Source organism: Anabrus simplex, chromosome 6 (genome assembly GCF_040414725.1).
Source record: "Anabrus simplex isolate iqAnaSimp1 chromosome 6, ASM4041472v1, whole genome shotgun sequence".
In the NCBI taxonomy this organism is placed as follows: domain Eukaryota; kingdom Metazoa; phylum Arthropoda; class Insecta; order Orthoptera; family Tettigoniidae; genus Anabrus; species Anabrus simplex.
The window spans coordinates 233,724,969-233,869,147 of NC_090270.1; the positions used below are offsets into that span (position 1 = coordinate 233,724,969).

Here is a 144,179-nt window from a genome sequence, read left to right on the forward strand (position 1 = left end):
GTTGACGGTATGGACTGGATGATTCGGTCCCGTTATTGTACACTTGTCATAGTGCTCCTAAAGATAATGAACGGCGTCCGATGTCTATACACAATTCCAGCCCAAAATGTGACTGTCCGCCTTCCTGCTGGACCAGTGGTGTGGAATGATTATCAAGTGCCAGATAAATTCTGCACACATCAGTGAAGAATATTTGACCCCATAATACTAGATTCCAGTCAGGTGTTCCCTAACCCGTTTGCACATGCTGCTACAGTGTTGAGGTGTTCGTGAAGATGCTCGCCACGGAACTCTGGATGTACATGGGCCCTATGAACGTGATTTCGCGTTATCTGAGTAGAAGGAATTACGCAGTCTTGTTGCGAGTTTTTCTTGGTTCCTGAGAGACAAGATTCGCTTGTAGCGGTCTTCACTTTCTGTAATAATAATGTTAATTGCTTTACGTCCCACTAACTACTTTTACGGTCTTCGGAGACGCCGAGGTGCCGGAATTTAGTCCCGCAGGAGTTCTTTTACGTGCCATCTCACTTTCTGTTGTTGAATGCGTTCTTGAACATTTTCTGCCACAACGATAGCGGTTTTACGTCCCAAACTCCCTAAGGTGGGTAATTTTCCTCTTGAGGAGGCTTTGCTGTGAAAATTGGAAACCACGTAAAACCATCTTCAGGGCTCCCGATGGTATATTCGAACCCACCATCTCCCGAACGCATGCTCACCGCTACGCGACCCTAACCGCAGGGTCAACTCTCTCGGTACTTAACATTCCTTTCACTTCCAACTAAAAGTAATCGCTCAGGATTTCGTTCACAACCCTGTAATATCACAAGTGCTCATAATTAGACTTAATACAAAAAGCAGATTATTTCGGGCGAGATGAGTTGTGGAACGTGAAAGTTCAAAAATAATAATAATTGCACTCTCCTGACTGCGAGCCACTTATATATTCAAAAGACATTTCACGTTTACCGTGCTTTTAACAAGATGACGTTGTAATTGTATGAGCAGTGGCAGGAAGCCCCCTGTCGTGTCTTGTCGTGTCACCAGGTCGAGGACACACGCTTTCTCTGAGTGGGCGGTAATTACAGCTGACAACTACTTGCTCGTGAACTAGGACGCTCCGTGCCATTGTCTCGGTTCGAGTCCCAACACTTTATCCCTGGACGCTTAGGTGCCTCTCCATGATGAGGAATAGAGATCTCCCTCTCTGGATCAGTAGACGTCAGCGGGTTCAAACCCAACAGACTAGTGAAGGACAGAAAAAGATGTCAACATGCCATGAGTCTCCAGTGACTGAGCAACATCCCTTTATGGTTATTCTGACCTTTGGTAGAGTGGAATGAAACGTCGAAATTAACGCACAGGGAGCCTAAATTGCGTCAAATCATATTGCTTTATTCGATATTTGAAACCATATGATGATTTATTATTATTATTATTATTATTATTATTATTATTATTATTATTATTATTATTATTATCAATTGATTCGTTTTGCCCAACTAAGGAGCACGTTTGAACTTATTAGCACTTTTTTGTTTATTTTTCTTCTCTTCATCCTCTCGCTGTATTCTTTTTTACGTTCTTCAGTCCATCCTGTATTTAGTCAGATGGGCTTTACAGAAAATTTGTGTTTGTGAATTAAGGTTCTGAATTTTATTCTATCTTGATGATGATTATATTATTATTATTATTATTATTATTATTATTATTATTATTATTATTATTATTATTATTATTATTATTATATAATTGTGGGTATGTTAGGTGGTGTAATACTAACAATATGCTGACGAGTTTCGAACCCGCAATCAAAATCGTCTTCAGAGCAATAACAGAAATGTTCTTGGCAATTGTCACTCAGGGCAGTGTGCCTCTCCCAACGTGGACTTCTTCGTTCTAAACTTTCAATTTCCTTTCGGGGAATCGAACCCACGTCACGTCCTTCCGAATGAACAGAACACGTCTTTACCATCTCCTTTCGACTGCTTGAAGAATTTTAAAATCACAACTCCGGTACCGGTGCTCTGCCAATATGATACCCCAACACCATTCAGATAACAGCAGACTTTTGTTGTTTCCGAATAAATTTCTTTTAGTTGCAAGCTGTGTGTGTTTTGATGTTTTTTTTTACAGTTGTCCATGTCGATATTGTGGGAGTTTACGTGCATTGCCTGTGTCATTGTAGTCTATGTTGTTTTGTTGGCAATCCTTTAACATATTTCTTATGCGGGTGTTGTTGGTGTTTCAGAACGCGGGGCCAGCACTATACACCCGAGGAAGAGCCTAAGTCGTGTTGCGGCGTGGTGGTCACGCAGACTGTCTCCATCCGCTGGTTCATCGTCATGATCGCCTTTGTCGGTATCTGCTGCGCTGTGGTAGGCACAGTGCTAGGGGCTATGAAGGCAAGCGGACGGGAACATCTCACAGTGTCCCTACTTATGATAGGTGAGTACCTTCCTCTTCTTCGCCAATGATATACCAAGAATGTAGAATCTGTCCGTACATTCATTTCTTTTTATTGTGATTTTGAGAAACTTAGCAGTGTTACGAAGAAAGCACTGACTGATATTTTAAAATCGTTTAATCGATGATGACCCAGTCAACACACACACACACACACACACACACACACACACACACACACACACACACACACACACACACACACACACACACACACACACACACACACACACACACACACACACACACACACACAATTATACTTGACAATGAATGACAACAATTCACTAATTACTGGCTATTTACAAAGTATTCTGTCCGTGGGTTTCAAGCCGGCAGTATTTACCTAGAAGGGGCGATCCTGCAGTAAACTTAATTGACAGGTCTCACCTTTTACTAAACAGCATTTAATGGCTCTTTTCTTTGACTAAGAAAAGGCCTATGATACCACATGGCGATATATCCTTTCAGTCCTGCATCAGTGAAGATTCCGAGGTAACTTGCCGGTGTTTATTGCGAATTTTTTGTCCCTCCGTCTATTCCGAGTAGGGAGGGTATAATCGCAATACCACGTTCAGGAAAATGGAGTCCCACAGGGATCGGTTCTTAGTTTCACTCTGTTTGCGATTGCCTTAAACGGCATTGTCGCTGCTCCTGGTTCAGCAGTAATACCGTCGCTATATGTGGACGATTTTGCTCTGCATTATAGCTCGCACAATATCGCAGTCGCAGAGCGACAATTACAGCAAGCTACTTTGTATTAGGAGAGTGGAACGGTGGACCTTAGAACATGGCTTTCGATTTTCAAGCGCAAAGACCTCTGTTGCACACTTTTGCCGGAAGGGCACTCTTCAGTCTCATCCTGAGCTTTTCATAGGGAATGTCGCTCTTCCTGTAGTTGACACTTACCCATTTCTTGGGCTCCTTTTCGATAGCAAATTATCGTGCAAGCCAAACGTGCGGTAGTTAAAAGTGCAATGCACTAAGAAGTTGAATATTTTGAAGTTTCTTAGCGGCACTACTTTGGGGGCTGACCGCACGGTGCTCCTACGATTTCACAGGGCACATATTTTATCCAGTGCAGCATATGGATCAGCAAGACAAAGCGTCCTTGCGAAATTGAATAGCATCCACCACAGCGGGGACCGCTATCTCATCGTCAGATAGTAAAAATTCCTGACCTGGCCGGAAATGGAACCCGGGGCTTCCAGGTATGAGGCAGGAACGCCGCCACCCCTACACCGCGGGGTCGGCTTTGGAAGGCGCAGAAGATATCAATTAAGACAGAATTTTCACTCCCTAGACACATTCCAGTGTAGACTTAGCTCGATGTAACTTCAAAGCTTTTCAGTCTGTCGAACACACGGGTTAAATATAAATATTCTACTACAACATACCTGTAAAAATGCACACTATTAAACAAAGAATGACATTGAATATTGAATTTTCATGACCAGATGGCAATCGAAACCGACTTTCAACCTATTAGGTCCTGTTACTTACATTTATTAGGTGTTGAAGAGATGGTAAGTACAGAATAAAATGGCCAACCAGACACCAGTGGAATCCGAACCCACAACCTCCCGATTTCGCGTCGGTTGCTCTACCAATTGAGCTATGGTGGCCTAGGTCATCTTTGTTCTCTTGGAAAGGATCTAAGCTACAGGTAATGTACGTAATACGACCTAATAGGTTGAAAGTCGGTTTCGATTACAATGTGGTCGTGAAAATTCAATATTCATTGACTTGGCCCATAACGGGCGACTTGAACGCCCTCTACAGTGTGATGGCAGTAGTACCAGACCTGTAGCTTAGACCCTTTCCAAGAGAAAAAAGCTGGCCTAGGCCACCATAGCTCAATTGGTAGAGCAACAGACGCGAAATCGGGAGGTTGTGGGTTTGGATCCCACTGGTGTCCGGTTGGCTATTTTTATTCTGTACTTAACATCTCTTCAACACGTACTAAATGTAGTAACACGACCTAATAGGTTGAAAGTCGGTTTCGAAAAGAAAGACATGTTTCGTTCTTAAAGGAACATCATCAGATTCTGTGAGGCTACACTCAAATATTTAGAAATAATATTTGTGTTTATCTCTTTAACTTAAATTCTAGAACTTATCTTAATAATGTCCTGCTTTGTCTCCACTCCAGCATTAACTGCTTTCGAGAACGAAGCGTCGTTTTTGGTTAATAGTATGTATTTTTATCCGTTGTATAATAATGTTTTTTTTTACAGGTATGTTGTAGGATAATGTTTATATTTAACCTGTGTGTTTGACAGACTGAATATATTCAGAGAAAAGTAATGAGAAGCTTGAAGAAGCCCATGAAATGCATTTTGAGTTTACAAAGACCGAGCTCGATAGCTGCAGTCGCTTAAGTGCGACCAGTATCCAGTATTCGGGAGATAGTAGATTCGAAACCCACTGTCGGCAGCCCTGAAAATGGTTTTCCGTGGTTTCCAATTTTCACACCAGGCAAATACTGGGGTTGTACCTTAATTAAGGCCACGGCCGCTTCCTTCCCACTCCTATCCCTTTCCTGTCCCATCGTCGGCATCAAACGTATCTGTGTCGGTGCGACGTAAAAGCAACTAGCTGACTTCAAAAAGTACTAATAATTAGTTAGTCCAGTGTGAAGAAAATGTGTAGTAATCAAATTGTTTTTGTCCGGGAAATGTATTGAAAACCATGTGAAATATTCGCACGATAGATGAAGTGTAATATTTCACCAGACGGTCTGTACTATGTACTCACAAAATATCTTCGATTTCTTGTGAGTATAACAGTTGGAAAAGAACTGTGCATTATCCTAACACCATACATATTGTTTTGAGACCTTAATTTTGGTGGTGTGCCATTTGAGGCGCCAGTAATAGAGTTAAATAGTGGTATTTAACGCCCACTGGCGGTTCATAATCAAGTACATGTCCATGCATGTTTTAGTATCTGAAATGATCCAGCTGTTTTAATTTACAGTAGTATTTCTTGTCTCTTAGGTTCCTTCCTAAGTGGCATCACTTTAGTTATGAAAAATTCCTGATTTTCATATCATACTCCCTGTTGCAATGTATTAGAATACAAGTTTTCAACAGAATCTGTCATCATTCAGTCTAAATGCTTACAGCGTTTTGATCCAAGTGAAATTAATCTATTACTATTGTTATTATCAGATACTGTTCGCGCCTTCGTATACAGGGAAAATAATTTTGTGGTCATTCATAGAACCGAAAATTATCAAAATTTTCAAGTACATGGTAGATTTCTAAACAGCATGACATTATGGCAAATCTTCCTATCACCATAACCTCAAATTAGTAAGCCTAAAACTCTTTACCTAAAACATGACAAGATACCGTTAAAACTGGAAATGCAGTGCACTGTTTTCCAGTGCTTGTCGTAAAGTAGGACAGACTAGAACCGATGTGCAATACTTAGATTAATTTAGGTATCCAACACAACTTTTGACATCAGTGCATTCTGGCGATAGTTGTGCACGCAGGGTAGAGAAGAGTAATCAATCTGAGCATTATCTTTAGAAACTAAATGTTGTGGGAAAGAAAAATTTATATTTTGTAACAATAATAAATTCATTTGCAGAACTGAATATGTGTCACCCTAACAGGTCTGCACATTCGCTGTCCAACCCAAGTAAATGCATCTATCCACCAAAATAATCTTTAGTTCGTGATTGAAAGAATATTAGTCATACAAGATTAATTTCCCCACTACTACCTGAAATCTGTTTTCAATAATTTCAATATTTAATCTTTATTACTGAGGCCAAGGAAGGAATATTTCTCTGGTCGTGGAATGCTCAAGTTTGTCGCTACTCTCACCCTCTCCCCTCCACCTTAATCACCTCGCTGTTCCGCACGCACTCATCTTGAATTTCAATTGACCTTAACCCTCGCGTACGACTGAACTTAAAATACAGAATATCAATAAAGCGTGGTTAGTATCTTAAGTCTCCTTCACTGAGAAACACAACGGTTCACTTGGTACTAAAGACAGAATAAAGGGTGTGCATTGGTTATGACGAAAACGACTTGTTCCACAATTCTGGTGTAATAAAGAATTTTATTTATTTATTTATTTATTTATTTATTTATTTATTTATTTATTTATTTATTTATTTATTTATTTATTTATTTATTTATTTATTTATTTATTTATTTATTTATTTATTTATTTATTTTGTATGGCGTGACTCAGACTATAGAGCCTGCGACTATGTTAAGTCATAACATTGTAACGTGGCGGGGCTGGCAAATAAACGCAACAACTGGTAGCGTTTAAATTGACTATTTATTAATTACTACTCATTGCTTACATTTTACATATCAGGACCACAACTTACTCTACACAGTACATCCTACTACACCAGTTCACACAATTTCTGCTCTTACTGTTCAGTCACCCTAGTTGTTCACACTCTACCGCATACAAACTATCACAATCACGCTAGCTATACAGTACACATTCACACTGTTCCGCTACTGTCACTTATACTCTAAGGGGCAGTATTATAATAGAGGTTTAAACTGTTGGTTCAGTTTAAACTTCGGTTTATCGGTCAGTCGTGTATTATGAAACTTAATCTTAAGTTTAACTAGAGATTAATTTTACTGCCACTCATCTACCTTTTAAACTGAAGTTTAAGAATGCATAACCTTACAACATGGCAGAAAGAAAGGATCTCGAAGATATTTTTGAAGTGTTTGAAGAAATACTAAGCGATGACGAAGAAGTGGTTCAAATTATTGAACGACCACGGGCACTACGATTTTTCCGAGCAAGGGGACGTCACTTTCATATATGGAATGAAAAATAGTTTTTAAGTAGGTTTATAGGCTAACAAAACAGACTGTCATAACCCTATTTCAGCAAATTGGTGCTAGAACAAAACATGCAACGAAAAGGTATGAATGTAAAAATGACTTTCTGAACTGTTTGAATGTCAAAAGTGTAAGTTTTAGAAAATAAAGTAACTTCCTTCTATTTCAGAAATCATGTTGTAGAACCCCTCAGTCAGCTACTAATAGCATTTCGGTTTTATGCCTCCCGTAATATGATTATTAAAATGGGAGATTTCGTAGGAATTCATAAGGCCACTGTTTCACGGATTATATAAATATTTCTGTACTAATAGCATAACCAATTCGTTTTCCTTACAAGTAAAATTACGGCAACGCTTATTGCTTTTATCCGCCACTTTACCTGCAAGAAGTAAACAAAACATTATCGACAGTCATTTTTTTCTCGCAAGTCACTGCTACCGAGATCGTATATTCCCTTCTACACCTCAGTTTAACTTAGGCCGGCCATTATAAGACTCAACATCGCTTTAAACTCAAGTTACATTTTAACTCAATCTTCAGTTTAAACCCTCATTATAATACCGGCCCTTAGTCAGTTGCACAGTTATTCTCGCAGTACGCTATCACAGTCGCTTAGTTCGCAACTCGCGCACTACACAATCTCACTATTCCGTGTGTCGTACACTGTCCGTACACTCACGGCAGACTTCGTTCACTGTCCTTTGCCGACTTCTCTCACCAGAGACCCGACGTTCACTCACAACAGTTGGACACGAGAGACTCCATTCCTCGACGACAGACATAACACGATGATCACTCACTTCACGGACAGAACTTCCTTCGTTGCACTGTGCTCCTCAGCTCCACTGTCCCACACTCGTCGTCAGTACACACACACTCACTCACTCACTCACTCACTCACTCACTCACTCACTCACTCTCTGCACTGACATCACTCGGTAATCACTGTCCTCTGACTGACCCAGTGCCCCACAGCAGCGCTCTTCAACAGCACTAACTCCCTGACTGAACTCAACCCAAACTGAACTGAAAAACTGAACTCGTCCGGCCTGCCTTAAAAAGGGAGGCCGGCCCTTCGCAAAAGAGAAGTGTCCTGATTCCTCTCGTTTCCTAATGATCTGGGTTCATATTCTAGTTCTTTCTCCCACTGTCGGGAGGCCCCAGTGAGATAACGGGGTTGTGGTAGAGAGGGCTGGCTTTCACGAATATCTCCTGATTGGCTCGTTGCGCGGCGAGTGACGAGGCCTTAACTCGATTACGTCACTCGTCGCTGGGTCCTGGCGAACATGCTTCCCCCCAGCATCTTACAATAAAATGGCGAACACCGTCAAATTACACCTTTCTAACTTATTTCACATTCTGAAACACAAAATATCGGTAACTTATTATAAACTAACGCTATAAGCGTATCATTTATTTCCTACGGTTAATATTTATACGAGAAAATTAAATTACTTGCTATGGACTAACTACTCATATGTAAGTAATGCTTGCAACACCTTCTTTTAAACAGATGTATACTTGGAACGAATGGGTCTAATTTGTATCTTCTTTTTTTCTTTTCTTTTACAATCTGCTTTACGTTGCACCTACACAGATATGTCGTATGCCGACGATGGGATATGAGAGGGCTTTCATTAAGGTATAGCCCCAGAATTTGTCTGGTGTGAAAATGGGAAAGCACAGAAAACCATCTTCAGGGTTGCCGACAGTGGGGTTCGAACCCACTATCTCCCGAATGCAAGCTGATGGCTACGTGATCCAGACCGAGTAGGTGGCCCTGCCAGAAGTTTCTATTGCATATGTCTGCCAGGCCCACTGAAATACACGCACCAACCGACCCTATGAGCGACATTTTAACACCATTCTTAACTTTCATATCGTTAAAGCCAAGGGTGAGACTGAGACAGACAGGGCAATTCGTTCTAGCTCACACTAGAAGACATATTGCCCTGTAACCACTAAGTCTCGCTAGCAAAGGCAGATATCTCAATGAGATAGAAAATTCAAACTTTGCATACATATTCCCTACAGATTATAGTTTTGCTCTAAAATCATAAAACTGTCGAAAGTTTGATGGTAATTCTTTAAGTTACAAGAAAAAGTTCACGATCTCTTCCTTCCTCTCATTTCTGATTCACTCTGTCTCGCTCACATGCTAACACATTGCTCTGACGTCTAACCCATTTTCTGAAACTACAACTCATGTGAGCGCTCTTCTCTGGCGTCTATTGAGTTCAGGGCTGCAGTTATTATTTTCTTTGCAGTTCTGGTTACATACAAAATTGCGGTCTAGCCTTTATGGCATTATTTCTCTTAACTACATTATCTTCGAAGAAATATTGTCAGCCATAAATTTAGCTCTTAGCTGCAATTCTTATAACTTGTAATTCTACGTGCTTACTACGCGCAGTATTGAAAGTTGGCACATGGTGATATTCATTATCCTAGCTATATTCTCTGGAAGAGGTGTGAGAGTATTTATTCTGGATGCACTTCCTTCTGTCGTAGACAGGCTTACAGCTAACACATAATAATGAAAAATAAGTATATTGGTGAAGTGTTTTTTGGATAAATTAAATAGCCAAAGTGAATAATATTATTGATTTACTGTACGTCCCACAAACTACTTCCAACAGTTTTCGGAGACGCTGAGATGCCGGAATTTTGACCCGCAGGAGTTCTTTCACGTGTCAGTAAATCTACCGACACGAGGCTGACATATTTGAGCACCATTAAATACCATCAAACTGAGCAAGGATCAAACCGGACAAGTTGGGATCAGAAGGCCAACGCCCCAACCATCTGAGCCACTCAACCCGGCAGAGACAAATCTATATTGAAGAATAAGAAAATAAATCTGTTACTTCGAGAGACCGTAGCATGGAACGAAATTTACAAAATTTAAGGCTGATTCTTCCATACGTGAGCCCACTGAGTGTTTGGGTACCAGGAAGTGTGCTCGTTGTTTCTGTCGAGTTGGAGAGTTAACTCTCAGCACTTAGCGGTACTTATATGTGAGAGACTGCAGGGGGTAGATTCAAAGAGAAGCTACAGAATCTCTTTTCAAGGTGCAATTTCGGCGTCTCTTCGGGCGAAGATACATTAACGCACAGCAAGAAATATGCGTAAGTAATTAGAGCCCGGGGCTACAATATTTTATTTATAAGGACGGCGCCGATAATTAAAAACAAATGTAACAGCACCAAAACACAATTGGACGAAATTAAACATTATATTGGAACAGGGGAAGCATTCGAATGATTTCCGGTTAATGATTGCCGTAAAACCACACACGTAGTCACCAAACAAGCAATTTAATTTAAAATATATCAACGAGCGTAACGACACGTACTGAGGTGCATTCTGTGTGTTCTCTCACCTGTTCACCGCGTTTCCCTTTACCAGTGTGCAAGCCTGACCTGATAGATCAACATATTTTTGCTTCACTTTTTATACCTGATCTTCTCAGACATAGAACATTGCATTTATCGAGAAGAAAAGAATTCTTCCACCGTACTCGAAGGAAGGGGAATCAAATAGTTTTGCCCAGTTTACTCGCAAAATAGATAGCTAAGAACAGTTAATGGATTTTTACGGGTCTTCTTCGGCACCAGAAAATAATCTCACAATAACATGGACAAGGCCTAATAATTATAGAGGCATAAGTAACCTAAAGCTATCAGAAGAAAGTGCTGGAAATTGTACCTAAATTGACATTAATTACTTACACTAACAGTAAGAACCATCCTCAAACGTTAGATTACTAAATAAATATTATATAAATGTAAGTTTACTAACATATCAGTTTAAATTTTTCAAGATTTAACTTTTAATCATCGTAAATAAATAAATAAAAAATAAATAAATCCTGTATTCGAAGCTCTACGTTCGTCTGGTTACAAGGACTCTCAACAAGCTCTGAGTGAGCTGATGAAGGCCTCATACTTTGTACTTAATGCACCTGTGTATCTATTTCATAATCAAGACCATGAAGAAAATAATTAGATGTTTAGGCAGTAATAGGTTAGAATGCAAACTAATGTGGCTAATAACTGGTGTCGTCTAGCCCGCGCTTCCACACTGTAACGCTAGTAACATAATTTCTAGGGGTTCTGATAAGCCATACCCCTGACATTTATGCAAATCTCATAACAGAACTGTTGTACAGTCTAGAGTATAATTATTCGCTGCAGTAAGTTTGCTTTTTAGGCTATTAATGCCTTGAGATCTGGACTCTAAGGAAAAGAACACCAATCTGAAATTGATCAATACTCAGATATTTGCGATTGTCAGATTTAGCGCTGAGGAATCAACTGTCAAGGCAGCTGACAGGAAAAGGATACAAACATTTATCAGTAGACCTCGGATTTTAGGCAAGAACTTATTTTGTTCCTGAAGAGATAACTTAAAATGAAGTTGTATTTGCACGTTTCATGTATATATAAGGTTAGAAACGGTGGCACTATAGTGCATAATCATTTGCCTATACTTTGTAGAAGGAAAAATGCAAGGGCAAACAAGAACCAGATAGTTAGACTAAATGAAGACCCTAATGAGAAAGTTTCACGATGACGCTATCCAGTGGACAGAGACTTTCAAGCCACGAACCTGCTACGCAGGCGTAGCAGGGGGAGAGGTGATACTCCCACGTGGCGCGTCCCAGGTGGCGGATAGGGGGGTCCTAACCGGCTTGCCGGCGGACTGGAGGGAAATAAAATACCTCTCGCGGACCAAACACACTACCCCCTGCGGGTGGGGGACGCACATGTAGAATACACCCGCGGTATCCCCTGCCTGTCGTAAGAGGCGACTAAAAGGGGCGACCAAGGGCTGACTGAATTAGAACCATGCAACTAATTTTGAAACGTACCATCACGCGGGGAACACCATAGGTTGCCTGTACTTGCGAGTAGTACCACTAAATTCGGTACGAAATAGGTTTGTGATTAGTAGCAGTAAAAGCCTGGCCTGGTGGATTCCAGTACCCGTGCGTCGTACCCATGTGTGCAACACCGCGGGTCTGGGCGTAGCCTGTGAGTTGTACCACTATATGAGCAGCACCGTGGGTCTGCGTTGCCTGTGATTAGTACCCACTATGTGAGGAACACCACGGGAATACCGGCGCCCGTGTTTAGTACACCTAGGTGGTGAACCTTCTCTGTTTGCGTTGACTCTGAGTTTGGCCATTGTGTGAGACACACCATAGGTCTGCGTTACTTGTACGTATTGCAATACTTGTGAGTAGTACCATCTTTTGTGGAACACCGTGAGTCTTCGCTACTTCTGATTAATACCTCAACATGACACATACCATGTTCTATTTTACTCGCGACATGTACCATTCTGTGGGGCCTTAGATGTGGATGTTGCACCCCCTTTAGACACCAAGCATCATTGTGCTTTATAAGTGGTTCCTTGGTCGGTAGTAATGTTATTTTCGATCTGTATTGAGTCCGATCCACTGGTTTTTGTTTGTTTGTTTTGTGTTTTGTTGACCTCCTGTCCATCCATTCATTCTTCATGCCATATTTTATTTTTATTTTGGTCAGTGGATGCCTTTGCAATTTTTGTTCTTTCATTTCGTACCGTTAGGGGCCGATGACCTTCGATGTTAGGCCCCTTAAAACAACAAGCATCATCATCATCATCATCATCGAGACTTTCAAGTTCCGCATGACATGTCAAGGACAGAGATGTGAATCAAGGGTGGCTAGGAAACAACAGATGTGGAAGAAACGATAATGGTTGCTGGTGATAACAGGTGGAAATAATAGTAGGCGGGTACTGGCAACGAATGAGTAAATGCTAAACTGTACACGTGAACTAGATTCGGCCATGAAGTCATGTGAAGTCTCCTGGTAGCGGGCATGGAAGCCAAGAACGCTGGCCGTTACACTCCATTGGCTGCGCAGCAGTCGTCTTGGTATGTGAAGGCCCGTAACGATCTGCATGTGCTACAAGTTAGTTTGGTAGCAGTCAGTCTGTCAGTCAGATTAATTTGTTTGCCTAGCTTTTTTAATTATTTAAAATAACTTATCAAATATTTCCTTCGATAAGTCCATTCATAATTTCCTCTTTCTAGAAAATAATATTTACCCCAATCTGTCCTCTTGAATTCCAAATTTATCTTTCCTACATTTAAAAGCTGTACTCAAGCTTATTCATCTACTAATGTTGTTCCACGCTATCTCGCGATTGACAGCTCGGAACATATCACTTAGTCGAGCAGCTCATCTCCTTACTCCGAAGTCTTCCTAGTCCAAGGTTTGCAACGTTTTAGTAACACTACTCCTTTGTCGGAAATCACCCAGAACAAATCATGCTGCTTTCCTTTGGATCTTTTCCATTTCTCGCATCAAGTAATCCTGGTGTGGGCCGCATACACTGCGGTCTTACCAGAAACTATACGTCCTCTCCTTTACAACCTTACTACAACCCGTATAACTATACGAAGAGACATATAACCTTTATTTACTGTACAACCTCGTTAGTGTGGTTATCCTAACGAAGATCTTTCTTATTTACCACCTAGACACTTAGTAATTCCCATGAGTTATTTTCACCCCACAAACACAGCAATTAAAACTGAGAGGACTTTTCTTCATGGTGGTGGTGGTGGTATTAATAGTAGGAGTATATTTTGAAGATGATGGTGACTGAATGGTTCAAGAACAGTTCTTCTTCTTCTTTTTCTGCTATGATTCTCACACCCTGGGGAGGTTTCAAGTGAGCTATGTCGCACATGTAGACCTGGTCCTGTTTTATGACCGAATGCCCTTCCCAATGCCAACCTAATGTGGCGTGATGTATTCATTTTTGCATGGCTCTGTGGTGGTTGGTAGTGTGGTGAGTTGTGAGTATATGAAGAGATGTACACTGAGGCTAAAACAATTATTGGCTTTACATCCCACTAAATACTTTTACGGTTCTCGGAGACGCCGATGTGCCGGAATTTAGTCCCGTAGGGGTTCTTTAACGTGCCAGTAATTCTACCGACACGAGGCTGATGTATTAGAGCACCTTCAAATACCACCGAGCTGAACCAGGATCGAACCTGCCACGTTGGGGTCATAAGGTCAGCGCTTGAACAGTCTGAGCCACACAAACCGGCGAGGCAAACACAGACACCTATTCCCCGAGCGAGAGGAATTAAGCAGACTGAGTTTAAATCCCCGAATCGGCCGGACATTGTACCCAGAACTCTGTGAACAACGCTGAACATTCCGCCAAGGAGCCCATAGTATACTTACAAAAGCTATAGATGAAAGCTACCTGCATTTTGTCCGAGATATAAATATAGTTTCTTCACGATCTGTGAAATTTCTTACAACGCTATACATCACGCTGTAGTGTGAATGCCGGAAGGACGCCGCTCGTGGCGCCACCTCGCGGGCTAATGGCGCTACTATTGTCTCCATGACAACCAGAACATTAGAGAGTACATTAAGGCAGGGCCATATCCCCTTATGAGGTCGGAGATTCCCCTAAATCACGTTGGGAGCTGCTTTCAACATTTCCAAGACAAGAAAGTGAATTAATTTCTACAGTTGAACTTCAAAGAAAGTTCTTTATAGAATCATCCGCTTTCTATAGATTTTTTCGCAATGATTTAAGTAAAACAAGGCTTGCGATTAGCTCTATTCTCAGGGATGTTTCAGACACTTCTGAAGACGAAATAAAAATAAATGCATCAATCTAGTATAGCTGAGAGACCCCAGTCTACATGTGATAGTCTCAGAATCTGGTATTCGAATTCTGTCGAGGGTAGTATTCGAATGAGAACGTCCTGCCAATTTACTAGTCCATCCAAAAAGACTTTAAAAGAGACGGAAGAGTTAAGGTTCAAGTATGACGAAGAGAAAGGCAGATGGATGATATTCCAAGAGAAGTATGATGATGATGATGATGATGATGATGATACCGGGCGAGTTGGCCGTGCGTGGCTATGAGATTGCATCCGGGAGATAGTGGCTTCGAATCCCACTGTCGGCAGCCCTCAAGATGGTTTTCCGTGTTTTCCCATTTTCACACCAGGCTGTACCTTAAGGCCACGGCCGCTTCCTTCCAACTCCTAGTCCTTTCCTATCCCATCGTCGCCATAAGACCTATCTGTGTCGGTGCGACGTAAAGCCACTAGCAAATAATAATAATAATAATAATAATAATAATAATAATAATAATAATAATAATAATACAATCGTTGCCTGGTGGTGGTGATGAATGTTTCAAGCGGAAGTGCAACTGGACAACCATCCTCTCTTAACTCGAATCAGAAGTGAAAGTGGAAAAGATGGGAACCTTCGAAGAATGAATATATGCACAAAAGAAAGGTAAGGATCATAAAGGGCGTGAAAATGAAATTCCCCTTAGTCTCGCAAACCTAAGCCGTCGTGTTCTGAAGAGAAGAAAAGTTGACCCATGAAAGTCGGATAGGAAAGATTGAAGTAAGGATGCTGGCTCGAGCGGAAGCAATGCTGGACTCTGATCGGAGCCCGGTAATCAACTACCCACGCTCCCAAGTTGAGTGCTCTTGGATGATCCGCTTTTAGTCAGACCTTTTGGACTCCCTCTTCCTGCCGGTCTTCCAGCATTCCCGCCCATCAGAGTGACGTATTACATGGCCGATCATACTGTTGGCTTTCGAGACCGGGGTCACTATCTCACCGTCAGCGAGCTACTCAAATGTAATCACGAAGACTGAGTGGACCACGAACCAGTCCTCAGATACAGGTAAAAATCCCTGGCCTGGCCGGGAAACGAACCCTTGGCCTCCGGTAGGAGGCAGGTGTGCTAACCCTAGACCACGGGGCTGACTCTGTGATCACGAGGAGGGGCTTTAAATGAATTCGAGTTTAGAATATTACAGATCATCGATCCGAATTCATATCTTCTCAGTTCCTATCCGCCTGTGGGTGATGGCGGTAGAATAATACCTACGGTATCCCCTGCCTGTCATAATAGGCAATGAAAGGTGCCGCGGATTATCTTAACTTGGCATCGTGGGTTGACGACCACGGGGCCCTCAGCTGAGTCGCTGCATTGCTTCCACTTCCTCGTGCCAGGCTTCTTACTTTCATCTATCCTATTCGATCTCCCTTGGTCAACCCTTGTTCTTTTCTGACCCCGACGCTATTAGAGCATTCGACGCCTAGGGAGTCTTTCATTTTCACGCCCTTCGTGGCCCTTGTCTTTCTTTGGACGGTGTCTTCATTTTTCGAAATGTCGGATCCCTTCCTTTTTTCTCTCTGATTAGTGTTATATTGAGGATGACTGCTCAGTCCTACTTCCTCTTAAAATAATAATCACCACCATCTCAGTTCCCAGATGAGTGTAATAACAGTTTGTGTTGAATGAACATTAGAGTTCAAGGAAAATCGCCAACATTTACAACTCATTTCTATCTCGAGGTAATCAGTTCAATGAAGTGAAGTAATTTCCTATTTTCTCACATCCCTGCTGATGCACGTAATGAATGAGCCAATGATGTTGGTGATGCTTATTTCACGGAAACAACAGCAGGATGGTTTAGTTCAGTAGCTGGGTCGTGACACACGGTGAGTTCGGAAATCGATGGGGCAGGAGATGGCTCAACATAACCGCATAAGCTTTTATTAGAAGCGGGACCAGGTAGAGAGCTGTGTCCAGTATCGGCTCTGCTTCGCTTCATTTGCTGCTGCAGTAATAGCTGCTGGCAGTCGCTTATTCTGCCTGCTAAAGCTATAACCACAAGGTGCAAACAAAACTTGAACATGGGAAAGCCAAGCTGCCGGAACCTTGCCCTGCAGGAATTCTTTTAACTTGCCAATAAATCTACCGACACGAGGCAAACCACCGGACTGAGCCGGGATCGAACCCGCCAACTTGCGCTGAGAAGGCCTGTGCCTACTCAGCGCGGTCATAGGAGAAGAGAATTTCTCTAGACCATTTTAAACAAAGACTGGCTCGTACAACTCTGAACGTTTTAGGACTAGAAAATTGTTGACATGTATTGTTCCATGTAAGGGATCTGGGACATGTTGCATAGCGCTGATGGTTAAGCAAATGCTGCCCGCACATAAAATATTTCAAATAGTAAGTCACATCCCTCTGATTCAGAATTCACGCCAGACTCGGGTCCCGAGGTTACGATCACGATATCAAGACACGTAAAACTATAAAATTGTTTGCTGTAAACTAAATGTCTCATCCATTGCTATCGGCTTTGAGAGTGCCGTCATTTTGCCGTGGGAAGGTAAGAAGAAGAAGAAGAAGAAGAAGAAGAAGAAGAAGAAGAAGAAGAAGAAGAAGAAGAAGAAGAATTGCTTTACGTCCCACTAACTATTGATACGGTTTTCGGAGACGCCGAGGTGCCGGAATTTATTCCCGCAGGAGCCCTTTTACGTGCCAGGAAACCTACCGACAGGAGGCTGATGTATTTGAGAACCTTCAAATACCACCGAACTGAACCAGGATCGAACCTGCCAAGTTGTGATCAGAGGGCCAGCGTCTTAATCGTCTGAGCCACTCAGCCCTGCCTATGCAAAGGTGTTATTTAACATTTCAGTAAAACTATATCTCTAAGTTGAGTACTCCTAATTGACAACTGTCTCTTTCGGGTCTCGAACCCGGAACCCTGAGCCTATCTTGCAGTATCAACATTAGAAAGAGAAATAAAATAAACTTCGATAAAAAAATGATTGATCGACCATGGGGCCAGCCCCTTGGTGTAGGCCTAGCGTGCGTACCTCTTACGCCAAGGTACCGTGTTCGATTCTTGGCCATTCTAAATATGGCTGAGAGCTGGAAGGAAGAGTGTCCTCTCGGCCTCGTGAATGCAACTAAGTAGCTGTCTGATATGAGAGGATGCGAATCCGGTCACGAAAGCAAACCAGAACAGCCGACCATATAGTAATCCTTTATCTGGACACCAGCCACCTTGGCAGGCCAAGTCCCTTTAATGTGCTACGGGTTTGCTTGCATTTTGTAATTTTACTGGTTGGTAAAAAAAAAAAGAATCTTTTACGTACGATCATGGCTTCCATTCCATCCAAGTGGGTAGATATTTAAAATCTGGAAAATTCATAGAACGTCGTAACCTTCATGTCCCCAGTCAAAGAACTCTGTTGAGTGTTCGGTAGGAATAATTATCTCGGAGTGCAAATTCTCCTATACAAAGTTTTCGTTTTCTTTCTAAGAGCACTGGCTGTGGTTAACTACAATGGTGACGCCAGTTTTTAACGGTAGAACGTTAAAATTGGCTCCCAGTCGTTCAGGTGGCGTTAACCTCAAAAATTGGCGCCGAATCCAATTGCGATAAATTACTGACAGCTCGTCAGTCTGCTGTTTTCAATTAGTTTATTCTCATGTTGGATATTTCTCCACCCAGATGTTTTATTCGTAAGGCGAACTCGTCGTGTGGAGAAACATTGATAGAGGTTTATACGAAGTCACGTAAAAAGGTAACATTACAAGCACACTCCTGCCGTGACCGCGCTAGAGCGCCTGAACGGCATTCGATCGCTTTCTTGCAGCACTCAATAGTGTTGCGGGTAGCCTAACTCAAGTTCACTGCGGTATCTGACGTGCAACCAGGGGTTTACAAGGCACATAAGGCGTGCGAATGTTAAGGGCGAACTCAACAACTGCATGTTTTGAGGAAGAAGGGTTGACATTATTTCATTTTGGTGAACTCAACAAAAGACTACTTTAATGTACTTTATTCTCATGAAATTATTTATTTAGGATGCAGATGTAAAACAGAATATTTCAGGAGTAGGTGCACTCGAAAACATACAGCGCTTACGTAAACAAGAAGGGGGGCTGCTGAATGCGTCCTTCGTACTCGCAGCTACACCGTTCATGATCTGTGCTCGATGTTCTTCTATGCTTATTACCACAAGTAGTGTGAATTCAATGAAGTTGACTCGCTTTTCTGTTCTCCACGACTCATAATTTAAACAAATGAAATAAGAAATGTGTCGTACCATGTCGAGTTCCTCCTCTATCTTCGCAGCGCCTCATGTGTACGTAGTACGGTACAAAAACGGCTAACTTAACCAAGGAAAGATCAAAAGAGTCAAGTATTTGAAGCCTCTAATCTTGATACCAGTATCTTATTCGTAATTGCACAAGGAAGCGTGCGCGGAAAATTGTGTGGCGTTCTGTTGTTTTTATTAGATTCAAACTGGACACCAAATGACTATTAAATAAGAAGTGAATATAAAGTGACAGTTATAAGTCTGGCATTAAAATATCTAATATAATTATACAAGTCTGAATACTATTAATTATTGCATTGTTGCTCTAAGAGATACTAAAATGTACAGAAAAAAAGAACAAAAGAGAAGAGAAAGACTTAAGTTAGAGAATGGGTTCGCAGGCGAGAACTGAAGACCCTCCTGAAAGAATTGGCTTCAGACGGTCTCCTTTTTTATAGGAACCGACAGCTCTTCCCGGAATACGGTTTTTAAAATTCTGGTATAAAATTGTAATGTTTATTTCAACAAAGTCTTAGTCTTTCAGTTTTAGGACGAAGCTTTCAACATAAATTCCCAATTTTTTCTCTTCACATAGTCACTGTGCTGGACATTCCATCACACTTCATATTTTTCGTACAACAGTAGCCCTAATGCGTCTCCATTTCTTTCATTAGTTTATGCAAATACGTTGCCTTTAACGAGCCGGCCCCGTAGTGTAGGGGTAGCATGCCTGCCTCTCGTCTGGAGGCCCCGGGCTCGATTCCCGGCCAGGTCAGGAATTTTTCTCTCGACCTGAGGGCTGGTTCGAGGTCCACTCAGCCTACGTGATTAGAATTGAGGAGCTATCTGACGGTGAGATGGCGGCCCCGGTCTCGAAAGCCCAGAATAACGGCCGAGAAGATGCGTCGTGCTGACCACACGACCCCTCGTAATCTGCAAGCTTTCGGGCTGGGCAGCGATCGCTGGGCAGGCCAAGGCCATTTCAAGGGCAGTAAGTGCCGTGGTTGTTTTTGGTTTGGTTACCTTTAACGTTTCGGTCCATATCTAGGGTATATCATTTGTACTTGTCGGCCCCGTGGTCTAAGGAGACCGTCGTTTCGATTCCCAGCAGTGTCACAGATTTCGACGTGGATTTCTCGTGGATCAATGAGGTCCACTCAGCCTACGAGAAAACAATTGTGGAGCTATCTGACGGCGAAATAGTGGCCCCGATCTAGAAAGTCGCGAATAACAGCCGGGAGGATTCGTTACGCTGACCACTCGTCACATCATAGTCTGCAGGCCTCCAGGATAAACAGCGGTCGCTTGGTAGATCAAGCCCATCGGAGTCAGAGCAACACGTATCAGTTTGTTAGGTTTTAATTTTTACTGAATTTCTTCTAAATCCGTTTATTTATTCGAGTGTATTACGGCAAGTTGTTATTTGTTGCTTTTTCGTGTACAAGTACGAATAACTAACCCATAGTGACTCGCCTATTTAATGGGTATATTTGTGATTATTTCTCTAGGGGTTTTTCTTTTTCCCCTTCTTCAAGTGTCCCCACACTTAAAACTCAGATGGGCCATGCGGTTAGGAGCGCGCAGCTGTGAGCTTGCATTCGGGAAATAGTGGGGTTCGAAACCCACTGTCGGCAGCCCTGAAGATGGTTTTACGTGGTTTCCCATTTTCATATCAAGAAAATGCTGGGGCTGTACCTTAATTACGGCCACAGCCGCTTCCTTCCCACTCCTAGCCTTTTCCTATTCCATCGTCGCCATAAGACCTATCTGTGTCGGTGTGACATAAAAGTAACTTGTAAAAGAAAGTCAGATGGGCTGACGTCAAGAAAATGAGGTTGCATTGTAGCAGGAGGGCGCGCTTTTGAACAGTTTTTGTAAAGGATTGAAATTAATTCAAAATATAATGGTTTCATTCTCAGCTACCTCAATTCTTTAATAAAACATTTGTGTAGGTCTTTTCTATTATCCCTTGAAAGTTGAGTATTGAATTTTGCTTCACCTAGTATAATGCAGTAAGAAACGTGTATAATAATAAATATCTAATAGGTATATTTTGGTGTTTCTCGAAGAGAAGACTGATTTTCTAGAACAACTTTTTAAATAATGGTTTAACGTTTAACAGACACATGTTTTCTAGAACTCTTTATCATTTGTTACTGATAGATAGTCTCGGGGTCTTCTTCTTTCTAGCGTTATTCGGCACTTTATATATTCTTGCTCAGATTTATGGCGGGATGCCCTTCCCGACACGACGATGTATGAACTATTGTGTGTATTTTTCGTGATTAGTAGTGTGGTGCGATGTTTGTGTATTGAAACGAACACAAACACCCAGTCCCCGAACCAGAGGAATTTACAGTACGCATTTAAAATCCACGGAATCAAATCCGAGGCCCTCTTAACCGCAGCCAAAGACCCAGACATAGTCTCTGAGTATTCTCCTTCCTTATTTCCTTTAATTCCTAAGTGTAACATAAGACCTCGACGAAATTTCTCCAGCTTGTTCAATCTAAAATCCGACCGGTATAAATTTCGTCTGGTTTCTGTAATAAGTTTGTTTCGGGTATGCGACCTTTTGGCCCACAACACCCTAGTACTGTGGAGGACCTTCCTACTGTCTGCACTAAACCGTAGAATTTTTCTGTAGGAGTTATCTTCCTTAGCCTTTAAAGATCTCTCTTTACCAAAAGACAGTGTTTTCTTCCCTGTTTGACCCGAAGAAGAAATTCGACGTTTATTTTTCACTCGTACCCACAGAAAGCACTAATCGGTTGTTGCTGATGAATGAGAAATTGTTGCAAGAAAGCAACAGTCAACTTGTGATCAAACGAGAGCAAGATGTAAAAATTTTTATCACTGATTCCCCCGCCCCCTCCACATTGATATTTCTTTTTCTTTTCTTTTTTCCCATAACACTGGTGCTCATTGCTCATAGACACCTCTATGACTAAAGTAAAGCGTACGACATGTGGGACCAGGCAGGCACCTTGCTACGTCACACACAAGTATAGTATCCTAGCGACGTTGGCCGCACAGTGGAGAGCTCTCGAGAACGCTGTGTTTGAGCGACTAACGAGCCGCAAAATTAATTACATCTCGAGCATTCTCTCATCTTCAAAATGACGCTAATATCAAACGGTACACTTCTCCTTAATTAAAATTAAAAGCCAGAGATATTTCATATGACACTTTCACTTCCTTGCGGAGCTCAGCTCAGTTCGATAATTACCTCACACTAGGGGCGCACAACTGTGATAACAGGGCCCCAGCTGAGTATGACATTGTCCCCACTAACGTGTCTCCTATCTGACCTGCCGTAAATCTTATTGTCCTCCGGCCGAAAACATCGCACCAAAAAGAGTAATGGTGGTGGTTATTGTTTTGGGGAAACAAAGCGAGATAATCAAGTATTAACGTTAATTGTAGAAGTAAGAAGAATGGAGGTATCGGGCAAAGAAAGAACTATGAAGAGCCTGAAATTGGAAGACTCCCTAGGCCTCGCAAACCTAGTGCCTTTCCGGTTGGAACAGAACAAGAGTTGACCGATTGGAATTAGTGCCACACTAAGCTAGTGGGCCTCTTGGTCACCAGCCCACACTGAATCTCGTGTCCACCAACCCACACTCAGCTAGTGGACCTCGTAGTCACCAGCCCACACTGAACCTCGTGTCCACCAACGCACACTCAGCTAGTGGACCTCGTAGTCACTAGCCCACATTCAGCTAGTGGACCTCGTAGTCACCAACCCACACTCAGCTAGTGGACCTCGTAGTCACCAGCCCACACTGAACCTCGTGTCCACCAACGCACACTCAGCTAGTGAACCTCGTAGTCACCAGCCCACACTGAACCTCGTGTCCACCAACGCACACTCAGCTAGTGGACCTCGTAGTCACTAGCCCACATTCAGCTAGTGGACCTCGTGTCCACCAACGCACACTCAGCTAGTGAACCTCGTAGTCACCAACCCACACTGAACCTCGTGTCCACCAACGCACACTCAGCTAGTGAACCTCGTAGTCACCAGCCCACACTGAACCTCGTGTCCACCAACGCACACTCAGCTAGTGGACCTCGTAGTCACTAGCCCACATTCAGCTAGTGGACCTCGTAGTCACCAACCCACACTCAGCTAGTGAACCTCGTAGTCACCAGCCCACACTGAACCTCGTGTCCACCAACGCACACTCAGCTAGTGGACCTCGTAGTCACTAGCCCACATTCAGCTAGTGGACCTCGTGTCCACCAACGCACACTCAGCTAGTGAACCTCGTAGTCACCAACCCACACTCAGCTAGTGAACCTCGTAGTCACCAGCCCACATTCAGCTAGTGGACCTCGTAGTCACCAACCCACATTCATCTAGTGGACCTCGTAGTCACCAGCCCACATTCAGCTAGTGGACCTCGTAGTCACCAGCCCACATTCAGCTACTGGACCTCGTAGTCACCAGCCCACATTCAGCTACTGGACCTCGTAGTCACCAACCCACACTGAACCTCGTGTCCACCAACACACACTCAGCTAGTGAACCTCGTAGTCACCAACCCACATTCATCTAGTGGATCTCGTAGTCACCAACCCACACTCAGCTAGTGGACCTCGTAGTCACCAACTCTCACTCCATATGAACATTACCGTGCGAACGCTTAGGAGCGCGCAGCGGTGAGCTTGCATTCGGGAGATAGTAAGTTCGAACCCCACTGTCGGAAGCTCTGAAGGTGGTTTTCCGTGGTTTCCTATTTTTCACACGAGACAAATGCTGGGGCTGTACCTCAATTAAAGCCACGGCCGCTTCCTTCCTGCTCCTCGCCGTAAGACCTATCTGTGACAGTGCGACGTAAAGCAAGTTGCAATATAAACACTGCGAAGAGGTTTAGAACTCAATCCAGGCTTTTGGCATGCAATATAATGATTAGAAATTGTATACTATACCACCACATCTCGTGCCCTTTCGCCCAACATTCTGATGGTGAAAATGGTTTCGATCAACGGGATTCGAACCAGTTAACCACGGTGTCAGATTACACAGACTTGACACCTTTACCATCATGGCCATCAGGTGGGTCTAATATGTTGCTGAAATATCCCTACCATATTAATTAACGTGTAAAGACAATTTGTATGACTTCCTAATTGTTGGCCTTATATCTGTCAGCAACACAATAAATAAATAAATAAATAAATAAATAAATAAATAAATAAATAAATAAATAAATATCTCCAGGTTATCTGACCTAGTGGGTTATATAAGTGACGATATTAATTTTAGTTTTCTTGATCTCTTTCCTGAGACAAAGCTAGCTCCAATGCAATTCGTGCCCTCTCAGGACCTGCCACTCAGTATTTGAGTAATGTTAGCTGTTTTGTAGCTGAACATCGCAACGCAAAGGGGAGGCAGTTTTTCTTTCATAAAGAGTAATAGAGGGCGTGTGTGTCATTACTGGAGACGCTCCTTACGAATACTCGACATGTAATTAATTTCGCGGCTCGTTAGAGGCTCAGACGCGCAGAGCCTTCTTGAGGGCTCTCCAGTGCAGCGTCGCCAAGGAACAATACCTGTTGTTATTGCTCTTTTAGAACAAGAGCGACACAAGTGTCTTAGCATCAACATCGCTCACTCTGACACGTTACTACTTGGAAGGGAAGGAATTCCTTGCTGACTACCTTTTTGAATATCTTACACTACTCATAAGGAATGTTTAATTCGCTGAGAGAGTTGGCTCTACGTTTCGGGTCACGTTTCGAACCCTACTTTTGACAGCCCTTGGGATTCGACAAATTTGACCATTTTCGGTCCTTAGTTGTTCCGTATTGACTAAGTTCATGCAAATATACTACGAGTGATGGTTTGGTTTGCCCTGTCAATATATTATCAACATAGCACGATTCCATTCGACCATATATAATCAATTACGTATTTAGATCTTGGGAAGTATAATAATTCAATGGACCGGGCGAGTTGGCCGTGCGCGTAGAGGCGCGCGGCTGTGAGCTTGCATTCGGGAGATAGTAGGTTCGAATCCCACTATCGGCAGCCCTGAAAATGGTTTTCCGTGGTTTCCCATTTTCACACCAGGCAAATGCTGGGGCTGTACCTTAATTAAGGCCACGGCCGCTTCCTTCCAACTCCTAGGCCTTTCCTATCCCATCGTCGCCATAAGACCTATCTGTGTCGGTGCGACGTAAAGCCCCTAGCAAAAAAAAAATAATTCAATGGTATATCAGTTCATTCTAGGAAGTTTTCTAACAAAGACACGACGAAGATTTTAACTTTGGTAGTATATTAGTTGACTTCTTAATACGCTTAAAGTGGACCACAACAGTAAACATCACCGGGCAAGTTGGCCGTGCGGTTAGGAGCGCGCAGCTGTGAGCTTGCATCCGGGAGATAGTGGGTTCGAACCCCATTGTCGGCATCCCTGAAGATGGTTTTCCGTGGTTTCCCATTTTCACACCACGCAAATGCTTTGGCTGTACCTTAATTAAGGCCACGGCCGCTTCCTTTCCATTCCTAGGCTTTTCCTATCCCATCGTCGCCATAATACCTATCTGTGTCGGTGCGACGTAAAACAAATACCAAAAAAAAACATCAACAGAATAAACAGCTGACGTTTTAATACGTGTTTTAAAGTGGGCTATTACACAACAAACATTATTTTGCTATTTGCTTTACGTCGCACCGACACAGATATGTCTTACGGCGACGATGGGATAGGAAAGGCCTAGGAAATGGAAGGGAGCGGCCGTGGCCTTAATTAAGGTACAGCCCCGGCATTTGCCTGGTGTGAAAATGGGAAACCACGGAAAACCATCTTCAGGGCTGCCGACAGTGGGGCTCGAACCCACTATCTGCCGATTACTGGATACTGGCCGCACTTAAGCCAAACATTATTAATGAATGTTTACTGGGACTGTATGTCTTAAAATGATGTTATATATTGACGATGTCTGCCTGCTGTCATTTCTTGCTGGATACAGTACTTTTGCATCCATCTCTTGGCACAGGCCAGAGTAAAGTGTAGCTTCCACCGAAGTCCCAGTCAACATCCATGGCTGTGACAATATGGAAGTTGCTGGGGTATGGGTAGTGCTGAGTAATGACATTCAGAGCAGGACTAGTGCATCTGAGTGTTATGAAAGGTGCTGCTCATAGGGTCAGTCGTGCTGCAATAGTACTTTCTGACCCAGTGAGGAAAGCAATGGCAAACTACCTCACTCCTCATCTTGCCTAGTACGCCTCATTTTGGTGCTGCCATTGGTTTTTGGGGTTTCCTTATAACCGTATAACCTTTTGGTGTTGCTATTTGAGGATCCAACCAGCCTCTGGGCTGATGACCTAACAGACAGACATTGACGATGTTTTATGGATAGCTGAATGATGTTAGATCTTAAGATCTGTATGAGGTAGAAATCGCTGATGAAGGGAGTGGGTAGCGGGGGAGAGGCTCCCAAAACATGTACGAGTGAAATAATTGTACAAAATTAGGAACTTCATAATATATTGACATGGCGGACCAAACAATCACCTTTAGTACATTTATAAGCCCTGGAGATGATTTTCCGTAGTTTCTTATTTTCACATCAGGCAAATGCTGCGGCTATATCTTAATTAAGGCCGTAGCTACTATTTTCAAAATCCTAGCCTTTACCATCACTGACCTCGGAGATTTTTTTTTTTTTTTTTTTTACTCGTTGCTTTACGTCGACCGACACAGATAGGCCTTATGGCGACGATAGGACAGGAAAGGGCTAGGAGTGGGAAGGAAGTGCCTGTAGCCTTAATTAAGGTACATCCCCAGCATTTTTCTGGTGTGAAAATGACTTACAAAATTCTATCACTTGCCATCCTGGAGCGTTTGGAAGCACAAGTCGAACATCAAATAGGTCAATACCAAGGAGGGTTCAGAAAAGGTCACTCAACAGCTGAACAAATCCAAAATCTCAAAACGATCATCAGATATTGTACACTAAGGTCCAAGCAGTATGTGTCTGTCTTTGTGGACTTTAAGAAAGCGTACGACTCCATTGACCGGGAAGTCCTGCTAAACATCTTAAATGAATTTGTAGTTGATTTGAAACTGCTGGCATTAATTAGAGCCACCCTGACTGATACAAAATCCAAGGTGAAGTTCCACGGATGTCTCTCGTATTCCTTTGACATCGAAACAGGAGTCCGACAAGGTGATGGGCTATCCCCGATACTCTTCAACTGTGTTCTTGAAAAGATCATCAGAACCTGGCGGGTGAGATTACAGGAAACCAACTACAGTCCATTGAGAATAGGAACCAAATCCAAGGGGATCGCAACAGACTGCTTAGCATTTGCCGATGATATTGCTGTTCTCTCAAATGACATAGAAACCGCTAGAGCTCAAGTTGAAATTTTAAAGGAAATTGCCGAACAAACTGGTTTGCAGATATCGTTTGAGAAAACAGAAGTAATGACTAACATCAAAGAGGCTCCACCAAAACTCCTTACAAAATACGGGGACATCACCCGAGTAGACAAATTCAAATACCTGGGTGAGATCATCATGAAAAACGGACTGGACAAAGAAGCACTTCAGGAGCGAGTACGCAAACTGGAAATAGCCTACCAAACATCCCGCACAATCTACAACAAAAAATGCCTTTCCCAAAACACCAAGATACGTCACTATGAAACAGTTCTGAAGCCAGTAGTTCTATATGCAGCCGAAACCCTGTCTCTAAATGCCAACAAAGGACTCCTTGAAGAACTGGAGAAAAGAGAACGCAAAATTATGAGAGGAATCTTGGGATCAAAGTACAGAAATGGAATCCATCAAAAGAGATCCAACGAGGAAGTATACAGCAAAATAGAGAAAATTATCGATACAATCAGAAAAAGACGGGCACGATTTTACGGTCATCTGAAAAGAATGGACGGAAGAAAGTTAACTAAAGAAATCCTTCACTTTTTTGATTCAAACCCCAAAACCACAATTCCCTGGTTTAGAAATACCAAAGAAGACCTGCAAATGCTACATATCTCAGCTGAAGACGTCCTTAACAGAGATCTCTTCCGCAAGAAAATATTGACGAACAGGCTAAACCGAGACGAGCAACCGAAGAGAAGACACGGTGCCCCTTGGACAGAGGAGCGTAAGCAGGCCCACTCACAAAGAATGAGGGAAATTTGGGCTCTAAAGAAGGCCAAGTTCAGTGTCAAATGCAACAAGACTTAACGTGGTCCTTGATGGCCCCAGCGAATTATATATAATAATAATAATAATAATTATAATAATAATAATAATAATAATAATAATAATAATAATAATAATAATAATAATAATAATAATAATAATAATAATAATAAACTTCCTATTCAGTGGTTTCAAATGCTAAAGTAATAGTAACAGTATTGAACAAAGTAGTGTTGGATACATTTTAACAATCAAAATAATTTTGTTCAAGGACGTATTTAGAGGCGAGTCCAGAGGGTCCAGATCTCTCTCGAAATTGTATCTGCCTGTTCAAACGTTAAGTTTGTTTACTAATATGTCACGTTGCAAGCTAAAGCGATTGGCTGAACAAAATAACATTTAATTTATAAATAAATTTAGAAAATATATTATTATTTATTGATTATTGGTTTTACGGAATTCTGAGACGCCTAAGTGCCAGACTGTTGTCCCGCAGGAGTTCTTTTACCTACCCATGAATCCACTGACGCGAGGCTTGTGTATCTGAGCACTTTCAAATACCTCTAGACTGAGCCGGAATTGAACCCGTTAACTTAGGCTGAGGAAACCAGCACTTTACCGCCTGAGCTACACAGAGGGTTCCTGCACAGTGTAGTGGGAAGTGTTTTAGAGGAGACTGATTCTTTTTTTCTTCTTCTCCTTTACCCTATGGGGTCGCGGGTGCGAACTGTGTCGCATATGTGGATTTGGCCTTGTTTTACGGCTGGATTCCTTTCCTGACTCCAACCCTGTATGTAATCACTATTGCGTCTTTCTTTTGTGGTTAGTAATATAGTGTGTTGTCTGAATATGAAGAGGAAAGTGTGACAAACACAAACGCCAGTCCCCGAGCCAGAAGAATTAAACAAACGTGATTAAAATCCCCGACTTGGCCGGGAATCGAACCCGGGACCCTGTGAACCGAAGGCCTCAACGCTGGCCATTCAGCCAAGGAGTCGGACGAGAGGAAACGGATTCTGTGTGGGGGGAAAAAAAGCAATCAGGGGACAGCATGTGAACAGAAGTGATCGCCGTGGTATCCAGAGCGTTGTAACAATTGCACGGATCTGTGTGCTCTATCAAGTAGGAGTTCTGCGTCGCAGTGCGGCTTTAAGGTCCGCCTGCTCTCACCCCAGCAGGTTAATGCGCAGGTGGAACCATGATTAATGGATGAATAACTTATGACGTAACACCGTAAGCGCTCGTGTTCTAACCTATGTCGCGTCGCTACTTCTTCTTGTACGAGGTCATTGAATCTGGTTGGGGATTTAAGGCTTGTTAGCCAACTTTCGTCTCTGCGTCTTACTTGGAGACTCTGTAATCGATTCTCAGGTTGCTCAAGAATTTTTAACCTGTTCTAAGTCTCGGAGGTGGTTATTGACTTAACCCTCTACTGCATGAATATTATTTTTCGTTTTCGTTTGGTGAAGAAAATTTCAAGCTTTAATGTTCAACATACGTTCAGTGTTTTAGATGTACCAGCAGGAATATATGTACAATTTTTCACGATTTTACGCTAAGCTTTTAACATCCAAAGACCGAACATTACTACCTACTGGCCATGGGTACGTACTGCAAGGCGCAAGTACAACTTACACGACCGTAGGTCGGTGATGTCCTTGAGGTTTAGCCAGAGGTACTCCTGAAGCCTGTGGTAATGTGATAGGAAGGGCCCACGTAAAATAAACGGTGGTTGGTACGCGTGGATGTTGTCGGGGTGGAAGGAGTACCTTTGGTTGTAGGGCTGTTTTGTCTTATGTAAACGAAAACAAGGCATCACTGGGATATGTGTTTAATTGACTGTACAGTTGAAGCTGTGCCTTAAAACTACCTCTATCTACAATATTTATCCATTTATACAGGTAAAAAGATATTTGTTGTCTAACGGTAACAGTATGCAGTAGAAGGTTAAGAGGAAATACAACTGAGGAACTACCTTCTGTTAACACAAATCATGAAATGCGTGAAAGTGACACTTCCTAGGCCTCGTAAACCTAATACCGTAGGGGTCGGAAGAGAGCACGAATTGACCAAGGGAGGTCGGATAGGAGATTAAAGCGAAGGGATTATCATACGTAAGTGGAAACAATGCCAGGCTTAGCTCAAATCCCGTGGTTGCCACCGACGCTCCCAAGTTGAGAATAACTGGAACCCTTTTAGTCGTTCCCTACGACAGACGGATGTATTCTACCGTTCCCAGACACAGGCTGTCGGAGGTGTCTAGGTATAACGAGTCTGCGTCTTACCTGAAGGCTCCGGATGGTTAATGATACAATTTGCTCTAGGATATCCCTCGATGTAACCTTTTCTTTCATAAGAGTAAATAAAGTGGTAAATAGGCCTGCTGATTGAGGGGTTAAATCTTTCAATTCTGGGTTTTCGTTTTGTCTCTTCAGAGATAGGTTGCCTTTTATAGTGAAATGCCCAACACTTTTTGAAATCCAAGACATCTCTGGCTGCCACTTCTTTCACCCCAAACTTTCCTGGTACAATACTCTCTGCAACATGAGCAGTAATTTCATGGACTGAATAGATTCTGGCATGGTTTTCTAAATCTTTCGGTGGTGATTACAACATCTCAGCGGAAAAATTGCTGCATTGACTTAAATCGACCTATGCCTGTGAGTGAAATTATGTTTTAAAGGGGCAGAGTCAATGAGATACGCCCGTTTACACCAAATTACCATCGTTGACCCTCAGTCCTCACTCAGCCTGAGGGATGATACACGCCCATTTAAAAGTAACCGTAGGTCTATGTTTAACGTTTTCGAGCTACATAAGAACAGAAAATAGACCAAATAGTGAATTATACTCATTTTAAAATAATCTGTTTTATCAAGGATTAGAATAATTTACCAAGGGAGATGCTCAATTAAGTTCCAACTTCTTTGAAATAAATTTGGTAGTGGCTCTACGTCACACCGACACAGATAGATCTTACGGTGACGATGGGATAGGAAAGGCTGGGAGTTGGAAGGAAGCAGCCGTGGCCTTAATTAAAGTACAGCCCCAGCATTTGCCTGGTGTGCAAATGGGAAACCAATTGAAATAAAGTCTTGATAAACCACTGATAAGGAATCTGCCACCTAGGAGTCAGCTCTAAATGCAGATCAGAGATGACTGAATCCGTGATTCATTCAGGTTGTAAAACAGTTTGATTTTTACCAAAGCAAAGCAAAGTCAAGTCATCCCTGTACAGGATATGAAGGCCCTGGGAGGGGTGGAATGTAAGAGTATCCAATATCCGTAACCTCGGTACTAAATGGGGTAAAGTGGTCAGCTCTACGCCCGACCACCTCTGTTCCCAGGAATTAACGTGGTACTCAGTTTTCGTGTAGGCTGAGTGAACCTCCGGAAATGGAAATTTCGTTTCTTAAATCTTTCGACTTCCTGGCGGGAAATCGAGCCCACGTTCTTCCGGGTGAATCGAGCACGCCTTTACCACCTCGGCCAGGCAGCCCCTTGCTTTTGTTTTGTTTATTAACATATTCATTAACTGCATGCTCCATTACAATTTAAGTAATACTACATGCCCCTAATTTGATTTTACCATCTCCATGTAATTCCAAGCTTTATTAATTCTGGGATTTAGGAATTGGATTCTTTGAAGCTTTTACTTGCATATAATATCAATGGTTGTGGTTACCCACGAACTGCTGTTGTAAAAGGATGGTATTTTACCATACAGGACCTTTTTAAAAGCACTTTGACAATGAAACACTTTCAGCGGAAATTGAAAATGTACCTATATGAAACGGAAAAAATTCGAACGATGTGAACATTTAGAATGTCGTAAGCTACAGTTTGTGGCCCAGTAAACACCAATAAAGCCGACACACAGGGTTTAGAAAGAGCGCTATCGGCTACAGTATTGTAAGTTACGGAGAATTATTTGGAATTTAAATAACACTGTAGCAAATTACATTGCTAACGATCCACATACAGAACAAAAACACGACCGCATTTCGAAATTCCCCCCCGCTGTGTTTACACCCAGTTCAACATCAAATGGCGAGGAGAAAAAACAGAAAATCCAGTGATGTGAACAAAAACAAGGATAGCAACATTACCCTGCGCTGCGGGGAAGTCAGCGGGCGCTCTTCCCCAACTGAGCCGTGTTCACCAGAAACAAAACAAACGTTATACTCGTGCATTGTCTCCGCTACACGGAAATACATAGAATCATAGATATGTTTTGTGCGTAAAAGACGAGAAAGCGGTACATTTTTTGGTTGCTCCCCTATTAGTAGACTCTTACAACTTGCTGGTGGTACAATGCATCCTTTGACTACACTCACAGGGAAAATAGAGAGTTCCGATAAATAGAAATAAAAATACCTAAATACACGGAAGAATGGTAAGGCTCATGAACTGTGACGAAATGAAAGAAATTCTAAACCTCGTAGCTATAACATTTAAACGTTCTTTGTTCGTATCGACCTACTGAGGACCACGTCTTCTCTGGGCTTTGATCTTTGCCCAGCGGTCCTTCGTTCGTTGCTGGTGTTGCTCTTTCCTTTCTTCCGTCCACGTCTTTCCCATCATCAACTTAGGCCTTTCTTGAAAACCCTGGTGATCTTTTAGTTTCCTCCTGAATGGGTTGCGTTCTTGTATATCTTTATAAGTGATCCCCATCTCCTGTAGGTCCCTTTCCACCTCCTTGAGCCAAGTTGGTTAGGTCTTCCTATCTTCAAACTAGGTAAAAATCTGGTTCGATAATCGCGTTAGCGAGTAGCCATAAAATGCCATTCTCCTAGCGTTATGTAGAGGATGGTTGCCTAGTTGTACTTCCTCTTAAAAAACAATAAACACCACCACCACCTTCTCCGCATGATATGAAAGATCTTCTAGACATGAGTATACAGTTCATAGTTATGCCGACGTCTATATTCATCTTTATCTTTAATTGGGCCAATAAATTTCCTTAAGATCTTTCTTTCTTTCTTTAATTTCTAATTTTTCTATCAGGCCTTGCTATGAATAAGAAAGGAATTTCGCTGCATACAAAGCCTCTGGTTTTATGACACTGCAATAGTGTCTGAGTTTTGCATTCAAGGATATGGGCTTTTTGTCGTAAACGGCTTTGGTCAGTTAATAAGCCATTTCCACTTTATTCACGCGCGACGTGAAAGCTTCGTTTTCAGAGATGTTTGGCTCTATCCACTCGCCGAGACATTTAAACTTATCTGTGATTGCCCCCCTGGTTTACTTTTAGCTTTTTTGGTGCTGGCTAAACTATTATTATTATTATTATTATTATTATTATTATTATTATTATTATTATTATTATTATTATTATTATTATTATTATACAATTTGCTTTACGTCGCATATACATAGACAGTTCTTATGGCGACGATGGGATAGGAAAGGGCTAGGATCAAGAAGGAAGCGATCGTACCCTGGTGTTAAAATAGGAAACCACGGAAAACCATCTTCAGGTCTGCTAACAGTGAGATTAGAACCCAGTATTTCCCGATTGAAAGCTGGCAGCTACGTGACAAAAACCACACAGCCATTCGCTTATTATTATTATTATTATTATTATTATTATTATTATTATTATTATTATTATTATTATTATTATTATTATTATTATTATTATTATTATTATTATTATTATTATTATTATTATTATTATACAATTTGCTTTACATCGCATATACACAGACAGTTCATATGGCGACGATGGGATAGGAAAGGGCTAGGATCAAGAAGGAAGCGATCGTACCCTGGTGCTAAAATAGGAAACCACTTAAAACCATCTTCAGGTCAGCTAACAGTGAGATTAGAACCCAGTATTTCCCGATTGAAAGCTGACATCTACGTGACACAAACCACACAGCCATTCGCTTATTATTATTATTATTATTATTATTATTATTATTATTATTATTATTATTATTATTATTATTATTATTATTATTATTATTACCTGTGGTGTAGAGGTAGCGTTCCTGTCTGTCATTCCAAGACCCTAGGTTCGTTTTCCAGTTAGTTCAAGGATTTTAATTTTTTAAATCTGTACTGAGGAGTAGAACGGTTTCACAGGACAAAAGCGCACAGTGAGAAGATGACGCTACTCACCTAGTATACATAGACGAGAACTGGTTGCCATGGTTGCAATGGTGTCGGCTAATTCTAGATAAACCCCCAACCCAAAAAATATCCATGTTAAAACTAGCAGTTCTAATCTTGATCAGGAAGCCAGACCATCGTTTCGAACTCCCTGCGTTCAGTGTGCGGCTCTAATTTAACAGATTTCTCCTGCTTATAGCAGTGAGGGTACTCCTTCTAATGAAGAAGACTGCAACCAAGTGAGGTGACTGCTCGGTACGGTTCGTGTCACTGCAACCTTGTATTCAGCTGTTCTAAAAGTAGTGTTCAGCAATTTCCTATTTTCACTCCTGGCAAATAACAGGAATGTACCTTAATTAAAGCTATGGCTGAACCCTTCGTAGTTATACTCATTTTTTTGTCCTATCGTCGATAAAAACCTAATCAAAGTGTAAAATAATACCGTCCCACAATCACAGATCGTGACAGAGGAGACCGTTAAGCTTGAGTGGAGCATTTAAAGGCAGGAAATATGATCTCATTAATATGAAGACAAAGATGGAATTCAAGAGGTCAAATCGGGTCAAATATTCGTTTATAGGAAGAGGAATTAGGGAATGGAATAATTTATCAAGAGGAATGTTCGATAAATGTCCAAGTTCTTTGAAAACATTCAAGAATAGATAAATACAATTGATAGAGAATCTGCCACCTGTGCGCCAGTCCTTAGTGCAAAATGGTGGTTGAAGGAGGAGACGAATTTCGATGCAACCGAAATATTTTGTTGGAGAAGAGTGTTGAGAATTCCATGTACCGACCATCACACAAACACTCCATCCCAAAAGGGCTCAAAATTGAAAGTTGTCCCCCAGGCCAAATAGGGCTGTGGTGGTGGTGATCACTGTTTTAAGAGGAAGTACAATTAGGCAAACACCATCTATTAACACTAATCAGAGAAAAAAATGGAAGGGGTCCGACACTAGGAAAAATTAAGATATCGGCCAAAGAAAGACAACGGCCACGAAGGGTGTGAAAATGAAAGACTCCTTAGGCCTCGAATGCTCGAATACCGTCGGGGTCGGAAAAGAACAAGAGTTGACCAAGGGAGGTCAAAGAGGATCGATGAAAGTGAGGAGGCTGGCACAAGTAAGTGGAAGTAAGTAAGGACTCAGCAGAGGGCCCGGTGGTCGCCAGCCCACGCTCCTAAGATAAGATCCCCTGGGGCCCATTTAGTTGCCTCTTACGACAGGCAGGGGATCTCGTGGTAGTTATTCTACCGCCCCCACATACTGGGGGTACATTATTGGACTCCGTCAACTTTAAATAGCTTGGACATGTAATGAAGAAAGGACCATAAAATACGGAGAAGCTGATAAATCTGGGCAAAGCTAAGACAAAGAGGCGACGAGTAAGAGTGCCAACGAGGTGGAATAGCAGATTACCAGTGCAAGACAGCAAGTCAGTGTCAAGAAAACATGGAGAAATACGGTCTGTGTTATTAGTGACCGGAATGAAAAGATGAGACTGGCAGAGGAAAAGGAAAACAATGCCAGAGCTCCCATGGTTGCCACCGAAACGCTCGTAATTTGAGAAGCCGCGGGGAGTCTCATCATTTTTTCGCTCCTGATGTGGTTCTTTCAAGTACTTAGGTGGAGCATTCTCCAAGAAAGTGAAATCGAAACAAGTTGTTGCTCAGTTAACACAGTCAATTCGCAGGAGAAATGATCCTAAACTCGTATTGTTTTCGAGCAGTTTGCACTCAAAATATATTATTCCTCAACTTGGGATGACAGTCGTTAATGTAGCGAGGATGATAGCCATCACAAGCAGATGTGAACGCGCACAATGATCGTAGTGGTGCTTATTATGAAATTAATGGGTTTTACGTCCCCTAAATTCTTTTTACGGTTTCCCGAGACTCCGAGGTGCCAGAATTTTGTCCCGCAGGAGTTCTTTACGTTCAGTAAATCTACCGACACGAGGCTGAGGTATTTAAGCACCTCCAAATACCACCGGACTGAGTCAGGATTGAACCTGCCAAGTTAGGGTCAAAAGGCTAGTGCCTCAACCGTCTGAGCCACTCAGCCCGGCGCTTATTATTTTAAGGCGAAGCACAGCTAGATAACCATCCTCTCTTAATCTACTGTAGTTATAAATAATGAGTGGAGTTGGTCTTTCGAAAAGTGAAGGTATAGAGACAGGAAAATGGTGATTATTGTTTTAAGAGGAAGTACAACAGGGCAACCATCCTATATTAACACTTACCAGAGGAGAAAAGGAAGAGCCGACGAATGAAGGTATCGACAGAAGGGCCAACAAGGGTGTGAAAATGACACCTCTGAGGTCTCCCAAACCTAATACCGTCGAGGTCGCAAAAGAACGAATCTGACCAAGGAAGGTCACAGAGAAAAGTTCAAAACCGGTAGACTGGCACGAGTAAGTGGAACCAATGTTACATCCAGCTAAGGGCCCCGTGGTCACCAACTTAGACTCCAAGGGATACCGTGGATGTATTCTACCGCCCCCACGTACAGGGAGTTAGAGTTCAGTCTGAACAAGGCCTTATGGACGCTACCCTACGCTCCTAGGTTGGAAGCAGAGGAAAGAGTTTTCATCGTTCAGTGTATAGATGTTTGCTGGCCGGGTATTGTTCTGACTCGCGCTCAGCTGATGCTCCATGGGATAGGCTTTTGACTTTTTTCCCCCCACAAAGAGAATGTTAATGCGGGGTAAATTGTCGCTGATGGCTGAACATTATAACTCCTTTTGTTCCTGGTTTGTCGGGCGGGAAGGAAAGAATTCATGAACATTAAATTGAGATAAATCGCCTTCATTTAAACGTACAGCCTTAATCAAAAGCCGGTAACCACTCAGGGCATTGCTGTTCTCACTCCGACCTTTCGGATACTCCAACATTCTTCTCTTGGCTCCAGTGTTCCAGCTTCTGTGTAACGTCAGTGGTAGTGTGTCTGACTTATAGTCCTGAGTTCTATTCTGGCCGAGGTAGGGGCTTAGCACTATAAAGGACATTAGGAAAGTTTTGCAATACGCAAAAACGGTTGGCTAGACACCCCTGTTATGGTGAGGGATGAAAAGAGGGGTGAAAACCGGTCTAGAAGACAGCAAGGCGCGACCTTCACACCAGTTGTTACCAAGCAGTGGGATTGAAAGCAAGTTAACATGTCAGTGTGGTCTAAAGGTGAATATCGCGCAATTATCCGCTACAATTTTGCTCGAGGATTAACCGGTGACCAGTGCCTGGAGGAAATGACTCCTGTGTTGGGGAAAGACTGTCCACATCGGACAACAATTTTCCGCTGGTACAAAGAGTTCCAGAGGGGAAAGTTCGGGGTTGAAGACGATCCTCGTTCTGGGCGACCGCCAGAATCAGAGACTGAGGAAAATGTTGGAGCAAGAGAGGCGGTTGACATATCGGCAGGTAGAAGAGACCCTCCACACCCCTGCACCAGCTACTCATTCAGTTCTACACAACCATCTCCATGTTAGAAAGGTTTGTTCCCTTTGGGTGCCCCATTGACTTTCAGAGGAACAAAGGGCACATCGAGTGAAATGGTGCCGAAAAATGCTAAAATAGTTTGAAAATGGGACTTCGCGTAACGTCAATAGCATCGTTACAGGTGACGAAACTTGGCTTTATTATTACGATGTCCCATCAAAATCCCAGAACAAGGTGTGGCTGTTTGAAGATGAGGGTACTCCTGTGACTGTGCGAAAGTCAAGGTCATTGAAGAAAAGTATGATTGCAGTATTCTTCAGTAAACGGGGCATCCTGACTCGGGTTGTGCTATAAACACAAAGGACAGTTACTGCGAAGTGGTACAGTGAGACTTGTCTGCCTCAGGTCATCCAGGCTCTCAAGCAGCTCCGTCCAATGGAACGGCTCAACACTTGGCTCTTGCATCACGACAATGCTCCAGCACATCGTGCTAATGTAACAATGGATTTTCTTGCCAGGTCAGGGTTGACTGTACTTGGTCACACTCCACACAATCCTGATCTTGCCCCATGTGACTTTTCACTCTTCATAGAAGTGAAGATGAAGCTAAAAGGGCGGCCTTTTGCATCCGACGAAGAGCTTCTGGCAGCATGGGATCAAGAGTGTGAAAATGTAACCGAAGAAAAGTGGCAGAGTTGGTTCAGTGACTGGTTTCGACGTATGGAGAAGTGTATGGAGTGTGGTGGAAATGATTTTGAAAAATTCTAAAGCATTCACTCACATTGCAAAACTTTTCTAGTGCCCTTTGTGCATGCCATTGTTGTTCGCGTCTAAAAGATCGCAGATCTCTTGCCTGTCGTCAGAGATTCAGGACCTCTCAACTTCGGAGCGTGAGTTGGTCACTATGGTTTCCTTGCTGAGTCTCATATTGCTTCCACTTGTTTGTATCAGGCTCCTCGCTTTCATCTCTCCTAGCCGACCTTCCTTGTTCAACTCTTGTTCTTTTCCGACCCCGATGCTATTCGGTTTGCGAAGCCTGGTGAGTCCTTCATGTTCACGCCCTTCGTGGCACTTCCCTTTCCTTGGCCGATACCTTCATTTTCGATCAGCGTTTTACAGAGGATGGTCGTGGTGATTATTGTTTTAAGAGGAAGTACAACTATAGTTCATTCCATGTTAAGAAAACAGAATTGCTCTTATGGCAACAGGGTTGCCATATCGAACGGCTCTGCTCAACACCACCACGGGTAAACGGCGGCACATACATTTGTGAAATCCAATATTGGAGTTCAAGATAAAAGCGGGAGAAATTAAGTTGCAAATTATTTTTGTAAACTAAAGGGGACGGGGAATTTACAGGGGCTATTTTTGGTTTGTACAGAATCAGAGATAAACTACGGCATATAAAATCCTCAGCGTTCAAGTGTAAGGCAAATTGGGGAGAAAATATAAAAAATAATATTTTTATGGACTCGAGGAGCGAGGGATGCAGTTACTTGCATTTAATAAATTTCCCCAGGCAACACGGGCTACTACTCTCACAAAAACAGTAACTTAGTAAAAATGAAATGAGGTCGTAAAAGTAATAAAATTAAAATACGCTTAAGAAATAACAGCTGAATAACAAAACCAATCGCAAACGAAACACATGGCAATTTTTTATCAATAAAAGTTATGCCATGACGTATCCCTGCACACCACAACATCGAAATCTTCAGTAACAATTTCTGTACAGTACGAAAATAATAGAACACACAAGTACCATCCAGTATACAGCCAACTCTTGCTCAGCACAAGACAAGTACGCACTGATTAAAAACCTACAAGCACACATGCAAACACTGTAAATGACTTCATTACAGAAGTGAGCTTTCGGCGGTTCACAGAGAGAGGGACCACACGATGCTTGTACCAGAGCAACACAGACGAAGTAAAATGAAGTGATGGCTGTTCCCAACATTGTGCTTCCTCCCTACGAATATATTTATGAAAAAGAAAATGTTATGTAGTTATTTTATTAACTCAGGGCAAAAATACCTCATCCTTTTTATTTGTCTTTCATAATGCATTACAAAGTACAGTATAATATCCCTTAATAACGATGAATTATGGGTGTCTCAGAGGGGGTGTGTTCATTCCTTGTATGTCCATAAGAGCAATACTGTTTTTTTAACGTGGAATGAGCTATAGGCAACCATCCTCTACAGTATATAACACTAATCGGAGAGAAGAAAATGGTAGAGATCTGACACTCCGAAAAATGAAGATATCGGCCAAAATAAAGACAAGGGCCACGAACGGCGTGAGAACAAGACATCCTAATCCTCCATACGTAATACGTTGGGGTCGGAAAATAACAAGAGTTGACCGTGCCAAACCACGCTCCCAAGTTACGAGCCCTATGGCCCCTTTTAGTCGCCTCTTACGACAGGCAGTGGATAGCGTGGGTGTTATTCTACCACCCCCACTCACAAGAACGTTATATAGAGGATGGTTGCCTGGTTGTACTTCCTCTTAAAACAATAATCACCACCACCGTTAAGTCGAAGCCTACTCCACTCGGCGAAAAATAGTTTTATTTCTGTACTTGTATTAATTTCTGCTTTCTGAAAACCCGCGTAGAGGTTGTTAAAGAGAGGGGAACAGTGTAAGGAATGAGAGAATAGGTTGTGGTACACGCGTTCGACTCTCATCAATCACCTTATTATTAACCCGTCATTAAGTTCTCTGCTGATGTCACACTGATTGTATCCTGCGGGCCACTGGTGATTCATGTGTGGGATATAGCCGCGTTCACACTCCGCTCTGCGCACTAGACCACACACAGAGGCTAAGTGGGACCAAATTGGGCTCAATACAAACGTTCTGGTACTTACTCGCAGTTCAAAACGAAGTCATACACTGAACGGAATTAACACTTTCCTTGATGGTCGGATTGTGGTAAACAGCTTTGTTCCTGATTATTTAAAACGCAAGGCGTTTTCTTTTGCAATCCGCCAACAAATCCCTACTGGAACGAATTTTATGATATGTGATTTAGTTGAAAGGTACTTACATCTGTATGTACCAACATTATTATTATTATTATTATTATTATTATTATTATTATTATTATTATTATTATTATTATTATTATTATTATTATTATTATTATTATTATTATTATTATTATTATTATTATTATTATTATTATTATTATATTTTACGAAATTAACGTTAGTATGATGCTATTTGCCCATATACAAGTATGCTTTCTGTCTACAATCCGTCAACGACTTCTACCCGGCCGATTTTCAAGTTGTTTGCTTTAAATTAAAGATACATATCTCTATATTCCAAATCACTGCGGTTCTTCGTTGATAGTTATCACTTCAATATGAATTTTTCATTATTCGGATGGAGCTTCCTCTCGGCTTTAGAAAGCAGTTTCAATCGGTTCCAATAACTGACAAGAGATGGCAATACCGTAGTTCAATCTCTGACTGTTAACAGATGGCTCTACTGAAGTTACGTTGTAGCAAGGTATATATATCAGTGAGCTGGCTGGCCGAAGCTAATTTAACGAACGTCGGCCATGTTTTCAGTGGTCACATAAACAAGGGGACATGGCCCCTGAATACCGAAAACTGATGAATATACGCATTATAGAACCACTGGTTCAAAATTAAAGACCGTTAGCCTAAAGCTTACATCATTAATAATCATAGGCGGCAGATGCAGAATAGGTTTTGTCCTACAAATGGCCACGATCGCTCGACTGGTCCGTAGTCAGACAGCTCTGCACTCCGACCGGCCAACCGAGCAGAGGAGTGGTGGCCACGGTTCTACAACTGCGAACCGTCCTCTTTTGCTATTTGCTTTACGTCGCACTGGCACAGATAGGTCTTATGACGAATATGGGGTAGGAAAAGGTTAGGAGTGGGAATGAAGTGGCCGTGGCCTTAATTAAGGTACAGCCCCAGCATTTGCCTGGTGTTAAAATGGGAAACCGCGGAAAACCATCTTCGGGGCTGCCGAAAGTGCCATCCTCCTTTAACAGTAATTAAAGGAGCGAGAGTGGAATAATTGTGACCCTTACAACAGTGAGGGGTGTCGGAAAAACGAAGGAAAATGCCACGAATGGCGTAAATATAGATAGGAAGAGACAAGATAAAAACCACCAAAAAATTAGTGTGGGAAGAGGAAAGTGGTGATGATTGTAATCTAATCACAAGACAGAAAGATGAATAAAGGTGCCAGCGAAAGGAATGAACCTCTAAGAGTAGAGATAATGAATCACTCTCGATGGTCGCAAACCTAAAATCATCGGATTCGGATAAGAAAAAGAATTCATCACGGGAGGTCCAACAGGAAAACTGTGTCACAAATATAGCAAGTGGACGGAGTGAATTGCCCGTGCGTTTAGGGTCATGAAGCTGTGAGTTTGCGTTTGAGAGATGTTCGGCTCGAACCCCACTGTCGGCTACCGCGAATATGTTTTTCTGCGGTTTCCCATTTTCACACCAGGCAAGTGCAGGGCCTGTACCTTAATTAAGGACACGACCCGTACTTCCCAGTCCTAAAGTGGTGGTGATTATTGTTTTAAGAGGAAGTACAACTCGGCAACCGTCCTCTATATAACACTAATCGGAGGGAAAATATGGAAGGGATCCGACACTTCGAAAAATGAAGATATCGGCCAAAGGAAGACAAGGGCCACGAACGGCGTGAAAATGAAAGACTCCCTAGCCCTCGCAAACCTAATAGCGTCGGGGTCGGAAAAGAACAAGAGTTGACCAAGTGAGGTCGGATAGGATAGATGAAAGTGAGGAGCCTGGCACAAGTAAGTGGAAGAAATGCCAGGACTCAGCTGAAGGCCCCGTGGTCGCCAACCCACGCTCTGAAGTTCAGAGCCCTTGGGGCCCCTTTTAGTCGCCTCTTACGACAGACAGGAGATACCGTGGGTGTTATTCTACTGCCCCCACCCACAGGGGGATCCCAGTCTTAAACCTTTCCCATCCTTGCGTCCTCAAAAATCTTCGATGTGTTGGTGCGAAGTTAAACAACTAACAAATTAAGAAGAAGAAGAAGAAGAAGAAAGAAGGAAAACGCAGCAGCAGCAGCTTCCTGTTCTTGATGTCGTCAACATTAGAAATCATCTTAGGTAGGATCCCATCTTCACTGTTATGTAGGCCGTCTACTAGGAATAGACCTGCACCAGGCCTCTCCGGAGGTCGCACGCTATTATTATTATTATGATTATTATTATTATTATTATTATTATTATTATTATTATTATTATTATTATTATTAGTAGTAGTAGTAGTAGTAGTAGTAGTAGTAGTAGTCTCCTATGACTCGTGATGGTGGTGGTGGTGGTGGTGGTGGTGGTGGTGGTGGTGGTGGTGGTGGTCGTGGTTGAGAAAATACATCTGGACAACCATCTTCTATTAACACTGATCAGAGGAAAAACTGGAAGTGGTCCAACACTTCGAAAAATTGACAAAAGAAAGGCAAGGTACATGAAGGGCGTGAAATTACTCCCTATGCCTCCCAAACCTAAAACCTTGAGGATCGAGAGTTGATCAAGGGAGATCGGACGGGAAAGAAGAAAACGAGCAGCTGGACACAAGTGGAAACAGACCCTAGGAACAGCACAGTAAGCTTTTGAACGGACGATGGCTAGCGAACGGGTGCTAGAGCTAACTTGTAAGTTGAATATTTTAGGGTTACAGAGTGCTGATCACGTAAGAGGGCCTTCTTATCGCAACTGGACATAAATTTAACACCGAGCGTGGTTCCAAATCTTGAGGGAAATTACATAGGCTCAAGGCGAGGACGAACCTTGCTAACTTCCCTTTAGCTCAAGTTGGGGCACGTCTTAGCGGTAACCTGGAATAGTGGTTCTGTTCTAGGAAAACTTCGGAAATGGAATATTGTTAAATTATAACTTTAGCTGCGGTGTTCTGAGACCTCTCTGAAGGAGGTAAGGTTTTATAGTCGAGTCCCGGAAACTCGATATCTTCAAGAGTTCCTTCTTTCTTGTGTACATAGCTGATGACTAATTAAATTCGTCGTATTATTTTATTTCTCTACTTATAGTGGTCGAGCAGTATGACTAGGGGCAGTAATTTCTGGAACATTTGTAACAACGTTCTAGTAACAAGTGACTTGAATCTCCTGGTAGAAGCTTTTGAGATTGGGGCAGTGGTGGTGATGATTATTGTTTTAAGAGTAAGTACAAGTAGGCAACCATCCTCTGTATAACACTAGTCAGAAAAATTAAGGCATCGGCCAAAGAAAGACAAGGTCCACGAAGGGCGTCAGAATGAGACACCCAAGCCCTCGAATGATATGATAGCGTCGGGGTTGGAAAAGAACAAGAGTTGACCAAGGGAGGTCGGATAGGACAGACGAAAGTGAGGAGGAGCCTGGTACAAGTAAATGAAAGCAATGCCAGGACTCACCTATGGGCTGCGTATTCGCCAACCCACGCTCCAAGGTCCAGAGCTTCTGGAGCTCCTTTTAGTAGCCTCTTACGACAGGCAGGGGATACCGTGAGTGTTATTCTACCGCCCCACACCCACAGGGGTAACCCTTTCAGGAGTCCTTAAAGTTCGATCCCTCTCAGTCTACAATAGGTCGAGTTTGTGAGAGACTTGGGAGGTCGGGAAAGTGGCTCAACATGCGCGAGAGAGAACTAAACGAACGTGACTAAACATGCGTGACGGAGCACTAAACGAACGTGGTTCAACATGCGCGAGAGAGAACTAAACGAACGTGGCTCAACATGCGTGACGGAGCACTAAACGAACGTGGCTCAACATGCGCAAGGGAGCACTAAACGAACGTGGCTCAACATGCGCAAGGGAGCAATAAACGAACGTGGCTCAACATGCGCGGCGGAGCACTAAACGAACGTGGCTCAACATGCGCGAGAGAGAACTAAACGAACGTGACTAAACATGCGTGACGGAGCACTAAACGAACGTGACTAAACATGCGTGACGGAGCACTAAACGAACGTGGCTCAGCATGCGCAAGGGAGCACTAAACGAACGTGGCTCAACATGCGTGACGGAGCACTAAACGAACGTGGCTCAACATGCGCAAAGGAGCACTAAACGAACGTGGCTCAACATGCGCAAAGGAGCACTAAACGAACGTGGCTCAACATGCGCAAAGGATCACGAAACGAACGTGGCCCAACATGCGCAAAGGAGCACTAAACGAACGTGGCTCAACATGCGCAAAGGAGCACTAAACGAACGTGGCTCAACATGCGCAAAGGAGCACTAAACGAACGTGACTCAACATGCGCAAGGGAGCACTAAACGAACGTGGCTCAACGTGGCTCAACATTCGTGAGGGAGCACTAAATGAACGTGGCTCGACATGCGTGAGGAAGCACTAAACGAACGTGGCTCAACGTGGCTCAATATTCGTGAGGGAGCACTAAAGGAACGTAGCTCAAAATGCATGAGGAAGCACTAAACGAACGTGACTAAACATGCGCGAGAGAGAACTAAATTAACGTGGCTCAACATGCGTGTGGGAGCACTAAAGGAACGTAGCAAAAATGCGTGAGAGAGCACTAAACAAACTTGGCTCAACATGCGTGAGGGAGCACTAAACGAACGTGGCTCAACATGCGCGAGAGAGAACTAAATTAACGTGGCTCAACATGCGTGTGGGAGCACTAAAGGAACGTAGCAAAAAAATGCGTGAGGGAGCACTAAACAAACTTGGCTCAACATGCGTGAGGGAGCACTAAACGAATGTGGCTCAACATGCGCGAGAGAGAACTAAATTAACGTGGCTCAACATGCGTGACGGAGCACTAAACAAACTTGGCTCAACATGCGTGAGAGAGAACTAAATTAACGTGGCTCAACATGCGTGAGGGAGCACTAAATTAACGTGGCTCAACATGCGCGAGAGAGAACGAAATTAACGTGGCTCAACATGCGTGACGGAGCACTAAACGATCGTGGCTCAACATGCGCGAGAGATAACTAAATTAACGTGGCTCAACATGCGTGACGGAGCACTAAACGAACGTGGCTCAACATGCGCGAGAGATAACTAAATTAACGTGGCTCAACATGCGCAAGGGAGCACTAAACGAACGTGGCTCAACATGCGCGAGAGGTAACTAAATTAACGTGGCTCAACATGCGTGACGGAGCACTAAACAAACTTGGCTCAACATGCGCAAGGGAGCACTAAATGAACGTGGCTCAACATGCGCGAGAGATAACTAAATTAACGTGGCTCAACATGCGTGACGGAGCACTAAACAAACTTGGCTCAACATGCGCAAGGGAGCACTAAACGAACGTAGCTCAACATGCGCGAAAGAACTAAATTAACGTGGCTCAACATGCGTGAGGGAGCACTAAACGAACGTGGCTCAACATGCGCAAAGGAGCACTAAACGAGCGTGGCTCAACATGCGTGAGGGAGCACTAAATGAACGTGGCTCAACATGCGTGAGGGAGCACTAAATGAACGTGGCTCAACATGCGTGAGGGAGCACTAAACAAACGTGGCTCAACATGCGTGAGGGAGCACTAAACGAACGTGGCTCAACATGCGTGAGGAGCACTAAACGAACGTGGCTCAACATGCGTGAGGGAACACTAAACGAACGTGGCTCAACATGCGCAAAGGAGCACTAAACGAACGTGGCTCAACATGCGTGAGGGAGCACTAAACGAACGTGGCTCAACATGCGCGAGGGAGCACTAAACAAACGTGGCTCAACATGCGTGAGGGAGCACTAAACGAACGTGGCTCAACATGCGCAAGGTAGCACTAAACAAACGTGGCTCATCATGCGTGAGGGAGCACGAAACGAACGTGACTAAACATGCGCAAGGGAGCACTAAACGAACGTGACTAAACATGCGCAAGGGAGCACTAAACGAACGAACGTGACTCAACATGCGTGAGGGAGCACTAAACAAACGTGGCTCAACATGCGTGAAAGGGAACTAAACGAACGTGGCTCAACATGCGTGAGGGGGCACTAAATGAACGTAGCTCAAAATGCGTGAGAGAGCACTAAACAAACGTGGCTCAACATGCGCAAGGGAGCACTAAACAAACGTGGCTCATCATGCGTGAGGGGACACTAAATGAACGTAGCTCAAAATGCGTGAGGGGGCACTAAACAAACGTGGCTCAACATGCGTGAGGGAGCACTAAACAAACGTGGCTCAACATGCGTGAGGGAGCAGTAAACAAATCTGGCTCAACGTACGCGAGGGGCACTGAATACACATGGGTGATCCAAGTCCTTTTACTTCGAGTAGACGTTAGAGGCAGGGCTTGAGCTGCATGAAAGACCTCATACGGGTGACATGGCAAGTATCGGTAAACATTCTCGAAACCGATTTAGTGTGGAGCCTCCAAGGAAAGTACGAATGAATATGTCGGGGTAGAAAACAATTGCAGTCGCGAGGGGAAGTTTGAGAGATTGTTCCTATAGTGACAGGCGATGCCGTGCTGTTTCAGAGTGCAACTCTCCAAACAGATCCCTCGGAAACTGCCTGCTGAGCTTGGTATTCCTAGATTGACCAGGACGAAGAACATGAAACGTGATTTAAATCTCAAGACTTACCATATATTGCACGTCAACGACCTGAGTGGTGATGCTTGATGCAGCGTTCAATTCTCAATATTACTGTGACAATTTCGTCTTCACAGAGAACTGTGTTGTCTATCGTTCTTTGGGCTAAGCAAAACCCGCGTTTTCTACAAAGAACTGGAGGGAAGCCCACTACACGTCGTGGTGTCGAATGAATGCAGTACACTCCTCTGGCACTTTCTTTTTCAAAGCTCAGTTACTGGGCCCTTTTACCAGCATACTTAGTGAATGGTTGGTATCACTGTTGTGATGCATTGAGCTGGAGCACTAGTAAGTACGCCATTACCTGATTATGGCCTTTCCTGTTTGGTGGACTGGAAGAGGTTCTAAAGATTATTCAGCTCCCTTAGACAGGCCTCGTTGAAGTACGGACCTCACAACACTTCGGGATTTATCAAGGAGAGAGTCTGAAAGAATGCCGGTCCCGGGTCCATGGGTAGTGTACCTGCCTCTCACCCGGAAGCCCCGGGCTCGATTCCTAGTCAGGTCAGAGATTTTTACCTGGACCTGAGGGTTGGTTCGAGGTTCACTCAGCCTAGGTGATTACAATTGAGGAGCTATATGACGGTGAGATGGCGACTGGGCTGTAGTGCCATGGAATTTGCGGAGAAGGGGTTTTTAGAGGCTGAAAGAAGCAGTGTCACACAGCACAAGAGATGCGAACAACGATGGAAGATGCCGTCACGGAGGTGACTCCGGAAAATCCTCGCAGAACATTTGCCAGGCGAAAATGGCTGTCTTCACGCCTATGTTCTGGACTTTTAAGTGTCCATATCAGTGATGCAGCCATAAGGATCCTACTGTCGAAACTGCGGGGCGGGGGGTGTGTGTGTGTGTGTGTGTGTGTGTGTGTGTGTGTGTGTGTGTGTGTGTGATAACTGTTGTAAGAGGAAGTACAACTGGGCAAACATCATCCATTAACATTAATCAGAGGGAGAAAATGGAAGGGGTCCGACACTTCGAAAAATGAATTTATCGACCAAAGAAAGGCAAGGGCCACAAAGGGCGTGGGAATGAAAGACTCCCTACGCCTCGCAAACCTAATATTGTCAAGATAGGAAAATAGCAAGGGTTGACAAAGGGATGTCGGATAGAATGGATGAAAGTGAGGAGTTTCGCAAAAGTAAGTGGAATCAATGCCAGGACCCATGCTCCCAAGTTAATAGCCCCTGGTTTCCCTTTCACTCGCCTCTTACGACAGGCAGGAGATACCGTGGATATTATTCTACCGACCCTACCCACAGGGGTTCGGATCTGGTGATAGGGGGTGTAATCCCTGTTTGTGGTCTTAATTGTTGAACGCTTCAACATCCCTTAGAGAAGACAGTTATTAACTCAACCGTGTGCATGTATGGGCTAGGGCTGTCAGTGTTCAGCTGTCCAAGTTGTACTCACCTATTTTCGCAATTAATGTGAGCAGTACTACCAACATGGTACCATATATCTTTATTCAGTATTAAATTTATTCCTAACTTTCATGTTAGGCTTCGGATCATTACTTTTCACATAAATGTCACACGAGAGTCAAATTGTTTGCAATTTCGGCACAGCAGATTCTAGCTGCCATTCTCCTTTCTCAAAGTCCCAGTACCAGACGTCTTGAGACCGGAGGGAATATAGGAAGTCGTACACCTCTGCTCCAAGATGCGCAACAGCTCCTCCAAGCAAGATCCCACTGCCCACCACCATGACCCCCAGTAGGCCGCGTAGTGCCGTCAGTTTAGTCACGCCCGGTATTTCGTGGTAGCCTCCCAGAGGGGTGACTCGCTCCTTGTGAGGGATCTCCAGTATCACCAACGTGGTGTTGTCCCCACGAGTGACGTGCACCGCTCTGCAGCGAGCCATAAGGTTCACGAGTGCTCGTACACCATACATGGTGCTTTGCTGCTCGTCGTCCGGCAACTGCCGTCATTGTTGAACACGGCACAGTGGTGATCGTTTCTAAAACAACACTATACTTGTGATGATTGCTATTTTAATGGACAAAACAACAATGTTTGAACGAGGTACTAGAGTAAGGTCGTCTGACGAGAAGTCGCGCGGATGGGGGGGGGGGGGGAGGGAGATACGAGGATAACATGCACCCTACCCTTCATTAATTGAATTAGTGCTTATTTTATTTTCCGGTTACGTTTCGCATTCCTATCTACGAAATGTTACTGTAAAATTTGTCACAAATGGAACATAATAATTGCTTTTACACAGTTGAAGTCTAAAATCTGCGGTAAATTAAGAAATGTTTTATTTTTGAAGAATATTATGTATATCTACTTTACTACTTTACAAGTACTTTTGGTGCTACGCTCACAGTAACGCACGTATGTCTCTTGTTTGTCTTACACTTTCAACAATTTCGTGTGTGATGTCTGTGTTCACTGGAGTTCTTTGCTTTCGTTTTATTGCTTCAGTTGTCAATGACATCATATCCTGAATTGTATCGCGATATGCAAGATTTAACAGGCGACAAAAAGCTATGGCCAATGTACATAAGAAGAATTCTATGGACTAGTGATTTATTGGTCCAGGGATCATGCTATTTTCGTTCGAACAAAAATAAAAAATATTTATTGGTCCAGGGATCATGCTATTTTTCTTTCAACAAAAATCATTTTTTGTGGTACTTAAGATATTTCTCTGAAACGTGCAGCACCAAGAATGCGCCCTTAGTTGCTTTTCCGTAGAGTTCCAGCCACATCACCATAACATGGTCATTTGCCTCATTGAAGAACGAAAGAACATCGTGAATGCTGTTGACCTCCATTTTGCTGTTTGAACTGGCCGCTCTAGTCATATGGACAAAGATAATGAGAATCCACAGACATAGCACTCCCATTCCCTGGGCCTCAAGAAATTAACAAAAGACGGCACTAGCAGCGGAATACGAAAATACAGGAGTCCTGTCCTACAAGCCTTAAGTATGTATTCATATTTCTCTGATAACGACGGTATTTCTTAATTTACCGCAGATTTTTCACTTCATTTAACTAAAAGCAATTATGTTCCATTTGTGACTTTTTTTTTCTAGTTGCTTTACGTCGCACCGACACAGATAGGTCTTATGGCGACGATGGGACAGGAAAGGGCTAGGAGTGGGAAGGAAGCGGCCGTGGCCTTAATTAAGGCACAGCTCCAGCATTTTCCTGGTGTGAAAATGGGAAACCACGGAAAACCATTTTCAGGGCTGCCGACAGTGGGGTTCGAACCTACTATCTCCCGAATACTGGATACTGCCCGCACTTAAGCGACTGCAGCTATCGAACTCGGTGTGACAAATTTTATAGTGACATTTTGCAGATAGGAATGCGCGACGTAACCTATTTTCCTTATTTTCTTTTGCCACATATCGTTACTGCGCCTAGCTGTTGTGTGTTAATCTTTCAGCTTAGAACTCTGACTAGAAAGGTTCTGTCATATAAGGTTCAGTAAGTTATTGCATGAACTACTATTTGCGATATCGACAAATCTCTCTATTGCGATTACCGATTCAACGATAGTCACCTCTATAACGATAAGATATTCTGGTCCCGGAATTAATTCAATGTAAAATTAATCTCCATTTAACGATAGTCACGATAATGATAAATTTCTCTATTACGGTTGTTTTTTTTACCCCACTGACGTGCTGTCCTCTCGGTAATACGATAATCGAACCGTGAAAGAGTTACTGAAACATGTCGCCGTAATTTGAAGAGCAGAAATCTGAACGAATCAGCCTTATTTGCGGCGGGAGCTATTGCGTCTTGTAAAGCACTCACAAAGCGTCCTAGGAGTTTTGGTTGAGTTCAGAACAGTCATTTGGTGACTCTCGGTGCAATAACATTGGGGTCTTACCAGAGACGTATACGCCCTCTCCTTTACATCCTTACTACAACCCCTAAATACTCTTATAACCATTTGAAGGGATCTGTGATATTTTATTTACAATCTCGTCAATGTCTTTACCCTTTTATGTATTGACACCTAAGTACCTGAGTACTTAACGTCCAACTAACTACATTTTTTTTTGTTTCCTGAGACGCCACGGTACCAGAATTTTGTTCCTTAGGAGTTCTTTTACGCGCCAGTAAATCTACCGACACGAGGCTGACGTATTTGAGCACCTTCAAAAACCACCGGACTGAGCCAGGATCGAACCTACGAAGTTGGGTTCAGAAGACCAGCACTCTCTCGTCTGAGCTACTCAGTCCGGCTAAATACTTAGTGATCCCCGTGAGATAATTTCACAGTAAATAAAACTAGGATAACTTTTCCTCTGGATGAAATTTACAACCTGACTTAACCCCATTTACCATCATACCATTGTCTGCAGTCCATTTCACAACATCGTTGAGATCCTCTTGATATAAACAGCAGTTGCATCCGAAATAAGTGAAGTGAATGAATTCTTTCAATTCCTTGAGTGCTGAGTATTAATTCTGTGGGCATGTAATGGAGGAGAGATGAATTGAGAAGCCATCGCCGGCTGATATAAAATGCTCTATCAGCGATGACTGACTTCGTGTAAGTAATTGTATTTTATCACTAGATTTAGCTGAGGATGGGGCCATTCTGAATTATGCTCATCAATTTATCGACAACAGAAAATAATTTTAAAAAGCACACACAAAGAGGAATTGCGGTGCTTTCGATGAAAACAAACAAAGGGGGTTGTTTATTTATTGGGTAATGGCCACACAAAAGGAATGCCATTACCGCTACTGACAGTGCGGTCAATAAAGCTGTGATGAATGTGGCTCTCTGAGGAGGCAACGAGCCCGCTTTAGTACCAGCTCCCTAATGGTTTCCTTGTTAACCGTCGCCCTAGGACAGCGATGTAGTCGTATCTTGTATTGGCAACTGTGAAAGAGTGCCATACCGTACTGGAGACGAATATCTCAGCTTGATATACCCTTAACCAGTGGCACTCGTGACCAAATTGTCAGGGGATTCAAAACAAAATTAGTGTTCCCGTTTCAAATATACCAAAGTAGAATGCAAATAAGTACAAAATCATTGACTTAAATAATGTCACTAAACGTTCCTGTAGAATTGCTTCTCTACTCATAATATGGTGGAACCCTTATAACCCAGTGTGCACTTTTCCTAGACTAATCTGTGAGTGTACAAGACAAGTAAAATTACGACTGCCGGGCTGAGTCACTCAGGACTTGGCTGAGGTTCTGGATTTCTGATCCCCTGATTACGAAAACCTGTTCAGAATTAGCTACTAGCGAAATCTTCTGGCGATGTAATGCAATAGTAACTTCTGGGACCTTGTCCAACAGTAACAGGGGAGGTGGCGGAACCTTGTGGTCAACTGTAATACAATCTCTTGTTTGAGTGTAGTTGTAGACTGAAAGGCACATACCTTACCGTGCTCCTCGTTTATGGAGATATGTGCATAAACCATGACGTCATCTCCATGCGCATGCGTATAGTCTTAAGGCTCGTAGAAAAATATCCAATGTACTCCCTGGCATTGTCAGTCGAAACGAACAGCTGTCAGCGTGTCGGAGCTTCGATATAAGTCGAATACTTTCGATCGATTGACGAAATCAGGTCGAAAAAAGGAAACAATTTTGAATTACCGGTATCCATGAATGCGCGAATATGCGTTAGAACTGGGTGTTCGCGTGCTCATGTGCTCCTGAGAGCCCACCGCCACTGCCCTTACCTTAAAAGAGGAAACATGTTTACTCCACAGGATGTTTCATAACTATACCGACAAAAAATCAGGGATGCTCTTCGTATTATGTTCAGAACGATGGTGCAATCAGACTGGCAGAGAACGTTTTTGAGAACATGATGTTCCTTTATTGTTTCCTGGCACGCGATTTAAATTGACGAACTTGCCATATTTACTAAGCCGGAGCAGAAGCCGCCGACGTGCTTCAGGGAAGAGAAGGGGAGGCAGGGGAAGTGGGGTGTATGATGGCGACAGAGGTAATGCTCCGCGCGTATGCACAAGTTCCTTTGTTCGACTCGCACAGCATCGTCATTGTATCTTACAGGCAATCGTTTATTAAACAGCCGTAACACTACACACGAAGTACAAGAACAGACTGTAATTAAGACACACTTGTCAGTCAAGGAATGCACCCGATTTTTTCTCTCTTGTCTATTGGCCGCAATAACGTTTTTCATTATTTAACATGCTAGAAGATGCAAAGTTGCTGCCCCACGATTGTGTATTCTTTTACTCACAACATTGTAAATGGAATGAAAAACTGAACGAAGGAAACAGTACGCCCAATGGTTTGATTACAGTAGATGTCCAATGTGCCCCCACCCCACCGACAGTTAGCGGTGAAGTAGTGACATTTGGACGTTGTTCAGGATGTGTGATGTGTAGCGCATTACCTCTGGCTCCCACTTCCCCTCCCTTCCCTTCCCTCCCGTGTCGTACAACAACAGGCAGCGAGTGACTTTCTGGCATATTAAATATGGCAAGTTCATTAAGTTGAATTGCGCACCCGGAAATATAAAAATAACCTCATTTTCTCTTCTTCTTCTGCTTCTTCTTAATCTGCTTACCTTCCAGGGTTGGCTTCTCCCTCGGACTCGGCGAGGGATCCCACCTCTACCGCCTCAAGGGCAGTGTCCTGGAGCTTCAGACTCTAGGTCGGGGATACAACTGGGGAGGATGACCAGTACCTCGCCCAGGTGGCCTCGCCTGCTATACTGAACAGGGGCCTTGGTGGGGGTTGGGATGTTTGGAAGGGAGAGACAAGGATGGGGGAAGGAAGCGCCGTGCCCTTAAGTTAGGTACCATCCCAGCATTTGCCTGGAGAAGTGGGAAACCACGAAAAACCACTTCCAGGATGGCTGAGGTGGGAATTGAACCCACCTCTACTCAGTTGACCTCCCGAGGCTGAGTGAACCCCGTTCCAGCGCTCGTACCACTTTTCAAATTTCGTGACAGAGCCGGGAATCGAACCCGGGCCTCCGGGGCTGGCAGCTAATCACACTAACCACTACACCACACAGGCAGGCCTCATTTTCTTGAAAAAGAAAAATTTATCCGACAATCCGATTGCACCAACACGAAGAACATCCCTGAATGTTTTTTTTTTTTTTTTTTTATATAGTTATGATACATCCTACATACTGACTTGTGAAACTCGTAGAATGGATCATCGCTCAATAGTTTATGAGAGATAAGAGCATGGGCTTCGTCACTTTTGCCGAGGAGTAGTGATACCGAAGTACTATTTTACCTATTACAATGATACGAAGATATTTCCTATGAAATTTTTTAAACGGTTAATTCGCCAATTCCTTTTTTTGGTGTATCAAATCCTTTGTTCTGGTGTGTGTATAATATCCATCATAGAACAGAAACAATTAATACTTGGCAAATAGTTAACATGCAACTGGAAATTACTGTATGGGGACTACCTTTGAACCCCTGTGAAATCTGAGTTACTAAATCACTAACGAACAAGTGGCTGTGCGATTTGTTCACTTAGCTATCAGCTTGCATTCGGGAGACGGGAGATAAAGGGTTCGAACCCTAATGTCAGAGGCCCTGAAGATACTGTTGTTTTCTGTGGTTTTACATTTTCACACGAGGCTGTACCTTAATTAAGGCCACGGTCGCTTCCTTCCCACTTCTATTCCTTCCCTAGCCCATCGTCGCCATAACACTTGTCTGTGTCGGTGCGATGTAAAACAAATTGTAACAAATAAAAAATCACCGTTCAGTGAAGGTTAATCTAAGTCTTAGTAGTCTAAGCCGCACTGCGCCTGGTCGTGTTGCTTTGGCTGGGAAGAAAGCACTAATGTCTCATTCCTCGTTTCTTGTGCGGACACAGTTGCGTCTAAGCGCTATTCAAGGAACTCATAGTTTATCACCGCCTAAGGAGTGAGATGGTGGCCATTAACGTTCTGGCCTGAAGGGTTAAATGAGTTACATGTGCCTGATCTTCAAGTTAGGCAGCCCCCCATGGTATAGGAATAGTGTGTCCGCTCATCCAGGGATTCCAGTCTTTTTTCTTTTTTTCCCCTTTTTTTTCAATTTGCTTTACGTCGCACCTACACAGATAGGTTTCATGGCAGCGATGGGATAGGAAAGAGCTAGGAGTAGGGAGGAAGTAGCCCTGCCCTTGATTAAGGTACAACCCCAGCATTTTCCTGGTGTGAAAATTGGAAACCACGGAAAACCATCTTCAGGGCTGCCGGTTGTGGGGTTCGAACCCACTATCTCCCGAATATAAGCTCACAAACACGCTCGTTGATTTCAATCCTGAATTGAGAACTGGAATAGGGCTTGCTTCACCTCATGAGATCGACTAAGGAGCTGGCTGATATGAGAGGTAAAGGGCTCGGCCAAGGAAGTGAAGCAGTCGACACAGTGACACTCCAACAATATATAAAGCTCATCTGACTGGGCAGGAGTCGTCTCGACACCTGGTGAACTGTAAGGGATCCTCAAGTCAGTCCCATATGGCGGCACTTTTGCGTGGCTCCTTGATCGAATGGTTAGAGTGCCCTGGCTTCGATTCCCGGGAGCGCGGAGGATTTTTAACAATATACCGTTATTTTTTCTGGCTTGGATACTGCATCCTTGGGTTCGTTTCAGTGCACATCTGAACACAATATACAGCATTACTAACCACGACCAAGTGCATACATCTACCTACATACGGCTTACGCCAGGAAGGGCATCCGACCGCAAATCAGGGTCAAATCCACACAAAATTCCAACCCCAAGAAATGGGATCAAAGGACGGGAAGATTGATTTATTTATTTACGTATTTCTTAAGAAACTGCATGAGCCTAAAATATTATGTTTCGAAATATGTATTTAATTAATAATAAAAATAATAATAATAATAATAATAATAAAATGTACTACTGATTTCATAAATGTGTATCTCGTGATCGATAGACTGAAGAACTCGTACAAGCGCATCAAGCCTCGCAAGTCTAATACAGTCCCCATGCAGAGTAGCTCAGACTGAGGAGCTCTGGCCTTCTGACCTCAAGTTCGCGAACTCTCTCCCGGTTCAATCCAATGTTATTTGAAGTTGCCCATTTAGGCCAGCTTCGTGTTGTCAGATTTACCGCCACATATAGTGGCATATAGAGGGAGAAACAATGGAGTTAGTTCATGGTATCATCTACTCTGGCTCCTCCAAGATCAGTGCTGATAGTGACTGCAGCCACGTCATTAAAAGACGCTTGCTCCTTGGGAGAAAGGCAATGCCCAATCTCGAGTGTTTCCAAGAGTTAAGAACAACGATCCGTATACGAAGTAGTAAAGACCTCCCAGTAGCGATGTACGGAGGCGAGACCTGGACAATAAGAAAGGCTGAACGTTGAAGAATATATGCATTCGAACTATGGTGTTGGAGAAAATTCCTTACAGTCCGCAAAATGAAAAGATATGTAATCCAGGTTTCTCGTTTGAAGAAAAAATACGGAAATAATAACTGAAGTACTTGGGTCATATTATAAGAAGACATGTTTCACTGGACTGCGGAAGAATGATGATAAAAGGAAAAGAGGGCGACAATGAATGAGATGGATTGATGGCATCAAGGAAGTCATGGATCTCAATCTGGAATCTTTTCGGGTAATAGTGCAGGAGAGAAGGAAACGGAGAGTCGGAATCGACTAAACGGCTCTCTCTCGATACCGTCAGGACCGTTGAATTGTATGCAAATATCAAGGAGACGTTTGGGCAGGCAGATCGAGACAGGAGCTGTGCGAGAGCATAGAACCAATTCCGAGCGTGATGCGACAAAGAAGGCTGAGATTCTTGGGACACCTGATGACGATGGGCGACAACAGGTTGACCAAGAAGACATGGAACGCGACATGCTTAACGGGAAATAACTCGGTGAAGGAAGTCAGGAAGTATTGGAAGACAATTGGCATAAGAGAAAAAAATCTATAAACGGCAGTACAGAATACGTCCAGCCGCATGAAACTGGTGGAAAGTCACAAATGGACTGACAGTAGGATAGAAATTTAGATCACGGAAGTAAAGAGGAACAGGAGGAACGAGAGAATTAAGAGGTACTGGAAAAAACGAAGGCGCGCGGAACCAGTTCCCCGTGATCCTAACGGGTCGTTAAGAACCAAATAAATAAACAAGTATAAAAAATAAATAAATAAATTTGGAGCCGAGGAAGAGTTATTAATAGAGGTGACAGGAGACGCAACAGAGAGGTGACTAGCAGAAGCAAACAGAATAAGGGGAACAACAATGGGAGTAGTTGTCTAGCAACGAGCCCCGCCATGTTTTCCGTGAGGAGGCTCATGAGGCGCCTGCCGCAGTACCAGCCTGTCCAAGTCACGGAGGGAAAGAACTCTACGGTGGTAGTCTTCAAAATATCCGACAAGAGAGGACCACAATCACGACACCCACAATACTACAAGGAAGAGTCGGTAGTGAAGCCAATTTCACCAGCCGGCGGGCTGATGGTTTTGGCGGTGGTAGCGACCGGAATCTCCTCAGGTGTCTACGTATGCGATATCTTCCTCAAGATCATCGAGGATCTTGTCTTCATACCTTAGCGTCACCAGAGTCCAGTTGTACAGGAGTCGTGAACCGGTGTTCGTCATCGTCAGGGAAGTTTTGAAGTCTGTTCCGAAATTTAAGAATAAAAGTAAAGTACGGTATCTTAAAAGAAATACTCGTTATCTGGATTGGGCAGCACACGATCATGTGCTATTGCTAACCTTGTAAGGCGGCGTGGAGGATAGTGTTCTGTGTGGTGTGAGACTTACAGCAATATATTGGAGACAGTCCAAACGCCCAGACCCCGAACCAAGGGAATGTGCCGTTTAAGTTGAAAATACCTCGACTCGGTCGGAAATCGAACCAGGGCCGAGGAGGGCCAAAGATCAAGATTCTAATTACTTAACTATGGAACCGGATATGATCATGGTACTTAAGGTTTCTCGTTTTCCTCACGTCGGTAGGGCATATAATATATCCAAGGTATTCCCTTCTGCTCGTCGTAAAAAGTGACTAAATCAGGCAACGAACAGGGGTTATGCACTTGGGCTTGCAACCACGGGGTTGCTATCGGAGTCTGATATAACTTTCACTTTCATCTTTCCTACCAGTCTTTCCTCTTCGAAGGGTTGAACCTCTTCCAGTGTTTCCTCTGATTACTGTTGATGAATGATGATGGGCTTCTGAAGTAAATAAAATGATAGCATTTACTGAGCAAGATTTATCAATCATAACTTATCAATTTCTCGCATTTAGTACTGTCACCCAGGAGGCAAGTTGACTACCGATTGTTTACCAGGCTTCTTCTTAAAGGTTTCCAAAGAACTTGGAACTTCATTTAACATTTCCCTTGATACATTACTCCAATCCTTTGTTCCTCGTCCTATAAATGAATATTTCCTCCAACTTACAATCTTTAATTCCAACTTCATTTTAATGTTATGATCTTTCCTACTTTTTAAAATCTTCACTCACGCTTATACGTCTACTAATTTCATTCCACGCCATTTCTCCACTGACAGCTCGGAACATACCATTTAGTCGAGCAGCTCGCCTCCTTACTCGCAAGTCTTCCGAGCCTGAAGTTTTCGTAACACTACTGTTTTGTCGGAAATCACGAAGAATGAACCATGTTGCTTTCCTGTGGATCTTTTCCAGTCCTGTACAATGGCACCGTACTTACCAGAGACTTAATACGCCCTCTCCTTCACTTCCTTACTACAAACCTTACTTACCCTTATCACCATGCGAAGAGATCTGTATCCTCTCTTTACAACCTCGTTATTGTGATTGCCCCAATGAAGATATTTCCTTATGTTAACACCTAGCTACTTATAAGTGAACACATGACGTTCTATCACCCCAGCAACACAGTAATTAAAACTGAGAGGACTTTCCTCTTAGTGAAGCTTACACTCTGACTTTTCCTCCCGTCTGCTGTCTATCTCACAACATTGTCGAGGTCTTTTTGTAGCCGCTCACAATCCTGTAACTTAATTATTAATTTAACAGTATAACATAACCTGAAAAACCTAATCTGTTATTCCAGTTCTTCCGTACAAAGGAAGAGGTTCTAACTAGCAGGGACTTGGGTACTGAGACAAAAAAAAAAATAAAAAAAAAAATGCATTGGCAAAGTTCTTCAGTTAGACTGTGTTATTGTATGAGAGTGAAAGCTGGACAGTCGGAGATGTGGATCTGGAGGAGGAGGAACAGAACGAGCTGGACTGATAAGAACTCACACCTTTACAAGTTTTAAGTTAATGATTAACGGCGCGCAGCTGTGAGCTTACAATCTGGAGATAGTGGGATCGAACCCCACTGTCGGCAGCCCTGAAGATAGTTGTAAGTGGTTTCCCATTTTTACACCAGGCAAATGTTGGGGCTGTACCTTAATTAAGGCCACAGCCGATTCCTTCGCACTGCTAGCCCTTTCACATCCCATCGTCGACATAAGACCTAATCGTGTCGGTGCGACGTAAAGCAAAGAAACAAGTCGATGAAAACCGCACACTCGTTAAAAAGATGAAAAGAGGCAAAATAAAACTTGTAGGCCACCTGCTGAGACACGAGAAGTTCCTCGCAAATATTTTTGAAGGAAAAGTGCTAGGAAAGAAAGCGCAGAAAGACGCGGGAAAATATACTTCAAAGGCCTAAAAGACATTATGAAGTACGGGGACTACAATAAAATGAAGAGAATGATTGCAGCGACATAGCTTTGCTTTTATCAATAATAATCTTATTGGTTTTATGTCTCAATAAGTACATTTTTATGGTTTTCGGAGACGCTAAGATGCCGGAATTTTGTTCCGCAGGAGTTCCTTTACGTGCCAGTAAATCTACCGACACGAGGCTGACATATTTGAGCACCTTCAAATACCACCGGACTGAACCAGGATCGAACCTGCTAAGTTGGACTCAGAAAGCCAGCGTTCTACCGTCTGAGCTACTCATCCCGGCTTTGTTTTTAATACATGAGGATGAGGATTTGATGAAAGGATAGTTGCTCACTTGTACTTCTTTAAAACAATAACTACCACCTTAATCATTCAGTTTCACGCCCTTCGTGAACCCTCCCTCTCTTGTAACGATACCTTAGTTCTTTGAAACGTTCGGCTCGATGGCAAAATGGTCAGCGTGCTGTTCTTTCGTCCAAAGTGTCTCGAGTTCAATTTCCGGCGTTAATTGTTTAATTGCCGTGACTCGGGGTCTGGGTGTTTGTGCCGTCTTCAGCATTAGAATTCATCATAAATAGGATCCCATCCTCACAGACGTGCAGGTCGTCACCTCGACCACACCTAATTATTATTATTATTATTATTATTATTATTATTATTATTATTATTATTATTATTATTATTATTATTATACAATTTTGCTTTTTTTTTACAATTTTGCTTTACTTTGCACGGACACAGATAGGTCTTATGGCGACGATGGGCTAGAAGTGGAAAGGAATCGGCCATGGCCTTAATTAAGGTACAGCCCCAGCATTTGCCTGGTGTAAAATGCGAAGCCACGTAAAACCATCTTCAAGGCTGCCGACACTGGGGTTCGCACCCACTATCTCCCGAATGCAAGCTCACAGCCGTGCGTCCCTAAGCACACGGCCAACTCGCTCGGTTTTCTATTATCATTTTAAAAATTCGAACTCTTCCATTATTTCTTCCCTCTGATTAGTGATGGGATGGTTATACTTCCCCTTAAAACCATTATTACCATCAAAGCCAGCTACGTTATTTTCCGGCCGTCACTAACGAACGTGTTCATGATATGGAAGTGGCCACTCCCACTGTATGTAGGCTATAGCATTGTTTAATTAAATATGAGCTATATAAAGCTTGTGTACACGCTAATGGATGGGATATTAATTATAATACCGTGCTTCATCTGTCCGCAAATAGTCAACGGTTTGTTCGAGGCTACCTGCATTTCAAAGTGTTACCCACTAATGCTTTACAACTTGATCTGCTCTTCACAGTAACACTAATATCTGGAGCGGTGGTGGGGGTGTTACTCTTTTCTCCACTCCATCTCCTACCTCTTCCTTCTCTCTAAGTCATGGTTAAACGGGCCCCAGGTGCTCTGAACTTTGGAGCGTGGGATGGAGACCACGGGGCCCTTAGCTCAGTTCTGGCATTGCTTCCACTTACTTGTGCCAGGCTCCTTACTTTCATCAATCCTATCCGACCTCCTTCGGTCAACTCTTGTTATTTTCCGACCCCGACGCTATTAGGTTCCCGAGGGCTAGGGAGTCTTTCATTTTCACGCCCTTCGTGGCCCTTGTCTTTCTTTGGCCGATACCTTCATTTTTTGAAGTGTCGCATCCCTTCTATTTTTTTCTCTCCGATTAGTGTTATATAGAGAATGGTTGCCTAGTTGCACTTCCTCTTAAAACTGTAATCACCACCACCGCCATGGTTAAACGGTTCAATTCCCCCTGTGGGCGCCGGCTGCATGGCTAAATGGTTAGCGTGCTGGCCTTTGGTCACAGAGGGGTTCGATTCCCGACGGGAATTTCAACCATAATTGGTTAATTTCACTGGCACGAGAACTGGGTGTATCATCATGTCATCCTCATCACGACGCGCAGGTCGCCTCCGGGTGTCAAATCAAAAGACCTGCATCTGGCGAGACGAACTTCTTCTCGGACACTCCAGGCATTAAAAGCCATATGCCATTTCAATTTTCACCTGTGGGAGTGGGCGGTACAATGCATCCACGGCATCCCTACATCTAGTAAGAGGCGACTAAAAGGGGTTAGCACTAGGGATTCAGAACTTGGGAGTGTGAGTTCGTGATCACGGGGGCTGTAGCTGAGTCTGGACTAGCTTGCACTTACTCTTATATGTTTAAAAGGATATGATTTTGGGCGGGGGGAGGGTGTCTGCAATTAGCGTAAAAAGAATTCCACCATCATTGTAACCATGACAACCAGTGTTCATCTAAGTATACTAGGTCAGTAGCGTCATCTTTTCACTGTGCACTTTCTTCCTGTAACTATGAGCTTGAGAAAATCTCGTATCAAGTGAAGCCCGTTGTACTCCTCAGTCCAGAACTGAAAATCCTGAACTGGCCGGGAAACGAACCCAAGGCCTTGGAATAAGAGGCAGGCATGCTATCTCAGCACCACAGGGCTGGCTAATAATAATGAAAATGAAAATCCACAGCCTGTTTTCAGTTATTAGCGGCGAGGATGGGAACTGTGTCGGCTGCCGAAGCTTGACGTACTCCTCTGGGGCAATGATTAATGACTGACGGATGAAATTAAATGATATTGGAGTGTGTTGCTAGAATGAAAGGTGACAGAGAACACCGGAGTACCCGCCTGTCCCGCCTCCGCTTTATCCAGCACAAATCTCAAATAGACTGCCCAGGATTTGAACCATGGAACCCAGTGGTGAGAGTCCAGCGCGCTCCCTCCTGAGCCATGGAGGCTCGCTAATAATAATAATAATAATAATAATAATAATAATAATAATAATAATAATTTATATTTACGAGGTCTAGAGCGTTAACATTCTTTTGGGGATACACTGATGCTTGTTTCGATTATCGGAACTGTTTGCCTCCTTGTGGATGAAGTCAAATGATGCATTATCTGTACCCCCTGCATGTCGTAAACGGCTACTATGAGGGTAAAAAAAAACAAAGAATCTGCTCTCGTTCTCTCATCTTTTAAGCCCCAAAACACATCTATGAATTTCTCTTTTCCGCGTAGTTGATAAAACGTTTAAGTGCGAATTATTATTATTTTAATTTCAGAAACAGTGTAAGAGAGGCACAATGTCCCTAACTTTGCTTTTTTTAAATGAATCAATAGCTATCATCTGTCTATCCTACAAGACTCTGGTGTTGATTTCTTCGACCATTTTATTGCTCATTAAAACAACCACACAGATAACGCAGGTTCTCTAGCAACTTCCACGGCCATAACAGACGGCCACGGAGGTCTGCCTGCTACGACAGGCAAGAGATATTGTGGATGTATTGTACCGCCCACATCCACAGGGGAACTTTTCCACAATTTGTAACAGTAAATGAATGCAAGTCGACAGCAGCTACCACGTCTCTCGAAATGTTCATAGCACAAGAAGAATCTGGGTCAGCGTTTATGTAGCATCCCATAGCTTGAGCTTATGAAAAAAATACTGTATTACTATGTTTCATTGAAAATGAAAAAGTTACACCAAAGTTGGATATTAAACAGGAATGCTATGGACTGTATATGAAACGGAGACCTGCAGCTGAGGGTGTGATGAGAAGTAGAGTCTCAGAGAATTACTTACGCTCCAGTGGCAATGCGAATAGAATGTTTAAGATTGTCTTCTCTTCTTATATTGATTATCTTTTATTGACGCCGTGGCAGACGCCCACTGGAGCCAATGATTGGAGCCAAGAGGAGGAAAAAGATTTCTTCCTTTCTAATCAAAACCTAAGTCGATTTGTGTAGAATTTCATTTCTGGAAGAAGAATTTGGGGCGAGTTAGACGAGCGTTGTGCACAGAATGAGGCAGACAGTCGGCCAGGAATATATTAATGTACTGTATTTCGGAAGTACTGTAACTTGTGATCGTTTAGCAGTGCAAATCGTATTTTCGGTGTTACCTATCTACGATGCTGATTTTGAGAGACGCAGTGTTTAAAAATGTTTCGCTTTCCTTAGCGAAGTAAAAACAAAATCCACCTTTGTCATCGAGATACTTCGAAATTGTAAGAAATGTCTAGCGAAGCCCACGTGGCTCAGGCGGCAGCGCGTCGGCCTCTCACCGCTGGGTTCCGTGGTTCAAATCCCGGTCACTCCATGTGAGATTTGTGCCGGACAAAGCGGAGGCGGGACAGGTTTTTCTCCGGGTACTACGGTTTCCCTGTCAGCAACGCTCTCCAGTATCATTTCATTTCCTCTGTCAGTCATTAATCATTGCCCCATAGGAGTGCGACAGGCTTCGGCAGCCGGCACAATTCCCATCCTGGCCACAAGGTGGGGACTTCATTCATCCGTGACCCGGTCACTGACTAGAAAACAGGTTGTAGGTTTTTCAAGAAATGTCTAGCATTTCAAAACACCTCCGAGGTTTCCTTCGGGATATAGGAGAATCCAGACACTAGAAATTTAAGGTCGATGGTATCGAAATAAGTTTTCCCAATAAGATGCAGCAACATCATGAGAACCATACGATTCTTGTTTTGTCCGGCGCAGTTAGTCAAATTCCTCTTTGCAGAGATATGTAGAAAAAGGCGACTAAAAGGGGCCCCAGGATCTCTTAACTTGAGAGCGGGGTTGGCCACCACGGGGCTCTTAGCTGTGACCTGACATTGCTTTCACTTACTAGTGTCAGGCTTCTTAATTTTACTTATGCTATTCGACCTCCCTTGGTCAACTCTTGTTCTCTTCGCGCCGCGACGGTATTAGGTTTGCGAGTCCTTGGATGACTTTGATCTTCACGCCCTTCGTGATCCTTGTCTTTCTTTGGCCGATACCTTCATAGTTCGAAGTATCGGACACCTTCCATTTATCCCGTAATGTTAATAGAGGATGGCTGCCCAGTTGTACTCCTCTTAAAACAATAACCATCACCACTATCATCACCGGACGAAATAACTTTCGATACACAAGAAGCAATCTCGTTGCCCCTGCGTCCGACCATCCCCTCATGCACTTTCACACAGAGCAAGAGGCATGAGTGACTTACATTATTCCCCAGGCCAATTATCGTGGACTCAATGCAAGTGCCATCTTCCGTCGCTCATAGGACCTGAAACTATCCCGCCGATTGACTGACTTACTGTTTATGCAATGCTGCTGGCCTGACAGTTTACTGTTCTTTCCATGAAAAGAAAAGAAGACGAAAACTTGATATTTTGTGTCTTCTTCATCAGCTCATCAGTTGAATGGAAGGTCAAGAATAACGGTTGAAAGGATTCGTCACGCAGACCACCTGCCACCTCGTAATCTGTAGACCTTCGAGCTGAGCAGCGGTTGTTTGGTAGGCCAAGGCACATCAGAGCTGTAGCGCCGCGCGTGAGGTTTGGTTAGGATGTTTAGAGCTCATTAACTCGACTTCCAAAGGGACCAAGAAATATATTAATGGACCTCCACCGGTTATTGTTTATCACATGGCGTAAGTATGAGTACTTTTTTTTTTTTTTTTGCTAGGGGCTTTACGTCGCACCGACACAGATAGGTCTTATGGCGACGATAGTATGAGTACTTAATGTGTACAAAATATATTACAAATATTTACATTGTAACGTGACAAGGAGGGATTATAGCCTTAGATCTAATGAACTAATTCACTCTATAGAAAATCGGACAAATTCCCTTGATATGCCCGTGTCTGCCACTCATCTTGACATATGTCGCTCGTAAGCTCTGGGAAAGCATTCTTTCCGATTATATTAGACAAGTTTGCGAAATTTCTAACTGGTTTGATGTAAGGCAGTTCGGGTTTAGGAAAGGTTATTCCAGTGAGGCTCAAAGCGTAGGATTCCAGCAAGATACAGCAGATATATATGAGATTGAGGAGGTCAAATCGATTGTATCGCTGTTGACGTATCCAAGGCTTTTGATAGGATAGATCATACGAGAGTGCTGACGAAAGTGGGTGTTATTGGATAAGACAAAAGAGTGATTGAACGGGGGGCTAAATTTATGTAAAACAGAACTCAGAGAATTCGATCAAGTAAAGCATTATCAGATCCTGTAATGATTAAGGCGAGAGTCCCGCAAGACAATGTTATTGGACCTCTGTTTTTTCTTATATACACATACATAACAATTATATGATTAATGAACTGGAGTCACAGATAAGGCTTTATGCGGATAATTTTATACTGTATGGAGTAATAAATAAGTTATAGCATTGTGGACGACTGTAAAAAAAGACCTCAACGAAGTTGTGAGATGGATAGCAGACAATGGTATGATGGTAAACGGTTGAAAAGTCAAGTTGTAAGTTTCACAAAGACGAGATATCCTCTCAGTTTTAAGTGCTGTGTTGATGAGATGGCAGTAACTCATGGAGATCACTGTAAATACCTACGTGTAAATTAAGGAAAGATAATCATTGGGGGAATCACAAAAACATGATTGTAAATAAAGGTTGCAGATCTCTTCATATGGTTATGAGATTGTAAAAGAGAGGGCGTATACGTTACTTATAATACACCAGTTAGAATATGGGTCTAGTGTATTGGACCTTCACCAGGATTACTTGATACGCTAACTGGAAAAGATTCAAAGGAAAGCAGCGCGATCTGTTCTGGGTGACTTCCGACAAAAGAGTAGTGCTACGAAGATGTTGCTAACTTTGAGCTGCGAAGATTTCGAGGTAAGGAGGCGAACAACTCGACTGAGTGGAATGTTCCGAGCTATCAGTGGAAAGGTAGTTTGGAATTACATTAGTAGACAAATATACTCGAGTAGATTTTTAAAAGTAGGAAATATCATAACATGAAGATAAATTTGGAATTCAAGGCGATAAATTGGAGCAAATACTTGTTTATGGTGAGAAGAATTAAGGATTGGAATAATTTATCAAAGGAAATGTCCGCTAAATTTACAACTTCTTCAAATCATTTAATAAAGGCTACGTAAATAATTGATAGGGAATCTGCCACGTGGACGACAACCCTAAATGCAGATCAATAGAGACAGAGCCTGGAACGAGTCGGGCTGCTTTTCTTTGTATTTTTTTTTTTCGGTTCTCGAGTCAGGTAATCCTGGTGAGGATCCCATGCACTGGAACCATGCTCTGGTTGGGGTCTTACCGGAGACTTATACTTCCACAAACGGAGACTCCAACCAGCGCAGAAATATCCTCTTTCCGTTTGAAAAACACAATGGCTAGCAGTGTAATATACTTAGCAGTTGAAGCTTCAGTTCATAGATTACAATAAATTTCTGAAGTATTTAGTAGTAACCCGAGACCGAACGCTAAATTTTAAAAACACATCTTCCAAAATTTGAAGCCTTAATTGATTGAATTCGAATGCAATGTGCTGAACAGCCTGTAGGGGATAACCACAGCCGCTATGAGATGGAAGTTTCCCCCATCTTTTCCATGGAAGACCAAAACCAGGAGCAGGGCTGTTTACGACCAACGCTGAGGGCTCAGTTCTTCCCTCCACTAGGAATGTGCTTCAGAATAGCTCTCTGTTAAACTCTGGGCATAACTGGTCGGTGTATATCTGGGATGCTATAATGAATAGGCAGGTCCGGGTTTCCTAACATCATCTTATATTCTCGAATCAGAGCAACTTTTCTGTGCAGATGAAGTTGCATGAGATTAGTGAGGACTCGAAGCCAATAAGTGGGAGTCGGTATGATTAAGCCAGTAATTAATATTAAGTTGGATGTTGACTAACTTAACGTGAGAGCTGTTCAACCAAACTGGCGCACAATATTCAGCAGTAGAAAAGATCAGACCTAAAGCAGAACACCTCAGGCCTACTGGAGGAGCGCCCCAAATCGTACCACATTGCTTCTTCAATTTGTTATTGCGGCTTCAAATTTTGGAGGCTGTGTTTTCAAGGCGTTCTTTAAAATATAGCGTTCCGTGGTTTCCCATTTTCACACCAGGCAAATGCTGGGGCTGTACCTTTTTTAAGGCCACGGCCGCTACCTTCCCAAGCCCTTTCTCATCCTCCCGTCGCTGAAAACCTGCAATATGTTAGCGCGACGTTAAACAAGTAGCAATAATAATAATAATAATAATAATAATAATAATAATAATAATAATAATAATAATATAATAGCTTTACGCCCCAGATATTTTTTACACATTCGGAGATGCCAGGCACCAAATGTTTGTAGTTCTTTTACTTGCCAGTAAATCTACCGACACGAGGCTGAATGAACTGAGTGGAGGGATAAAGAAATAATCGTATGATTGACTCGTTCTCGCCAGCTACATTGGCTATGTTTTGTGATGGTGAATCCTCTTCCTCCCGATCTTCCTCGAAACTCACGATCAGGAGATGGTCGTGTTTCGTGACTCATTCATTCATTAACTTTCACTTGTCAGTTTACTCTCTTCCGTATTCCTGTTGGCTCGAGTTCATGACCCGTGCTCTCATTGGAGCTGGTCCAGAAACCTTAGCTAAGCCTTTCCATTTTTTATTATTTTTTTTTTTTAGAAAAAGTTTCCTGTAGTACAATTTACGTAGAAATTGTCGTAGATCTGTGTACTGAGTAGTGAGTTTGATTTACTGGCCAACTGGCAGCAAGACAGGCCCCACGGTATAGCCGACCTCAGTGGTGAAGTCTTTCTCTTTCTAGGATAGGGGGTTCAGTCCCGACTGCTGTCGCTGGCGTTTAAGGATGTTTAAATGTGACAATACCGAGTCAATCAATTTGCTTTACGTCGCACCGGCACAGATAGGTCTTATGGCGACGATGGGATAAGAAAAGCCTAGGAGTGGGAACGAAGTGGCCATGGCCTTAAGGTACAACCCCAGCATTTACCTGGTGTGAAAATGGGGAAACCAGAGAAAACCGTCTGTCGACAGTGGGGTTCGAACCCACTATCTCCCTGATACAAGCTCACAGCTGCGCGCCCCTAACCACACGGCCAACTCGCCCGGTAATACAAAGTCGTTGGCCTCCATCTCGTTAAAGAGCTCCTGTGGGACTAAGTTCCGACACCCCAAGATATTAAAATCAATGACAATTAAAGAGACGATAAGGTATAAAAATCACAATTGTGGCATCCAAGCTCAGTCTATCTTTCTTTCCTCTTACTTGACTTAGTTACGGCTCCCGCCCACGGAGCAGATTCCCTATCAATTGTTTGCGTACTATATTTGGTTTACGTCAAACTAACTACATTTTTACGGTTTCCCGAGACACCGAGGTGCCGGAACTTAGTCCCGCATGAATTTTTTACGTGCCAGTAAATCTACCGACACGAGGCTGATGTATTTGAGCACAATCAAATACAACCGGACTGGGCCAGGATCGGACCTGCCAAATTGGGGTCAGAAGGCCAGCGCCTCAACCGTCTGAGCCACTCAGCCCAGCCTTCGTAAATTGTTTCAATTCCCTCTTCTTATAAACGTATATTTGCCCCAATTTCTCTTCCTTGCCTACTTTTAGAAAAGCACCACTAAAACATACTCGTACGGAATACTAATGTCATTCCACGCCCATCCCTCCGCTGATAGCTCGGAACATACTGTTTCGTCGAGCAGCTCGTCTGGCTATTCCCAAGTCTTCCAAGCCCAGTATTTCCAACATTTTCGCAACACTACTCTTTTGTCTTGTCGTAAATCAGCCAGAACAAATCTTGCAGCTTGCTTTTCGATCTTTTCCATTTCTAGTATCAAGTAATCCTCGTGACGGTCCAATACGGTGGAACAGTACTTTAAATGGGGTCTTACCAGATATATATATACCCTCTCTCCTTTACATTCTTATTACCACAATCCCGTTAATGTGATTACTCTAATAAAGATATTTCCTTATATTAGCCAGGTATGTTACAGTGTTAATTAGTGTTTCGCCCTACTGAAAAGCTTTCAAGTTGTATTGTAGGCCTACTCTAAAACTTTAGTTGTATTGTACTCTAAAACTTCAGAAATGTATATCAAGTTCCAATTTTTGGTATGTGCTGAGCAATTTATCGAACAGTTTTTATCCAGCTTTTGTAGGCAGCATTTTTTTCCGTTAGCTTTAAGCTTTACGTCGCACCGTCACAGATAGGTCTTATGGCGGCGATGAGATAGGAAAGGGCTAGGAGTGGGAAGGAAGTGGCCGTGGCCTTAATTAAGGTTTTAGGACATTTCGTACCACCGGACATTTCGTACCACTTGACCGGCTTATTACCTGCGGAGTGTCAGTTAAATATTTAGGAGAGGACATTCCGTACCACTTGAAAGAGATGGAAGTATTGGGAAGTAAAAACGATTTCCTAATGAATGTATTCATTTGTATGTCCATTGTCCACTACTGGCGCAGAAGCCTTCGTATGGTGTGACCACTGCTGATGTTAACCTTCCGTCGGGCGCAACTGACCTAATTGGTGCACGTGTAAAATTTTTTTTTTTTTTTTTTTTGCTAGGGGCTTTACGTCGCACCGACACAGATAGGTCTTATGGCGACGATGGGATAGGAAAGGCCTAGGAGTTGGATGGAAGCGGCCGTGGCCTTAATTAAGGTACAGCCCCAGCATTTGCCAGGAGTGAAAATGGGAAACCACGGAAAACCATCTTCAGGGCTGCCGATAGTGGGATTCGAACCTACGCGCACGGCCAACTCGCCCGGTCGTGTTAATTTTTATCTCGTATTCACCATTCGCGGGAACCTAGCTAATTCCATCTTTCAGCACTTTTCTGTTTCCGCGTCACCTTCAAGCCCATATCGGCCAGTTCATCAGAATCCTCTATTTTTTTTTACTTGGTAATGAAATAATGCAGCAGTTTATAAATATTCACAATAATAGAAATATTATCCATCCTTGTGCTCGTCAGGCACATTGCGCCCGGACACGATGTATATTTCTATTGTATTGGTTTGTTTCAGGTTTTATACTTCAAAAAATCGACTTTCTTGTGATATCTACGTAAACATAAGTGATAAGTATAGTTTAAACGACAATTATTCAAATAATACAGAAGTTTTCTTCAGCTAAGTGTTGTAAATTATTTTTGTTTCTGATTTCTAAAGTGTGCCTGTCAGGCTCATTACGCCCGCTGGAATTCCAGTTTGACATCAAGTGGTACGGATTGTCCTGGCATAAATATTTGGGGATTACGGGAAAACCGTTCGCAGGTAGATAACGACCTAGGTGGTACGAAGTGTCCTAAAAAATCAAGTGGTACGCAATGTCCGTGGTACGAAATGTCCGGACCCCTTAATTAAAGTACAGCCCCAGCATTTAGCTGGTGTGAAAATGGAAAACCACTGGAAACCATCTTCCAGTGGGGTTCGAACCACTATCTCCCGAATTGAAGGTCACAGCTGTGCGCCTCTAACTGCATGGCCAACTCGCACTAAGGTAGGTCTTCAGCGTCGATCGGATAATAGAGGGCCAGGGAAAGAAGTAGCATCTTACGGCTACACCCCGTGTTCAGTAATTGAATGCTGTGCGATGGAAATTCCATTAATGTAATAAATGCGATACAACATTGACAATGTCCAGGCCTCGGAAACCTAACGCCATCGAGGTTGGAAGAGAAGTGTTGACTATAAAGGCCGGATAAGAAGGTTGAAAATGAGGTGGATGACACAAGGAAGTGTCCCCGTGATTGCCACAGCACGCTCCCAGGTTTGACACCCGATGGAGGATACATTGACAACTTAACCTAGGCCCAGTGTTTTTCAGATAACTTCAGTATGGATCAGCTTGTGCGGTGCCCTCATTTTACGAGGAAACTTCCGTATCAATCAGCCGCCTGTCGACCTCCGCTCCCCAACAATACAAAACATTACAGCAGTTAGCTGAGAATTGTACCGGAACGTGTATGGGACTGTTGCTTGTGTGTTATTATATACGGTACATTGCTTGTGTATCAAGTAATCGACTTGCAAATGAAGTATCTGTTTAGTTGAACAGGGAATTTATTTGTTCGAATGTGATTGCCACAGCACGCTTCCAAGTTTGACGGCCGACAGAGGAGGGTAGAGAATGCATTTACAACTTAACCTAGGTCCACTGAATGTCACTTTAACTTGGAGCAGTTTGAACAGTGCTCCATTTTATGGTGAAACTTCCACATCATGTTACGTCGAATGAAAATCCACAGTCTATTTCCAGTTTCAACCGGATCAGGAATGGAAAATGAATGAATCTAGCGGTGAGGATAGGAACTGTGCCGGCTGCCGAAGCCCATCGCACTCCTCTGGGGTAATGATTAATGACTGACAGATGAAATTAAATTATATTGAAGAGTGTTGCTGGAATGAAAGATGACAGGGAAAACCGGAGAACCCGGAAAAATACCTGGCCCACCTACGCTTTGTGCAGCCTGAGCCACAGGGACACCACTTGAAAAATGATGCCTATAGAAAATGTGTTCGGAGATTTGCTCGAAATTATCCTGACTAGCATTGTTACAAAATCTTGCGTTTCGAAGTGGATGAAAAAGTGGCATAACTGAAGATAAACTTGGGGATATTCGGGCGCGGTTAAAATCAATTCCCAGAAAATCCCTTAATCGTCTAGCACAGGAAACGGAAATATCCATGGAAGTCAGCCCCCTCTTTAAACGATAATCACTACCATCGATGTTTTAAGACGAACGCGCGCACCCAGCCTCTGAGCTGGAGGAATTAACCGGCCCCTCCATGAATCGAACCCCTAGCTCTCTGAACGTAAAGCCAGGGGCGTAACCTTAGAGCCTGCAATGCAGGCGGACCCTGACTTTTAAGAGGTCCCACAGACTCCTCGCAAAATAATATATATCTTACCTAATGTCACTCTGAACGTAAACGGTCACAGTAGTTTTGTAAAATCAATCGAAATAATTCGTTCTTACAATCTGTACGTAGAGGAATTGTCATTGTCGTGGTAATTGTGTTGTGTGTAATATAGCACAGTTCGCAAGACCGTGGCACGCTCCTCAAGAATGGCCTGCACCAAATTATTTTAAAATAATTATAGCAATTAAAGAACCTCCGTGGCTCAGGCGGCAGCGCGCCGGCCTTTCACCACTGGGTTCCGTGCTTCAAATCCCGGTCACTCCATGTGAGATTTGTGCTGGACAAAGCGGAGGCGGGACAGGTTTTTCTCCGGGTACTCCGGTTTTCCCTGTCATCTTTCATTCCAACAATACTCTCCAATATAATTTCATTTCAACTGTCAGTCATTAATCATTGCCCCAGAGGAGTGCGACAGGGCTCGGCAGCCGGCATAATTCCTATCCTCGTCGGTAGATGGGGGCTTCATTCATTCCGTCCCTGACCCGCTCGAATGACTGGAAACAGATTGTGGATTTTCATTTATAGCAATTAAAATTGATTCTAAATTACCACATTTTAGTTCTAAAATGATAGTTCCTTGATATGCACTGCACCAGAGATTGCATTATGCGCAACTTTTGCTGAACATTTAACTTTTATCACACATTTATTCGACGACAATGTATAATTCCAATAAGAAGTTGGTGTTGTAACAAACGAGACCTCTCTGCACGAAGTTAATAATAGACTAGGCTTATCTGTTGAGCGCTTTGCTATTTTTCAAGCTTTATTTGAACAGTTTTTGATTTAATTTTGTTCAAATAATTTTTGGTGCTGTAAACGAATAAATTATTATTACTGGGACTTCCGTATCTGCTAAAGAGTTTTGTTCTGTAGTTGCTGTAAAATGAAACCAATTAAAGTGATTTAAGTCCAGGATCTACGGCTGTGGGCCGTGAGGGTGGCGACATTGGGAGGTTGAGATTTACAATACCTTGTACATCTTGACAGTATATTGCATTACTTCTACCTGCTGTAATTTAATGCCTGTTACTTATTTATAGGTTTTAAACTTTATATGATGGGGTCCAAATTTTTATTTTGGCAGGCGGGCAGTTGTATAAATGACGTTAATAGAGAACCTAAATTACCTCATCAACATTTCTGATGCACACTCTCGAGCCCTTGATGTATAACCGCCTTTACTCTCCCAACTTGCGGCTTCTTTCCAACGGCTATCCATCTTCGGTCTTGATTACATTGTCAATGAAAGTGAGCACAGTGAAGACAGGTTTATTCTGCATATCTTAAAACTCTTCTTATCTCTCTCAAGAATTACTCTGCACTGCTCCGTTGTTTGCGCAGCTTAAGTGAATGTGCAAATCGAGCGCTCCTGTACTCCACGATATTGAGCATCGCATCCTTGTCCCACTGCATCACAGGAAGGATTCTTGAAATAAAAAGTCGCATGCTTCTGGTTCAGAAGCCTTCGTAGCCCAGGCGGCAGCGTGCCTGCCTCTCACCTCTGAGTTCTGTGGTTCAAATTCCGGTCACTTTATGTAAGATTTGCGCTGGACAAAGCAGAGCCTGGTCTGGTTTTTCTCCGGGTACTTTGGTTTTCTCCGTCATATTTCATTCCGGCACATCCCATTCATGAAATGCGAAAATTATGAAGAAGTTGGTAAGCTTGGTAATTAGATGCAATGTTCTACGTACTCCGGTATTTTTGTCGTATTGTAAGAATAGCCATTTTAGATTATTGTTGTAACTATTGCACACAAGAAATATACTATGGATATTCGTAATTCGGTGTAATGCTTTTCTTACTGATCATCATCATCATCATCTGTTTACTCTCCAGGGTCGGCTTTTCCCTCGGACACAGCGAGGGATCCAACCTCTACCGCCTCAAGGGCAGTGTCCTGGAGCTTCAGACACTTGGTCGTGGATACAACTGGGGATAATGACCAGTACCTCGCCCAGGCGGCCTCACCTGCTATGCTGAAGAGGGGCCTGGTGGAGGGATGGGAAGATTGGGAAGGAAGCGGCCGTGGCCTTATGTTAGGTACCATCCCGGCATTCGCCTGGAGGAGAAGTGGGAAATCACGGAAAACCACTTCCAGGATGGCTGAGGTGGGAATCGAACCCACCTCTACTCAGTTGACCTACCGAGGCTGAGTGGACCCCGTTCCAGCCCTCATACCACTTTTCAAATTTCGTGGCAGAGCCGGGAATCGAACCCGGACCTCCGGGGGTGGCAGCTAATCACGCTAACCACTACACCACAGAGGCGGACCTTTTTTTACTGATTCTGAATTTTAAAAAAACAAATAAGGAATTTCGTTGTTTTGAAGGATTTAGTATTGTACTGTCCTTTCACTATTGTTATTTCTCCCCCTGTGGGTGGGGGCGGTAGAATAACACCCACGGTATCCCCTGCCTGTCGTAAGAGGCGACTAAAAGGGGCCTCAGGGGCTCTGAACTTTGGAGCGTGGGTTGGCGACCACGGGGCCCTCAGCTGAGTCCTGGCATTGTTTCCACTTACTTGTGCCAGACTCCTCACTTTCATCTATCCTATCCGATCTCTCTTGGTCAACTCTTGTTCTTTTCCGACCCCGACGCTATTAGGTTTGCGAGGGCTAGGGAGTCTTTCGTTTTCACGCCCTTCGTGGCCCTTATCTTTCTTTGACCGATATGTTCATTTTTCGAAGTGTCGGATCCCTTCCATTTTTCCGTCTGATTAGTGTTATGTAGAGGATGGTTGCCTAGTTGTACTTCCTCTTAAAACAATAATCACCACCACCACCACTATTGTTATTTCGTCTCGGTGTTTTCCAAACCCGTACGTTCCTCGTCGCCAGATGTTTCATTCCAGGCTTGTGTCTATGTCATATACCTGTCTATGTCATATTTTACGTACACACGTTATGTGAAGCGCTTAGACTGTTTCTGATGTTTCGGTCAGCTTCCGCTTCGAACGCTAGCGTTGTGCCACGTCCCGGGAGCCATCTGGTGGCGAATGAAAGTACCATTTCCACTTCTATTATAACGTCTAAATAATTTTAAAGAGTCGTTGTTTAAGAAGCCTTTCCCGTGGACAGTCGAGATTTCTTCTGAGAACGCAGAGCACAGTTCTCTGCGAAACTTAAACAATTTCATCTTATTTTCTTGACACGGCATAAGCCCAAAAGCCTATACAGTATCATGTCTATAAGTACGGGCCATGAAAGTATCAATGGCAACATTAGTATTGTTTGTTGATAAAAAGGTAATTTCTCTCATACTTAAGGTAATTTCTCTTATACTTTTTTTAAATATTGCGTAACTTCCAATGGAAGTAATTCCCAATCTTTGCCTATTGTCTCCATATTCGTATTTTAGAAACGCTGCATCCGCGACGCGGCCGCATGTTTCAACTCCCTCGTTCGCACGTTACAGACACCGCTAGCACTTGATAGTTATACAACATGCAGAACACAACAGTATAGTGGGTTGCTCGCGGTCACAACACAAAACAAACAGGTAACGAGTGCACCATAGCTGTCTACAAAACTACTACAAACAGCGTTTTCTTGGTCTAATTTAAATCCTCAGTGGATCGCTCGAGCACCGTAAACGTTGTGTAGAGATTATTCTCCTCTAGATTAAACATTTGGCTGTAGTGTGGACTGTTGGTATTAATTAGAAACAGAGTAATATGACATTAATTGACACTGTGTATCTGGTGGTTTCAAACTATTACTTCTCCTCGGTGAAGGCGGGTGACGCACCTAACTTGCGCTCTACCGTCTGAGATATTCATCCTGGCTTACGATGATAATGAAAATCCACAGCCTGTTTCCAGTCATTCGACCGGGTCAGGAATGGAATGGATGAAGCCCCTATCTAGCGGCGAGAGTAGGAGTTGTGCCGGCTGCCGAAGCCTGTCGCGTTCTCTGGGGCAATGATTAATGACTGGCAGATGAAATGAAATAATATTGGAGAGTTGCTAGAATGACAGATGACAGGGAAAACCGGAATATCCGAAGAAAATCCTATCCCGCCTCCGCTTTGTCCAGCACAAACTTCACATGGAGTGACCTGTGGTGATGAGATAGCGTGCTTGTCTCTTATTCCGAGGCCCTGGGTTCGTTTTCCGGTCAGTTCAATGGTTTGAATTCTGGAATGAAGAGTAAAAAAGGGTTGACTTAATACGAGATTTTCTCAAGCTCTTAGTTATAGTAAGAAAGCGCACAGTTAAAAGATGGCACTATTGGCCTGGTAGGGTCTATACATAGACGAACAGTGGTTGCCATGGTTGCAGAGGAGTCAGGAAATTGATGACTCTAATCTATATAAATAAAGTTGTAGGGCGTCCGCTGTCTGTAATTTCTTTTGTTTTGCCAATTTTTCAGATATTTAGCCGTTTTAGATCAACTCAAGACCGAATCGGTGGTTTTTACTTTTCGTGTCTGTTTGTCTGTTTGTCTGTTCCACCATCACGTCGAAACGGCTGGATAGATCTCAACCAAACTTCATATTTAGAGTATACTCATCCCGGGGAAGGTTTCGATATGCATATAAATTTAAAATCCTTGAATAGACATGGGGTTTATGGGAAAACCAGAAGGTTTTCCTCCATTTTCTCTTATACTATTGATTTTCTGTAAACTCCGTGGACCGTACGTGAAACGTCTCTTCATTATAAACAACTTTCGTTATGTTCATAATTTACCTTACTCTTCAAATGACGGAAAAATTTACTATTTTCTCCGGGTATCATGCTCTGCATTGAGTGCCGACAGACCGACAATGAACCTACAGGTTACCATGGCAACGTCTCTGATTGCTTGCCAGCAGGGAAGTAACGTATTGCCATTTTCCTCATCATGCTTTTAAATTCGTGGTTGTTCCTTGGGTAGAAGGCAAGAGAGGCGTCAATCGGCCTATCTGAGGGATATTGGCGGAATTATCGTTGGAGGTTATAACCGCCCTCGAATAGATTAATTAATAACACCATTAGTTATCTTCTTATCTGTTTACCTAAGAATCACTGCGCCTAAATTTCTCCTCTGTTACCGCTTTATTATATCCATAACACACCAGCATAATTTATTAAGGGGCATTTGATTTTCCAATACATTCACTTGGCATTTACATATTTGTCGTTATCCGGCTGTCCTCAGTTATAATCCATTTTCTATTAATTTCAACTTTCTTAACTGTATTATTTTCTTTCTTAATTACTCCGTATGTACGCGAGTGCTAGAATCTACTGGACATATTTCCACAAAACTTCATATTTAGAATCCACTTGTCCTTGGGTAGGTTTTAGGACAAATATTGTCCGACTCGTTGGCTGAACGGTCAGCGTACTGGCCTTCGGTTCAGAGTCGGGGATTTTAACCTTAATTGGTTAATTCCAGTGGCACGGGGGCTGGGTGTATGTGTTGTCTTCATCATCATTTCATCCGTCTTCATCATCATTTTATCCTTATCACGACGCGCAGGTCGCCTATGGGAGTCAGATAGAAAGACCTGCACTTGGCGAGCCGAACCCGTCCTGGGATATCCCGGCACTAAAAGCCATACGACATTTCATTTCAGGGCAAATATTGTTTCTAAATCCCTGAACTGACTGGGGGTTTATACGAAACGGAAACCGTGATTTTGCACTCCCATTAAATATACACAACCAAACTTACTGGAAATCTACCCTCCTTAATGGAAATTAATTTCTAAACCTTTTTTCTCGAGTGCACCATTTCGATATGAGGATTAATAAGGGAGATATCATTAACGGACCGTTTTTCGGTACAAGTCCCATCGGACTTAATTCAAGAGCGGGTGCGTGTAAAGCGTATTTCTTACAACTTTAAAACTACTGAAGATATTCAAACCAAACTTTATATTTAGCATTCACCTGTCCAAAGGTAGGTTTTAAAGGTCAATAACATTTCATGTTCCCAGAATGGACTGGTGGTTTAAAGGGAACCGAAATGGTGGTTTTACTCTTCCACAATATATACAGTACAAGACCAACCTGACTGGAAATCAACCAAACGTGATGGAATTCCATCTCTAAAACTTTTTCTTCATGTGCATTTTTTCGACAGGAGGATTAATAAGGGAGATATCATGAATGGTCAGTTTTGCAGGTTAAGTCCAGCGGACATAGCCCAAAAGGTGTTGTACGTGGAGCAGATTCCTTATCTATCTATATAAATAAGATCCTAACGACTGTGTGCCTGTACATTGACTATTTTGGCGAAATTTTCGCACAGCAACCCGTTTAAGGGGCAATAATGACCATCTGTATACTTTTTTGGTTTAATTTCTTGACAGTCCTAATTTTTACCCTTCTCACCCAAAATCCAGATTGCGGCATAATCTGCCAGACGAAAAAGAACATTGAAATTTGACAAAATTATACGTTTTAGCCTGTAACGGACGGAAAACATCCAAGATCTTTAAATTTTTCATTTTTTATCCCCGAAGAATATCGAAATATGGAGGCAATTTTAATTATGGTACAGACCTTCGGGAAGTCCTATCACATAACGGATTGCACAATCTCCGTTCAATTTGGAATGATCTACAACCTTGGTCTTATGACTTTTTTGTCGTATCTGTATCCCTTTTACGTTTGATTTTTCTCTATTAATCGATGTTAAAAATTTGGACTTTTCACATGCATAATTCATACTTTCAATCACTTATAGAAAATATAGAATCATCAAACTCTTCACGAAAATTGGCCCACCCAGTAGGCATATGTGAGCCAAATGCTATGTATGTAGCTGTCACATAATTATCCGAAAAGTAATGCAATGTCAGATAATCTTACAAAAACGTTACCCTGTTTAACGTTTCTAACTCAATCTGACCCAAGAATAGATGAGATATCATAGGACCAGCCATTTAGGCCACTAAATCCGGCGTCTTACGGTACAATCCTTTGTCGATATGACGTACGTTTAGCAGCAGTTAATCCGTAAATGAAGGTCTGCAATATTGTAAACACGCATATACTTTCGTATTTCGATCTATATATATTCACTGATGTCGATTTGTAGCGATTGAGAAAGGGTGTGTCTGCTGTTGTAATCAGTACTACCCAAACCGACTTTGACTGGCAGTAGGAATGGGGTCCTTCTCCAACTCCTGTGTAACGGGCAGTAGTAAGGAAGGCCTACCATTGTAATGAATAGTTCGTTCTCGATTTGACTTGCAGAAGGCAAGGGAGCATGCAGTTTTGTTTAAAACTCCCCTACCCGATTGTGTTTGGCAGTAGGCAAGTGTGCCCGCAGTTATAAACAAATGTCCTCATCTAAAATGTGACTGGCATTAATCGTAGTGGCCTGCTATTTTGATGGAAACTCACCATCTTGGTGTGACTGGCAATAAGCTAGCTGGCAGTAGGAAAAGGGGCTTGACATTATAATGATAACTGCACAACTCAATTTCGACTGATAGTAGGGTAGTTGCCTGCCATTATAATAAAAACTCCCCAACTGTTATCTGTCTGGAAGCAGGAAAGTGGGGCTGCCATTGTAACGAAAACTCCCCAAATTGATTGTGACCGCGCAGTAGGCAACGGGGCCTGCAATTATAATGTAAACTTCCCAACTCGATTCTGAATGGCAGTAGGCAAGTGAGCCTGCCGTTATATCACAAATCCGTAACAAACTCTTTACATTGGAAACAGCGTATGGAACCTCCCCATGCTGTTTCTCGGATAACTCTAAGAGACATGCAATTTTAAAATAATCTTATTTACAGCATGTACAGTATTTACTTCGATATTCGAATACAATGTAGAATACCGTAGCGAAGCACGGGTACATTTGCTAGTTCTAGATAAACCTCCTGCCCAAAAACATATCTATGTTAACGTGTCATTTTTCCAATCCTCGGTAGCTACCTGCTGAAATACAGAATGTTGTCGTTCTATATAATTTATGAAGGGATTTATCAACTTTTGCACCAGTTTACAATTACGAAGGATATATATAATGCAGCGTGGCATACATCATAAAGTGTAACAAAGTTACAACTGCTTTCATTCTTCAAGCAAGCGTCTACTATTCTGAATGTTAATTTTATGTATGGGAATAACGGTACAAAAGCTTCCATTCCGAGAATGCGCTCGGCTGTTCCTCAGGCAAGGCCTACTAAAATCCAGCAGAGAAGCGCATCTTTATGCAGAGTGCTGCTAACTAAGAACGTCTGGCATCAAAGAGTTGAGAGGGCTTTGTTTACGGAGCTTCTTCATTGCATATTCAGGGAGAAAAGAGAAGAAAAGAAAAAAAAAAGTACTGTGCATGCAGAATAACTTATTGTTAAGACTACGGATTAAGTGGCAACAACGTGGAACGATAGCGTAAGTGGACAACCGAAGGTAATTTATATCAATTTATGGCGTGCTTAGTAACGCTACAAGGAATTTTCCTCTTTAATGTTCCATGCGTAATGTAAAGAAGCGAATTTTGTCCAACATTAGAAAAGGTAATATTTGATTTCGATCTTAATCAGATGGTTTGTCTTCAACGAGGTCTACTTTCTCGCCGCTGCTGCCATTTGATGGAAGCAAGAGTTGTATTTACTTGTGGCCATGTTAATGAACTGTCTTGTGAATGTAACGTAATCAGCATTGAGGGAGGCACTAGTGTTCTATTCGTCCTTAGAATCTTAAGGGGAGCTGAAATGTCCGATCCTACCAATGTCAAAACTACAATTTCATGTTCTTGTATCTCTGAAGTTTCTGTCGAAAGACCTTTGAAATATTCATATCTGTATCTACCTTCTATTGTAAATTCACTGAACCATATTTAAGTGATCTTTATCGTTTGAATAAGATTTATGACTTTTCTTTACATATAACATTTTCTGAGAAGAATGTATAGTATATAAATGATTCTAATTCAAGTAGTAACTCCCTCTATTGATCAGTGCTATAGTGCTGGTTTCAAGTTTCAAGATCTCAAGATTGCTGGTTGAAACCCGGGAAGACTACCATTAGGCACTCAATGTCGTACTATGCCGGCAAGTAAAAGATCTCTCGTGATACATTTGGTGTTTATCCGATATTATTCAATATGTTAGTGTGATTTTTTGTGCTCGGATAATTGCAGTTACTTCCTCGCTTCACAACTTTAGAGGCAACGGTTCAGGAAGTTCTTTTATTTATTTTTTATAAGCTTAGACTCCATCTTTTCGCCAAGATGGAGCTTTCGTTATATTTGTGTGCTGCTTCTGAATGAAACGAGAAAAAATCCCATGCGGCTTTCATATTCCCAATTCGCACTCATCGCAATTACTGGGGGGGGGAGGGGGGGTAGAATCTCCAGCACTCTCCCTCTTAGCATTCTAATTGGTGTCCGTCTCGAGGACAAATTAAGCTCCAGTGGCTGACTCGACACGAAAGTGCTTTTTGCTTTCAACGCAACTCCACTCTCGGCCCGTCAGAAAGTGGTTTCTCCAGGGATCAGACTCCTTGAGATCGATACAGAACATTACTGTCGTCGAAACGGAATTTGAACTTGATTTGAATGTGGTAGCTGTTGATAGATTGTTTGGGTGCTGAACACCAAAGAAAGAAAGAAAGAAAGAAAGAAAGAAAGAAAGAAAGAAAGAAAGAAAGAATTCCTATAATATGAGGATCAGTCAAAACCCTTTGAGACTTACCATGTATTAGTCGGGGACTACCCTCGGTAACGAGTGGTACATCAAGCGATTCAGATCCTCGTCACCTACCGATTTCCGAAGAATGCGTTGTTACGGCTTTTACTTATACGCTCGTGTGGTCTGTCGATTGTTAACCAGAAATCTAAATGGACACGGTGGACTTGTAAACACCACTATAAGCTCCTCAATGACCCTGAAATATTGCAACGCTCACTACACGTGGAGTAGACATTTGCAAACGTTAGCATGCTGCTGCATCACTGCTTTTGGAGAATCAGACAAATGTATGCAGCTTATTGGTGTAATGATCAGAAACAGGTTCGATTACTCCACTAGCATTCTTATTGTATCAGGTTCCGTCTTTCCTGTCCGATCTTCTTTGGTCAAATTTCATTCTCTTCCGACGCCGTCAATATTTTTGCGAGGCCTAGGTAGCCTTTTCTTCATTTTCATGACCTTAATGACCCTTACGTTTGCCGATACCTTCATGTTTCGAAGTGTCGGACCTCTTCCATTTTCCTTCTGATAAGTGTTAAGATAGGATGGTTGACCATTTGTACTTGCTCTTAAAACAATAGTCATCACCACAACTACCACTCCGCTAATATTGTCATTTGCTGTTACGAAAGGTCTCCTGATCGTTAACAAGGATAGTGCGCCTATAAGACTGATAATGATGATGAGTGACAAGGTTAACAGAAAATTACGCAGTAGATGGTTCAACTTACTCCCACTCAGGTCTACACACCATTGCCAGCGGTCTGAAAACTTGTTAAAGGCAGCATCAAACCATTCGTAATGGATAGCTCCAACACCTTTCGAGTTTCGAAAGACGCTGAAAATGTTCTTCCATGGAGAGACATCTTTAGTCAGCTTCAACGGCCGTTGAGGTACAGACAGAAAGTACTGGACGCTATAGAACAGTCAATCCCAAAGTTTTGAAATGTTCTACTGTGCAGTTAGGCATTGTCATGGAACAACAGCATATGGATTGCCCAGTTTCCTTTACCCTTTAGCTGTATATGACGACAAATCAATATGAGAGCTCTGCAGTATATTTGGCACGAGTCATCCTCAATAATTCTACCATCAACTGTCACTGGAAAGTTACTTTCCTCAACGAATTAGATAATGCTCTTACGAACCATCTACCAAGCATACATAGACCTTTGAAATGGTGCTAAACAATTATGAAAGACTGGAACCAACTGAAGTCCACCATATGCGAAACGACCAATAACCTCGGACAACCTCGAAGGAAGAGACGACATAGATGGTGGAATACTGAATGCGATCTTGCAGTTGATGAGCGCGCCGCAGCGTGGACGAAGTGGTACTCGACTAAACGAAAGGAAGACTGGGAAAGTTTCAGAATGATGCGGAAACTGTCGAGTAAAACCATCAGACGTGTGAACAGATCTTACGATCGGTCAAGACTGGAGAAGTTAGATGAATAATTCAAAATGTACAACACCTGAAACTTTTATCGGCCTTCAAAGAGGAACTCTCGGGTTATAAACCACAATGTCTTCACTTTAAGAACACAGACGGGGAGTTGGTCACCTGTAACCGCCGGAACGTGGAACTTATGGCAAACTACTTTGAGCAGCTGCTCAATTGCGAAGAGCCCACGGAAAGATTACCTGTTAAAGATCCTCCAGAGATACATCTCCCATGTAACCCACCAACAATGCAGCAAGTTGCTAATGCCATCGGACATCTTAAGAACTGCAAGGCACCCGGGGAAGATGGCATCATTGTGGAAGCTCTAAAAGCAGGTGGAAATACGATCACAGAGGCCATACACCAGATCTTGATCGACTGCTGGGAGACTGGCAGGATCCCTGATGACTGGAAATCAGCTATCATACACCCTTTACATAAAAAAAGGTGACCGCAGTGATGTCAACAACTACCCAGGGATATCTCTGCTGTCAGTAGCATACAAAGTACTGTCAAGGATTTTACTGGACTATGTAGAAAGCCAATGTGATCGAACGATTGGTGAATATCAAGGAGGATTTCGACGGGGACGGTCCTGTACCGAGCAGATCTTCAACCTAAAAACCATTCTCCAACTAAAACAAGTAAGGAGTATGAACGTCGCTGTGGTTTTCGTCGACTTTAAAAAAGCTTATGATTTCATCAACCGCCAGACACTCTTCTCCGTACTGCAAGAACGAGGTGTTGATTACAACACATGCACCCTCATCCAACAGACTCTTACGGATAGAACATCTAAGGTGAAGTTCAGGGGAGAACTATCTCGGAGTTTCAAGACAAAAACTGGAGTACGACAGGATGATGGCCTCTCACCCATTCTGTTTAATCTAGTGCTTGATAAAGTCATCAAGAACTGGGAATGTACACTGAGGAATCTAGAAATCAAACCAGTTGCCATTGGAACAGGGACCCGAAAGATTGAGATCAGGTGCCTAGCATTCGCAGATGACATTGCAATCCTAACCAACAACTCTAAGGATGCTGTCATTGCTATCGAAGCTCTGCACGAGAAAGCGGTGAAGGCAGGATTACACATATCGTACGACAAAACAAAGTACTTTGAGACTCGGCATCCCGTAAACCCCCCTTTGACGACCATACATGGAACGATTGGGAGAGTCAATCGCTTCCGCTATCTTGGTGAATGGGTCCACCCCAAGGGTAGAGACGGTACATCCATCCTAGAAAGGTGTAACAAACTCAATGCAGCGTACCAACTATCTCACAACCATTATAACAAGAGGTGCATTTCGAAAAATGCTAAGATCTGTCATTACAAAACTGTTGTCAGACCACAGTTTTTGTACGCCTCAGAGACCCTCCTGATGAACAAAAAAGGCACCATGGATGATCTAGAGAAAGCCGAAAGACATATCCTCAGGAAAATTCATGGACCGAGATTGCTCCCAGATGGAACCTACAGACTTAAATCGAACTCTGAGCTGTATCGACAGTTAGAATCAGCCAATACCAGCATGCGACGTAGGAGGCTTAAGTTCTACGGACGCCTACAACGAATTGACAGCAACAGGCTTACCAAGAAGATCTTCTCTTTGGTTAAAAGCTACAAGACTGGAGGCTTGTGGCTTAATGAAGTACAGAAGGACTTGGATTCGGCTGGGATTTCAGACATTGATATAGAAGATCGTTCCAAATTTTGTGCTATGGTACAGTCTTGGACCCCACCACCTAGAGTTCCTAGAAGTCGGAAGCCCCTTGCACAGGAGAGAAAGGAGAAATTATCAGCAGGGCTCAAGAGATATTGGGAACAAAGAAGAGCATCAAGGAAGAACTAGTCATCAGCGCTCCTTAGTGGGCTTAAATATTATTATTATTATTATTATTATTATTATTATTATTATTATTATTATTATTATTATTATTATTATTATTATTGGTATCATTACGCCGGCCCCGTGGTGTAGGGGTAGCGTGCCTGCCTCTCACCCGGAGGCCCCGGCTTCGATTCCCGGCCAGGTCAGGGGTTTTTCTCTCTACCTGAGGGCTGGTTCGAGGTCCACTCAGCCTACGTATTTAGAATTGAGGAGCTTTCTGACGGTGAGATGGCGGCCCTGGTCTCGAAAGCCGAGAATAACGGCCGAGAGGATGCGTGGTGCTGACCACACGACCCCTCGTAATCTGCAGGCCTTCGGGATGAGCAGCGGTCGCTGGGCAGGCCAAGGCCCTTTCAAGGGCGTTAAGTGCCGTGGGGTTTGGTTTTATTGGTATAATTATTTCTCTACTGGATTGCGTAGTATTCTCGACCACGTCGAGTACATCTCATATCACATCATCCCGCTCCAACCTTCACTGCTGCCTCAGTGGTATTGGTGTCAGACTCATAATCCCAAGTTCTCAGGTTCGATACCTACTGAAGTAGTCTTTTTGAAGAGCGGTCAAAAAATCTTGACACTCCATGTCACTGTTGTTGGCAAGTTAAATGGTAGTTCTGTATGTCCGGCTCAATGGCTAAATGGTTAGCGTGCTGACCTTAAGTCCAGAGGGTTCCGAGTTCAATTCCCGGCCGGGTCGGGGATTTTAACCTTCACTGGTTAATTCCGGGGCTAGGTGTGTGTGTGTGTGTGTGTGTGTGTGTGTGTGTCGTCTTCATCATTAGAATTATGGCTCATACGTTTGAGGGGCGCTGGCCTTCTGATCCCAAATTGGCAAGTTCGATTCTTACTCTGTCCGGTGGTATTTGAAGGTGATTAGGTCAGTAGATTTACTGACACGTAAAAGAACTCCTGAGGGACTAAATTCCAACACCTCGGCGTCTCCGAAAACCGCAACAACAGTTTATATAACTAGTAGTGGTAGCAGTAGTATTAGAATTCATCATAGATAGGTCTCATCCTCACAGACATGCAGGTCGCCTATACGGCGTCAACTCGAAAGAAATGCGCCGGGCCTCTTTGGAGGTCACGCGCCATTATTATTATTATTATTATTATTATTATTATTATTATTATTATTATTATTATTATTATTATTATTATTATTATTCGCGTCCTGTATTATTTGTGTAATTTTTGAACCTTTAAATATTGTCAAACTTTATAACATACTACCGTCCTCTCTGTACTGAGGATCAAAACCTGGTGGGCATATTTATAGTCAAATCGTGTGAAGGACAGAGCGGCCTAGGTAAATGCTGTGCTTCTGCTGACCACAAGCACTCTTATCTATGCTGGGGCGAAGCAGATCGCTCTCTCCACTGAGCGCGTTAGTTGAAACGCTGTGAAACTTGTGGGTGGACTCTAGCGGAGGTGAAGTTGACAGAATTTGCTCACTCTCGGATGTTACTGCAGTTGTTTACATTAAGGAGGCGACGTCATGCGCTGCCTTTTGTGAAAAACTAATGTTGCCTTGCCGTTGTGCTCAACGCGTCTCCCTTGGACAATCATTACCGGCTTTGAATTATATGTAGGCTTTAGTGACGTATATGTTATAAACTTCTTAAAATACAACAAGGGGTCCAGTTGCTTGGATGAATGATCTTCGATTCAGAGGGCCCCGAGTTCGATTTCCGATCGGGTCGAGGATTTTAACTGCGTATAGTTAATTTCTACAGCCCGGGGAATGGGTGCTCGTATTCGTCTTAATACACTTCTCGTCTACTTAGGACACATGCCACTGCCAACCAGCACAGAAACACGCAAGAGTGAGGACAGCCAATATTTACCGTACATACATACATACATCTTCATTATAATCTGTTATGCCTTTCAACGTTCTGTCTGCAAGCCTCTGTGAATTAACTAACGCCTCCATAATCTTCGATTTGTAACTATCTCTGTGGCCTCTATCTTTATATCTTTAAATAATTAGGAACTGAGCCGAACCTTACTTTTCTTGCCATCCATGATCGAGTCCATTATTCTCCTGGGTAACCTTTCCGCCTCCATTTGCCTCGCATAACCTCATAACCGGTGTATGAGTACCGCTTCATCCATCGAGATCATTCCTAACTTCTCAAGTTGAGTACCCTCCTGTCATTGTTCCCACCTGTTTGTAACAGCAATCATTCTCGCTACTTTCATGTCCGTTACTTCCACCTTATAAGATATCCTGAGTCCATACAGCCAGTGGCGCCCCCCCCCCCATCCCACTTTGTGGAGAAAACATTACATTTTTATTCAATTTTAGCCGGCTAAAACTAGGAATTATTGGAATTATTAAAAAAATTGTGTGAGCCCCGTTATCTTATCAGCTAGCTCTTTAGTTTACTTTATTAGGCCTAATTATTGGCGAAATACGTACAAAATCTCGTTCGTCGCGGATAACCGATTTGCATAGCGCCGCACTGAGCAGTGGAGACGTATGTATGAATCAACATCTCAGAAAATGTTATTATCGCACTTAAATTGGTAAAACCTTTATCTCTCCGAGCATAAGAAGTACCACTTTGTAGCTTTTCTTCCAGTTTATATATATACCTCGCCCTCCCCCCACCCCCACCTCACCCCCTATATACCACTAACCCGTGTACTTTTTGTTGTCCGTAATTTTATTTCGCCCCCAGCCCCCACTTTTCATTCCCAATCGCCACTACTGCATACAGCTTTCACTCCCGTACAGTAAAGTTGGTTTCAAAACAGACCGGTGTAAAGATGGTTTCGTCCGGGAGCTGACTTATTTCATAGAGAATACTGTTGATCGCAACTGCGAGCCCACTGTATTAGCTTTGCTGCCCCTTCATTCAGTCTCGCTTACTATACTACCATACTGGAAGAATACACATCCTAAATATTCGAAATGATCTACCTGTTCCAGCTTTGTATTCCCAACCTAACATTCAGTTCTCTTAGGTTTCTTCCCTACTGACATCACGTTTGTCTCAGAAATGCTACTGTACATATCATACTCACTGTTCATATTTTCAGGTTCCTAGATATTAGACTGCAGGCTTTCAGCACAGTACGCCATTAAGACTTAGTCGTTGGCAAAGGTCAAACTGCTAACTACATTTCCACTTATACCTTTCAATATATGATCCATGTAAATTATGAGCAACAAGGGTGAAAGATTAAAGCCTTGTATAACTCTTGTTAGGACCAAGAACTCATTCTACAATCAATTCTCACTGCGACCCAATTGTCAAGATAAATGCACTTTAAATGTTTTTAATAATCAATTCATAATACCGTAACCCCCCCCCCCCCAGTACGGCTAACATCTTCTCCCTCGGTACTCTGTCGTATGCCTTCTCTAGATCTATGAAACACAGACATAACTGTCTATTCGTATCGTAGCATTTTTCAGTTACCCAGTGCATACTGGAAAACTGATCTTGATAGCCCTTCTGTGGTCTGAAACTACACTGGTTTTTCATCCAAATTATTCTCAACGAATGATTGCATCCTCCCTTCCAAAATGCCAGTGAATACCTTTATAATAATAATAATAATAATAATAATAATAATAATAATAATAATAATAATAATAATAATAATAATAATAATAATAATAATAATAATATAAATTATTATTATTTATTATATAAATATAATATAAATTATTATTATTTATTATTATTATTATTATTATTATTATTATTATTATTATTATTATTATTATTATTATTATAAATAGTTTGCCATGATTAATACCTGTGGTTGCTTTTGAGATATTCGTCCCTAGACCACCTCTTGATCATTTCTCTGGCGGAACATTTAACATTTCCCAACAGCTGGTTCCGGTCCTAATAATCATAATTCTGATCATTGTCGGGTAAGTTCGTCGGCTTTTTCACTTCCCTCGATGCGTCTGTGACCCAGGACCCACAACAGATGTACATCATTTTGCTCTTCAAGGTTCGAAAGTGCGTTGAAATGTGTATTTTTCTACCAGCTCAGAAGTTATTTTGGGACTCGAGAAAGTCTTGCGTGCTGCGTGGATGTCGTGAAAATATAAGAATCTGTTTACGAAGATAGTTTTGTTGTTGTCTGTGCGCTGCAAGATTGCGTAAATGCAAAATATGTTGTAATGTTTGTTCTACGCGTTACCAAGTATAGATCTGCGCTTTCAGGTCATTTATAAATGCATAAATGAATAGACTAATGAAAAGTAAACAATAGGAAGCTATATGTGCTTTATCCTTTGTGTTTTGGAAGCACAGATAATGATCATTCCTGATCTCTGTGCTATCTTAATTAAAATAGCGCACGTTAAGACTTTATAAACATGGCCTGATTCATAAAGGTAGTTTTAAATGTGTGTATAACATTATATTAACTGTACAGTGCGAAATATCCCTCATAAATGCAATGTTACCTTGGAAAGGAAGACATTGGTGATACTATTTGATCAGTTTCCCTGATTGTTGATAATAAGACTTCAGCATAAACAGACCTACTGTACAGTAACGAAGTGATCACACTCCCTCTCGTTCATCTTTAATTGATACATTTATTTTAAAACCATAGATGTGCAACTTTCGATAAGGTACCATCCATAAACTTAGCAATTATTTATACCTGTAAAAGACTTTTGTATTTAACTGCCTGTACATTCGATAGCTCTTTTTGGCTCTACCTGTAAGTTTTGTGGCTAAAAGTTGAACTAAAATCATAGAAATATATCGGATGTAAGTATTTTCATAAATACCTTATACATTAAACCAAACAACTATTTTCAAACAAACATATATCAAAAGATAGCCCCCCCTACCATATTATCAAGAAATGAGTAGTAATTCTAATACAATGTATTCTTCCCTAAGAAATAAATTTAAGATAAACATGTTAATTGGCAAGAAAATAAAACAAAATTGCAAAATTATAAACTTTAACTCTTGAAGCTATAAGAAAATAAAATAAACGTGTGAAAACAAATGTCTGTCAGCAGTTTGATCTCTCGCATGTCCTCTACTTCTTGCAGAACGTTTTTAGAACAACCCACAACGTAATATGGAAGACTAAGTGCTATTATATTTCTGTTTCAGGTGTGGGGATCGTGCTCATCACGGTGTCTGGTGTGGCGTGGCGACTGACGGCGCACGACGCTCCCTCGTGTCGCATGATGCTGGGCCTGAGCAGCGCCGAAGAGAGTGGTGCTGAGCCTAACCGGCGTTTCGTGCCGCGCCTTCCTCCATCGTACGGCCGCCCGCATCACCCGTATGCAGGTCAGTCTTTCCTTCCTACACGCCAAGAGCTGGTAAACGAGAACGCTGAGCATGCGTCGTCAACTGTTCCCAATGAATTAAAACAGACAGAAGGAAACACCAAGTGCTGGACATGTTCTCCATTAGCCCGCAGATAAACAATGTAGCTCCAATCTTCCCGCTGAAAGTCCGCATCCAGTATTTTCAAAATGTCACTGCGGATGGCATTCTTCAGTTTTATTGTGCAAAGGTTACTTATGTACACTTTCATTTAAACTCGGCCTGCCTTTCAAAAGAAAAAGTTTACAAGGTGTTAAACCTACTCAGATCTTCTCCGAAAACATTATGCACTATATGTGTCCCCTCCGTCCTCTTAGAGGTATCCGACTTTCCTATCCTGTTCAGTCCTTGGCAAGAATAGTTCAACGTATCGGTTAAGAAATACACATACAATTAAATTGTCTATTCAGTCAATATCTGTTTCGTTTTTTAAAGCAAGTTTTTGTTCTTTACCCGAAGGGGGAGGCGGGGTGCTTAGAAGGTAACGCATTCTTTCTGGCCAGGAGATTCAGGCGGATTAAATCTGGAGTGAAGGATTTAGGAGTTGGGTAAGGGATGAATACAAATTAGAGGATAGAAGGGGTCTGGCCTATTGGTTAATCGTAATTGTTCTTGTTTCCTTTTTCTTTTATTCTGTATTTTGTTTTTGTCATAGTTACATAGTTTGGGATATTTGCAATGTAAGTTTTATCAAGATGTTGTACATAATACATATTTGATTTTATGTATCTACTTACATCATTTATATACAAGGTTTTCCATAACAATTGTTATTGTGGATCATATTGTCCCTGAAGGGGGAGGTGGGCCTCCTAGACAGTGATGCCCTCTCTCAGGCGAGTGGATTTGTATCGGAGAAGGAGATGTGTGGAGAAGCTGAAAGGGTTGGCGGCCGTGGCCTATACCAGGAACTGTCCCGGCATTCGTCTTAGTGCAGGAGAATGGAAAACCATTCTCAGGACAGCCGACGGTGGGGACCCGAATACAGAGGCGTAGAGCCACGTTAGAGCCGTGGCCACCCCTCCTCTGCTCGGTTGGCCGGTCGGAGTGCAGAGCTGTCGGGCCACGGACCAGCCATGGCGAACGAACGAACGAACGAACGAACGAACGAATGAAGTTGTTTCATTCCTGTCCGTTATTACGGCAGGCGGGCCGGCAGCTAAACTAGTAACTCTTGGGCCTTTGATTTGAATGAAATTTTAGAATGATTTTCTTATGGCTTGTATGTTTGTACATGCGTAGTTTGTATATTATTGGTTTTGGGCGCAGAGATTGCCGGACCCCCAGGTGGGCACCCCAAGGAGAGACCTACATCGCAACCCCCCCCCCCCCTCCCCATAGTTTTCCCCCGCTAACTCCCGTTTGTTGAAATATTTTTATACAGTACATAGTATTTACATTTTTACATATTTTATTTACAATGCAAATATGTTTTTAGTTTTATTTGTTTTGTATGCCTCTTGTTTGGCGTTAGTCTTTTAGTTCGTTTCTTGACGTACAGTAAATTCCAGCCGTGGCGACTTGTGGGCTGAAACCCACTCTGCATCCGCAGACGTTCGAAATGTTTCACTGCACTCATTTTACACAACAAACTCTCTTGTACTTGAATTGTTGCCACAAATTGAACTCGGGTGTAACAGACTATCAGTGCAGTACAATCGAAATGGCGATGGCACTGACTATTAATGTTATCTTCACGTTTGGCTCTATCAAAAAAGCTATGGCATGAGAAGAAAATCCACAGCCTGTTTCCAGTAATTCGACCGGTTCAGGAATGGAATGAATGAACCACCCATCTAGCGGGGAGGATAGGAACTGTGCCGGCTGCCGAAGCCTGTCGCACTCCTCTGGGGCAATGATTAATGACTGACAGATGAAATGAAAGATATTGGAGAGTGTTGCTGGAGTGAAAGATGACAGGAAAAACCGGAGTACCCGGAGAAAAACTTGTCCCGCCTCCGCTTTGTCCAACACAAATCTCACATTGAGTGACCGGGATTTGAACCCCGGAACCCAGTGGTGTGACATAAAATGTTTCAAATTAAATGAAAAACAAGTTTTGTTTGAAAAATGTTAAAGTTTCAAGGGGAAGTACAACTAGACAACCGTTCTCTCTCAAAAAAAAAAAACACACACACACACACAAACTCATTTATTTTCTCCGCTGCACGGAAAAGCATAGAATCATGGATATGTTTTGAGCTTAGAAGACGAGAGTGGTAGTGCCTTCTTACGACATGCAGGGTCTAAAGATAATGGCATCCTTTGATTCCACCCAGAGGGGAGACAGTGTTCTGATAAATCGAAAGAAAAATGAATGTATCCACAACAGAATGGTAAGGCTTATGAATTGTGAGAAAATAAAAGGCATTTTAGATCTCATAAATATTTTTATCATTATTATTATTATTATTATTATTATTATTATTATTATTACTATTAGCCAGCCCTGTGGTGTAGAGGTAGCGTGTTTGTCTCATATTCCAAGGACCTAGGTTTGTTTTTCGGCCATGGTTACAGTGGTGTCGGGAAATTGATGATACTAATTCCAGATAGATCCCGAGCCGAAACATATTAAAATGTAAAAGGTCTGGCCGTTGAAAGAATGTAGGTATCAGAAAAAGAAAGGGAAGGGCCACGAAGAGCTTGAAAATTAAAGACTCCGTATGCATCGCAATGGGTGGCAGTTTTCTATTTTGTATTTATGTTTTTAAATTCCAACTCGCGTGTACACTCATGCTCCGGGAAAATACTCATTAAATTCCTTCCTAACGCTTCCAGCAGACCCATTGGTACCCATATGACAGTTTGTAGCGGGGGGGGGGGGGCTAGACCTGAGGGTTCGTAGTATTTTTAATATTTTGAAAGATAAATGGCAACTTGTATTCTGTGGTAGAATAATCCACGGTATACCCTGCCTATTGCTGGGAGACGGTAATACCATTTCTACGTAATAGTGACTTTTAAATCATTTTCTTGAAAGGAAAACACCTGACTACATTAGATTTTTGCCTTTCCCTGAGAGCTAGAGGGGGGCCGCGGCCCCACCTTGCCCCCGTGTAAGGGCGCCCTTGAGCAGACCTATACTTTAGGAATCTACAACTCATAAAAATACACCGTTCAACAGTCAGCCGTAAAGCAAGGCACGAAACATGGACGCCCAAGAGGGGGCGGGGGGGGGGGATTGTGTGTGTGTGGGGGAGGGGGTAGGTATAGGATTCTGAAAACGTTTATATTCGATTGTTTAATGTCATACCAAATTATTTCAGGAATTGAAGTTACTGACAGTCACCTAACAACAATTGTTATGAAATGAAATGTCGTATGGCTTTTAGTGCCGGGATATCCCAGGATGGGTTCGGCTCGCCAGGTGCAGGTCTTTCTATTTGACTCCCGGAGGCGACCTGCGCGTCGTGATGAGGATGAAATGATGATGAAGACAACACATACACCCAGCCCCCGTGCCATTGGAATTAACCAATTAAGGTTAAAATCCCCGACCCAGCCGGGAATCGAACCCGGGACCCTCTGAATCGATGGCTAGTACGCTGACCGTTCAGTCAACGAGTCGGACTAATAACTGTTATAATGGGAAAGGTCTGAAAACAATTTAATGCTCTTAATGCTATTGACATAAAATTTGTTTTTACATTCAAGAATGAACTATTCTAATGATGTCATATACTAGGCCACTAATGAAAACATCGCTCCGATTTTCAGTATTATTATTATTATTATTATTATTATTATTATTATTATTATTTTAATTTTTTTGCTAGTTGTTTTACGTCGCACCGACACCGATAGGTCTTACGGCGACGATGGGACAGGAAAGGGCTAGGAGTGGGAAGGAAGCGGCCATGGCCTTAATTAAGGTACAGCCCCAGCATTTGCCTGGTGTGAAAATGGGAAACCACGGAAAACCATTTTCAGGGCTGCCGACAGTGGGGTTCGAACCTACTATCTCCCGAATACTGAATACTGGCCGCACTTAAGCGACTGCAGCTATCGAGCTCGGTATTATTATTATTATTATTATTATTATTATTATTATTATTGTTGTTGTTATTATTATTATTGTTATTTTAGGGCGTGCAATAGTACAGGTAAACTGGCTAATTTTTGTGAACAAAGCGATCATATCCACAATGGAACGGCAGCCTGCCATTGTTGAAAGTTCTTAACCTGTAGTGTCACATTTTTATTTTAACTGTTCTAAGAACTAAACCTTTTGGTGAACCACAGAAAGGAAATTCAAACTTCTACGGTAAAAGAACTCTGAACTAAAAACAAAGTAAAGTAGCCATCGATTTCAAAGCTGCGAAATGGCGAAGCGAATTTAATGAAGTAAGAAACGAAACGAAAAATGAGGGGGAGGGGGTAGCATACATCATCTTGTGAAGAAATCCTTTTTCTATAGCAGGAGAGTTGATTTGGAAAAGTATTATTGTGACCTCCGCCCGGGAAAAGTCCTGCCGCCGTGCCGGCACCATTGCCACGAAACTAATCACCGAGTAATTTACGAAATATTTCCTCAGACCTGCTCGGACTAATAAATCGCACTACCGGAATTCTCAATCAATTATTTCTTCTTATTCTTCCCAGTTACCTTCGGTCAGCACTTTGAGGATTTAGCCCCCACCTTTTTTTCACGACCGAGTGCCTTTCCTGACCCCAACTGTATATGGCGGATATGTTTACCACTGCATGTTTCTATGGTGGTTGGTACTGTAATGTGTTGTATGTAAATGAGGATGTGTATTAAGACGAACGCAGACACCCAGCCTCCGAGCTTAGAGAAATGAATTAGACAAGTTAAAATCCCCGACCCGTCCGGAAATCGAACCAGGGGCCGAGTGAAGCGAAGGCTAGTACGCTGAATATTTAACTAACGAACCGGACAATAGTTCCTGCTTCACGGTACAGTGACACAACGAATACGATGCCAGGAATCTCACAAAGTAGAGCACTAAGACAGAGCCAAGAAAGAAGTATGCACCAAATGGCAGTATCACTTGCAGACAAAAAGTACAGTGCAACCGAAATAGTCTGAATGATCCCAAGGGAATAACCGTACGCATTCTTCCTCTTCAGTTCTTCAACTTTATCCCCACAGAGTATATTATGTCTTCTACTGTGCACTAATAGATTGTGATGTCAGAGTTCAATATCTGGCAACGTATCATGTACAAGAAAATGTGTTGGGATGCAGTAAAATATTTCAAGAAAAATATCAAGGGACCGATGACCTTCGATGTTAGGCCCCTTTAAACAACAAGCATCATCATCATCAGCATCAAAAATATCAACTATTTTAGAGTTACGTATTTACCTCTGTAAATAAAAGTTACACTTTTGTTTGTACGTTATGAGAACAATCATTTTATTCAACTAAACAACACCTGTTCATGCCATATAAAGACTGCAGGGACCAGCGGTTCAGTTTCGGTACGTACATAGAGTCCACAGCAAAACTCCGTTTACCGGGCGAGTTGAACGTGCGCGTAGAGGCGCGCGCCTGTGAGCTTGCATCCGGGAGATAGTAGGTTCGAATCCCACTATCGGCAGCCCTGAAAATAGTTTTCCGTGGTTTCCCATTTTCACACCAGGCAAATGCTGGGGCTGTACCTTAATTAAGGCCACGGCCGCTTCCTTCCAACTCGTAGGCCTTTCCTATCCCATCGTCGCCATAAGACCTATCTGTGTCGGTGCGACGTAAAGCCCCTAGCAAAAAAAGAAAACTCCGTTTATACGCTCCTCGAGGGAGTGTGGCCTAAACGCGTAAATAAACAAGACAGTCTTATAGACAGGAAATATTTCATGAGATGGAGAGAGCAACTTTGACACAGCTTCATAGGAAATATATTTTATTATTAAACAGTTGCAGTGAAAATGCAAATTAAATCTCATTTCTTATGGGAAATGTCTTTGTCGTTTGCAGTGCGTGCATATGTGTTGTTGTTTTGTTTTCTATTATAATTTATAGTATATTCTATGTGGTTCAAGTAACTATTAGCATCATGTGAAACACTGATAGGAACAATACAATGTATTTTCGATTCCGGTTTACTGCTCTGTGGGCTTCGTTTTGTTTGAGGAAATATTCCTCTGCAAATTCAATTTCCATGTTATCTTCATCTTGGGCAGTAGCCACAGTCTGATTCACAGTCATCATCATCGGTGGCTTCTGAAGTCACTAGATCATAGTCAACTGATACAAAATCAATCAATCAATCAATACTGATGTGCATTTAGGGCAGTCGCCCAGGTGGCAGATTCCCTATCTGTTGCTTTCCTAGCCTTTTCCGAAATGATTTCAAAGAAATTGGAAATTTATTGAACATCTCCCTTGTAAGTTATTCCAATCCCTAACTCCCCTTCCTATAAATGAATATTTGCCCCAGTTTGTCCTCTTGAATTCCAACTTTATCTTCATATTGTGATCTTTCCTACTTTTATAGACGCCATTCAAACCTATTCGTCTACTAATGTCATTCCACGCCATCTCTCCGCTGACAGCTCGGAACATACCACTTAGTCGAGCAGCTCTTCTTCTTTCTCTCAATTCTTCCCAACCCAAACATTGCAACATTTTTGTAACGCAACTCTTTTGTCGGAAATCACCCAGAACAAATCGAGCTGCTTTTCTTTGGATTTTTTCCAGTTCTTGAATCAGGTAATCCTGGTGAGGGTCCCATACACTGGAACCATACTCTAGTTGGGGTCTTACCAGAGACTTATATGCACTCTCCTTTACATCCTTACTACAACCCCTAAACACCCTCATAACCATGTGCAGAGATCGGTACCCTTTATTTACAATCCCATTTATGTGATTACCCCAGTGAAGATCTTTCCTTATATTAACACCTAGATACTTACAATGATCCCCAAGAGGAACTTTCACCCCATCAACGCAGTAATTAAAACTGAGAGGACTTTTCCTATTTGTAAAACTCACAACCTGACTTTTAGCCCCGTTTATCAACATACCTTTGCCTGCTGTCCATCTCACAATATTTTCGAGGTCACGTTGCAGTTGCTCACAATCTTGTAACTTATTTATCACTCTATAGAGAATAACATCATCCGCAAAAAGCCTTACCTCCGATTCCACTCCTTTACTCATATAATTTATATATATAAGAAAACATAAAGGTCCGATAACACTGCCCTGAGGAACTCCCCTCTCAACTATTACAGGGTCAGACAAAGCTTCACCTACTCTAACTCTCTGAGATCTATTTTCTAGAAATATAGCAACCCATTCAGTCACTCTTTTGTCTAGTCCAATTGCACTCATTTTTAACAGTAGTCTCTCATGATCCACCCTATCAAATGCTTTAGACATGTCAATCGCGATACAGTCCATTTGACCTCCAGAATCCAAGATATCTGCTATATCTTGCTGGAATCCTACAAGTTGAGCTTCAGTGGAATAACCTTTCCTAAAACCGAATTGCCTTCTATCGAACCAGTTATTAATTTCACAAACATGTCTAATATAATCAGAAAGAATGCCTTCCCAAAGCTTACATACAATGCATGTCAAACTTACTGGCCTGTAATTTTCAGCTTTATGTCTCTCACCCTTTCCTTTATACACAGGGGCTACTATAGCAACTCTCCATTCATCTGGTATAGCTCCTTCGGCCAAACAATAATCAAATAAGTACTTCAGATATGGTACTATATCCCAACCAATTGTCTTTAGTATATCCCCAGAAATCTGATCAATTCCAGCCGCTTTTCTAGTTTTCAACTTTTGTATCTTATTGTAAATGTCATTGTTATCGTACGTAAATTTTATTACTTCTTTGGCCTTAGTCTCTTCCTCTATCTCGACATTATCCTTGTAACCAACAATCTTTACATACTGCTGACTGAATACTTCTGCCTTTTGAAGATCCTCACATACATACTCCCCTTGTTCATTAATTATTCCTGGAATGTCCTTCTTGGAACCTGTTTCTGCCTTAAAATACCTATACATACCCTTCCATTTTTCACTAAAATTCGTATGAATGCCAATTATGCTTGCCATCATGTTATCCTTAGCTGCCTTCTTTGCTACATTCAATTTTCTAGTAAGTTCCTTCAATTTCTCCTGAATCTACTGTAACATACTGTGTATTGGAAGCAACCGTTTGTTGTGCGTTTTGTCTTATTCGATTATGGCAGTCGAAGATTACTCTGGAATACTCGTGCAAGTAGAAATGCTTTTTTTTTTTTTTTTTCTTTCTCTATTTTTGAATGATTTCTTTTATCGGGTGGTTCTAAACTGAAGTAGCCATTATAGGGGTCGAAGTATAATGATTTTCGAATAAGGACTAGTAATGTCAAAATGCTCTAGATTCCTGAGTGTTGCATATGTGACATTCGTTTGTGTATAATCTGAAAGTTGGTCACTTAAGTGTTATTTTCCATTTTTCACTAAAATTCGTATGAATGCCAATTATGCTTGCCATCATGTTATCCTTAGCTGCCTTCTTTGCTACATTCAATTTTCTAGTAAGTTCCTTCAATTTCTCCTTACTTCCACAGCCATTTCTAACTCTATTTCTTTCCAGTCTGCACCTCCTTCTTAGTCTTTTTATTTCTCTATTATAATAAGGTGGGTCTTTACCATTCCTTACCACCCTTAAAGGTACAAACCTGTTTTCGCATTCCTCAACAATTTCTTTAAACCCATCCCAGAGTCTGTTTACATTTTTATTTACCGTTTTCCACCGATCATAGTTACTTTTTAGAAACTGCCTCATACCTGCTTTATCAGCCATATGGTACTGCCTAACAGTCCTACTTTTAAGACCTTCCTTTCTATCACATTTATTTTTAACTACCACAAAAACAGCTTCATGATCACTAATACCATCTATTACTTCAGTTTCCCTATAGAGCTCATCTGGTTTTATCAGCACGACATCCAGGATATTTTTCCCTCTGGTTGGTTCCATCACTTTCTGAATCAGCTGTCCTTCCCATATTAACTTATTTGCCATTTGTTGGTCATGCTTCCTGTCGTTCGCATTTCCTTCCCAATTGACATCTGGCAAATTCAGATCTCCCGCTACAATCACATTTCTTTCCATGTCGTTTCCCACATAGCTGACTATCCTATCAAATAATTCTGAATCCGCATCAGTGCTACCCTTTCCCGATCTGTACACTCCAAATATATCAAGTTGCCTATTATCTTTAGAAATGAGCCTTACACCTAGAATTTCATGTGTCTCATCTTTAACTTTTTCGTAGCTTACAAATTCTTCTTTCACCAGAATGAAAACCCCCCCTCCCACCTTTCCTATCCTATCTCTACGATACACACTCCAGTGCCGTGAGAAAATTTCTGCATCCATTATATCATTTCTCAGCCATGATTCAATTCCTATTACAATATCTGGTAAAATCCCGTAAGAACTTCTGTATTGGCAAGGATACTTGTGAGTGTAAAACTCCATTCATGGAAAAGAAGTACCTTTAAGGCGTTATGCACACCCCTTCCCGAACAGTGATGGCTGGAGGGTGTCTTTAGGTAGAGCAGTCCTCCACACACTTTTTATGTCGCGGCCCCCTTCTAGAACATAATATTTCTTACACCCCTCTTTACTCTGCCTTCCTTCCCTCTCGCTCACAACTCATTAGACTGCAGGAAAATCCAGCTCACGAGAACTCGATGATGATGATGATGATGATGATGATGATGATGATGATGATGATGATGATAATTGATCTTATTACATTCTTAGGAACTGTTACATGAGTTTCTACGAATTTCACTTTTACTTTCAATTGTTGCGAGTGACGGTTAAAAAACGTCGATAGGTTTACTCGCTTGCTCTGGATGTTTGTCTGGAAGTGTAAGCTTTGCGTGTTTCAAACTATCATTGGCTGCAATATCCAAGCAAAGAACACTGTGGCCATTCACAGGAAAGTGAAACCTAGTTCTAGATAATTGTCTTGATATTTGCGCACTTTTGTTTTTGGTGAATAGTTAACCTTGCTGACAAGAACTGAAGTAGATGTGGAAGGTGAACACACAACTAAATTTGCATCCTGTTCTTTATTAGGTATTTTCGTGGAAGAATAGACACTCGAAGAAACACTTTCACAGGATCGCTTTTTACCACTGTGAATCAACCACTTGTCAGTCCGACTCCTGACCCCATTAACACACAGCTTATAAATAAATGGGATAATCATCTACTTGGGTGTGCACAGAAGCACACATGGTTACTTTATATAATCATGTTCAATTTTCATGGGTTTTAAGACCCTTAAGAGCCTTGTTGTAGAGGAAGGTCCTTTAATTCAGGAGGAATGTTATTCCAGAGTCGAGCAGAGCAATTGTAAAATCTGGAATGGTATGCTGCTGTTCTAGTGAAAGAACGGGAAAGAGGGAGACAACCTTGTGTTTTACAGACTGAGCCATATGATAGTTGGAGGCGATGAAAGGAGAACAGTTTAACAGTGCCAGCCAGATATTTTCAGAGAAAGATTACATCTATTTTATTACACATGTCATTAATAGATATAAATGGTTTACTTCCAGCTTTATTACCTTGTTTGTAAATGAGTCGCTGTGCTCGATGTTGGACAGCACTTAACTTATTCATGTTTCCCTCACTCCCAGGCAGGAAGGCCATATAGCAGAGTGGGTCGTATAATGGAAATATACATCACTTGAAGTGCATGGGTTCTGGACCCTTGAAGGATACATTGGATGAATCTTTGATGAGGAATTCAGTCAGAAGCCTTGCCCCAGTCCAGAGGAATGCAATCTATTTGGGAGATTAGTCTGTTCCGAAGAGATCTGTCAGTCATCAACTACCTTTGTGAAAAGAGTTGTACAAGATTTCCCTGGAACAAAGTCATGTTCGCTTTGATTTAACAGGTTACGTTCGCTCATAAATTCCAGTATGTTCTTAGCAGCCATGTGCTCCATAAATTTACACATGCTATATATTAGTGAAATAGGGTTGTAGTTGTCCATGTTTCCCTTATCCCCCATCTTTGAACACAGGAACAACGTTAGCATGTTTCCATTCCTGCAGCTGAGTCCTGGTGGTAATGGATAGGTTGTAATGGGTACACAATTAGGGCACCAGCGCATCTGCACAGTAGTGGAGAATCCAAGCAGATATCAAATCTGGACCTGTCACAGAATGGAGGCAGGTTCTACACATACTTTATCAAACTTCCAGTTCTGAGAAATATAGGCTGGCTAGAGGTTATATATGGAACATCAATGAACCTATTACAAGAGCATTATGAACGATATAGCATTAAAAGGGCCTTGTGGTGCCTTAGATGCTGGGCCATTTGGCATTGTGATATTTATAGGAGGAAGTGGGGTTAATGGGGGTGGGGTTTGGAATGCTTTCTTGCTGATATTTTGAAAATGGTTTGTTTTATTCAGGAAATTCCAAACAAAACGTTTAAATTTCATTTGAAACATTTTACGTAATGCCAGCCATTTTGAAAGAGCCAACCACAATTCAAATTTTTATTGCCAAGCCCATCAATAGCGAGATTTGCTGGCATGGAAATCTTGTTAAGTCATTGTGGGGATAACTGTGATCATCTCCCCTTTTTAATTGGGAAGATGACTATCAAAATGAGAAGCAACAGACACTTTAAGAATGTGGGAAAAGGAATCGTGAAGGTGGGAAGACTCCCTAGGCCACAGATGCTCTAATACCACAAACTGTGATGGCCAACAATGTTCCTAAAACTGATCAACTGAGGAATTGTTCATCAATGATGGGTACAACAGAAATATGATATTGACATAGGTAACAGGTATGCATTAGAAACAGGATTTACTTGACATGTACATGAAGTTGAAAAATCAATCAAACTCTGATAAGCCGGGCTGAGTGGCTCAGACAGTTAAGGCGCTGGCCTTCCAACCCCAACTTGGCAGGTTCGATCCTGGCTCAGTCCGGTGGTATTTGAAGGTGCTCAAATACATCAGCCTCGTGTCGGTAGATTTACTGGCATGTAAAAGAACTCCTGCGGGACTAAATTCCGGCACCTCAGCATCTCCGAAAACTGTAAAAGAGTAGTTACTGGGACGTAAAACAAATAACATTATTATTATTAAACTCTGATAAAATGAACTCTTAGAATTTGGTATATGAGACATGTTATGAAATGTTTCTCCTCTGTTTTGATTTCAGCCATGATGTACCCCGAGTTCCAGTACAGACCACCACCTCCTTCCTACCAAGCTTCCATGCAGGAGTACCGGCTAAGGCTTTTGCTGTTGGACAGACACTCGTCGAGCCCCGGGCAGGCCCCGGCAGGTCACACCGTGTCTCCACCTCCAACGTACCGCTCTCATGCAGGAAGCACACTCAGGTAGGTTAGATATGGCTGAATTTTACTAGTTTTGTTACTTTCACTACCAATGTTACCTTTAAACTGTGCCTATTATGTCACTTATTCTTTTAAACACCCTCCTCTATCTGGACACTATCCTTATATCCAACTACCTTTGCGTACTGCTGGCTGAATACTTCTGCCTTCTTGTAAGTCTTCACATACTGTGTATACTCCCCTTGTTTATTAATAATCCCTGGAATGTCCTTCCTGGAACTTGTATCTGTGTTAATGTATCTATAAAGAGGAGACAATGATAACTGATAAACATTAAAACACACAAGGTCAAGGACAATTGCCACATCTTAATATGATGCTATCTTCAGTCCCAGTTCTTCCATATCAGTCTCTTCTCAGCACCTAATGAACTCGTTTCTAAGTATCAATACTCATTGAGGATCCATCTTGAAGATTGTCAGTCTTCATGTGGGAAGATGAATACAGGTAGCAAAAGACTAGGAGCACAGGTAAAACACAGGAGGAGAAAAGATAGTTCAATGGGTCAATATAAAAATATGGAGATTAATGACCAACATTGCTGGCATATGGCAGTTACTATCATGTCTATGCCAACTGGTGTGTGCGAACACATTTTCAGTGTTGTTTGATTATAACGATGACCCTCTTGTACCGGGTACCATCAGCATGGCCATTTAATATTTTCCCAATGATAAATCCAAAATTGGAGACTTTTTTCAGTTACTATGTTTCCCATATCACTGTCTCAGTTATTGAGAGGGTTATCGTTCTTTTATTAAAAATCGCTCACCATTATTGGGGAACCCCTGTTAGTTTTGCTGAAGGCCCCCAGTACATGGATTGTATCAATATCTGTCTTCTAGTGTATTGAAGAGTTTCAACATACAAGTGTCCAGTCTCACAGAAGCATACTTTTGCATTCGCATTAAAAAGGTAATATCTCTTTGAGCATAATAATAAAAACAACAGACATCTTCAAAACATCTTCTAAGCCTCTGCTGCTTAGAAATTGTTTTCATAGCACAGATGAACATATGAGGCAATATCGGCATGTGTGTTGTTATTTGCTTGCAGATCTACTCCACTACTTGACCACCAACATTAATTATATAAACACTCAGAAATGTTGAGAGAATCACTAGCAGTTGCAATCTATCACAACTGATCTGCATTTAGTCAGTTGCTCAGGTGGCAGATTCCATACCTGTTGTTTACCTAGACTTTTCTTAAATTATTTCAAAGAATTTAGAAATTTATCAAACATCTCCCTTGGTAAATTATTCCAGTCTCTCCTCCTCCCAAAAAACTAATATGTGCCCCAATTTGTCCTCCCGAATTCCAACTTTATCTTCATATTGTGATCTTTTATACTGTACTTTTAAAAATGCCACTAAAACTGAATTTGTTTATTAATGTCATGCCACACCATCTCTTCACAGACAGCTCGGAACATACTGCTTGGTTGAGCAACTCGTCTCCATTCTTTGCAACATTTCATAACTCTAATCTTTTATTGGAAATCACTCTGAACAAATCAAGCTACCTTTCTTTGGATTTTCTCGAGTTCCTGTATCAACTAGTCCTGGTATATGTCCAATACACTGGAACCATATCCTAATTGGGATCTTACCACAGACTAATGTGCTTTCTCCTTTATATCCTTACAACAACCCTTAAATTCCCCTCATACCCATGTTTATGTGATTACCCCAATGAAGATAAATTCTTATATTAACACCTAGGTACTTACAGTGATCCCCATGTGGAACTTTCCCCCATCGACACAGTAATCAAAACGGAGAGGATTTCCCCCCTTGATTAAAACTCACAACATTGTCGAGTGTTGATTTAATAAACAATTTGTTTATTTTGAACGAGTTCTATCTGTATTTACTAGAAGGCACAATAATAGAAACCTTGAGCTTCCTGATTTGATCTGTTAAAATGTCTGTACATTTTGTTTTTTAAACAGCTAAATTTATGTTTAATACTACAGACACGGACTTGTATGGTGTTTTCTGTCATAATGGCAACCCATAAATTAAACCATAGTTTTTAAAATATATATGTTTTTGAAGGAGTGACACCTGACAAACATTCAGGTTTACAAACCTGCCTAAAAGAACAAGAAGTAAGCACCATTTGATTAAAAAGGAAAAGGAAGTATGGCATTCTTTCTCATGTAGTAAATGCAAACCCTTCATTGTCATTTGGTGCCATGAAACTCTCTATTGAGACTGTGCAGGGTTTGCTTCAATTACAAAACCAAGAAATGGAGGGGATGGATCACACTGTATCTGAGGACATTAATGTGAATTTTGACAGATTTAGTGTGCTGTGAACTGAATGTTGAAATGTGATATAATGCTTTGTTTCATTCACTTCTTGTAGCTAGTAGGTTGTCTTCTATCTCAGTCATTTATTTATTTATTCAGAAAAGTAGTACTTGGCTATTTCTTTGCTGATTCCAAAATACAACAGTGAAATAGGTGAAATATTGCATTTCTGTCAATTATTAACCATTCTCTTCTTAAATCAGAGTATAGTTCTGAAATATTCTGTTTAGTGCCATGTTTAATTACCAAACAGAAAAGAAAATTGCATGAATTTTTCTTTAAAAACCCAGAAATTTTTACTTACTTCTCACTAATCATGCTTAGATTTTTGGAATACTAAAAGCAAGAATGTAATGTTGAGCAGCTCCCCAAAAAAGAATCGAGTTTCAATTTCAGTCCAGTAGCTAAGTAATTATCTCAGTAGGAAGTAATGGTTAAAAGTTATCGAATTACTTGTAACGGGTCCTGAAAATAATGAAAACATGAAAGTGACATGCAAATGTTTCTTGGGAACAATCATTTTGAAAGTCTGATTAGTTTCATTCCATCCCTATGTGAAAAAATGTCAATGATTTCCTAAAGACTCATGTTCTGTGAAGTAATTGTAATTTTACTCATTACTTTTTGAAAAGTAATTAGTAATTGAAATTGAGTAATTGTTTTCTCAGGTAACTGTAATTGAGCCCAATTACTTTTATTTTGTATTTTTTCTATCACTGGTAATTATAAATATTTATACAAAACATTGCATTTTTTAAGGAAATGATCTTGGTACTTATTGTATTGAACTATGCAATATAATGATAAACAGGAGCTAAAAGGTTTCCACCTATTCAGTATTCATTTATTGCAACCTAAAAATGTTACATATATTTGAAACTAGTTTTGGTCTTCCTAGAGACCATCATCAGTCAATTATAAAGTTAAGACAAGACATAAAATATAATAACTTTGATAAAATTTATAAAATAAGAGTGTGTTGTTGACATGCAGTATAAAACAAATATAGAGTATAATGTTTTCTTCAAATTAGAAGAAAACATTAAGATTCTCCAAGTGTTAATATTTTAAGTGTTTAAAACCTAGTCTTTTAAGAAGTGCGTTCTTCAAATTAGAAGAAATCATTACCATTCAACTCTGTACTTGTCTTACACTGAATGTCAACAACACACTCTTATTTTATAAATTTTATCTATTATAATTTGGACGGTGTTCTGCATAAACCGGCTAAGCAACAATTTAAAAAAAAAAAAAAGAATACTGATACCAACTATCGGCTAAAGAGTCATTCTAACTGCTCAAATACTCATGGAGCTAAGTTTGAACTTAACAGAAGAAAAACGTAAGCGCCACTATCATAATGTGGGGTTACAAGTTACACATCAACCGTCTATCCACCTTATTCAAAGAATTAATTCGCGTTCTGTAACATCCTCCCATATATCGCAGGTATGGAGTACAGTGTATTATCATTAGTGCATGCTTGTTTGTTCCTTACCACATTATAAATGTACAGTTTGCTGTTTGGATATAAGTAACTTAATTTCACCAAGCAGTTTAGTAATACATACAGCAAAGTCATAAATTTTCATTTAATAATTGATTATAAGTCATCCACTTAGGACGTGAAGTAGGTGTGCTAGCACAGGTGGTAAAGGTGCACCTGGAAGGGTGTCGGTTCAACTCCCTGTCATGTAGTCAGAATTTAGGAATGATACTACCACTTCCTTCTTCTTCTGCTATTTGTTTTACAAGTTTGACACTTATTTGCCTCTATGTTTCTGTGAAATTTTTATATAATAAAATAGTAATAAGTACTGAAAACCTAATATTCTTTTTGCTGGTTCTTGGTTTTTAACAACAAAATCTCACATAGTGACGCTTAACTTGTTACTGCATAACTAAACGTTCTGTAGCCCTCAACATCAACAAGTTAACTGCCACAGTTTGGTGTTTAACCACTTCATGCATATCTTTGGTCCACAAACTGCAAATATGAGTTAAATTTGAGGAAAACAAAGAAAATATTGCACTGAATGAGTTTTCTTGAGAATAACCGCATTATGCACACCACATTACGTAACTGTATCAAATATTGATTTATTTTGACTGAAATATCTCTTCTAAAATGGTTTAAAATATGAAAACTTTTGAATGTGTTTTGCTCAAATCTAAGATTTGACGCAGAGCTGCTTGATGCATAACACCGTCCATTTATGTCTTGCCTTAACTTTATGACTTTGACTGATGATGGTCTCAATCAAGACTGAAACTAGTTTCAAATATATGTAACCTTTTTAGTAATGAGTAATGAATAGGTGGAAACCTTTAGCTCTTGTTTTTCATTAGATTGTGCTTCAATACAGAATAATATGAAATGTATTACCTATGGAACTATGCACTCCAAGGGTTAAGGACAGTGTTGTACACTGTAATTGTAATATTGTCTGGCTCCATGGCTAACTAGTCACCATTACGTGTAAATACAGGAAAGGAACAAACAAGTGTCAAATCAAGTCAGAGGGGAAAGAGAGAGGAGAAAAATAAAGGAATACATATAATAGGATGAATACAATGACAGGTCAGTGTGGGAAGAGCAAGCACAGAAATAAGAGACAAGGACAAACATGAAAACACAAAAAGAAAAGACCATCTCCAAATATTCCTACCCTGTCATCTTCAGATAGATAGGCTCTCACTTCATCAATCTGAGTTGTTCAACATCAATCTCTTTTCAGCTCCCGACGAGCTCGTTTCTGCTTCACACTTCATCAGGAGGGCGGCCATGAAGCTTCATTGAGGGGCCAACTTGACAGATCTTCAGTCTTCATGTAGAATAAGTGTAGGATAAGAAGAAAGCTGGATGTTGTTGTTTAGGTCATCAGTCCAAAGACGGGTTTGATGCAGCTCTCCATGCCATCCTACATCTGCTCTAATCTGCTTGTCATATTCATTCATTCGTCTAGGCCTACTTCTACCGTTCTTACTGCCTACACTTCCTTCAAAAACCAACTGCACAAGTCCTGGGTGTCTTAAGATGTGTCCTATCATTCTATCTCTTCTTCTTGTCAAATTTAGCCAAATTGATCTCCTCTCACCAATTCGATTCAGTAGCTCTTCATTCGTGATTCGATCTATCTGTCTCACCTTCAGCATTCTTCTGTAACACCATATTTCAAAAGCCTCTATTCTCTTTCTTTCTGAGCTAGTTATTGTCCATGTTTCACTTCCATACAATGCCACGCTCCAGACGAAAATCTTCAAAAACATCTTTCTAATTCCTATATTAATGTTCGAAGTGTGCAAATTCCTTTGATTGTGCTAGTCTGCACTTTATGTCCTCCTTACTTCTGCCATTGTTACTTAGTTTACTACCCAAGTAACGATATTCATCTACTTCCTTTTAAGACTCTGTTTCCTAATCTAATATTTCCTGCATCACCTGACTTTGTTCAACTGCACTCCATTATTTCTGTTTTGAACTTATTTATTTTCATCTTGTACTCCTTACCTAAGACTCCGTTCATACCATTCGGAAATTTCTCCTGATCTTATGCAGTCTCAGATAAAATAACAATATCATCAGCCAATCTCAGGGTTTTGATCTCCTCTCCTTGGATTGTGATTCCCTTCCCAAATTGCTCTTTGATTTCCTTTACTTCCTGTTCTATATAAACATTAAAAATGAGGGGGGACAAACTGCAACCTTGCCTCACTCCCTTCTGGATTGCTGCTTCTGTTTCAAAGCCCTCAATTCTTATCATTGCAGATTGACTTTTATACAGATTGTAGATAATTCTTCGTTCTTGGTATCTGATACTGATCATCTTCAGAATCTCAAATAGCTTGGTTGGTACAATCAACATTATCGAATCCCATTTCAAGATCTATAAACATCATGCATGTGGGTATGGCCTTCTTAATTTGATCTTCTTAACATCAGACGTAAAGTCAGGATTGCTTGACATGTTCCTACATTTCGTCTGAAGCCAAATTGATCTTCTCCCAACTCAATTTCAACTTCTCTTTCCATTCTTCTGTAAATAATGTGTGTTAAAATTTTGCAGGTGTGAGATACTGAACTAATGGTGCGGTAGTTTTCATACTTGTCAGTACTGGAAAGCTGGATAATTACAGGAAAAGGGAAGAAACAGAAAAATACATATGGTGAAAGAATAGGAACAGAAGTCAAACACAAAAAGTGAAAAGGATCCCAATGAGATAATAATGTAAGTATAGGAAAGGAACAAACATGTGTCAAATCAAGTCAGTGAGAATGAGAGAGGAGAATAAGAAAGGAACACACATGATCTGTCAAGATGGCTCCTCAATAAGTATTAATGGCTGCCCTCCTGATGAAGCTGGGAAGCAGAAACAAGCTCGTCGGGAGCTGAGAAGAAATGGATGTAAAAGAAGTGGGACTGATGAGGAGACAGCCTATTTATTTGAAGATGGCAGTGTATAAAGATTTGGAGATTGTATTCGTCTTTCTGTGTTTCCGTGTTTGTCCTTGTCTCCTCTTTCTTTGCTCCTTCTTCCCACACTGACCTGCTATTGTGTCCATCCTATTATGCAGGGTCTCTCTTATAAACTCAGACTGAATGCACGGTGTTTGCACTCTGCGCCGCGGCAGTTGCTTCAGCCAAATATGTCGCGCGCAGCCACCCTACTTTTAAGCTTGTATACAATCTTATAAGAAATCTCACCTTATAAGAGATGCTGAGAGTTTCATCCTTCCTGGGTTATACAGGCATTGTATCTGGTAACCACATTCTGGCTGACACGAGTAAGTTCTGCCACTGTAATGTTTCTGATTACATTCATAATGTTTTCTTTCAGTTCCTCCAATGTGTGAAGTTTTGTTCAATACACTTTTTCTTTCAGTTTACCCCACAAGTACAAATTGCACACTGATAGATCTGGAGAACGAGGGGAAGAAACAGACTAGCACTGATCACTCTGTCTGTAAACACTTCTGAGATTGTAAGAAGGGGATCTTCTGCTGTATGCACGGGGGCTGAATCTTGTTGAAACCACCCATGTGCTTTTTCTTCTTCCGTTAACTGATGGAAAACAGCGTCAAAATGTCATATTGGTACCTCTCTGCATTTAGTGTTGTCTCAAATAAAATAGGCCCAGTTATTCGTCTTGCACTAACAGCACACCAAAGACCAATCTTCCTATCATGATGTGGGATTTTATAAACACCATTATGATTTTCTGCACACCAACAGCGAAAGTTATGACTGTTCACATGACCATGAAGATGAAACCAGAACTTCTACATATGAATATATGGTGTTGCAATGATAACTGTCTCAACAATGTTAACAGCTGAGTCAGACTGGCGACCGATGCTTGCCGGGTCGAATATGTGCAGGCTGCTTGCAAGGTCAAGAACAATGCGTGCTCCTCCCATACTGCAGCTTACGTATTGGGAAGTAAAAACACCGCTTCGACGGTCTTAGTTTATATGAGAACCCCTGTATTTGTTTCTTTCTTATTCTCCTCTCTCTTTCTCTCTGTGATAAACTTCGTGATTTGGTCCATATTAACTTACACGAGAATTATACAAAATTTCTTCAAAAGGAATCACAAGGTCAGTCCACCAATCCAGCACAGAATATGTAATATCATAACTAGTTAGCATGCTGGCCTTTGTTCTACAGGGTCCCTGGTTTTATTCCCAGCCAGGTCAGTGATTTCCTCTCGCTTGGGGACTGGGTGTCTGTGCTGCCTTCTACATTATATTTCATCCTAGGTAGTGCCACTTCTTCACAGACACATAGACTCAAAAGACCTGCACAAGGCCTCTCCATAGGCTATACACCATTATTATTGTGTTGCAGTACACTACCCTTAATGTTGAGTGTCGAGTCATTTAGTGATAAGAAAATTCTGACTGTTCCTGTACTGTGGATTTATTCTCTAATACATAAAGTACCTATTGTGAAAGCTAAATTATCTCTTCAGAATCCCTCATTGCCTATTTCTGTTTAAGTTAAGTAATATAATGATGTCTCCTTCCTTCTTGTCCTGTGGTTAAAAAATACTTAATTTAAGCAGCACCTTCTTAGAGAGAAAATTCATTCATATCAAACTAAAACACTGGTTGTACTTATTTTGCAGCAGAGCAACACTGGGACTCCGGCGAGATCCTTTACAATCAGACTACAGCCGTCCACCAAGCTACAGGTCCCGAACCAGCTCCACTCGGCCCACTCTGGATCCCAACGGTAACACAGGCTGTTCCACGGCAGAGCACAGCAGAGACCCGTCCCTCAGTCTGAGCGAATCTGGGGGAGGCAGTGCCGTAGTGAACGTCATAAGCGTCATGGGGAACGGAGGCAGTGAACCCGAGACTCTGGACAATATCAAGATGATCCCCGACCAAGACATGCCACTCAGGATGATGCTAAACAAGGGAGGCCATAGTGGTGGTACAGTGGATGGTGCTAAAGATGGGAACCTAGTGACCATAGTACAGACAGATAATGGCACTAGCCCAGTGATAGTAACAGTGTCTGGTTCCACGATGGCGACCACCACCATGGGCGGCAGCACGAGTGGTAGTGGTGTCGATCCTGAGATGGAGATATTAGCACATCTCTGAGGTTTGTGGTTCTGTAGCCCATCTCCACCATGGGCCACAATACCGTTCATACTGAAATACATTAGTGCGTCTGTGAAGCGGGTGGTACAATTGTTCACCCCCAGCATAGGCAGTGAAGTTGAGATTGAAATGAAAATACTGGTGCATCTTAGTGTACTAGTTTAGCCTCAGTACAATGTCTGAGACGAAAGGGTGTGGCAACCCTGCAAGCAAAGGGAGGCGACGCCAAGAGAAGCAATACCTTTGACAACGAGACATCTGTGAGGATTATTATAAGTAATCATTCTTACATTCCGATGATCGTTTTGGTGCATCCTTGAATCTAGAAACTTCTTCATTTCTATCTTCTCAAGTTGTGATCCTTCAAAACAAAAAATTACAAATACTCAGTGTGATACTATAATCTTGTTCAGGGTGTGTGGAAATTGTCTTAGCATGTTGTTTCAAGTTGGCTGAACCTGTTGTTCCAGAAATGTTCATTAACAGAGAGAATACATCTCCTCCCCTTCGCAAACAAAACAATATCTGAATGAGAGAAATTAATTTCCGTACAAAGGTACATTCTTGATGAAATAATGATTGATATTATAGTGCAGTTGCCAGGCATTTTGATAAAGCTACTCATATTTTGAAAAAAGTTGCAGTGTCGGGTTCTTGGTTGTTATTGGTTACGGTTTATAACACGGCAGATAAAATCACTGGTAAACACGTAACAGAACAGCAGTGAAAGATCCCAATCTCCCCAATGTCTCCTGAAACTATGTGCAGCACTTTCTGTGATTATCTCCTCCATAAGGTGAAATAACAAACTTAAGGTCTCATCTTTAGCACAGCCCTTACCATCGAGCCAAGCACCTTCATCCTTTGTCGTTCATAACAGTGTGGCTACAGTGAAGCATGGGCATAAGTCTACATGTATTGTCCAGTTGAGTTGTGCTCCTCATCATCATCTGACCAATATTTTGTAATAATTACAGTTTTCTAAGTCTGTGGCATTTTTCTCCTAAAAGGAAAGAGAGTTCATCCATTGAACCAAAAATGAGGAAAATGATGGCATTTGTATAATGACTTAAGTCAACACTCAGACAAATTATTGTCTTAATTACATGAGAATGACATTATTTTTTTTTCCATTTGTTTTACATCACACCAACACAGACAGATCTTATGACAACAATGGGATATGGCAGGGCTAGGATGAGAAAGAAAGCAGCCATGTTCTTAATTAAAGTGCAGCCTCAACATTTGCCTGGAGTGAAAATGGTAAACCATGGAAAGCCATCTTCAGGGCACTTGACAGTAGGGTTCAAACCCACCATTTCACAAAATTTGTAACGAGCTCCCTCAGTAGAATGAGAATTACTGCATTAGATTATATCCAAAATAAAATTAATTAATTAATTAATCTTCATTATTATTCAGCACTTGAACAGGACTCTTGTCAAGCTCTGAAAAGCAGAATGAGATACTCAGCTAAGCAAATGAAAGATTAATTTTGAGGAGCAACATTAGGGTTATGACGTAACTAAGCGCCAAGCTCAGTGCGAAGAGGAGTGTTCTGTAATGACTGCTACTATTTGGTAGCACATCTCCTTTTGCAGTTCAGTGTGAGACCAAGGGTGGTGCAGCAGACGGTGCTTCATTGTGGATCAGACCTAAGATTGTTATAGATGTACTCTGAGTAGTCAGGATTCAAGGCAAGTTATGTGTCACGTAGTATGATGTACTAAAAGTGGAGAAAATTGCAGAAGTAATTAGCATATAAGCATTGCCATACAGACTTGGTATAGGTACACTAGTTTCAGATTTCAAGAAAGTAAATAATAATTAATTTTGTGTGGCTATTTCTAGCAGAGTTCAGCCCTTGTAATGCAGACCCTCCGATGAGGGTGGGCAGCATCTGCCATGTGTAGGTAACTGCATGTTATTGTGGTGGAGGATAGTGTTGTGTGTGGTGTGTGAGTTGCAGGGATGTTGGGGACAACACAAACACCCATCCCCCGGGCCATTGGAATTAACCAATGAAGGTTAAAATCCCTGACCTGGCCTGGAATCGAACCCAGGACCCTCTGAACCGAAGGCCAGTACAGTCACCATTCAGCCAATGAGTCGGACAAGAAAGCAGATAAAACATAGGATATCCTCAGAACATCAGTACAGTCAGTTTTTTTTCCAAATTCCAGCACAGAATGCAGGTTGATTTATTGCCAGCATTCTGGTTTATTCGACAAATCTTGTTACACTGAACTGAGAAGTAAGAATCATAACAAGAATACAATTTGAACTTTATTAACTCAATGACACCAACTAAGTGACTCTAGGTTCAATTCCAGAAACTAACACACTTGGTAGCCACAGATGGCAGCATAACCATTAATGAATGGTGACTAATATCATCCCAATTAACAAAGTAAAACAACTGTATGGAATTTTAATACATAACTTCCTTCTAATAGTAATATAACTGAGCTGAGTGGCTCAGACAGCCGAAGTGGTAGCCTTCTATGCTCAAGTTAATAGAATCGATCCCAGTTCAGTCCAATAGTATTTGAAATTGCTCAAATGTCAGCTTCTTGTATATAAATTTACCAGTATGTTATTTGGGACAAAATTCTGTCATCTCAGCATCTTTCAAAACCATAAAAATGGTTAGAGAGAAGTGAAATCAATAATATTAAGATGAAAAGTGCTGAAGTTGGCCAAGAGCGGTCAGATCCTGACACAGTTGTACGCCAATTTATAACGTTGAAGTATCGGCAAATACAACAGTATGTTTTCTAACTGACCTGATCAATGATGGTTTCAAATTATACAAAGTGAACATAGATGGCAGTTGGATTAAACACTCCTCATTTACCCCAACAGTGGTCATAACAATGCAAGCCTTCCCTTACAGTCTTCAAGAATACAACCATTAACATGTCAGAAATTCAGATTACTTCCATCTCTGCTATTAGTACTTTGAAAGTCAATTAGTCTAGCATGTTGTATCATAACCAAAGTCATATCAAAACCGTAAATTAACTACTTATTGTACAACTGTCTTAGGATAATTTTATTGTAGCACTGCACTGTTCACACTGCACCTCATCCCATATCTCAGACATGTTGCAAGGATAATGACGGGCCTCATAATTTACCAGATCTTATATAAAGCTCTTAAATTTTTTCAGTTGTGAAATTACCAGCATTTCACCCCCTTTCCAAAACGCTGGTGGCTAGTGTGCCGTTGAGACACCACTGCAAGCCTGCAGTAACAGTGCATTAGAGGAGACATGTACCTGCATTTCCTATAAATGTCTGCCTTTTACTTCTATATCAAAAGTTAAGTTTCCAGAAGGGATATTAAAATATTCAAGCGCTTCAGGCTTTTTCAGTCATGACATTATTATAAACATTTCATCCCAGTGCGGCAGTGTGCTCATCAGCTGGATTGCCATACCTTTCCCAGATGCTGGTAACTAGCATCCAACTGAGGCTCCACTCAAGCCTCATATGAATATACTATAACAAATAATATATAATATTTGCAATCAATGAAACAAAATTATGTTCCCCTTCTAACAACTTAAATTTTTACCTAGTCCTGCTTCATTATGAAATCTCCAGATTCTAGTACCAAATCTTAGTAGTTCCTATTCAACTTTTTGTAAGTCAGTCAGTCATTTGTGAAGGGATAGAACTTGGTAAATTCCTAACAGACAACTTGAAATACATCACATTATTTTCATGACACCCTGTATTTTTAAATATCTGATGTGTACTTTGTGAGATAGTGAAGCTATTGCAGCAAAGAGCCTTCTGCTAGTGCCAGCACTATCCTGTGTGAGTGAACTTGTAAATATAACCTACAGGAGTGACCTATCTGAGTACCTTCGTGTTATGCCAAATTTAAGTCTCAACAACGTGTGTTTGTGTCTGTGTGCGTGTGTGATTTTGGTGATGATAAAAAGAAAAGCCTTTCGTCAAAGTAATATTTTGCAATAGAGAAACTACTTTGTATAAACAAATTATGTATTATATTATAAATAGAGAATATGCTTCTGAATTTTATATATACACAGTACATAAATATATTATGTGCATGTATCATCATATACAATGTATATGAGTGTTCCTCAGCACGAACAAGTGGAATAAATTCTTTTAGGATTTGAAATACCCAGAATTAACATGACTTGTTTGTTACCCTCTAGATTTACATTCCTATCCCATTTTTCCTTTAGAAAGCAATCAAAATGTGCATTCCCAGATCTTGTCAGTTTTGGATTCTTTCTTCTTACTTGAATGAGCTTAGTAATTCTGTTTTTACATTTATCTTTAGCACCATAGCAGACATCACAGATTATTTTATTTAAGTGGAGTCATATAAAATAATAGCTATAAATAAAAGATTGAAAAATAATTAAGATCTACTTAGTCTCATTCTAGCCAAATCTAAAATCAGTTGATGAGCTAAAAAATTCTAAAAACAGGTCTAAATGTATGTGGAACATTATAAAAAGGGAGAAAGGTACTCTAGTTCCATTAAAAAATAATATTACTCTTACAAATGCAGGGAAAGAAATCAGTGATCCAGAAGAAGTTGCAGAAATATTTAGTAACTATTTTATAGAAGCAGTTCTGAGGTTAACAGAAAATTTTCAAACATCAGTGACAAGAACAAACTTGAATACAGTTCACAGGAATGTATCATCCATGTTTCTTACTCCTGTGACTGAGCAAGAGATAGATAAGGTAATAAAACAGATGGGTAAAAAGAAGTCTTCTGGTTTAGATGGTTATTCAAACTACCTTATTAAATGCTGTTACCAATACATAATCAAGCCTCTCTGTTACTTGATAAATTTGTCACTAACCACTGGTAAATTTCCAGACAAATTCAAGGTAACCAAAGTTGTTCCGATACATAAAAAGGGTAGTGAAGAAGATGCTGGTAACTATAGGCCTGTCTGCCTCCCCTCTGTATTCTCCAAAATACTGGAAAGAATTATGTACGATAGACTGTTATCATTCTTAGAGAAGCATAATATATTAGCTGGTTGCCAGAATGGCTTTCATAAAAATAGATCAACTAGGTACCACAGCATTCATTAACTTTATTGAACGGATATATGACACACTAGATGGGAAGGGTGCATGTTTAGGTATTTTCTTGGACTTAACAAAAGCTTTTGATATAATTGACCACAGCTTGCTTTTAGAAAAGTTATACATGTATGGAGTTCGGGGAATGGCCTATGACTGGTTCAAATCATTTTTAGGGGATAGAAGACAGATTGTTGAAATATCATATACTGGTACTGATTTGAGCAAAAATGTAATTAAGAATGTGTATTCCTGTGCCAGAAACATAGATCATGGTGTTCCACAGGGGTCAGTTTTAGGACCATTATTATTTTTAGTATTTATTAATGATATCGTCCAAATTGTTGATGATATTCAAGGAGTGCAATTAACTTTGTTTGCAGATGATATTACTGTTTTTGTAGCTGATGAAAGTTCTGAAGGGTTAGAATTGAAGGCAGGCAATATAGTAAGTAATATCCTGAGCTGGCTTGAAGATAATAAATTAATTTTAAGTAAACAGAAAACTTCTGTGATTAGATTTCACCATAAGATTAATTTCAATATGGAAGTTGGACCAATATCATTTGGAGAGACCATAATTGAGTACTCATCATCAACAAAGTTTCTTGGCTTGTGGATGGATGAATCATTAACCTGGGATAAACATACAGAGTTTATAGGGAAAAGGCTTAGTAGAATTTATTTCATAATAATATCATTGAAAAATAGTTTTAATTTAAAGGCTTGCCAAATTATGTATTTTGCATATGTCCATCCCATACTAACCTATGGAATCATTTACTGGGGGAATTCACGATATAGCGAAGTCATCTTTAAGTTACAAAAGAAAATAATTAGAGGAATGGCCGGTGTCGGCAGGAGGACAAGCTGCAAGAAATACTTTAAACTTTATTTTATTTTACCATTGCCTAGCCTTTATATCTTCCATACACTTGTATATATGAAGGAGAATGTAAACAGCTACACCATAAACTCTGATGTACATAGGTATAATACTAGAAATAAACACAGTCTGCACATAGAACCACACAAAACTAAGCTATATGAATCAAGTTTGAGTTATGCAGGAGTACATTTATTTAATAAATTACCAGACTACATTAAGCAGATAAAACCATGTTCAAAATTTAAGAAAGAATTATTCAAATTTGTTTCTAACCATTGCTTTTATTCTATTGAAGAATACTTAGCTCTTGAAAATTAACTTATGTATCACTTTTTTTTTTAAATCTGTGCCTCTTTACCACATTGTATATTTCTCTTTATTTATCATGGCATGTATATTACTGTTTTATCCTTTGTTACTGTAAATATGATTATTGACGTGTCCCATATCACTGTATGATCAGTTGGACGAAATAAAATACAATACAATACAATACAATACAATACAATACAATACAATTATGGAATAACACTGAAATTATATTGATGGAGGCAACTAAAAGTTCCTGATGAAACCTACCCCATCTCCACTTAGTCTGACACAAATATTAAATATAAATTCAAGTTATATCATAATTGACACTGATTTGGGAATCCAGTTCCAATGGTAGAGCTTACCTCACCTATCTGAAAATATGCTTTTGAGGATACGTAAATTAATTACTGAGCAAGTGAAAATAATGGAAATATCTGATCTATGGTTCATAAAAAAAAAAAAAAAAATAACACCACTCACTGGATGAAATTAACTAACATGTCAACAGTATAACCTTATCAGCAAAAGCATTTACAAAATATTGGCAGTGAATGAATGAACCTCTAATGTTCTTGATGAAGAGTATAAGAACATCTACAATAATCCTCAGCTACTACCTGTCGTAGATGACATACCCACTCTCAGTCTCCAAAGAGATTACAATCATGACAACCACCCCTTTGTGATGCCGCTATGAAGACCTCAACCAAATTCCATGCTTTGGAGGAGTGAAAAGACAGTTTGAAGAATTCCACAGACTTACCCCTGCATAACATATTCCTGGAAGACAAATTGGTTGCAGATCCCAACTGCCACACACAAAATGTACCAGACACTCTGCAAATGAAACACTGTGCCATCTCTAGAATGTGATTGTAGAGCCCCTTGTGAGACCATTCTGCAGATTGTAAACGAGTGTCAGTTTAGGGCTTATCCATGTACCAAGGAAGAATTCCTACTGCCAACAGCACAAGCACTGCTGGATATGCAGCTATGTTAATCACCAATGCCTGATGTGAATTCATGTTTTTGTTATTGTGAATAAATATTGTATATTGCGGACATGATTTCTTAACTGTTTGTTGAATAAAATAATAAGTGAATGAAGGGTTCTATGAATGTAGCCTGGTTATTCTCACATTAACAGGGAACTGATGATGGAGGATGATGCTTGTTGTTTTAAGGGGCCTAACATCTAGGTCATCGGTCCTTGATGGTATGAAATGAAATGACAAATGAAAGGTTTTAAATCATCCACTGACCAAAATAAAAAATGACATGAAGAATGAATGGATGGATATGAATTTAAAACAATCAGTGGATCCTACCCAAAAACTACAAAAAAAAAAAAAAAAAAAAAAAAGTATTACTGACCAAGAGACCACTTCTAAAGCACAATCCTGAATCGAGGATGCTTCTTGTCTAAAGGGGTACAAATTACAGGTCAACGGCCCTGCATAATGGTACTTACCGCTAGTAAAGGAGAACCTTGGTATTTGTCTTGTTGGGGTACTAATCAAAAGTAGCGTAGACTCAGGGTGTTCCAACACATGATGGTATTACTCACAAGTATTGGATGTCGTACAGGTAATGCAGACCTATGGTGTTTCTCACATAATGGCGCCACACATAGGCAACGCAAACCGATGGTGTTCCTCACCTAGGTGTACTAATCACGGGCGCCGGTATTCCCGTGGTGTTCCTCACATAGTGGGTACTAAGCACAGGCAACGCAGACCCATGGTGCCGCTCATATAGTGGTACTAATCACAGGCAATGCCCAGACCCGTAATGTTGCTCACAAGGGTACAACTCACAGGTACTGGAAACCCACAGTGACCCACTCTCTGCTGCTACTAATCACAAACCTATTTCGTACCTAAAATAGTGGTACTACTTGCAACTACAGGTAACCCTTGGTGTTCCCCGCATGATGGTACTAATCAAAAGTAGTTTCACGATTCTAATAAAATCATTCCTTGGTCGCCCCTTTTAGTTGCCTCTCACGACAGGCAGGGGATACTGTGGGTGTATTCTTCGTCTATATCCCCCACCCACACGGGGTAGACAGAGAAAAAGGAAGGAATAAGAAGGGATCTGTCACTTTGAAAAATGAAGTAATGGACGAAGAAAGGCAAAGGCCATGAAGGGCGTGAAAATGAAAGACTCCCTTGGCCTCGAATTCTCTAATGCCATCAGGGTCGGAAAAGAATAAGAGTTGACCAAGGGAGGTCGGACAGGATAGATGAAAGTGAGGAGCCTGGCACAAGTAAGTGGACGCAATGCCAGATGTCGCCAACCCACGCTCCCATGTTGAGAGCCCCTTGGGCCCCTTTTAGTCGCCTCTTACGACAGGCAGGGGATACCATGGGTGTATTCTTCGTCTGAGGCCCCCACCCACAGGGGGTTGTGTGTTTGGTCCGCCGGCAAGCTGGTTAGGACCCCCCCCCCCATCTACCACCTGGGACGCGCCACGTGGGAGTATCGTGGTAACAGGAAACTGCTGGAGACAATGGAATAGCAAATTGACTTACACCTTTCCACTAGACAATCTCGTTGTCTTGAAGCTAAGTTCAAGACAAGTAATTAAGGAACACACACAACCTGCAAAAGGGGGAACTTGTCCCCTATAATACCAGCACAGGGCAAGTTTTAATACTTCCATGTACTTATTTCCCTAGTACGCATCTTCAGTGATGCCTAGGCCATGTATGACAGCTGATGGCAGAGCTGTTGAGGATGCAACCAGCCTTAGGGCTGAAGACTGACCTTACACATGTACTTATAAAAAGTGCAGATCTCAGGAAATCTGGTGACTTGTTTCAGGTTTTCCTAAATATGGATTTGAATTGAGGGGTCTGAAGCACAAGAGGTATAAGTGACATGAACTGCAAATGGAGATAATGTGTTTGAAGTTAAGTGACAATAGAAAATTTTAAGTACATTCTGCAATGTCTGTTTTGTGCTTACAGAGTGATTTATGGTCATGTAAAGTAACTTACAGCAGCTTTGACAAAAATATGTATTTTATGTATAATATATAAAACCGTTTGATAATGAGACGATGCACTTATATCTCTTGTGTTCTGAACTATTTTGCACATTAAATGAAAGTGCACAGTAAATGATAACCAAGCTTGATGGCTGCAGTTGCTTAAGTGTGGCCAGTATCCAGTATTCGGGAGATAGTGGGTTCGAACTCCACTGTCGGCAGCCTTGAAGATGGTTTTCCATGGTTTACCATTTTCACGCGAGGAAAATGCTGCAGCTCTACCTTAATTAAGGCCACAGTCACTTCCTTCCCACTCCTAGCCTTTTCCTGCCCCATCACCACCATAAGACCTCCTATCTGTGACGGTGCGACGTAAAGCAACTTGTAAAAAAAAAGTAAATGACAAAAATTGAATGCGAAAATTAAATAAAACAATAAAATTTATAAATAATTGTATGAAACAGTAGTAAAAGTCTTTAGAATACATAGATTGGGAATGTGACATCATGAATTTTTTTCAGAATCAGATTCAAACACACAGCCAGGGTCATTATTTTGTTCTGGTATATGCTCTTGTGCACAAGTTTGTCCTGCAATGGCATGTTGGAATATGATACTGAAGGGGGTTTGGAATCGCCTGTCTCGCCCATGTTAATGTTTGCAAAATTGTGTTCCTTTTTTGAAGAAACTAAGAAACACAAGAATATCAATTATTGCACAAATATCTATGAAGTACCTCTTGTATGTATGCAAAACAAGAATCTTCATATATTTTAAAAAGTTGGAGACTTATGAATTTTTTGCTATGCTTCCTTTTATTGTGCAAAAAATTTAATAAAATCTATTCTAATCCTGCCCATAATTTACATTTTTACAAAAAAAAGTTGTATACATTCATTGATGTACATGGTGCTTCTGTTAACCAAGTTTCAAAACTCTCACTCAGCTACAAGCTGAGAAAAAGTCGCTAAATTATGGAAAAAACAATGTTTCGAGAAAAACAGCCTTAAAAGTATGGATGTAGTCAGAGTCATTCATCAGTGTTCTGATACATCCCAGCTGCATATAATGGCTCATCTCGGGCCTTCCTGTTGCTTTTATCTCTCTTCCAACTTCCATTTTAATATATAACATGCTACAATAGAACCCTCAATGAAAGCTGCTACTGCTTCAAACACACCAAAATGTAATGTTTTTATACCTACAAACGTTTTTGGCAGACGATTCCAAATAACATTGTTCAAGGATTCATTGGGGTTTTGACTTTTACCATGCACACATTTCTTTAACAACTCTGGTTGAGAGAAATCCATGAATATCAGTTTGATTTCCTCCACTAGGGTACTGCTGGAGGAATATGGAAATGTTCTTTGTGTATGTATTTTTCACCCATTGCTATAGCTTTCTTGTATCTAAACCAAGTATTTTCACCATCTGGAGAAAGGTAATGACACGGGTCATTGTCTGCCCAAATGGCCTTTTACATTTCTCTGTAGCCGCCAATATTTCTTCTTATGGCTAAACCGTAGTATTTTTGGATGTCACCTGTAGGCCTACTGGAATCTGTCAGTCGTCCATGCCCTCCAATTGATTTACCATGTGTAAGTTTCTTTCCAATGAGTTTGGACTTGAGAGTTCTAAGTCTTTTACCCATCCATTTCTGAACATGCCCTATGCATTCTAATTTCTCTATATTTACATCTGCTCCATAGGTCTGAGATTCAACTACAGCTTTATACACTAAAGAATCACTATCACCAAGATATTTTAAATAATGCACATTGTAATTTGAAATGGACTGGTTAAATACCGGTATATGTTTTGCACCCCAGACCTCCATTCCATCACTAGTTCCATGATAATTTGCACTACATTCTGCAATAAGTTGATCATTTTGTCAGGGCATGTATAATGTTTGTAGAGGATGTCAACATCCAAAACTTTTCCCGTGTCTATATTCATAGCTGTGACCACACCCACAGAAGATGTGTGGCCTCTTTTTTGCCAGTACGGTACCCTTTCAGGGCAATAGATTATTTATTATTATTTGCTTTAAGTCACACCAACACAGATAGGTCTTATGGCAATGATAGGATAGGAAAGTCCTAGGAGTGGGGAGGAAGCGGCCATGGCCTTAATTAAGGTACAGCCCCAGCATCTGCCTGGTGTGAAAATGGGAAACCATGGAAAACCATCTTCAGGGCTGCCCACTACCTCCCAGATGCAAACTCAGAAGCTGCACACCCCTAACTGCATGGCCAACTCACCCAGTAGGGCAATAGATAGGCCTCTCTTGCCTTCATTTATAAGAACAGCTTCTTCTACATCTTTCTTCATGGATTCCTTACATATGTAGGGGCTACTCAATGCGTGGTTGGAATTTCGATGGTGGCTGATGTAATTTACCGTATTTGTGTGATCTCTTTGACATTTCTTCGTCCGGTTTTAAAGATGCCTTAATTGTATGTTTTCCCTACTCTTGTGAACAGCATAAATCAGTTTCTTGATGATGCACATATTATATTATAATCCTCTGACAGTCTCTTTATGCTCACTCTTCCATTGCAAAATGTTTATCATAATTTTGGTAGGATATAAATCTCTTTACCCTCTGTCTATACGTTATCATCGTTTCTTGTGTGACTCCTATGGTATGTTTTTTCTATCAATTACATTTTAAAGTACAATACGAGTGATACATGTGTCAGTGTTAAAGTAATTAATGTTTTCGTGACTGGACGATAACACATGAGTCCAACCGCACCTTTCAAGAAGAAGAAGAAGAAGAAGAAGAAGAAGTATGTTTCCCTGACACTTCTTAGTCAGATGTTACTGTTGCCACTGAATTTGTTTATGCACTAGTTGGTCGTCTGAAGTTTAATAAAACCTTGTAAAAGGTGATTACATGTTCATTTACTTCAATTTATTAAACTTAAGAAGAAATGTCAAAGAGACCACACAAATAAATTTTATCATTTACTCCCACCTACATAATAGTCTTTTAAGGCCGGTCTCCACTGATTAACATTTTTAACACCAACATGTTAAATTTAACATGTTACAATTTACATGTATATTGTGATTGTGTCTTCCAATTGACTTTGCATGTTAACTCAGAATGTTGAGGTTAACACTTTTAACATGTTGGCGTGTTTTCCGTTCCAAGTGGAAAACATGTCAAGTCAATTCGTTGTTCGTGAGATGTCGGCACAGCTTCCGCATCTTCCCCGCTGTTTCCATTCCAACAGATAACCTAAACGACGTACTTCTCGTGAAGTAGGATTATAGTTACAACACTCCGCAATACTCATTCTCTTCGTTACCGGTATACGTTATAAGCTACAAATACAGTACGCGCACGTATGTCGTTCTCTCTGCACTATACCGGTACTAAAATTTATAGTCAGAAATGGAGTGGAGCAAGGAGATTACTCTGGGCTTAATTAATTATATAATAGAAAGGCCTTCTTTGTGGGATGTCTCATCAAAGGAATACAGAGATAAAGCGAAAAATAAGACATTTTCCAGGAACTCGAAATTAACTAAAATTGTTCCCGCGAGTGCATCGAAAAAAAAACAAAAACTAGCGTCCCTCCGCTCCCAGTACGGTACAGTCGAGAACTGTAAAAAGTTCAGAAAATTCGGGGGCGGCAGCGGATGAAGTTTATACTTCAAAAGTGGTTTGCTTTTGAAGCAATGAGCAGGATGAGGGGAGGAAATGTGCCTAATAAAACTGCATTTCTAAATCATCATAACAAGAAACAATAGTGGCAATAACAAAGGCCAAATACTCATCTTTTTTCTTTTTTGCTGGTGGCTTTACATCGCACCGACAAATCTTTTTTTTTTTTTTGCTATTGGCTTTACATCGCACTGACACAGTAGGTCTTATGGCGACGACGGGAGAGGGAAGGGCTAGGAGAGGGAAGGAAGTGACCGTGGCCTTAAGGCTCAGCCCCAGCATTTGTCAGGTGTGAAAATGGGAAACCACGGAAAACCATCTTCAGGGCTGCCGCCAGTGGGGGTTCGAACCCACTATCTCTCGAATACTGGATATTGGCCGCATTTAAGCGACTGCAGCTATCGAGCTCGGTAAAGATAGGTCTTATGGCGCCGATGGGATAGGAAAGGCCTAGGATTTGGAAGGAAGCGACCGTGGCCTTAATTACGGTACAGCCCCAGCATTTGCCTGGTGTGAATATGGGAAACTATGGAAAACCTTCTTCAGGGCTGCCGACAGTGGGATTCGAACGCACTATCTCCCAGATGCAAGCTCACAACCGCGTGTCCCTAACCGCACGGCCAACTCGCCCGGTGATCCTCTTCGTCTGAGTCCACTGTCCTTGTTTGAAAATACTAGACACCACCTAAATGTATTACCACAAATTGATATATTGAACTACCTGTATATAGAAAAAGGAAGTCAAGTTTTTGGTCCATATTGAGGGATACCTACCTTTCTTACCTATCAGCAAAGTTCATGAGATCTGTCTCTTGGGTCGTATCGGGTTCTTCGTCACTTGCTGAGGTAAAGGTAGGGTTCAGTAATTCTAATCTATCTACTGGAATGAAAGGTCTGTTTAAAAGATTCCTATTTATTCAGGAAAATTCTGAAGCAATCTGATATGTCAACGGTATCATAGAAGTCAATTGTGTCCACTGGACACCACAATCATTTTTACATAAAGGTCAGAACACTGGTGTGAGACTTTAACGTAACTGCCTGATGGGCATTCTTACTAGAAACCATTGTCTCAATTATTAATTATTTAAGAAAGGAAAGTCTGGAAATCCTTAAATTCGGCTTCCATGTGAGACCATATGTACCATCATAGTGATTCGTTATGGTCCAGCCCTCGTAACACGAACTCTGGACTCTGGGTATAATTAAGGCAGTCCAATTGGTGTGTGCCACACAGTGGTTCTACGGCATGGACCCTTAATTGAATTGATGTGACCTGCGTCTATGTCATGGACCGACATCTAAACTTCTGAGTTACTTTAAAGTCATTGTGGATGATGACCGCAAGGAAAATGATGCTACAATGGCATATGGCCATAATCTAAGTCACTGAGGTTGATGACCCCCTGACCATCCAAGTTTCTAGGCTGAAGGCTAAACACAATTAAGTTACATCGGTTGATGACCAAAGTTTCCACTTTACTATCCCCAGCACATTCACTGCTCAATCAATCAAAGTTCAATAATTACAACAATAGCAATGCTCACAAACTTTGTGGCAGTAAAATCCATTTTCTTCGGATATGTCCCCTTAATCGTTGCTTTACATTTAAATATTCCCTAGAAAACAAACTAAAATTTCCAGAATGCGTCTCCAAGTTGTTCGCTTGATTAAAGTTATTTCAAAATGCGGTTTCACTGAATTTAATAATTAAATAAATTTAAATGATTTAACGAAATGTTAAAGAACAGTAAATTTTATCTCCGCGGACTCTGGTTTCTTCACAAATTCCTACGCAGCTGTGATGTGAATTCAATCTTGTGATATTTATCAGGCTGGAAAAGAATTGTTACATAATTCATGTCCAGTTATATATCTTGTCTCATGATCTCACACTTTAAAATCTAATCTAGTCCTAACCGTTATTAACACTTGGATATCCTAATAATCTACGTACAAACCAAACAACTCGCCATATAATTACGATGTCATATCTCGTCATACCATTTATGAATTTTGCACACCCCTCACAGACAAACCAATCATCACAATCATCGCTCTATATTTTGGACAACCCTGAATTTGGTTACTCCGTTCCTTATACTCAAAGTTCGTGATTTCAAATGTTCATTACGTCTCCAATTAAACAAATTTTACAGTATTTCACAATACTCAGATTATTACCGGCTATGAATTTCAACTAAATCCAGCATTTTAACGTTCTCCCCGGTCGAGAATACAGTACAATCTCAATTCCACGCCTGTCCCGTTATCACAGCTGAGGCCTCTCGTCCCCAAGTTCACTTGGCAGTAACATGAAACACCTGGTTTGTTCCAGTTGACTGGCTTCTCAAAATGCTCACTTTTAAACTCTGCCGACATAATTAAACAAATACGATATTCTAACCAACAAAATGCACAGATTATGCTTCAAGATGCCCACACTAATTATACGCGTCGCAAATTAATACCGCTATCGATTTCTATGTATTTCTTTCCATTCCCAACATTATAAAATATTCCTCGGGCTATCATGTCCCGGCTTCAATGACAGGACTCTAACCTGATTCGCACATCTCATCTCAACTCATATAAAACATTCCTCGGGCTTCCATGTCCCGGCTTCAATGACAGGTCCAACCTGATTCACAAATCTCATATCAACAAAACTAACCTCTGTTTCCCAGCTCCACATTTATCATCGACAAAGAACTGGAATAAAATCCTTACTAGAAATCTCGACGTCTAATATCGCACAATGCATTAATCATGAATAACCGCATAAATGATATCGTATTTAATAACTTGATTTTTACGAAATATGACTGAAACATTCTACTAGATCTTTTTATTGTCAGTCAGACACAGTTTAAAATGGGCCTAGAAAAACGTTTCTCTCCGTGACCAAATTCATCACCATAGATTCTCACCCGACAGCGCGCTTCCACTCGATTGAAAATGAGTAACCATGGATTCCTACATTATTAACGTCAAATTGCAGACAGAAAATTTTTACGTCGAATGAACATCTTAATTTGACATCACAAAATATAGGCAGTACACTCACACGGACGACGATCTACATTGGACGTGATATCACTTCGAAACCCTATTCAATAACTTTTTTACAACATTATACGGCACTCGCAAGACTTCAAAAATTTATCCAAGTGGAAAATAAAACAAATGACTCTTTTAGTCGTATTCTCACATTTACAAAACTTAGTAGGGGTGACCACTGCGTCGTATGTCCCCATTCAAATACACTTTTAGAGATCATGAAACAATATATATTAGGTAGTAAGATGGAAAGTCACATTACCTTATGTAGTCAAACCATTATTCGTCATAGGGCTCACCTGCGATGGTGGTGGTGGTGGTGGTGATTATTGTTTTAAGAGGAAGTACAACTAGGCAACCATCCTCTATATAACACTAATCAGAGGGAAAAATGGAAGGAGTCCGACACTTCGAAAAATGAAGATATCGGCCAAAGGAAGGCAAGGGCCACGAAGTGCGTGAAAATGAAAGACTCCCTAGCCCTCGCAAACCTAATAGCGTCGGGGTCGGAAAAGAACAAGAGTTGACCAAGGGAGGTCGGATAGGATAGATGAAAGTGAGGAGCCTGGCACAAGTAAGTGGAAGCAATGCCAGGACTCAGCTTAGGGCCTCGTGGTCGCCAATCCACACTCCAAAGTTCAGAGCCCCTGAGGCCCCTTTTAGTCGCCTCTTACGACAGGCAGGGGATACCGTGGGTGTTATTCTACCGCCTCCACCCACAGGGGGAGCTCACCTGCGACCCTGGCATTTTATTTAGCCATTTTTACATTCATGGCTTTCCATATCATTATATTTCTTCAGGTTTCCTGGAATAAAGCATAAAAAATACCCTTCACTTGTTTGCTGAGCGCACATGATGGACTATAATTATTTCCGCACACGAATTACTTAATCACATTAGAATTTATTCAGTACTTTGACCGTCCTATCTGGTACAATTATTTCACTCAAGAAAACTATCTCCTCATGGAGTCAAGACCTAGCCACAATGGCTAAAATCTGCAGTTGAACTCAGTCTACTTTTGTTGTTTGATTTCGCAGAGCAGCTCAACAAATTTTCGTCTGCTTTGTATCACAAATGGCGGAGAAGGAGACTTCGTCATGGCGTCCCTTCATATTTATAGCAGTTACCCCCTCTCTTCGGATATCTCCCTTTGCCGCCAAGAAAATTTCTATACATTTTCTGACTTAACTAAACTGTAATTTCAAGAGTTTTGAAAGTGACTACATGCTTGCTACATTTCTGGCGGTAGTGTTCATGGACATTTAAAATTTATACGGGTTCGATTTGTAAGATGATTGACCCCCTTTGATAGGCACTATATTTTTTGACTTGGCTTGGGTCACGCCATGTACACGCGCTTTGAAATAGTTCACAAAAATGACTTGAGATTCTTCCGCCGTCGACACGTGTGGCTGACGTCACGTATCCCAGAGCGTGGGACCGAAGGTAATCACCCCCTCGTCACGTGTCAAATCCATGCTATCAAGAATCCAACTTTTAATTTAATTGTTAATTTACGCATAATGTTCTTAGGGCACAAAGGTCATGGGTTCAATATGTTAATCAGTGGAGATCGGCCTTAAGGTGGGCAGGACAGCGACGGATTCTGTGACGGCAGAAGTGAACAGAGACGATTGTATTCGCGATGCTTTCATTGCCGGCCTTCTCGACGCAAGCATTCGTCAGAGGTTATTGGAGAATCCTAAGCTTACTCTCTCGAGGAGGCTTCGATTAAAGAAAATGCTTTAGAGTCGGCACTGGAATAATTTATTCAATACCAAGGACCTGCTTTAGTCAATACTGTCCAGGAGCGTCGTTTCTCTAGTTCATCTCACTCAGTCTGCGAAAGACGTGAATGTAGCTCGGTGGGTAGTGAAATATCAGGAGAGGTTGTCACTGCAACAACAAAAAAATGCTACTTCTGTGGACTTACTTATCACAATAGGACTCTTGTCTAGCAAGGGAGGCCACTTGCCGTGCCTGCTCAAAAATCGGCCACTACGCCAAGGTGTGTAAGAGCTCTAAATCTTCAAGCTCCAACAAATCTTGCCATTGTCATACCATACTTTTAGCTTCTATTTCTCGAATGGGTTGTTATCTAAAGCTATATTACCCATTCTTTTGAATGGAATGAAGACCAACGCTCTTGTTGACATGGGCAGTTCAACAAGTTTTATTTCCGAGAAGCTGGTCCAAAAGCTCAAAGTACCTATTTCTGCTAGTTGCCTCACTGTCACTATGGCTTCAACGTCGCTCAACTCTTTAGTGAAAGGAGCCTGTTCTGTAGATATAAAAATTGAAGACCACAGTTACAAAGATGTTGAACTTAACATTTTGACAGACCTTTGCTCTGACGTCATTTTAGGACATGATATCCTTAGCCGTCATTCATCTGTAGAGATTAAGTTTGGGGGTCACAGAGAACCTCTGAGTATCTGCGGATTAACATTCGCAAAAGTCGAACCTGTTCGACTTTTCCAAAATATACCTCCAGGTAGAGGCGGAAAACTATCGATAGCGACCACTATCGTCATACATCGATAGTCAGTTGCCTATTATCGATAGTCAATGATAGTTTTTTTCCCACTCATTGGCTTATTTTTCGCGCTAACAGAAATGTACCGCTGTTTGCAGTTAACTGGTAAGGAGTTTGTTTCAATTCATAGGTGTACATATAAGTATCTACTCACTTCAGTGCCGGCAAAAAGACTATTTAGCATTTTGGAAGGTGGGATTCTCCATTCAACCTAACCTTAGTTGAGTGATGCCAATACGGGCAAAAAAAAAGATATTTATATGTTGTCAGAGACTGTATGTAGACGAGAGAAGATAAGGCACATTTTAGGTCAAAGACTTCATGAAAGCAACTGAAAACTCTCCTGCTATCAGTTGAGAATGCTGTAAAACATTTTTCCAAAGATATTACAATACCCGAGAAAATGTCGGGCGATCGCAAAATGCAAACTACATCTGAACAAGAATTTCTTCGGCGGTCACATTAGGGGCAAGCGCCTGCAGCCCAAGAATGTCTCGGACGTATCCCTGAAGAGATTTATGAGTGATTCCGATTTGAATTTCAGAAATGATATAGCATGAAATAGTTGTGCTTTATACTGATTTTTTGTGGATTGTGTTCAATAAATGTTCTATTTTCGGGCATAATGATATGATTCGTTCCACTTTTTGAAAACTATCGATTACTATCGATAGTAGAGCTCATAATATCGGAAAATATCGATGGCCATTACTATCGATAGTTTGCCGCCTCTACCTCCAGGTTGCAAGCCAATTGCCATAAAGTGCCGACGACACACAGGAACTGATACCAAATTCATTGAACAAGAAGTTGAGCGACTTTTGAATGAGGATGTTATAGAAGAAGTATTTTCTCCATGGCATGCTGGTTCTTGTTACCCAATCAGAAAACCACAAGCGCCGTGTGGTAGTTGAGTATTAACGAACAATAAATCAGTATACCGAGCTAGATGCTTACCAACTCCCACGTATCGAGGATAGTCAACAAGGTAGCAAATTATGAAGTGTTCAGTTCAGTTGATTTGAAAAACGCCTGTCATCAGATCCCCATCTGTGAGGAGGATCGCCCTTATACGGCATTCGAAGCATGCGGTAAACTTTGGCAGTACAAACGGATTCCATTTGGCTCCACAATTGGAGTACATTGTTTCCAAAGAACAATAGATTCGATCATCAAAAATGAAAGACTTACTGGGTTACTGCTTACCTAGACGATATCATTGTGGATGGCAAGAACAAGGAAGAACACGACTTCAATTTGAAGAAGTTCCTGAAAGCCATGGAAAAGTATGAATTCACGATCAACGAGAAGAAGAGTGTTTATTCGGCCAAAACAATAAAGCTACTGAGTTATATCATCTCCAATCATGAAATTCGCCCAGATCCCGACCGATTGACACCTTTACAAGAGCTTTCATTATCAACTGACACTGCTTCTCTTCGAAGAGCGATGGGCATGTTCGCTCATTTTGCCAACTTCATCCCAAGATTCTCCCAGAAAATACATAACATTTCAAGTGGTAGTTTTCCGTTAAATGACAAAGCTATTGAATCATTTAAAGCACTGAAAAATTATGTGAAAAATGCACTAGTTTCAGCTATAGATGATAAAGCTATGTTCACTGAAGATATTGATGCTTCAGAACACACCATTGGAGCAACACTAACACAAAATGGACGCCCCATTGCTTTCTTCTCCCGCACACGAAACCGATCTGAACAACGACATTCATCCGTGGAGAAAGGAGCGCAGGCTATCATTTAATCCGTGACAAAATGGAGACATTACTTGCTAGGAAGACATTTTCGACTCATCACTGACCAGAAGTCAGTAGCCTTTATGTTTGATGCTAGACATGTTGGTAAGGCGAAGAATGAGAAGATACTGCGCTGGAGACTTGAACTCTCGTGTTTTGATTATGAAATAGTTTACAGAGCAGGACAACATAAAGAAGCTGCAGATGCCTTCTCCAGAGTTTGTTTGGCTATTCAGTGTTGCGGTCCTAAACTGAAGATCCTCCATGAAGCTTTATGTCACCCTGGTATAACACGGCTTAATCATTTTATTATGTCGAAGAACTTGCCTTATTCACTAGAAGATGTAAAGAAGGTCATATCAGCTCGTAAAATTTGTGCTGAATTGAAACCTAGATTCATCAGGCATGAAGGTAATCTCGTCAAAGCTACCCGTCCCTTTGAGCGCATCAACATGGATTTTAAAGGACCTCCACCATCCAAATCTAGAAACCGTTATCTCCTCATATTAGTTGATGAATATTCCAGATTTCCCTTCGCTTCCCTTGAGCAGATGTCACCTCGTCCACGGTTATTTTTAAACTTAAGCAACTTTTCTCCATATTTGCATTGCCTTCATATGTTCACTCCGATCGAGGCTCAGCATTCATGTCCCAAAAATTGAAGACATTCTTCACTGCTGTTGGTGTGGTGACGAGCAGGACGACTCCATACAATCCAAGAGGCAATGGCCAAGCAGAAAAATATGTTGGAGTTGTGTGGGAAAACTATAGAACTCGCTTTGAAATCAAGGGGAATGGATATACAACAGTGGGAAGAAGTTGTACATGATGCCCTGCATGCCGTCAGATCACTGCTGTGTATTACTACCAATGAAACTCCACACGAGCGGATGTTTAAGCACCAGAGAAAATACAGTTATGGACACTCAATCCCCTCATGGCTTCTGACTCCAGGTCCAATACTCCTAAGGAAGCATGTCAGGCAAGGTAAGTACGGGCCACTCGTGGAAGAAGTTACTCTTCTTGAAGCAATTCCCGAGTATGCTCATATACAACACCAAGATGGAAGGGAAACTACTGTTTCGACAAGAGACCTGGACCATTGCCATCTTCAATAGGCATTTCTGAAGAAAGGGGGGAAGAAGCTGCTGGAGGAGTAATAGATGGACAACATTCCCATGGAAGCCCAGAACATTGCCACACCCCTGCCTCATCACCCAGATCTTCAGATCCAGCTCCATGCGAGACAGAATCTCCAGAATCATCAAGGTCAGAAGAAAGAGGTCCAACCGCCTCTCCCACTCCTGACCAGCTACCGACATGGAGCACAAGAATCCGTCGCTGTCCTTCCCACCTTAAGGACTATTATCTAGGTAGGGGCGAATTATATAACTTATCTGTGTGATCTCTTTGACATTTCTTCGTCCTGTTTTAAAGTTGCCTTATTTGTATATTTTCCCTGACACTTCCTAGTCAGATGTTAGTGTTGTTACTGAATTTGTTTATGCACTAGTTGGTGGCACAAATGGTAGAAGATCCTACAGGTTTTTGAACTTTATGCATTTGATCTTTGTTTGTACTTCATTGAACCTCAGCTCAGAAAATCTTAGTACACCTCTTCCAGCTTGGCGTGTTTTTACATTTATTGTAGAAAACTCTGCATTGTCACCTAAGTTTTCTTTGTAGGAAAAGGTCCATGGATCATACTTTTTGAAGTGAAGCCATTGCATCTTATGTGTACCTGGCACTGTGTCTTTGAGAAGGCGTTTAAAAGAATTTAGATGATGAGGTCTTCCCGAGTCATCCTTACTACTATGAACTTTTCATTAGCCTTGGCTACAATAGTTTCCCAATGTTCTGGAACAAACACCTCGCGCTCATTGTTTTTCTTAGCATTCTCTATTAAACCAAAATTCTGGTCACATTCCATGAATGAGTGACCAGAAACTAGGAATTTGTAATATACAGTGTGAATATTGGTGTTATGCATAACATAAAACCAGAATTTGACAATGAAATGGCTCTTGTTTTGTCCCGCTGCATTGACTGTAAATGCCATCAAATGGGTGACATTGATTTGCAAGGACCAAATGAATTTGAACAGGCAGGAAGCAATCTCTTGGCACCCTTTGTTGCTTGACTCTAATTCCACTGGACACAAAAATGTTTTACTATGCGGAATGTTAGCCTAGTCGAGCATAGTAAGCTGAAGAAAGCTTAAAACTGGCCTCAGGAACATGTTTTGTAGGTTTGAAACATACTGCAACATGACTGGGATCTTCTTTAGCAATCTCACCAGTAGGACATTTATGGCACCTTTCCATCTTCCTCTACTCAAGCACCATTGTTCCTCCTTAATCGTGCTACAATTCAGGTTCCTTCTAATTTTACTATTCTTTATAATTCTCACCCACCTTAGTCTACCCTTCCTCCTCCTATCTGGATCTCCACCATCTGCTTAGGCATCATTCCCCCCATCCACCTTCTTAACATGTCCTAACCATTAAGTTTATGCCTCTGAATTCTGTCAAAAAGCTTTTTCACTCTGATTTCCTTCATGACGGCCTCATTCCTTACTCTGTCCTTCCTTGTCCTTCCTGTTATAATTCTTAAAATTTTAATATATGGCCTGTATTTTATCCTCCGCTCTTTTTATCAGTGTCCAGGTCTCCGCTGCATATGTCAGTATTGGGCAGTAGTACATCTTATACCAGGTGCGGCTTCATAATACGATCTGCAGAGGTGCAGAAGCACCAGAATGAAATAATGCACAGCGATTAGCGATCCCGTCCTTAATACTGAGTGTTGTTATCGAGCCAAAGATCGATGCCCATTTAGGTAATGGTGATCTAACAACCCTGTTTAGATCTGTGAACGACAGAACATTAGGAGAGTACTGCACTTAATTACAGCTTTCTCCGATAGTTGGCTAAGGGTCGTCCATAAGATTTCTGTATGAACTGCACGGCCGGCTTATTCGTGTGTATTGGACGAGCGTGTCGCTGAGACCACAGGGTTAGTAAATAATACACTAGAGTAGCATCGGCGCCACAGTCTGCGAGAGAATCACTGCAGCAAGCAGAGCATGTTGAAATCTCAGCTGTTTGGCAAAAAGCTCCCTCTACAGTACTCATTAATGTAAACAGAGAACTTTTAAAACTGTGTGGATGTTGATATGATCTAAAATTCTCAACATGTCAACATTCTCAAATTTTACACTATATTTGTAATGCTACTGTCCAGTAGAAAGAAAGCCCGAAAATCTTAAATACAGGAGAAATGCGTGATAGAAGGAACAGTGTTCAGTTGTGATTAAATCACAGAAAAATCTTAATGTCAAGTTTTCAAACAACTTACTTTAAGATTAGAAGTACAAATATTTCTCATCTTTTGTGCAAATGGCCAAGACTTATTGCATAATTCTATCCAACGGCCGAAAATATTATCTCTTTTACGAAGCAAATGAGAGTGTTTTGAGGCCTAAAATCCTTGACGAGTTTATGGAGTAAGTAGACAAATTATTGCCTTCTCCCTGTTTATAAACATATATTTTACTGAGACGTCCCAATTCTTGAAATCATTGACACTACCACCCCAAACGCGGCTGTAAATCACACCATCTCCTCTCTTGGACTCACCTCCGAAGCATAACGGTTGGCACTATTAGCTGCCATCCTCGGTGGCCAGAAATTTAAGAATGGCAGGAAGGCTGGTATGTGGGTAAAATGGTACATGCAGTTCACCTCCATTGCGGGGATGCATGAAAAGAGCTGCACCAACTCAGGATGAGGACACAAGTGCACCGGTACTACCCTCCTTGGGACAACTTTGTTGTCTCGCTGGATGTGAAAGGAAAGATCTGGCTTGACGATTCATACTGCTATTAGGTAACACTGTGGCCGAGAATTATTTCAAGGGTTAACTGACCTCCATTTGACAAAGGCTTTAATACATAGCCTTTCACTCTTCATAATACAGTTGGCAAGACGAAACAAACCATAAAAGGAATTGCATCAGTACATCTTAAAGTACGTTGTTTGATGACTTAACATGAACACTAAATAAATTTTCTGTGATTTAATCGCAGCCGTACACTGAACACATAGTGAATTCGGAGTTAGGTAAGTACAGGTACTGAAAATGAAAACAGGAACATCAGGTGATATTTCCCCTCCATTAAGAAAGGCAGTTCCCAAAGATGTATGCAGATCTTGGAATATCTGTAAATATGAGTGTGTCGATACTAGATCAACATTTTTCGATAAGCAGAAAGGCTTGTCTTTTGTAACTTTTACACTGTTGTTTTTGTACAACACTGTGGCCGAGAATTATTTCATGGGTTAACTGACCTCCTTTTGACAAAGGCGTTATACGTTTACATGAGGATTGAGATCGATTTGAGTACGGTACTTACCGTATTAATACGACCCCGCTTACATGCAGCAGGCTATTTGAATACTCCGACAGGTACATGGACGTATACGAATGATGCAGAATATTGTTGTAAAATCGTTATCACCTCTTAGAATTTAAAAACGCCAAATGCAGTAGAACCCCAGGAGATAACTTTCAGTTTACCCCCAAGAAGGTTATCGTGATTTTGTTACTCGCAAGGGCTGGCCCAATACGCGTACAATTGTTGATCATTTATACAGGTAAATATATTTACTGCCTTATAATATTTGTAATTTCGACAGAACTTTGATGATGATGAGTTCGTCAGAACAAACATGGAGTGTGTGCGCAGTCGTTTTCAATACGATCTCAGTACCATCCGCGTTTACATGGAACTCCATTCGAACCGAGTACGATCAAAGCCTACTAGATACTAGAAGCACCACCTTCTAGAGAACAAGGCCTGGCAATACGATTCGTGACGTCACGCGACTGGGCCCAGCCAAGACCAACTACAATACCTCAGACCTTAACCGACCTATCGAAACTGTCCATAATGGCGGCAGCTGGAGTGCTAGCATGCATTTGTTTTGATTTGTGTAAGTCGTGTTGTTACCAAATATTTACGGAAATTTGAATATTATTAATCGTACATTATACTAATTTATAGTCTTAAGAAGGTTATAGATCCTCTTTCCATGCCGTAAGACGTTGTTTGTTCTCAAAGAGCTTATTTATTCGAACAATATCGGTGGTGATTAGGTTCATGTTGATTCTCGTGTTCTTCTCTGAAAGGGTTTTCTTTATTTTTAGTTTATGTTTATAGTTTAACGTGCTGTGTGCCTGAATGTAAGTAAGAGGTAGGGCACAAGCTTCAGTGTTCCCATTTCCAAAAGACCTGGTATTAAGGCAAAATTGGGTTAAGAGCATTCGTAAGGAAATCTTCGAACAGAATGGTAGGCCTAATAATGTTGTGTGCATTAATAATTTTATCATTTTTGAAAACAAATGTATTGTTGGGGAAGATTTTATATACCCATAGAAGGTGGTGATCTAATTCGAGTGCAGCGCAAACTTCGCGAATTAAAATTAATTATGCCTATCCTAGCATTTGCCCTATCAGCCAACGTACCTTACTACAAAGAAAATTAAATCAGTCCCGGAAAGATCCGGAAAATCATTACCAAGATTTATTATTTAGAGTCTGAAGTAACCTTAAACGGTGGTGCAAGAATGTAATTAATTTTCAACGTTTTACAATGAACGTGGGTGAACTAAACCTACCCCCTTAATACCAGGTCTTTTGGAAATGGGAACAATGAAGCTTGTGCCCTACCTCTTACTTACATCCAGGCACACAGCACGTTAAACTATAAACATAAACTAAAAATAAAGAAAACCCTTCCAGAGAAGAACACGAGAATCAACATTAACATAATCACCACCGAGTGCTAGCATTCCCGTGAGTGAACATGATAATTATATTCTTTTCTATATATATAATACAGTTGTGCCATCAATTCTGGTAAGTTTTAAGGGGACGAGTTATTTAGATGGTCAAGTGTATCATACAAATATTGCTTGTACCTACTCTACAATACAGGTGGATTTTGAAGGGTTGAAATTTTCTTGGAGAAATTTGTTTGCGTATTTCACATAATGGCCCGTGGTTAATGGTAGTGTTGCATAGTATTTCATGTAAGGTTAATAATGTTCTTTGTTGACATCTATATATCTCATTTGCTGACCGGATTTTCATATCGGAAGTATTTTTATACTCTGTTTCAACCTGACGTTGATACAATAATTCTCCCTTCGTTATTTTTCCCTCTGAAATTTTATTTAGACTTCCAATACGCGATAACGCTACTTTTGGTGTTTAATTATTCATATTTTGAGTTAGTGATTTGCATTTCATGACGTTCGACTTGTGATCTTTTCATTAGGTGACTTGAAATAAACATGAATAACCTTCCCCTCAACCTCTCATATCGCCCACCGATGTCCGCCATGTTTTTCCTGGATTACGGTCTGATGTAATTGTAGTTGGTCTTGACCCAGCGCGAGTGGATAATAGATGAAGCTAATTCCTTACGATGATTGAAAAATACGCTGGTTAACGCTGGTTAACCAAGGTAATGAACCGTATTAGTTAAATGACAAAATACCTGTTTAACATAAAAGGTGCCCTCTTAAATGTAACATTGTTCCATGAAAACATGACACCTGGCAATAAATACGATAAAATACGAATATTCTTTCTCGTAGGCGCGCATATCACAAGCGAAATTAGTAATATACCGTAATAATTAGGAAGAACAATTAAAAATGCAAGAAAGAATAGAACTCAGTTCTTTAAGAGTCTTAATACTGAACAACTTTAATAATATGCCTATATGACACATTCTTTCGTATATTTAAGAGTCAAAAATGATCCGTTCATTTTACAAAACTCGCCACAGGACCTACATGTATCGGTGCGACGTAAAGCCACTAGCCAATATAAGCTTTTACAAAACTGAACTTGCTGATGAAAGATGAAAGATCAAAACAACATGTAAGTATAGCAAAATCTATTAAATAAAAATAATAACACATAGAAGACCTTACTTACAGTATATTAGTAGCAGTCCAGAAATATACAAGCTGTAATGCTCAGTGTTGTCGGTCATGAAAACAGGTAAACATTTTTTTACATTAGTAGCCTAACATAAATTAAGGTGGTGAAGAGCTCACAAAATTTGGCTGTTATGCAAAGAGAATGATTACAGGACATGCCAACAATAGTTTGTTCATCAAGTCATCAAAATTATATTCGCATTCCCTAATGTATAGTAATGTACGCATATGATTTTGGACTCTGATTCAAATAACCATAACAGGGGAAAAGTTTAAATTAAACTGGAAATAAAACAGCTTATTAAAATATATGAATTTAAATTCGAAAAGTAACATGCCAATTCTGATAACATTTGAACTGACCTTCACCGAGACACTTTTTGAAATTATTTTCAATTTAACCTCACCAGGTTGCTTAAAACTGAAATGGACATGAGGTGAACATGATATAAGAAAATATAAAAGGAAATCTCTATGAACATAAATTGTTAAAATCCTAAGAAACCATATCATAAACTCGCATCCCTGCCATTACATTAATAGAAATGTAGCAGAACACGCATTGAATTACTCATTTCATGCTTTATAAACCAGCTGCATTGTATAGATATGACACACATAATATCAATTAAGTAATTAATCCCCAATTTTTGACAAATGCATATTATATTCATTACACGCAATAACAAAAGCTGGAAGGAGTACTTTCTCCAAGAGAAAATTAATAACCAAAGTGAGAATAGGCTATAATGCTGGAAGAGGAAATTCATAATTTAATTCACAATTACTCAAACAGGAATGTTGACTACTGAAGGAACTTACAGTGATTCACCCTGAATTCAGAGTTTACACATTCCCTTTCAATGGAATTCATAGAGGTTCATCAACTCAGTAATTAATAATAGTAATGTACTCAAAAAATGAGTAAGCCTCAGCTTACCACAGACAAAAGAAAAGGATGGTCAATGATTTTGTAGGATATGTGCCACCAAGGTAATGAACCGTATTTGTTAAATGACAAAATAGCTGTTTAACATAAAAGGTGCCCTCTTAAATGTAACATTGTTCCATGAAAACATGACACCTGGCAATAAATACGATAAAATAAAAGTGCTCTTGTGTTATTACTGTGTTCTTTTCTAAAGAAAGTAGTATGGAAAATACAACTAGTCAACTTGGCAATGTGTCAAGAAGTACATACTGCAGATACAGAGACCTTGTTGCCTGAAAAATTAAAGAATAGCGCAAGAAACTTTTAAATATTGTCACATTATCAACATAATAAATAATATGGTATTTACAAAATTAAAATACAACCCCCTCAGCTTACATACTCAAGTATTCCACAAGCATACCACAAGTCAATAATACCATACCCATACCAGGTAGGAGTTTCTGGAACCTAAAACTCACCCCAGCATAAGCAATTCTTGTATTGGATGATAATTGTTGCAAAACAAGTAGCACAATAGGGATGGGACAAATGGTTACTTTCCAGTATCATGTTCCTGTGTATCCGTTACACTGTAGTATTAGGTTGAAGTATTAGGATATAAAAGTAACATAATACAAGTTGCCAGTCAACTTTTGGAAGGAACATTCCTTATACTTGTTGTCTCTTGTAGCCCCTAACCGCACCTTAGTAAGTACTTATAAATAGCAATACTATATCTTCATCTCGCTTCCTTCTCTCCCACTGTCCCTTTCACTAGTTCGTCACTCACATTCTTAACTATTCCTAGAAAAATGTTTGCAATGACCCATTTACATTCCGAGAACCAATACCTTGAAACATTCATGTATGAAAAGCGCCGTGGCTGCTATTGCATTCGTAGATGTCGAAGGATCTGTAGTTAAACAGACACTAGGACCAGACTTTATAAAATATGTTGATCAACGAGTGCCATATACACTTCAGATGCCGCTGGAATGGGTCATGAGGTAATAACCCTACCAGGCAAGACGTAAGCAGAGTTTAATCCAGTACTTTTTTGTTATTTGTTTTTTTTACGTTGCACCGACACACACTGATCTTACAGTGACAATGGGATAGGATAGGACAGGATTAGGACGGAAGCAACCGTGGCCTTAACTGAGGAACAGTTCCAGCATTTGCTTGATGTGGAAATGGGAAACCACCGAAAACCATCTTGAGGACTGCCGGCAGGGGCGTTTGAATCCACCATCTGCCGAATACAAGCCAACAGCTACGTAACATAAACCGTGTAGCCAATTCGCTCTGTAAATCCAGTATAAAAGGCTCCAAAATCGTATTTCTTCTATTTCTTCATATACAGAAGGTTATGGATATTTGGTAAACAGCAGTGTAAGTGGCTTGCCCAGTTTCGTGTTTTATATATATATCACTCCTCTTTTGTTCTGGTAAAAATTATGATAGCAGCTTTTGCTGCACTGCTTCACAGGTTGCAGTCGATGACGAAATTTCAGACGCACAGATTCACGTGATGGGATTTGCGATAGATTTTGAGGACCTAATATTTGAGTACCGTGCACATTATCAGAACTATATGAATAGGTAGTTTTAATTTAAATTATTATTATTATTATTATTATTATTATTATTATTATTATTATTATTATTATTATTATTATTATTATTATTATTATTATTATTGGGTACCTTATTTCGATGCATTTCTAAGAAACCGTTTTCCTGTAATTGAGTTTTTGTCCACATAAATCGTATCGGATTTAATATTACATCCACTCACTCATTGTCCAGAACACGGAGTGAAACTCGAGACGCAAGGTGGAAAGACCACGCTTTATTGTTCCGAGGAACTAAGTTACTGTATGTATTACCACCAGTAAGTATCGCTCGCGCCTGCGCAGGAGTGCACGCTTAAAGCGAGCTGGTATGCTTCCTAATACCCGTTAGCCAATCAGAAACTCCCTATCCTTCCCTTGGTTTCGTTGAGACAGTTACTTTAGTATTAGGGTCTCCGGAGGAACATAATATTTCTGGAACAGCTTACTGTTATGGATTAGGATGCAGTATCATGTTACGATATGTAACTCCCATCTCTATAGCACAATTACCAAAATTTTGAGTGATGGAGCACTTGTGTTGTCACAGGTACTCAAACACTTTGTTACCAATTCAAACAAAAATATTGCTATTTTTAAATTCACAAAGGCAACCAACCATTGCATTGAGAGATTTAGTAGATAGTATTACTTTTTTATCACAAGTAGTAAAAGTACCCTATGAAGTATATGAGATGAAGTTATAAAAATGTTGTGTTGTAATATGCATTTAGCAATAAATACTTCATATTAACACAAGAAGTGAAAAATCTTGTAGGACCTAAGTTGCCTACCTTGAGACAACACACCAATATAAATGCAAGTTTTTCTAGTTTAGAAAATACTGTATCAATGTGGGATGGATGTGGTATAGGCTCTTTCTTGATTAAAATGAAGTAAACACACTGTTCCTTTTCAATGCAGTTCCAGTCTCGTTTTACAGATATTGAACTTAATTTTTGTATAAATTCTTGGATTTTTTGTAAGAAACATTACTGGCATGAGCTTAATAGGTCTCTAAACTTTGAGCAAGAGCCTTGGCCAAACTTTCATTGCCTACTCGACAACGCCTATCATGTGGAGCTTCTCGGTGGGCAGATATGGTATCAGACAAGTACTCTGGGCAGTTTGGAAACTGAGAAGGAACAGCTCCTAAAACGTTTGGACCAAATTAGAATGTATTCACCTACATATAAATGCACTCGTCCATTAATTCATGTCACCACTTACTTCGCAGGACCATGTCATGTCTTAGATATATATTTGTTTGTTTTTAATATAAAATGAATAGCCCACAAGAAGACAGAAAATCATTGAGTGAATATAATTTACAATAATTATACAGAACGTAACATAATTGCAATAAACACAATAACATTGCTGTTCTAGCCTGAACTAAAAATATTAACCCACACTAAGAGGTATATTCCCTCATGCGATATAATAAATAGAACTGCCTCACTTGCAGTTAAGGGTCCAGCACAGAAGGAATACTTGAAAGCCAATACCTTACATGCCTTCATAATTTAGACCCTATACGTTTTCCCAGAATATCACTAAACCCACAACAGTAGTCCTATAAAGTAATGTGAATACTCAGCACATCCCAAACTAAATGTAATAACTGCTAAATTCAATACAGCAAATGCTTAAATCAGTAATATATAAATCGCCCCGAAAAAATAGCAAA

At 41.3% G+C, this 144,179-nt stretch overlaps 1 protein-coding gene across 1 annotated transcript; it reads left to right on the forward strand.

The window, feature by feature from the left end:
* The first annotated feature begins 2,252 nt into the window (after positions 1–2,252).
* Positions 2,253–116,862, forward strand: LOC136876374 (uncharacterized). Its single transcript, XM_067150266.2, has 4 exons — positions 2,253–2,445; positions 91,075–91,254; positions 103,476–103,656; positions 112,125–116,862. Exons 1-4 carry the CDS (start codon positions 2,343–2,345, stop codon positions 112,603–112,605), a joined length of 945 nt encoding a protein of 314 aa, XP_067006367.1. The 5' UTR covers positions 2,253–2,342; the 3' UTR covers positions 112,606–116,862.
* The last annotated feature ends 27,317 nt before the right edge of the window (positions 116,863–144,179 follow it).

What these genes read in the sequence shown, in the direction of transcription:
- LOC136876374 (XM_067150266.2), top strand. Translation starts at nt 2,343, where the DNA reads ATGATCGCCTTTGTCGGTATCTGCTGCGCTGTGGTAGGCACAGTGCTA. An exon ending in AGTGTCCCTACTTATGATAG is followed by an intron (nt 2,446 to 91,074) that starts GTGAGTACCTTC and finishes TTTCTGTTTCAG; the next exon opens with GTGTGGGGATCGTGCTCATC. An exon ending in CATGCAGGAAGCACACTCAG is followed by an intron (nt 103,657 to 112,124) that starts GTAGGTTAGATA and finishes ATTTTGCAGCAG; the next exon opens with AGCAACACTGGGACTCCGGC.